This window comes from Numenius arquata, chromosome 5 (assembly GCF_964106895.1).
Source record: "Numenius arquata chromosome 5, bNumArq3.hap1.1, whole genome shotgun sequence".
NCBI lineage: Eukaryota > Metazoa > Chordata > Aves > Charadriiformes > Scolopacidae > Numenius > Numenius arquata.
Window position 1 is genome coordinate 50,790,724 of NC_133580.1, and position 144,179 is coordinate 50,934,902.

The following is a 144,179-nucleotide window of genomic DNA, read 5'->3' on the forward strand; positions in this document are numbered from 1 at the left end:
GAATACCAGGTTGGAAGGGATTATCTGGTCCAACATGTCTCAGCAAAATTCTTCCTGAAGCAGGGTGGAAGGATTCCCATGGTATCACTGGATGGTGAATTAAGGCCACAAAAGTAGCGATTTTATGTGGGAAGGAGCCTAACAGGCATCTCTACAAATGTGGACTCAAAAAGTCACTGGGATTGATTTGCCTAAGGCAGACCTCTTTCTGTGGGTAGATACATGCTGTTTGTTTCCAAAGCTGCTAAGCTAAGGCATTTCAACAGCACTAAATGAATTTTTTAGAAGTGCAGGTGAATGATGAAAAGGCATTTGGTTCCCAAGAAATGTATTACAGGAGGATGTGCTGTTCCAAATTCCACCTTCTGGCAGGTTTTGTGTAAATCAAAACCTACAAATTTTCCAACTCATTTTATCTGTCCAAGAGAATATTTGCCACAAACATGAGGTGAAGTGCACAGAACGAAGCCTTAAAGAATAGCCTTTTAAAATAAAATTTTTACATTCAACAAGGAATAACATAATTCTGCATCTGTTTTATGGATGAAAGAATTTTTTGTTAAGCTTCATAACAGCTTATTAAATGAGACAACCAAGTATCTAAGGAGATGGGATTAAAAATGAAGATTTCTTGGAGAAATTCTGCAAGAGGCACAAGGGGGTACCTACTGTACAACTTCAGCATTCAAAGGACTCATTAGTACAACATAGGCTGCCTTGAAGTTCATAGCCAGAAAATACAACCATACATCAGTAGACATTTTAATGAGGTTAATGGGATTATTATTATTTTTTTAAAGTAACTATGATAATGTAGTAACAGTAAAACATTTTCAGACAACCGTTCAGGGTGGCTGTCAGTACCATAATCTCACCTGTGCTTTAAGAAAAAACAATTCATTCATAATGAAAAACTATCCCAGTGGTGTATGAGAGAGATCTCAATGTAAAAAGCAAATTCTACAGTTAATAGGCTTGATGTTCAGATTGCCAGGATGTATCCAGCACCTGACAGTGTGCTGGATATCACAGAACAGCTTGCCCTAAAAGGAGCTTATGTAAACTCAGCTAAAAAATATGTCTACATGTGTTTCCAGAGTTTCCTTTCAAATCATTATTTTTCATCCTACCTCTCCAGAATATGGTTCATCTTTCCCAGATGATAAACACGCACAGTTTGGGTGTGAAGAATTAAGGTTCCTTACTGCCTTCAGGCAGCATACTCTTAGAAGAGATTACCTACTAATTAGGTCATTTGGAGCCCTTCACAGGTTGCATCTCTAAGGGACAATTTCTTTCATCACATGTATGTGATTTTTTCTATTTTAAACAACTCAGAGGTCATCTTTACAATGAACATCTCTGATCTTGCACATCAGGTAATTTTTTGCCTAGATCCAAAATTTGGATTTCAATTAGGTACATTAAAACACATCAATTGTTACGTATGCTGGGCTCTATAGCTCTCAGCTTCATCCTACCAGTTTATCTTTGCTATAACTCCTTCACAGCTCAGAGCTATCTGTTCAGAGAGTTAAAAGGGGGACAATTCAGCCAAAGACACTCAGAAATACTGAAAGGAAATACCAAGATCCACAGAAAAATGACTTCTGAAAACATTAAGTGATTAAAACTAACTGATAAGATGTTTCTGCAAGTCCATATTAGCATGTGAATTCTGAATGTTTAAGAAGGTTGTCGTCTCCCCAGCACTGTGGGGAGGGAAACAGAGGCCAGATGCTATGTCTCCCAAATCCCAGACTAAAACCAGGATAATCAGGCTGTACTGCTGGCTTTTTATTTGCCTGTTTCTTTTTGTAAATTAACAGGTAGGAAAACTGTGATAGAAAAGTTAAGTAGATGAACTATGGAGAACTATTTAAATTGCTCAAAAACCTTTGATGACCAATCATTGAGCAGATACAAAAAGAAAATCAATGTAAAATTATGTTTGTTCTCTGGGATTCCTGATTCCTAGGCCTGTATCAAAAAGCTGGGAAAATTTGTCTACAATGCCCAAGACAATGCCCAAGACAAGCAGGGACAGTCTCAATACCATGACAAAGACCCTCATGTCTTGGATGGGAGTCTACAAGGCAGTGATGTAACGGGTGAAAATAGAAATGGAGCTCCAAGCAAAGCGCTTGGGTGATCAGTATTGGATAAAGCATCTCTATAATAATATATGCAATATAATACAATGCATAATAATAATAAGTCCTCTAGATCAATGTGTAGCTTTCCCATTCTCAGTGCTCAAGGACTTCAAACTGGAGCAAGTGCAGCAAAGGACAAGTAGAAGGAAGACCCTATTTTATCAGAGAAGATGAGGGAAACATCTCACATGGTAGCAATAAATCAGCCAGATCCAAAATGGGAAGTAATATAGCTGGATCAGCATATACTCAGCATGCTCAGGAACATCTCTGGTCCTGGTCAAGCTCTGGGCGCACACCCCCATGCTGCTATGACTGATGATTTCAAGGGCCCAGTTTCAAACAGGTTTGTAGAAAGGTTTACCATTTTTATTGGTTCACATATTTGTGATTGCTTCAGTTTGCTGGATAATTTTTTCCTTTTACAAATGATCAAAAACCTCTATCTAAAACTCTAGATAACTGAAAGTGTTGAACCCAGAATCTGATGGAGGGTGTCCCAAAGCAGTGCCAAATTTGGCTTGAAGTACCTATATTATCATTATTTTTTCATTCTAGTTTCCGCCAAAAGGCATGTTAAAATTGAAAAAAAAGGTGGGGAAAAGTTTAGAATATACCTTAGGGAAGCGGGTTTGAGAAATTATCTCAATAACTCCAAGTTACTTCGTGGGATTGTTACTGTCATGCACTGCCTGTCAGATACCCAGTGTGTGAAAGAAGGCACAAGCATCGTTTTCCTTATAAACAAAAAGAAAGTCACAGTAATTGTTTCATCTGATTCTAATTCTCTACTGAGTGACATAAACAGCGCTGTCACTTCTTTCAGTAGGTCATAATTGCACAGTATTTCATGTGAAATTAAAATGTTGACTGTAATGTCAAGGGTGGTGGATTTATGAACTAAATAACTTAGTTAGAATAGTTAGGCCTATAGAAACTATAGGCCTGTCAGTCTGACCTCGGTACCGGGAAAGATCATGGAGAGGATCATCTTGAGTGAGCTCTCACGGCAACTGCAGGGCAGCCGAGGGATCAGGGCCAGCCAGCATGGGTTTATGAAAGGGAGGTCCTGCTTAACCAGCTTGATCTCTTTCTATGACCATGTGACCTGCCTTCTCAATGCGGGGAAGGCTGTGGACGTTGTCTACCTGGACTTTGGTAAGGCCTTTGACACCGTCCCCCACAGTGTTCTCCTGGAGAAGCTGGCGAATCATGGCATAGACAAGTGTACTCTTCACTGGGTAAAAAACTGGCTGGCTGGCTGTGCCCAGAGAGTTGTAATTAATGGGGTGAAATCCAGTTGGCGGCCGCTCACCAGTGGTGTCCCTCAGGGCTCAGTTTTGGGGCCAGTCTTGTTTAATATCTTTATTGATGATCTAGATAAGGGGATTGAGTGCACCCTCAGTAAGTTTGCAGATGACACCAAGCTAGGTGGGAGTGTTGATCTGCTTGAGGGTCGGCAGGCTCTACAGAGGGACCTGGACAGGTTGCATCAATGGGCCAAGGCCAATGGGATGAAGTTCAACAAGGCCAAGTGCCGGGTCCTGCATTTCGGTCACAACAACCCCAGGCAATGCTACAGGCTTGGGGAAGAGTGGCTGGAAAGCTGCCCAGCAGAAAAGGACCTGGGGGTATTGGTGGACAGCTGGCTTAACATGAGCCAGCAGTATGACCAGGTGGCCAAGAAGGCCAAAGGCATCCTGGCCTGTATCAGGAATAGCGTGGCCAGCAGGAGTAGGGAAGTGATCGTGCCTCTGTACTCAGCCCTGGTGAGGCCTCACCTCGAGTACTGTGTTAGGTTCTGGACCCCTCACTACAGGAAGGACATTGAGCTGCTGGAGCGTGTCCAGAGGAGAGCCACCAAGCTGGTGAGGGGTCTAGAGAACAAGTCATATGAGGAGAGGCTGAGGGAACTGGGCATGTTTAGTTTGGAGAAGAGGAGGCTGAGGGGAGACCTCATTGCCCTCTACAACTACCTGAAAGGAGGTCACAGAGAGGTGGGTGCTGGCCTCTTCTCCCATGTGAATAATGACAGGACCAGAGGAAATGGTCTGAAGTTGCGGCAGGGGAGGTTTAGATTAGATATTAGGAAGAATTACTTTACTGAGAGAGTGGTCAGGCACTGGAACAGCCTGGCCAGGGAGGTGGTGGAGTCGCCATCCCTGGAGGTATTTAAGAAGCGTGTAGACATGGCACTTTAGGTCATGCTCTAGAGCCCAAGATTGTTGGTTTGTGTCTGTTTGTGGGTGGAGTGGTGTTTGATTGTGGGTGTTTGTTTTCGTTTGGTTTTGGTGTTTGGTGTTCTGGGGTTTTTTTTTGTTTGGTTTTTTGTTTGTTTGGTTGGTTTGGTTTTGGTTTTGTTTTGGTTTGGTTTTTTTGTTGGTTGGACTCGATGATCTCAAAGGTCCCTTCCAACCAAAATTTTCTGTGATTCTGTGATTCTGTGATTAAAATGGTCTTTATTATATCTCCATATGGAAAGGTGACACAGTACTGCTTCTGCAGTTCAGGCCTATTACTGACTACGATCTCTGTACTTTTTTTGTTTCATCCTTTAGTATTAAAGGAGAAATTTTCACATAAAAAATAAACCATACTTTTGTTGTTGATCCCAGAACTATCTTGGACCAAATGGATGTGGGTTCAGGGTCAGACCCTCACATGTTGAAGTAACTCTTTTAGCTCCTTAAAAAGTTAAGCCAGCTTTTCCGCAAATCTGGGGAGAAATTCCCAGTGCTTACATGGAAACTGGAACAGGGCCAGGGTCCAGACTGGGGTAGATAAAACATGCACTGAAATTGCCATTTCTGCACTTAGATCTTGTGCTCATGCAAACGAGGGCTTGAGCATCTATTGCCACTTGAGGAAATGAGGCTGGCAGCCCCTCAAGAGTGAGCTGAAATGAATTCAAGTCTTTCCTCTGACTTCAAAAGCCTCAGTCCCAAAACCACTAAACACTGATTTATGTTTATTTTTCATCATCTGGGTTCAACAGCAGAGACCACTTCTCTAATTCCTGTGATTTCTGAGGGAGAGAAGTGGGGCAAGGGGTCAGATAAACCAGTGGAAGGAAAGACCCACTGTGGCACACGATTTGTATCATGTGAAAATTAGAGGCAAGCCCACAGTGCTGTGCTCACCTCTGTGTCAGAGTTGCACCCAGTTCCAATTGTCTCAGTTTATTGGAAAGGACATATTTGCGGTGTTTGTGGGTTTTTTCCTAAGTAAAGCACTCAGCCAACTGATTGTTTCTTTATTACTTGTGGAATTGTTTATGTATTACCAAAAGTATAAACTAAAGATACAGTGAGAAGAAAATCACAGAGCTAGTAGATAAATTACTAGAAAAAACATGAATAATTCAAGCAATGAGACTCAAGTGTTTCTTAAAACTTCTTTCTTTTTTTGATAAAGAGGGAAAAATGAGTTTCATATGAATGGAACCTATCTACAACTATAACAGTAGGGTACAATTTTAAAAGTGAGAAATGACAAATGTTGAGACTGACAGGTAACAATGGAAAAAAGATTCTGGATTTAAACAGGGTGTTGAAGAAATGTGTATGAATGGTATATGACGGGGTGTATGAATGTTAACATAATGAAAAAAATAAGATAATCACTGTATAGCAAGCACTCATCTTGGCTTAATCCATTACACCCTAAAAGTATGGCAAAGAGTTCACACGCGAAATAACATTACAATAAGCTCTTGTTAGTAAACTGATTAGTGATTTAGAAATTGTTTCTTGATCAGATGACCCTTACATGGAAGACCCCTACACCTTCAGTGTGCAAACTTGGAGTTCAATCTGGTAAATCTAGATCCAGATGAATTTATTTTCCAAACAGCATCTGCTGGAGCTGGGACGAAAGGTGCTGGGAGGACTCAGAGCATCTCCACATCAGTGGCTCATGCTGGAAACAGCTAAGAAAGCTTTCTCTTACAGTAGTCTCACTTGATGATTTTATCCTGTGTTGTGGCAGCCATAGCACATGGTGTTTTGTCTAATGATAATGCACATTGCTCTTGCACAAGGTCTGTGTTTCAGGGATCTAGTTAACATTATGCTGGAAAAAAGTCCAGTGCAATGGCAGCAACAATAGACCTGAGAGCTTCACGTGCAGGTCAGAATACCATCAAGTTAAATGTCATATACCAGGAATGAAAAGAAAATCCCAGTCCCAGAAATTGTATGGCTATAACATTTGGCTGGGAAATAACAAAGCAAAACAGGTAGAAAACATGGTGACTTTTCTTCCAGCTCCCTAGGTTTAGGTGCCCATCTGCTTGCCCTTTTACTAATATCCATTCTCCACTGCTGAGAGCCTTACATGCCTCACTCTATCCTGCACTGATCACACAGTGCATGTTCCCCAAATGCTAAGGTGTTAAGAACAAAAATAGGTTTAATCTGAAATTAATTGCATTTCAGAAAAAATATTTTCAACATTTTTTATTTAATTGAGAGCAGATTAAACCAGGTATTATAAAGGACTAAAATGTTCTTTGTAGGCTACAAGAAACCTAATTCCTTTTCTTTTATTTTTTTATTTCCCTTTTTTGTGGACAACTAATGAATAGAATTAAAGACCTCACTGTGTTATTATTATTCAAATCTGCTTGAGAAAGATGCTAAGATTAGAGGTGATGGACAAGATAGAAATGTCTGTCTTTTTTAGTTACCCAAAGTTAATTAAAATAAGTCTGACCTATTATCTGCCACCCAAAGTGTCCTATGGAAACAAGACTCTAATGGTAGCATAGACAAATTGGCTTGTCTTGCTAAAACTCCTTAGGGTTAATTAAAAAGCAGCTTATGCTTTGAAGAGTGCCACATCAGAGATGGTTACTTTTCCCCTCATTCCTGTTACATATTTTCTGAACATTTATGATAAGATTTTATATAACTAAACGAGAAAGCTGAGATTTGTATCAAAAGGAGCAAAGCTTTTGCTTAGTATAAGGAAAGAGCATGACAGCTCTCAAGGTGCTCAGAGCAGGGAAGTCAGAAAGCTCCAGCAGCTTAAGGCAGAAACTTATGGAAATGTGACCATTCTGGTTTCAAACCAGCTTGCTCTGGTTCTGGAGCAACCTGGATCTCAATGTGAGATGTATGCTAATTCTGGAAGTCTTTTCAGTCCAAGTCCCTCTTTGAGCTCCCAGGCAGTGTAGTAATGCATATGGCACACAACAGAGAAAGGGAGGTGGTCATGGCTCTCTTTATGGAAAGTACATTTTTTGAAATGTAAGGCTCCATATCATTTCAGAAATGATGAGACCCCACCTGGAGTATTGCGTCTAGCTCTGGGCCCCGCAACGTAAGAAGAACATGGACCTGTTGGAGCAGGTCCAGACGAGGGCCATGAAGATGATCAGAGGGCTGGATCATCTCTCCTACGAAGACAGGCTGAGAGAGTTGGGGTTCAGCCTGCGGAAGAGAAGGTTCCAGGGAGACCTTATAGCAGCCTTCCAGTATCTAAAGGGGGCCTACAGGAGAGATGAGGAGGAACTCTTTGTCAGAGAGTATAGTGACAGGACGTAATGGTTTTAATCTGAAAGAGGGTAGATTTAGATTAGATATAAGGAAGAAATTCTTTACTGTGAGGGTGGTGAAACACTGGAACAGGTTTCCCAGAGGAGTTGTGGATGCCCCATCCCTTGAAGTGTTCAAGGCCAGGCTGGATGAGGCTTTGAGCAACCTGCTGTAGTAGGAGGTGTCCCTGCCCATGGCAGGGGGCTTGGAACTCGATCTTTAAGGTCCCTTCCAAACCATTCTATGATTCTATGTTTCTATGAAATATTTTGTAAACCATGCAGGCAATAGGGAAGTGGCCTCACTTTCTAATTAGACATCCTTGGCAGGAGACAGCCTAAAAAAGCCTAGGCAGCCTTGGCTCAACCTAAAAAAAAAGATTGTTTACTCTGGAAGCATCTCCATGTGTCTATCTAAATCATCCTCTGTTCTGGACAGGATAATGATATTTAAACTACCCCTGACAGGAGTCTGTTTAAACTGATTAAAAAGACCTCTGTGAAGACTATATAGCAACCACCCAAGCAGCCTATTTTTGTGCTGCATCACCACTATTGTTAGAAAAGGTCTCTGTATATTCAGTGAACTTCTCCTCACACCTTTTTACTGCAATGTAGTCCTAATCTTTCTCTTCCTACCTTGAACTGGACATAGCAAAAACTCATCTGCTTTGTATTTAAAGCTATACACATTGGAAGATTTTTGTTCTACTTACTGTATAAGGTAGAACCTAAGTCCTTTTCATCTTACAGTAACACAAATGCTTCAAGAATCCCTTATACATGATATTTGGCAAAGTTCTTGTTCAAGTTCTTAAGTAGTACACACAAAAACTCGATACAGCAGTCTAGTTGCAGTCACTCTGGTTTTGTGTAAAGCGAGTTCACAGGAAAAGGTAACATCTAAGACCTGACATGAGGTTCTATGAACACATTCCAGAATAAGATTTGTCCTTATTATACTAGTATGGTTAGTCAGATCTATTACCTGACATTTCATAGATCAGTTATCTTTCCTTTAAACTATTAGGCAGTCCAGATATGCAACTCACTGTTGCAGGACACCTTAAGGACCACTTGATTTGTAATATCTGAAGTGAATGCATGTTTATATGCCTAACAAGAATACTAGTATTATTATTTCTCAAGTTAACATAGACCCTGAAGAGAGTCAAAAGTCACATCAGGATATATAAAAAGCTCAAATACTAAGGATGAAGATATAGCTTCCTGGTGAAGCCTATTTTTTTTCATTTGCTGAATGTGCTCTACATTAAATGACAAGACAGGACAGTTTGCTCATCAAGGCTGCTACCACAAATATTACTAAAGCCTCTTGACAGAAGTTTTTTCTCAGTAGTGGCCTTAGAAAATTGTTTAGCCAATCTGACTGAATAAAATTCCCAGTGACAAAAGTCATGTTCTAAATTTTAAGGACAAGTCACTTCATATCTGGATAGCATGAAGTCTTTCCATCTTACAGATAGCACAACAAAATATGTAGATGTGTTTATTGATTCAAGTGTTCAATGCTGTGACTTTTAAAGTGCTTGTTCCTTGAGAGACTTAGGTTATCCAGCTTTCTGTTGTGGATTTGACCCTCAAATTAAGTGCTGTTATGGTTGCTTTTTGGAAAGTCTCATTGTCTTTTGAAAGAAACATGTATAAGCTCTGTCTACATATGATTGATGGTACTCAAGTGAAGCTGGATTCACCATGTCCAGAAAACTTCACAAATCAATATTTCTGTAATTTTAACATACTGCTTTCTCACTGAATTTTAGAAATCTGATAGTCTGAGCGAAGGAAACTTCATTACCACTGAGAAGAGTAGGTCAATGATACAGATGAACTTCATTCATAACAAAGCCAATTGCTGGTGAAAAGGAACTGAACTAGAGATGATTAATTCTTTTTCAGTGCCTTAATTTGGTAGTCATGATCATTATTCTTACCAAAGAGCTAACAGTTTTTTAGCATTGCCTTACTTAATTAATCTTAAACCATCTAAGGGGAAATTCCAAAGTCCAGTAAAATCAACTAGAGGATGCAGTTTATAATGGGCCTGCCTATGGGGAAAGCTATTAATTTTTACTGTTATGCAACTCATGCCATTTGTCATACTTGGCATTGCCATTTGTTTTCCTTTTGTTGTTTAGTCAATTTTTAGTTAAACAGACCCTTTTTTATCCAGAAACAAAACTGTTTTGAGATACTAAGCACCTTAAAAGCATACAATAAGGTATGATCAGCCTCCTGAGGTGAGCAGCTTATATTTTAAATAAAGAAGTCTTTGTGAACCTGATTTCCTAAAGGAGGGTAAAGCCAGAACTAGAACAGCATGAGTAGGAGGCAGGCATTTTGACCAAGCAACGTTCTTCCTCTCTAGACTTCATGCTATCTGTTGTATCAGAGCTATGAGTTCCAATTAAGTTAACATTTCCAGCTCTCAATCTATCAGTGTCCTGTGGGGGTTTTATACATATTACTTCTAACCCTATGGCAATGGGTCAAATTGGACAGCAGGTCTAAATCACCTCAACCTAATAACCCCACACTGATAGTGCCATGAGTTGAAGTTCCAATTACAGGCAAAAATAAAGCAGTTTCTCCTTTCCCTGCTGACAATTGCTTGTAAAAGTCAGTTATTCCTTTACACGTCCTCAGACCTTGCTATTCCCTCTTTGTTCTTCTTCTGTTGCCAGTAGGATTTTGCCAAAACAGGTCAGTCCACTGATTATGTACAGATCTGTATTTATCTTTGGTTTTGATATAAATTTTCTCCAAAAGTTCAGATTGTTCTAAATCCTCCATTTTCAGGAGTCATTAGATTCAATCTAAACTCTTCTGTGCATCTTTATATATGATGTTAAAAAACAGTTTTAAAATTATGTTGGATTACTAAGAACAATACAAAAGCCTCTTGAAAGCATATTTTTGATCCTCAGTTGTCAGCCTTCATTCAAATATTAAAAATTCTATTGTAAACTTAAAAAGACTTCTTCATATATATTTAAGCATCACTGTTGTATGCTAAAAGTTGCCACAGAAACTGAAGAGAACAAGAAGAACCTCAGTTAACTTCTCAGATTGCTTTTTTTTTTTAAACTATTTTTAAATAAAAATGAGAAAATACACTATGAAGGCCTCTAGGTTGAAGGAAAGTAATAAATAATTCAACACCAGGGAAAGAGAAACAACTGTAGAAAGTTCTACAGGCATTTTGTTATAGAGCAATCGGCTATCTCAAGGTGAACAACACACAAGAGGTGTAATGAGAACTGGCAAACGACCCTTCACTGATGAACGTTGTAGTACGTTCCAGATAAAAATTAGTATTTTCTTCATGGCACGTGTCCCATAATTCCTAGGTTGTTTCTGCCAGGACAACGCTGTGGCCTCAGATATCTTACATTTGATCAACTGAAAAGAATACCTATTGTAGAAGGATGATATCCTAAGGTGGAGCCTACTTCCATTCATTAATTCTGTAGTAAATGAAATTCAAAACCAAATCTCCTTCTCAGCTGCTTTTTTTTTTTTTTATTCTTCTTTAATCAAATAAAGATGACTTAGCATATTTAACATAAAGGACATTAGTTGCCTCATGACAATGCTTCTATATGAGAGTAAGGACCTGCCATGCCACCTCTGTGCAGCCCATTAGGATTTTTCAGATTTAGAAATGGAAAAATTTTTGGTTGGAAGTGAAAAATAGGAGAATGTGAGAACGTATTTCCCATGATCCACCAGAGTAACCATGAGGTCCCATCCAGACAGCAATAAACATTCATATCATCTTAAGCTGAACAGTAAGAGACAACCATCTTTGTCATTTTCCTTGTCAGGAGGTATGCTTTTCTCTTTTTCAGTGTATTCTATAGTTTGTTTCTGTTCCAACAAATCCCATATAGACAAATCTAGTTCACTTTCATTGCAAATGCTGATACTTTTGGCAATGTGAGGCAGAAGGTCAATGAGGTTAACATACTATGAAAGAACCAAGATAGGAAAAGAGTTAAGTGTTAGGAAACTTGCACTGAAAATATTTCACTATCTTTTATCTTTTTCTATGTATTCCACCTAGGGGCAAACAAAATAAAAATAACAGACAAGAAAAAAGGTGGGGGAGGGGGCTGGAATTCAAATGAAAAACAGACTTTTTTGTTTGATTTTTAAAAAGGGGACAGGGGAACAAACAGATAAAAATATGAAAATTTTTTGAATAATTATTTTTCCATAGAGAACACGCATTGTATTTTAACCAGCCCAACTCTATACTTTAAAAAGTCTTTATATGTTTAAGTTTGTCAGAAGTAAAAAGAAACTGAGCTTATGAGAAAGACTCAGTTGAAAACCAGATGGCTTCTGCACCAGTGAATAGATTGAAAACTGTGCTGGGAGTGAACAGCTCCATAGATTAGGCAAGAAGTTTGAGAGATCTTCTGAAAGAACACAACAAGAGCCATGATTCAAAACACTTACAGGGTTTTTATTACAACATATAATTGACTGAAATATATAATGATTTATTTCACGATGCCTTATAGTTAGTACATTTTCTGAGATTACAACAGAATGGAAATAAAACAAACATTCTTTTAGATTTAAAAGTGGTGGGTTTTGCAACAACTGATTAAAGTTTGCATTTAAAATGTTTTTCAACTAAAAGTTGTGCTTTCCTGTAGGGAAAATTCTGTGCAAGAAAGTAATTATTTACTAATGAGGTTTCATGTTTAAATAAAGAACAAAAAAGCTTTTCAGCATTTTGTTTTTCCCTCCAGCATCTCTAGGTTTAATTTTTTTTTTCCTTCTTTTTGTTCTGAGAAAGGAGAGAAGAAGGAGGTGGAAATGGAGAGGCAAAGTAGAAAATGTAAAATATAAAACTGAACTGGTTTAAATTTCTAGGGAATTAAAATATTTCTACAAGGAAAAACTTCACAGTGGAAAGTAGAAAAGTACCAAAGAAAAGTAACCAAGAAAAGTACCCAAACAAACAAATAGTGTGTTCTTTCAAAAGGTTTTCATTTTAATATTGTGGACCTATGTTATGAACACAATTATAAAAGCCTGCAAATATAAAAGGAGTTAAACGGTAAAAGCTTCATATTTTCCCTGGGTTGGCGTATGGCTTTGCAATTCCATAGAACTGGAAAGATGATCATGTGAAAAACAGCAGCAATAAGAAAACCCCAGGGGACCTCCTTGAGTGCCTGCTACATCCATTCTTGAGTTTATACACTCTGTTGGGAAGACACGTGATTTTTAGCCATTTCTCTTCTTACTTTTCCTATGTAACAGTTTTTCATTCTTTAAAGATTTGATTCTGCTTAATCACTGCTGTGGCATCAACACTGTGAATATTTGTTGCAGTGGTCATTTTTAGACTGCCCGCTGCTTTTCTACCAGTAATTCTTGAAGACAATTGTCAAAGATGTTTTCATTTAAAGCCTAAGCACAAAGGCAGCATGGCTTAAATAAAAAGAGAATTTCACCACCAAAAAAGAATCAAAGAGAATTTCAAATCATCTACCCTGCCCTCCAAAGCTGAATCATATCTTTTATGGGACCAGGGAAAGTTTAGCATCAGCTTTTGAGAGCTTCAAGGACAAAAAGATGTTGATTTAGCCCTTTATTTGGGGGTGAACTTTCTTCTCAGCTCAGCACTGTATATAAAAATAAACAAAACAAACATAAAACAGAAAAAGTGGATGAGGAAAAAAATTATTGCTTTTTAACAACAAATAAGTAAGCACACACTATAACACCTAATAAATTAACGCCAGTGTCACTGAAAAATAAAAATAACATTTTCAAAGGACAGCTTGTCATGTTCTCATGATTCAGGGACTGTTGTTTGTTTTTACCCTTTCTCCTCCCCCCTTTAATTAATACATTTACTTCCAAATAAGATCTGAGAATTAGGAAAATGTCACACCATATGTGTGTTTATTTTTGCTCAAGTAATTATAATGGTGTAGGATCTCTCTTTTCCTTTTTTCGCTTGCTGAGACAGAATGTTCCTTCAGAGGATAGAACAGCCTCAAAGCAGCTGCTGTGACATCTGAGGCAGAGAAAAAGTCAAAACTTCATACTCTTTTCCTTGTGTATGCAATGACCTTTACGAGGGAGTGAGGGAGTCCTTCCTCCAGGTGCTCTCCCCGCAAGCTTCAGAAGAATCTGCTTATGGCAGCAGCTAGAAAAGAGGTCTCATATAGTCAGATGCAAAACCCCAACATGAAAAATAACATCTCTGTGAATGCATTTGCAAATGAATGCCTGGTACTTCGTGCACCTGAGCATGGTAAGCCTCCACACAATGACCACTCTTCTGGAGAAAAGCTAGTAGTATTTTTGCAATTATAAGTTCAGTCTAAATAGCATCTAAGCAATCTGGCTAACCTGGAACCAAACCATTGCAAGCTCTAGCCCAAAAAGACTGCCCTCTTGGACTGTGGTGGTAGAAGCAGCTTCCTGTGTAATCTTCTTCTTCACTGGCAGATATTTCTTTTTTTATCTTCCCACTGAGTTCTGATGTTTTCTGAGTGATCAAATGTTTGCAGGTGTTTTTCTATTATTATTTCTGTAATCTTTCTACAGTTACTAACACAATATCATGCTCCAGTATCTTTGTCCCTCGTCCAGAAACCTCTTTCCTGGAAGAGAAAGATCTTGTAGAAGTCACCTAGGGTTTTCTTATTGCTACTGGTTTTTACCAGTCAAGATGGTGTCAAAACATGGAAAACACCTTGTGCAGAATGATATTGTTTGATGATTTTGTGATTCTAGACATAAAGGGAAATATTCTTGCCATCAAGTTGAACATTTCAGACTCTGGGTGTTTTTAAAGGTCTTCAGAATATCTATGATGCTTTCTACAATTTCAACCTTTCATACCTATAGCACTTCCATTCTCAGCAGACTTACATTCTGAGCTGAGAAAGTAGCAAGAGATAACAGAAATAAAAACCAAAAACTTCAGTCACAGCCACTTATTCTACACACAGTGGGATTGGATTTTATAAACAAAATATGGACCAAAGAACTTTCCTTTCTCTTTAAGACACAAATAAAAAGCTCTTAAACCAAAGCAAAACTACACAGAAGCTGTAGTCTAGTCTTTTCTGTATCCACTACTAAATATGTGGGATGCTCCTGTCCATTTGGGTTTTGATTCCGTTTTCAAAGAGCTTCAATTCATTTCATTCCTGTACAAAAGATCATGATGATGAGAAGCAGAATTTAGATTTAAGGTCTTTTTCACTCTCATACCTATTTACCCACAATAGTTCCAATGGCATAGCTAATATGAGCTTTCTATCTGAAATAGATTTTATTACTTACTTTCTGTGGGTAAAGGAATGAGAGGTTTAATATACTCAGTTCTGGATTTTCTACTTAGTCATTTAAAGCTGTTGTTTAGGTAATAAAATTCTCTCTGTACTTATTTATCTATCTCAGTGTTCATTTCCTTGAGGTCAAAATTCAAAAGTCCTAATATTACAGTAATCTATATTCCATTATTAGGGGTTGCTGAGAAAGTTTCTTGTTTGTCTGGTTTTTTTCTCAATCTAGCTTCAATGATAAGGCAACATTAGGGACATTAGGATCCACCTCTGACAATCTTAACCTAAATAGTGCAGGAATTAGAGACTTCTAGGGGTTTCCTACCTCTTGCAGTAATGCACTTGTACATGGTAAACCCATTCTGATGCAGATCTTCCCAAGCACAGTGGCTCCAAGGATCTAATGGATTCACAATAGAGATGCAGTCTTCACACTCACTGGATTCAATAAAAGAGTTGCCAAAGCAGATTCCCTTGAGCTGAGGAACCACAAACCCTTCTTGAGACCCAACATAACTACTATTAAGCGCTGGCCTTTTACCTCTTCCTCATTGCACGAGGATCCATCAAATTCTCGCTTTGGGAACAAGCTGGCTCAGCCTGCTAGGTCACTGTGATGGTGAGAAAAGGTTAAACTCCTCCACAGATGCCCTCCAAAACAGAAATTTCCTGATGAAAGAATTATTCCCTATTGCTCACAGAGGAGATCATTAAGGAGAACTTCACCAGTCCTCTGTCTTCTCTGGCTGAGTGACCAATAACAACAAAAGTCACAGCTTAAAGCAACCCAGCAGTACATCTTCACCACCATGGACTGAAGCCAGGGACTCCTTGATGTACCAATAACACCTCAGCTTGCATACCTAAAACAACTGAGGACCTTAGAAGGGATTTAGATTACTTTTTCACCATCTTCCTTGCAGAAGTCCGTATATAACACATAAGATCTATGGATGGGTAGGAGGAGTTGCTAAGAGATGATTGCAGACGCAACATCATACGTTACATGTGGATGCCTAGTTAGGAAGCATGTGTCCAAAATGGCTGCTATAGTCTTAGCTGTGAGATCACCTTTGCTAAAATACGAGGCATGGCTAAGCTGGTGAGCCATCACTTCCTTCCTAAGGTAAGAAATCTGTTGGGTTGCTTCTCTTACAACTCTCCTCTGTAAAAAATAGCAGACAACAAGACTAATGGAGAAAAGTTCAAATAATAATTCTTCTACGTCTCTCATTAGGCAAACCACAGCGATGCTTTAAAAAGCTGGTCCTGAAATGTAATGTCAGAGACACTGTCACATCACGGTGCATCAAATGGAAAATGGTTATTTACAAGCTTTTTAACAAAGACCTCTTAAGAGATCACAATCAAGTCATGGTGGCCTAAGAAGTCCTTGTCTAGCAGCAAGGTAAATAATTAATAGCTCACACTGATTATATGATTCACTACTTTCAGGGACATGTCAGCAACCACACTTGGTGAAGTGCTGCAGCTACCAGACAGTGTAAGTCTGGGGATTTTCTGTAGATCTTGACTCATGCTTGTGTTTTACAAAAAAAAAAAAAAAAAAAAAAGGTTGTTTGGATTCAAATCTCTTTGTTACGGCACTGGTGATTGAGGGAGGAAGGGGTCATTTCATAGAATCTTAGAATCATTATTATTGAATCATTGAATTATAGAATGAGAGAATAGTTTGGCTTGGAAGGGACTTTTGAAGGTCATCTAGTCCAACCTCCCCTTTAATGAGCAGTGACAGCTTCAACTACATCAAGTTGCTCAGAGCCCCACCCAGCCTGACCCTGAATGTTTCCAGAGATGCGACATCTACCACCTTTCTGGGCAACCTGTTCCAGGGTTTCACCACACTCATTGAAAAAAAAAATTTGTCATTCTATCTGGTCTAAATCTACTCTCTTCTACTTTAAAACCATTATCTCTTACCCTGTCACAACAGGCCCTGCTAAAAAGCTTGTCGCCATCTTTATTATAAGCCCCCTTTAAGAACTTAAAGGCTGCAATAAGATCTCCCTGGAGCCTTCTCTTCTCCAGGCTGAACAACCACAACTCTCTCAGCCTGTCCATATAGGAGAGGTGCTCCATCCCTCTGATCATTTTTGTAGCCCTCTTCTAGACGCCTTTGAGCAGGTCTATATCTTTCCTGTGCTGAGGCCTCCAGAGCTGGACGCAGTACTCCAGGTGGTGTCTCACCAGAGCGGAGTAGAGGGGCAGAATCATAGAATCATAGAATGGTTAGAGTTGGAAGACTCAAACTGCTGGCCACACTTCTTTTAATGCAGCCAAGGATATGGTTGGCCTTCTGGGCTGCAGGCACACATTGCTGGCTCATGTCCAGCTTTTCACCCACCAGCACCCCCAAGTCATTCTTGGCAGGGTTGCTCTAAATCCATTCAGCCCCCAGCCTGTATTGATACCTGGGATTGCTCGACCCAGGTGCAGGACCCTGCACTTGGTCTTGTTGAATCTCATGGTGTTCACAGGGGCCTAACTCTCAAGTTTGTCCAGGTCCCTCTGGAGGGCATCCCATGCCTTAGCAGGGAAAGACTTTCTCCTTAAAAAAGCAAGAAATGAATTGGAGGAAGTCCAGGGTTTCAGTCACCAGGGACTTCACCTGACTGCCATGACTTTTCAGATGTCACGGAGAGTGGCTTGGAAACTACATCAGCCAGTTCCCTCAGGACTCTGGGATACATCTCAACAGGTCCCATAGACTTCTGTATGTTCAGGTTCCTCAGGTGGTGACAAACCTGTTCTTCTCTTACAGTGGGAGGGAATTTGCTCCCCTAGTCCCCATCTTGCGGTCCATCCACTCAAAAGGTGTGGGAAGAGAGGTTGCCAGTGAAGACTGAGGCAAAAAAGTTGTTGAGTACCTCAGCTGTCTCCTTGTCTGTTGTTACCAGTTTGCCAGTCTTGCTCATTAGGGGATGTATGCTTTCTTTGACCTTCCTTTTCTGGCTGACATGCCTGTAGAAGCCCTTATTATTATTATTCTTGGTGTCCCTTGCCAAGTTCAGCTCCAGCTGTGCCTTGGCCTTTCTGACCCCATCCCTACACAACCAAGCAGCGTCCAGAGACTTTTCCGAGGGTATCTGTCCCTGCTTCCACTGCCTGTGCATTTCTTTCTTGCCCTTTAGTTTGACTAGCAGGTCTCAACTCAGCCATGCCAGTCTCTTGCCTTCCTTTCCTGATTTCTTACACCTGGAGATCAAGAGCTCTTGTGCTCTATAGAATGTGTCCTTAAAGATCTGCCAGCTCTGTTCTGCTCCCTTGTTCCTGAGGGCAGTTTCCCACCAGCTCCTATTGACTAACTCCTTGAACAGCTGGAAGTTTGCTTTCCTAAAATTCAGGGTCCTGACTTTACTCTTTGCCTGACCCCTCAGGACTGTGAACTCCACCAGTGCATGATCACTGCAGCCCAGGCTGCCTCCAATCTTGACATCACTGATTAACTCACTTGTGCTGGTGACCAACAGGTCCAGTATCGCATCTCCTCTGGTGGGATTGTCTATTACCTGGCTTAAGAAGTTCTCCTCAATGCATTCCAGGAGTCTCCTGGATTGCCTACAGCTCACTGTGTTACTTTTCCAGCAGATTTCAGGGTGGCTGAAGTCCCTCAGCAGGATGAGAGCCTGCCAGTGCAATGTCTCGTGTAGCTGGAGTAAGAAGGCTTCATCAATAGGCTCTCCTTGATTGGGCAGCCTGTAGTAGACACCAACCACAAGGCTCCCTTTGTTACCTTGGTTTCTAATTCGTACCCATAAGCTTTCAACCTGCTCATGGCTATTCTTCAAAGGCAACTCTTCACAATCTATTTGTTTCTTGATGTAGAGGGTCATGCCTGTGTCCCTCCTTCCTTGTCTGTCCCTTCTGAACAGCCTGCAGCCATTGATAGCCACACTCCAGTCATGGGATTCTTCCCACCAAATTTCAGTAATGGCAACTAGGTCATAGCTTTCTAGCAGCACGGTAGCTTCCATCTCTGAGGAAGGCAGCTTCCTTTGTTCTGCCTTGTATTTACTTTTCCTTAAAACAAAGGATTTAACACTAAAATTGACCCCGAACTGCCCCTTAGCATTGATTCTTCTTTATCTGGCACTATTGCTAAGCACTTAAAACCTTGCAAGGGAACATTAAAACACCTTTGGGCTGCTAGATTTTACATGCCATGCCTCTTTTACACTGGGATATCGACTCCAAAGTGGCCACTAACTTCTGTGATGTCCTCCTTATTTCAGCATATTGCAGAGCCTGGAGGATTCACCTGAAACCACTCCACCGCTCATAGATGAAGAGAGCATAATCTCCACTGCTTTTCCTTCACCTTCTTCCTTCCCTTCATCCTTCTTATGACACTTGAGCTTAAATCTAATATGCAACTATAAGCAATGGCAAATACCTTATGTAGCAATGCATAAGCAAAGGCAATGTTACCTGATAGATTGGTAGTTAGTAAAACGAAACTTTGAGTGTATTTTGAACCAGCAAATATGCTTTTTGTGTTTAACAAAAAAAAAAAAAAAAACCAAGCTGTTTCAACTGTTTCTGCATTGTTTCCTTGACTTCTCTCAATCTGAGTCACTGAGCATGGGTCTCACTAATCTGGGTCATCTTTAAGAATTCTGTGTAGTTTGAATAAATCTGTATGTTCTGTAATAATCCGAGATCAATCAGCATAAATAAAAAAAAATATCCCAGATGTTTCCTGGGAAGGCCACATTTCTTGGCTTCATTTTCTTGAGGAATGTAGAACATCTGGGATTCAAATTGCATTGTTTTCCAAGGTTCTTTAGATTGAGAATTTAAACAAAGAACTACCCACACCCTAGCATTATTTGGAGTAATTAAAAAGCCTATGGAAGACAATACAAATAATCACATATATTTTGACTCAAGCACTACATTTTTTTAGTGCGTGCTTATTATCTTGGCATAAAATATATGTAAAACAAAAAAAAAGTAGGTGAAATTTGTTACTTTTTTTTTCACTTTAACATAACCTCCCAGACTTCAGTCTTGCTAGCATTTATGCATGCTTTTATCTGTAAGCACATGAATAATCCTCTTTATTTCAGTAGCAAAACTCATCTGCTTTAACTAAGCTTTAAAAACTTCCCACAGAATCCATTTTTAAACACATTTCAAAAGTTGTGTTGCGAGCAATGTAACTTAACGTTTAATTATAAGGGAACTGTATTGCTTCTCTCAGAGACGAAACTGGGGCTCTGTACTCCAGGGAAATCAGCTACCATACGTATTGATTTATTTATTTTATAATGCTCTGTTGGCACCCATCAAATCACTGAGAATTTCAAAGTTGGCATATCTGACCAGAAATCCAGAGAGAAAAGATGTGGACATATTCCCAAGCAAACATGGAATGCCAAAAAGAGCTCAGCTAGAGATGTTTTGGATCAGGGAAAAATTAGGCAGAGTATCAGCTTGAGCTAGATTCAAAACAGGTTGCTGATCTGTTTCTCCAGCCTACTTTATAATGAAATTAAATCCAGTCCCACACTGGGTAAGAATGAGGTTTGTCCCAGTTAACAACAATGAACTGAATAACAGAATCAAGTTCTGTGTGAATGTGACTGCTGTCCCTTTTCAGGAATATAAAGAAGGCAATTTCAAAGTATTAAACTATCAAACGATTTATAACATCATGCCAATTTATGTGAGATGGGGATTTGCCTCTTAAAATCGTTCTAGCTTGCATACAATAAAATCACACTACATCCAAAGTTCAGCACACTCTAATAGTGTCTACTTGATCTATGGGGTGAACTATGCACAGTCACAGGATTGGTTCAGTAAACCTGGACTGAATTCATTAAACCGAGATCACCTCACTTTGTCTTTTGCACATGCTTTTACTTAAAGAGCTAGGACTTTGTTTAGCACAATAGCGGGATCTGTCATGCAGTGATGCCATGAAAGTAATCCCCATTCAAATGGCTTTGCACACACAGATAGTGATCAGTGAGGATGTGATCAGGCCAATGTGATGTGTCACCCTCCCAGCACTCACAACACTGTGGCTACCTGATCATGAGCAACAGCCCAACAAAACAACAAAAAAATCCTTGCACAAGTTAGAAAAACAGCCAACAAACTGGAAATTTTGCCCATTTCTCGTTCCTTATATCAGGAGATCTCCAAGTGTGTATGTCCCAGGAACTGCTTCCAGCACGGGTAGCAATCATGCTTAGCAGCAAAGAAACTTTTTTGAAGGTGCCATGTGCTCCTCACAAAGCTGCTTTTAAGACAGTGTTGTTCAGCTCCACCTTCCACTGGGATGTGGCTGTACAATGAGGGGCAGGTGTTTTGAGAAATGGATTTCCAGCATTTTTTGTTTGCAGACCAGTATATTCATTTTGATGGACCTGCAGATCAATAGTGGGGTAAATCCAAGATGGCTGATAGGAGACTTGCTTTTGTATCTATTTGTCAAGGGTACTGGAGCCATCAGCTGAAAGGTTTGACCCAAGGGGAATAAATGTTAGCAGTCTCATCTGCAGAGGTTTGTCCGAAGCCAATGTTTTTTTCTGCATGTCAATCTTCAATCACAAGTCTAGAAAGTCAACCCTATTTCCAAAGCTTATCCTCCTAGCTTATTAGGGCAACAGTCATACTTCAATTGCTTTTTTTTTATTAAAAAAGAATAAACTTTAAATTCCTATTAATATCACAATTGAAGCCATATGGACTTTCATGTGAAATATTTATATTCACTTCCTCTCTCTCATTTTTGGTTTTAATAGAATAGAGAGACATGGAAAGCTGGAGAGAAAAAAATTATATCCTCGAAAATTGCATGTGGTTAACATCAAAACATTTTAATTGAACTTCACATTACAGAAATCCAGATGGTCCATGTTCTGTTCAAGCCTCAGGGGACTGCAACATGCTACCATGTGTAAGATGCATCATGCCTTTCCTCTTCCCTGATGCACAAAGAACTTTCAATAAAGATACTACAGGCTGGTGAAATCTGTATTTTACTGTCTCTTGGGTATGCAGGGAGATTTTGGGGAATGCTGGAGGGATTTGAGACTATCATCCTTCCTTTCTTGTGGAATGGATTTCTAAAATCACTATTTTTCACTTTATGGGATGATGCAAGGGAGCCAGTCCTCAGTGGAGATAGAGGAGACCTGTCTGACCTTCAGCTGGGATGAATCAGTTCCATAAATACACCACATCTGGATCTGGCCCCTGATTTACAGCAGCTCAGGATATAGCCACCAAGATGGGCAAGTAGTTGTGTATTGACACCCATTCTGTCTTTGACTTTCACCTAAAAACCATAATTTTATAGGCCTATCGCACCAAGGTAACACCCTGCTTGTAGTAGTGTGTGACACCTTGGTGCACTCAAATGTAAATCTGTCGCTCTACTCTCCGGACATGATAAAGCACATCATGCGCCTGGTGCTGTGACATTACAGGATTTTTCTGGACACCACCAATGACCTCCCAGGCAAAGAATGACCTATGTAGACCTGCCATGACTTATACAGACCTGCCCCACTGTCATTGAAGCTTATATGGCAAAACTGGTAGTAATTCAGTTACCCTAGGTAGTAGTTCAACTTACACGAACATTGTCATAATTTTTTTAGATATTATTCTCAAATTAAGTCAAATCTGCATGTGCTGGAATTTCAGGCAGCCACCACCGCTCCACAGGAGACTATCACCTCCCACAGATTTCCTTATCTTCTCCTTAAACACAAATTTAAAGCACAAAACAGGCCATTGTGCAAGTTCCTGACTCCTTCTTGGGAGCAGAAGGAAGGTGGGCACAAGGATTGTGATCCAAAACTAATCAGAATAACATTCAATGTCTTCCTGTCATTTTTAAACAGCCTTTGCCTATGATCAATGACCTTCTGCAAGTGTCAGCGTAGGTCTACAGATAAGATAAACTGCGAGTGCAAGGCTTAGAACAAGATTGGCATCAGACACACCACTCTCATGTAGCTGCCAGCTTGCATAAGAAGTAACAGAACATTTGAAAGTGACTGAAAGTGTTGTAAAGGGATCTGAATTGGCAGGCTGATGTGTGGAGAGTGATGGGGAGGGGGAGATTTTCAGTTGCAAATACATTAAGCTCACCAGTGTAGGAGGAAGTTTTATGGTCTCAAGACTATTTGGAAAAAAAAAAAAAAACACCACAAAAAAAAAAAACCCAGAAACAAACAAACAGTGAAAATTAAAAATAACCTGAGACAAAGTACATTTGCTTTTGACTTCCATCAAGATGCAATCTCTGCAAAGAGCTACTGAGAAACATGTTGTCATGGTTCTTGGTTTTACCTCAATGATATTAAAAGGAAAATTCTAAACAAAGCATCTAATAAAATTTAATGCTGTTGCCCTAGCTTAAGCAATACACAAGAAAAGCATGTAGCGAGACTGTACTTTTTCCTCACAGGCTGCCACTTCCATTAGCTTTGAGGACCTTTCACCTTTGCCTCCTCAATATTTAAATGTTCTACTCTGCTTGCTGGAGAGGTTTCCAACTTACCACGCTTCACTGAGCAGAGCAGTGAGCTGGGGCAAGGCCCTCTCCTGTGCTTCTGCACACATTCTGCAGTATTAGGATAAGAAGATAAAGGATAAAAAAAGATTAGAAATAAGAAGGGGAAGTTGCAAAGGAGGGAAGGGAAAAGAACGGCCTCAGGAGAAGGAAAGTATTATCTCTGCCATCTTTTAGAAAAAATAGGAAAGAGAGGAGGGTGGCCAAAAAGGGGGCCAGGTCCTCACTGGGACTTACTGATGTGTGACTCTCTGCGGACACTATTTCTTATCAAAAGGGACTGGTTGTGGTGTCAGCAATCCAGTATGGGGGATGTACAGGTAAGCTGGACTGAGATGGCAGGCTTGGAAAGAGGAACTTGAATCTTACCTTTTTCTGAAGTCAGAAGGTGGATTAGATAAATGATGTTAAATTTTAGAAATAAATATTAAATCATGTGAAATGTTAAATTATGTTAAATTTTAAAACAAAACTGACCATAATGATGATTGTAAGGTGACAGAACTATCAAAGTTTAACAAGCTGGCACACTTCATCCAAACCATCGTCATGGTACCCGTGTACACCCTCAGCCCAAGGCAAATGTACAGCAAATTGATTTAGCTTTGCTCACAGGGAAAGAGGATTAACTGAAGTCACATTATTTCACATGGCACATGGCAAATTACTGCAGTTCAGTGATGCACGGTAACTCGTGACAGCACGTGCTCTGTGCTCGGAGATGTGCTGGGCCATGAAATAATGGTGTGAGTCCCCATCGCTGAGCCACTTAGAGTTGAGCAGGGAAAAGCACAAGAGGCAGAAATGGATGCTCTTAAAGTGGAAAGAAATGGGGTGGATTAAGTGACACCACAAATTTTTCCAGTGCTCCATAATGAGAACCTGCAAGTGCGGTTAAGACCGAATTAATTCCCAGAGTAAATCCAGAGAGGTCATTGCCACTCCCAGTGTTTGATCACAACCGTTTGCTTTCCATTGCAGGGATTCCTGTGGGCCTCTGGGCCAACTGGTGGTCAGCCACACAGAGATACGTGATATTTGCTTAAGACTTAGCTAATACTAGTATCCTACTCTGTTAGCTGGTTTTCTGCCGTGCCTCACTCTCCTATATGATTTGGGAGCAATTGAGGAGTTTACTACTTGCTTCTGTTAGTAGTATCTTGGTTAAATTACTGGTATTTTCTTGACTTATTGTCGTGCATCAGTAGTTGGCCTACCTATTAGAGCACCAACATTATAATCCTATACCAATAGGTGGGCCAAGCAACTTAACCCACACATATACGTCAGAGTTTTAGCATTAAAACTCACCCAGTAGAAAAAATACCTCTCACAGTTCATTAAAAAAAAAAAAAAAGAAAAGACACCAAAAAAACCAAGGATAAAATTATACATCTTTATAAGGTTAACTTTTATCATCCTGTTTGCTTTCCCTTCTCTATCCTGCTTTTCCCATCTGGTTTGGTACCACTATTTATGTCATTTTAACAGCCACCCTCCACCCCCTCTGAGCTGCATAGATCTTCAAACTCGAAATAAAAACAAACCCACTGTAAAGCACACTGAAAATTGTCACAGCAGTCCCAGGACTCCCCAAGCCAAGGAGCGCTCTGTCAAAAGGCAGGCACCATATGGAGCGTGTTTATTGCTCTCAGTGCTGCAGTCACAGCAGTCTTTGTTGCTGTCTCCAAAAAAGGAGGCCCTGGAAAATGTGAGCTGCTCCTGTATTTATTGTCCCTCTACATATAGGCACACATGCATACGTTCAAGTCCAAATGTATGCTTTAGGTAAGGGTAAGGGCAGCAGCAGGACTGCAGAGGAGCTGCTAACAGGACGAGGCATTCTGCTCTGATAAGCAGAACGAAAGGCTTGATTGGCAATGCTGAAAGGCAGGCTGCTTATTTGGTACAAGCTGCCTGATGAGCAAAAGCCAAAAATATCCCAGTTATTAATAATAATGAATCACAGGGAGAAAAGTGAGAGGGCATAGGCTCCTCAGCTATTTTCACAAGTTGCACTTACTACTAGTGAGGGAGAAACAAGCAGAAAGTCAGAGGAAACAGGGAAAAGGGGAAGGGAGAGGCAGACATTGCAAGTGGATTTTAAGGGCTTTAATTGAGGAACTGGTGCAATAAGGAGGTTTGTTTTCCTGTGCCTGGCTGGTCGGCTATACTGGAGCATATCTGTGTGATGATTAGTTGAATGACCATCTTTTCCCTCCCAGCTTGTTGCCAAAACACTGCTGAGTCCTGAGGCCAGGCCTTCTTAATCAAACTGTTGTTTTTGCTGCATGGTCTGAGCTGCACACGTGTCAGTGCAGCTGCCACTCTTATTTCCAAGGGCTGAAGGAACTGCTCAAGGGACCTGCAGAGCCCACAGAGACCCAGACTCAGATATGGAAGAGGGAAAGATGCAGTTGAAACTATGCTTTGGAGGAGAAGAAACCGGAGGGCACACAGGCATGTCCCCTGACAAAGAGACAAGTGAGGAGTCAGAATTTGCTGTGGATCTCTATGTCACACAGAGGATGATCGGAGTCTGGTCCCATCCCCTCCTGCCCCATCCACATTTAATGGCTTTGTGACCCTGTGAAAACCATTTAAATATAAGGAGGTTCATCTTGTCCTTCTTCACAGGGCTGTCCTGTGATAAAAATCCATCTCTGAGGTCCAGGTGCTTGGGGTCATGCCCATGCAGTGCCTGGGGGACCATCTCTGACTGCAAGTGATGGGAATGAGCAGCCATATATAAGCCCATGCTTATAAGCCATATAACCACATATACAAGCACTTCTGTAGATCATTGGCTTATAAAAAGAAATTAGTCTAAATCACAAGCAATCACGAATTTCCCACTACCCAGACTTTCTCCTGCTGAATAATGTCAGACAATCCTGTAATGTGGCTACTTTTCCAGAAAGTCCCACCGAGACCTCTGGCTGTTTTCTAAACTCAACATCTTCCTGAGACAATAGAAAGTGATAGTCAGCTCTGACATCTACCTTTGTGGGCATGAAATTAATGGATGTAATAAGAAACGCAGTCCTGAATGCCACACATGCACAGAGTGAGGGTTTCCAAGGTGTTTGGAAAGTGCCATCCATAAAAACTGGAAGTGACTTGCCAGATCAAGCTATTCCACTTGTGCTACAAAGCCATGATTTAGATGGAAATCTGAAAAAAAAAAAAAGCCACGTGTGGTGGCTTTTGTGCAGTACCAATAAAGCTTGTACCTGAGACATTTTCACTCTGCAAATTTAGCTTCTGTGAAGAGTGGGATATTGCAGACTTTAACACCCAGTTCTTAGTGCACCGGAAACACCAGCTGTACTTTGACTAGTAGTGGATAGTATGAAGGAGACCAGTGACTGGTAACATTTGGGCAGTTAATGTTAGAAAGCATAAAAACAGAGAGACTTTGAATAGTCAGATTCCTCACCCCTAGCCTTTTGAGAATGACTTTTGAGAATGAGCAAGCCCTTAGGAGCACAGGCTTGAAAGAACAAAAGCATTGGCATGATCAAAGGTGACAGTGGCCTTTTCCCTTTTCCCATTTCAATCAGTAAGGAGAAAAAGAAAAGAAAAAGAAAATAACACATACACCAAGTCTTGAGAGGTTTTGCCGGGCTTGGAGTTGAAGACTGGAGTGAAATCAATTCTGCTACCCTAGTAGAGTAGGTGGGAAAACTCTGTCCTCTGTGTCCTGGCCTTCGTGGACAGCAATACACAATGTTCTTTTCTGCTTTAGCCATTATCTAAGTAAAGTCTCCATCTTTGCAGGGACTGTATGCCTCAATCAACTCCGAATTGTGTAGCTACTTCAATCTGCGCTTGTCAGCATAATAAAAATAACTAATGGTCCAACTCATCTAACACTGAAGTCAGAGGAAGAACAAGGAAGAAAATTAGATAAAAGACATGAGATATTCCATCTTTAGAGTGGTGTTTTATTAGCCTTTGTTCTCTTGGTGCATCTAAATCCTCATGCATGAGGCCTATGATTACACCCAGTGGGGAAATTCAGATTTATGTTAACATAGAGAAAGAAGACCAAGTTATAATTTGTATCATGTGGCATAACTATATTAAATAAATACACACTGTAAAGAACAACAGGATGTGATCACTTTGTTAAGAAGAGTTTAGACTTCTATTTTTTAAAACTAAGGAGAGATCCATTATTAATGGAGAACAAAGTCTGAGCATGTTACGTACACAGGCTATTCTGAAACAGGTTCCTAAAACAGGTGAAATGATTTATCCTCTGAAAGTTGATTTTAGGAGTGTTTTTTATGAGCAAATGTATCATGGGACAGTGATGTGGGCACTTAGGCCACCCACATTCACTCTTGGAATCTTGGTGCTTGGATTTTTGTGAACGTTAAAAATTGGACAGGAATCTGAGTGAATATGATTGAATGGGCATATCAAGTATGCAGCATTGCAAATTCACAGCTGCAGGCAGTCAAGATGTAATTTGCGCTAGCATCCAATTAGTAGCCACCATCCAGCTAGAACATGAACAGCATAATTTCTCTGATAGTCAGCTGCCTGCAACCTGTTGTGCCCATCGAAGGCAGTCAGTAATGCTCTCTCATCAAAAAAGAGGGCGATCTCAATGGAGTGCATAGAAGAAAATCTTATCTAGTTCTCTCTGTGTTGGAAATTAGCACTAGCTGATTTGGGAAGAATAAGGTTTTCTCACCTGAGAATCTATAATTATGCCTCCATGACTTACTGTCAGTCTGTTCTGCCACTAAAGATGTCATCTTGAACTCTATGGGAGAGGTAGCTTCCAAAACAAAATTTGTCCTACCGGTCTGAGGCACCTATATCAGTATGGTTTATCTTCTATCAGCCTAGAAGAGCAGCTTAGCTTCAAGACCTCCTTTTTACACAGAATAAGGTGAGATGCAACTCACTCCAAAGCAAGTCAGAAACTCCTTGTTACAGTAACACTTACTTACAGGTTTCTTACTGCAAAAGTGCTCCAGTTTAAGCATTGCCAAAAAATTATATCAATGAAATTTTGCAAGTGGATCTTAACTTTGACAGTTGGATCTCAAGGACACTCCATCTCAAGGCACTAGAGTTCTCATTTATGTAGTGTATTGCAAGACCACTTGCACTCAAGACATATTGTAGCAGAACCATCATTCCTTAGGTCTAGAACCACCAAAGAATTCCCCTAATCCTGAATTTATCCATTCTCCTGAAATGAAGAGTGCTATTCTTTTAAAAAAAAAAAAAATTATATGAAGTTTTAAAATATTTTAAAAAATAATTTAATAAATAAATAAATAATGTGTGCATATGTGTCTCAACACTCAAAGGCAGGTTTGACAATGAAAGGTCATGTCCATGTGAAAATGATATTACATGCTTGGAAGCACTGACACATTTCTGAATGTCTCCAGTGCAGGAAACAATGCAAACAGAATTCACAATGCTGAACAAAAAAGAGCATTGTCCTGTAACTAGCACAGATGAATACTCTTATGTAAAAGAATTCACTGATGACATCTCATAATTGTACTTAGAAGGAGCAAAATGTACAATGTACAATAGGAGCAAAAATTATAGCAAACACTTTCATGCCTTGCTGGTCTGGTATCTTTGATCTACTACATAACACTCCCCTTCAGAGTGACCAAATGAGTTGTTCATGTACCCTAACTGATACAACTATTGCTTAATTTGTCTTTTTACTGTAATTTTGATAGACCAGTAATTGTCTCCAGTGGCAGGATAATGCAGAGAAGTAGTGTAGTCACTGCTGTTAGTGCTGTGTTATTGTTCTTCATTACAACATTTTTAATTTGCCATACAGCATGTCTTTATGGATTTTTTTTAATTGGTTGCTCAAATTATTCTCTGAGACTTACTAACAGCTAACTTCACAAACTGCTTCCAATGCAAAGCGGTTAATTAAGAGTCAGCCAGAAAGTGGACAAAGGCTTCGTTTGTCTCATGGGCTAAAGGAAGATCAATTTCAGGAAGAACACGGGTGTCTCTGGAAACGCTACGTCACTCAAACTTCTTTAAATTCACCTACAAGCACAGAGGCAGTCGTCTGATTCTTGACTGAGAGGAACTTCTCCCTTTTGCTATCTTATGACTTAGCTCTTAAGGACCTGCACATCACACCTCGGGTTTACCAGAGCTAACATCCTTTACTCCAATTTCAGATGATCTAGTTACATCACCTGGACTTCTTGCAGTGGTGAGATAGCCAGCCATGTGTTACCTAGAGTCAAGTGAGTGCCTCTGTTCAGCTCTTCATGGTGCTGCAAGGAGGCATTCTTTCCAGCTAACCCTCCCCAGAGGAATGTCACTCTTTGCTCTGGAGCACAACAGAGAAAGTCAGTCCTCTACTTATTTTTTTTATTCTCCTGCTCAGAGCATCTTGCTCTCCATCTTAAATGCCATGGAGTTGTGGAGATCATTTGTATGGTTTTGGCTGATAAGTCAGTATCTAGGATGCTTTCCCAAGGTGTGGAAGACCTGGGTTCACATTCTTGATCTGCTGGAATTGGATCGTATGTGGAAGATTAGACTTTCCTCTCCAGCAAGAGCTGAGGATTTCCAGGTCTCATAGAATCCTAGAATCGCCTAGTTTGGAAGGGACCTTTCAGATCATCTAGTCCAAACATCAACCTAACACTGACAAAAAACATCACTAAACCATATCGCTAAGTACTACTCTACCTGTCTTTTAAATACCTCCAGCCTCCTAACTGGCTCAACCAATTCTCTGGGCAGCCTGTTCCAACGCTTAATAACCCTTTCAGTGTAAAAAGTTTTCCAAATATCCAATCTAAACCTCCCCTGGCACAACTTGAGGCTGTTTCCTCTTGTCCTATCTCCTGTTACTTGGGAGAAGAAACCAACCCCGCCTCTCTACACCCTCCTTTCAGGTAGTTGTAGAGAGCGATAAGGTCTCCCTTCAGCCTCCTTTTCTCCAGGCTAAACATCCCCAGTTCCCTGGGGGCAAAAACAGGCAAAACTCCTATATCTACTCCATTTCTTCAGATATGATACTGGTGTTCTACTGGATTTAGATCCAGGCTGAAGCAGCTACCCCAAACCACTTGAATAAAAATAAAGTCACCTATCCATGGAAATATAAGAGTTTGGGGGGAGGGGAAGAAAGAATGGCAATAGATCAATTTAGTTTGGCACCCCACAAAATAAAACACATGCTACTACCTTAATTCTGATGCAAGACTTGGGTAACAATGAAGCCTGTGTCATTCTGGTTTTAGTATACTGTACCCTTTTAAATGTAGATGAGGATCTACGTTTTCATAAAGGTCAGCTGTGACTCAACCACTATTTTTATGTTGTTCTGCAAATTGTTACAGTGAATCACTGTGTACTTTCCCTCACATTCATAGAGATTTTATGTTTCTTCATCCCTTGTTCTCCAAAATAAAAGCGGTCTACACTGAGAAATGCAGTGTGTAATTTGCTCATTTTATGTGGGAGGAAAACAAAAATAGCTTAATTCTGTGAAGTGCATCTGGTTTCCTTAAGCCAAGGTTTCCTATGGAGTTTAAAGGTCAAGTAAATTTGATTAAAGGAAATTTCTACCACCATTAATTTCATCTGCCTTTTGGTGAACAAACTTGAGTGAGTCAGACCTGGCTAAAAATGAGCTCACCAGAAAGTCTGTGGGCTGTTTCTGAGGTGAATATGAAACATCCTGAGACCACCTGAGCTCCAGGAAGGAAGTTTTTCACAAATATAAAGTATAACAACACATTATAATATTTGAGTAACGCATCATGAGTCAACATACTGTTTATGTACTCTGAGATTACCATATTAGAATGACATTTTCTGACTAGGCAGAGCTGGTTCATGGGCACCGTCATTCATACCTGTTGATTTCATGAAGAAAGCAAAAACATTTTTGAATTTTTTTGCTTTCTTCAGCCCCTATAAGTCAACAGATATGTGCCATATAAGAAGATCCAAGAAGGAATGGCAGAATGGATAAAATAGAACTGATTATTGAGAAGATACTTCTAGTTTAGTCTAACTCATTTAATCTTGATTCTATTTAGTCCACTTCCCTTTTTAAATTGTGTTTATTATTGTAATTTTTTTTTATTATTTAAATTGTGTTTATCACAGTGAGAAGACTTCCCTTCCTCTCAAGCTAGTACAAATATAAAGTCATTCATATCTGAGAGATTTAGGCATGCCCCAGGGTTTGGGCTTGTACGTTTACCTAAAAAAAATATTTACTTTTCTTGAGTATTTACAGCAATAAAAGTGGAATACACAGTGGTCTTGGGCAGTGCCTTTAGACACTAAAAGACAGACAGACAGTCATAAAGAAAGGATTGCTAGACTGCAATAATTGTTATCATTCAAAACTCTGGAAAAAAAACATGTGACCCAAGCAAGGATTTCCTTTCCCTAAAAATAAACATTTTCATTATTATTTTTATCAAGTAGAAAACTCTCAAAGTTCAGGGGTGTATGAGAAAGTTCTCTAAATATGATTTATGCTGCCCGGAGCAGCCCAGTTATAGGGTTTGTAGTTTTTGTATATTTCAGGCCAGCAATCAATTTTTACTATATTCACTTTTACTATTCACTATTTACATTGAATGCGTAGGAACTCAAGGAAAGAAGTATTTAATTTAGGTGAGTGCGTTAACTGCTTCAATTAAGGAGGGTTAAAAATGACACTTCATTTCTTGCAGACGGGAGGGACTGAAATAGTTCAAAAGACGAAATCTTTAGCATCGTGAGAATATCCTGTGTCTGTTTTCAAGACCAGAAATGTTGGATCTGCTTAAGGTTTATTTGACTGAGCAAAGAAGGTCTTAATTGAAGTCTCAGAAGACAAAATGTTTCTGGATGAAACCAATTCTGACTCTGTATAAAGATCTGTGGTCCTGTTGTTTATATTTCTTGTTATCCTGGTAACCCTCTGAAGGATGAAACAACAAAGCCTCCCTCAAATTCCGTTATAGGTTGTGGCAAATACGAGCCCTAGAGAAACATTTGTAGCCAGAAGTCATGTTTCTTACTAGAGCACCGTATTTGGACAGATTTTAACGCATAAAAACTGTTCTTCAGGTCTGTAACTGATTTCAGCAGTCAACCCTTAAACTGCTGCTACTACTTTCTGTAAGTGATTATCACTAGCATATGTTTGCCAGTGCTAACTACAGAGAATACCAGGGTAATACTAATTAGGAAAGAGAGGAATCTGTGAAGATTTTCTTGTTAAATTGTTTATATTATTTATGCTGTGATTACGTTACCTAAGATAGAGGTACCCTTGTGATAAGTACTAAGCAAACAACCAACATTAGAAAGTCCTTGCCATACAGGACCATACAAGCTAATTAAACAAGACTGACAAGGAACAGGACAAGCAACTGATGTGAAAACAAAGCCTCAGGTCACATAACAATGGAGCTATGAATAGCCTAAATACCCATCTTACTGTTATAAGCTGATGCTGCAGCCATTGCATCAAACTAACTCTTCAAACGGGTGAATAGGAAACAAGATAAATCGTTACAGGGTTTTGTAATGTTTTGAGCAATTTTCACGAGGAATAAGATGGGCATTTGCCCTGTTGAAATGATCTGTTGTAGAACATAAAGCACTGTAATGACAGAGGGACACTTTCATCACAGGGTAAAAAAAGAAATCATAAAATTAAAGGAAAAAAATGAGTGAATATTTATATCCGGAGTAGCAGGGCTTGATTAGAAGTAATTAAGTTCAATTCTTCACGTATTGTCACTAAATTGTTAGCAACAAGAGGAAGAAAACATGTTTTAAATGACGGCATAATTCATAACATTTGGTGGAGGTTGTTCTCTTTTAACTTAAGCCATTCAGTTAAGAGAGGCTTGCAATAAAATGAAACAGATTCATCCATCATTAATCAGGCCAATCCTAGAGTGCCATCATTTAGAGCATGCTGTACAGCAATAGAGCACAATGACACATCGGAAGTGACAAATATTATTAATCATTTGAAATGGAACATAAGGTGGTGGCAGCTGCATCCATGATCACTACACTTAAAATCCAGCATTCCCCTTCCAAATGTAAAACAAATTGTTTGTCTTTGACAAAGAAATCGCATCAGATGCCAATTAAAGCCTTTCAGTTATGTAGGTGATTGTATAATGACTGGAGATACATTTTCAGAGGCACACTGCAGATTGTTGGTGGGTGCAATGTGCATCTGCAGAATGAATTGGACAGGAAAAACTGAGGTGTGAAACCAGCCAGAACAAATGCAACCTACCAAAGTAGGGCTGCCATTCAGTCAGACTGAAAATCATACTAGCCCCAGCCTTGAAGCTAGGCACCCCCTTGCATGCTCACCTTCTGGACCCAGACTGGCTCTGGATGTCCTGTCTCTGGATGTCCTGTCTCTGGACTCTGATGTTCTATACGACCTTAGGATTTCTGCTTCAGTCTAACTAGGAGGTTAGACTGAAGTTTCTTGGGTGTGAAAAGCCCTAAGTAGATATGTCTTGTCTGTTCAAAAATTAGACACCTGCCAGGCTGAGCGGAAGACTCTACAAATACGAAAACTGCAAAAACAATTAAGAGCAAAAAACTGTACGTAGTTCATCAAAGAACAGGAGGAATGAGGAGGCACTGCATATTTTGGGGTGACAGGTTTAAACCTCAACAAAGCAACTGTCCTGCTTTCTGTACAACATATACTTAAATTGTGGAACCTCCTCCACTGCAGGGTACCATTGGGTTCAAAATGGGCAAATGTATATAGCAGGCCAACCAGGGTGATTAAATGTGACAGTCCAATCTCCATCCCAGAAAACCAGCATGCCACTAACTGTGGGAACTGAAAGGGCATATGAAGAATGATCTTTTATATTCTTTCCTTCAGCACCCACAGCTGACCGCTTCAAGGGCAGGACACTGGGCTGGACAGATCGGCATAACTGTTACTATCCTCTGATCTTATCTTACTCCCTGAGGAACAGAGTTATCTCTTTCTGACAGACAACGTCAAGGTAATGGAAACGACCAATCACTACTCATTTTGGTGATATTTGGCAGGAAGCTTTCACCAAGTCTCAGAAACTCTTCAAATCATGCTGAAAAAACCGAGAAGATGAAAGTCCACACTTAACTCAGATGATGCAGTTTATGACTGGCTTCTCTTGGAAAGAAAATGCTCACAAATTAGGAGCTATCTTAGCATACAGTATTAATAGCAATAATTTTGGGAAGGAGTTGGAATGCTTCCAGTTTATACAAGTATAAAAAATTCAGAACATTAGGTCTCAGGTCACTGACTTGAACCAAAAGTAATGACAGCTGCAGTGAGGGTAGGAAATGATCACCAGGAGTTAATAAAACAAGATACAGTGTTATCTTTTTCTTCTGTTATCTATTCAGTCCAACAAAAAGAAAACTGTGAAGTGACTTGCAGCTGAATATGAAAATTCTAGCTAGCAAAGGGCTTTCTAATCCAGTACAGGAAAGCTTCAGAGGAACCAGTAGTAGAAGGTTTTCCACACCAATTCCTCTCAATAATAAGGCACAAACTTGGAAAAGTGAGGCTGCTTAACCACTGAAGCAAATTTCCAGGGGAAGGGGAAAACTGTCCCTCAGCTGAAGGACAGAGGCATTTCTAGAAGAAATTCTTCAGATACTCAACAGAGGAGTAACAGGGTGAATTTTATGGTCTGAGTGTGCAAGATGCAGGAGGTGAGACTAGGTGATAGAATGGCTCCCTTCTGGCTCTAAAATATATATATATATTAAAAAAATATTAGGAGCTGGAGGTGGCACCGGTATAATCCTGAACCACTGCTGTGAGCAAGTTCTAAATGTGGAATTCAAGTCTCCAAGCTTGCACATAAATGTGAAACAGCATTTACTGTGAGCAGAGCAGTGAAATTGTTACTGAAGCAGCATCTTCTGAGAGCATTGGCACTGCCTCTCGCTGTAAAAGTTTTCAGTTGTGATCTTGGCTGAGACCTTCAGGCCTTACTGTAATAAGAATGATCATAATAATAGGATTGAATTACAGTCTTCTGCAGAGAAATGAATCAACCCCTACAGATATTTCCAAAATAATATCTCATGGCTGATGGAAGCACAGTCCACAGTACCTGGCTGCTGACTGCCAGCACTCTACAGGGTGTCACAGCTGCAAACCGGCTGGTCTCAGGTGCAATATGGAACAAATACTTCTGAAGCAGTGTCAGTGCTAATCCAGCAGCAGCAGTCCATTGATCTGCCTGGTCCCCTCTGCACCCCTCAGCCTTCCTGTGCCTCTGCTCAGAGCAGACTTTGAGGCTTGTAGTGAAATGCCTGGACAGCATGATAGAAATATTTCTTGCCTTGTAATTTCCAGAATACCTACATGTCCTCTCTGAAACATTGCCTTCTGCTCAAGCACTCCACCCTTGGGATCACCAGAGGAGAAAAAAAAAGGATGCATTTAAGATAAACTTTTCTCCCTTCCTCATCCTCTGGCTAGCAGTGGTCCTTTCTTTCTCTAATAAGTTGCCTGAGTTGGGCAAGTTCATGGTGCAAGTGGAGGTTGTGACCCTTGAGGGGAGATGAAATAAAAAAGAGATTTCCCTGAGCTAGGGATACCCTGTTTCCTAGAGAGGATAGGACAAACAAAGATCCCCAATCCCCACACTTATCATAACAGGAAATTTTGAGGGACTAGAAGAGGAAGACTAGTATTCCTGAGGATGCAGACCATGACCTGGGCACACTGTGAAGACAGCAAAGTGACAGGGGCAGATATCTCATAGAGATCCTTCTTTGATGTGGTACTTATATGGACCCTAAGCTATATTTGTTGTGTCTTTCACATGTCTAAGCTTTTACCAATCTGCCTCTGAAGAGGTCTTGAGCATCTTGAAGCAAAGACCTTCTCTGCTGATACTTTGAGATCACACAAAATCATGTACTGGGGGACTATGGTGAGAGGTGAACTAAACAAGTGTCTCATAATGATAAGAGTGATTTAAAGGAGACATTTACAAACAAGGTTGCACAACTGAAAGTCACTTTTTGAAAATTTTGAAACTTAAAACACCTTTTGACATTAACACACATACAAAAGATCAGACCAAATTCCCAACTATTTTCTCTTTGAAAAGCAGGGAGAACAAATTCCCTTCTATGTCTTTAATACCGAATGAATTAAATTTGTATGTTTTGAAGATATATTATCTGACCCTTTATTCTTACATATAAATGTCAAGAAATACCAGCTCACAAACTGAAAAAATAATTTTGTCTCTTTCATTCTGCATCTTTTATCAATAAAGAACAATGCTTTTTTTTATCTCTTTAATTACACTCACAGACATCTGCTTAATATTGTGGATAAATATGAGATGAGCACTACTGGATTGCAAGCAATAATACTTCTTTACAAATGATGATGAATAAAGAGGAAGATGAATGTGTACAGATAGCATATCAACGTAATGGACTGCTTTCTAACAGACATTTTTTATTTGTGTTCTTTGCTGTACTGCATGTAAAATTAAATCTCCAGTTCTGTGCCACAGACACTTTTGCATGAGAATAAATTTCTCTTCACTGAGGAAGAGCCTGGTTCAGTTTAAGGACAAGCTGCCTCCTTGAGCCTGACTATTTCTAAACTATGAGCTCTTTAGAGTTTTTACAATGATCCAGTATGTTTACAGTACTTTGTATAGTTTTGACAATGATTGAAATATTTCAATTCTGACCACAAATCTAATCTTCCGTCAACAAAACAGAACCATCAACATGACAAGAAGAGACCTCCTGGGTCAGTGAGACCTTGAATAGCACATCTTATAATAAAATCCTCTTTATGGACATATCAGATTCCATGTAAGAAGTAATTAGAATCTTTTACCTCTTCTGCTATGTCTAAAAATTTTCACTCTGTCAGGATGCAACAATTAGGAGGAGCTTCCCTAAATTCTTTCTATGGTTAATGGGGAAAAAACAGACAGGGTTGTAGAGGGTGAGTTAGATTGTAGTTAGATTGTAGTTAGAGATGCAGCCCCGTAGAAGTGCTCACTTTCCATATTCACTCCAGAGGAAACTCAGAACTACCATTCTCCTAATTAACAGGCTAAATTTCTAGATATTGGTGGATGAGACATTAATCCTAGATCTTTCGGGGAATTCTAGCTTTTTTGTTTTCTATATGAGCAGATTACCTCTGTTGTTGCTCCTAAAATATACCGCATACCTGAATATACCACAATACCAGTTTGGGGTGGACTCATCTTACCCAACCTGGGATGTGGGCACTCCTCCTCACCCTCAGAGGACATACCTGGTGGATTAAATTAACAGCATGTTCCTATATCTTTTACACATGGCTTCTATCAATTACTCCATATCTAGTTCTTGTTTTATAATTTTCTAGGCCATGGGCCCTTTCCTCAGCTCATATAAGTCACTTTTGTTCCATAACGTGGAAGGATACAGATTTATACTAGGGGACTGTCTAATACGGCCAGATGAATGGCATTCTGTCAGTTAGGGATCTTTACTATTGCTGAGCTGAACTCTATATTGTAAGAAAGAAGGGAGCGGTTAAAGACTACTGCTTGAGAAAAAGTAATAGGATCTGGCCCCACACTGCAGCATGCACTATCACCTGGGGTGTGTGGGACTCATTGAGGTTAATTGAAAAGGTAGAAGGAAGCCACCTACAATTCCTCTGGAGCAGCGGGAGTAACTCTTTCAGACAGCAAACTGGTGTTACATCACCTCTGTGGAGAATCAGCCTCTCTCACTGGAGGTCACGTGGGACCACAGCAAGCACAGACCCATGCATGTGCCGGCACAACAACCCAAGGAGTTCTGCAGAAGGAGCTCGAGTCCCTCTGCCACAGCTCCGGAGACTTTTCCCTCACTTCGTTTGGAAGTGCCAGACACCCCAGCTGCGCTCACTGGGCTCCCCGGAACAGTCAGTAGCAGGAGTTTGGGTGTAATGCAAATGTCCCTCTGCTTCATTTCAACTGACAGGAAAGCCCTCTCCTGAACTCTTCTCCTTGACATCAACTTGCAGCAAGCTCTAGTTTAGTCATATTGCTGGTACTTTTGATATAATATTTAATTCTGATAAATGTGCTTTCCTCTTATTTAGAAACACTTATAATTTAATTAAGACCCTCCACCAGTGTCCTAAGCCCCCAAGCACATTTATATTACTAAAGCACATTATTAGTTTCCCAGAGCAATTTTATTCTAATTTCCCTTTTCTGGAGAACTTTCTTATCAACAGTCCCAAAATACCACTGTTATGGTATTGATTTCCCTCTGCTCTGTGCAATAAAGCTAAGGCCGTGTCTGTGTGTTAAGCAAACACCTTCATGTGAGAAGGTGTTTTGTGAAAAACAAGCAGGCTCAAGAACAGTTTAAGCAATAGTTTTGATCTCCTGCAGATTTTTTTTTATTTTGGTGGTTTGGGTTTAGTTTGTCTGTGTTTGTATTGGAGGAAAAATGGAAAAAACAGTCTTAAGAGATTTCAAGTCTGGAAGCTTTTGTTCATGTTTGAAACTGCCTTATTGGCTGTGTACATCTAAATATGAAGTGGAAGCATCTTCAGAACCAATTTTTAAGCCTGCCTTTTGTGTTTACTTGGGCATAATAAGAAAAAAACAAAAGGTGCAGATAGTCCTCAAACTAAGAAGAGGGATCTTAAATGACTGGTTTTTTCTCTCTCATACATTTCACGTATCAACAACTAAGGAGCTAAGCATAAATAATAATAGCAATGCTGGTTTTTTCCAGCTACAAAGCGTTTTGCAAATATTAATCTACAGAGTAAAGGAAACAACACAAAGTATTATTAAAGGAAAGGAGAGAAATGGCTGTAAAACTTATGTATGGGAAAGTTAAGACATTTTACAGGGACATTGGAACAGAAGTCTAAAGGGACACCCTGTATCACAAAATATACTCTCTAACTCCCCATTAAAATTTTTCTGCATAAACTTATCCAGGTCTCTGAACAGAATTTTGTTCCAGTATCTGCCTGCTACAGTTAGGCAACTGTAATGCTCCGATTCTGGCCCTAAAAGTCTGGCCCTACAATCTAGAAGAAAGGGAAGGTTCATGATCATGTAGAGATGATCTTGCACTGAGATTCAGCAAATCTAATTTGCTCTGCCCCTTGCCTGCTGCATGCTCTTGAGCAGCACTCTTTGCCTTTATCCTGGTCTTTGCTTGCCTCTTTAATTAAATGACACAGTCTCAGAATGATACTGCATTTTTTCTTCCTCATTAGCATTAGGCGTGTTTCAGTGAGACTTACTTTGACATTGGGCAGTGTATATATGCAGTAATGTAATAAAACAGCCTTAGTTACAGGTAACGCTACAAGGTCTGGATTCACAAACGCTGTATCATCCCCAGACAGACACTTGGAGAAGGTTATTCAGAGGATTCAGTAGATCAGAAGCTACCTTCAGCCTTCCCTAGACTTGCTGTTCGCACACGTTCATGGAAATAAAATCAGGAAATGAGCGAGAGAGAGAGAAATATATTTGCTCATAGAACAACTGAGGATTGCACAGAAATGTATAAATACTTAACCATCTCAGTATTTGAAATACATCATTTTACTAACATTGGGTATTTGAATGATCTGGCTAGTTGCTTCTCTATTATAAAAGGGAGAAAAACAGTATAAAAGATATCTGTTTTCTGTTGAGTCATCTAACTTTCACTAAAACCAAAAAAAGGTGGAGACCTGGGATTCCTTTAGTTAACTAAATGCTCAGAGGGTTCTCCCACTTAAACAGGCTGAAAAATATGCTGAAAATTAATATAGCCCAAAGAGTACCCAAACACCTATCATAGTATTTAACAAAAAGTTAGACTTCTACAAGGGTAAGTTTTGGCTCTGGTCTTCAAGATGCTAGAAAAAATCATGTGTCACATACAAAAGTAACTGGTTTGAATACATCTAGGGAAGATTAACATAAATTAGCAAATCCAGACTTAGTCAGCTAGCCTGCTCTCAAATCGTCACCTTGCCTGTCTTTTACTCCATGAGGTTAGCTTAATCAGTGTTTTAGGTGAGTTTAATAAAGCGCTTGAATAAAGAAATGTACTAGGAAGACCTTCTCCAAATGTTATTTGCTTCTGATGACACTTGAATCAGAATTCTTCCATACAGAATTTATTTAATCTGATTATACTGAAACGGGTCAAAGGAGAGAGAATTGAAGAGGCATTAACTTCTGTAAATGTAATAAAACTCTGTCCTCTAAAGCCTTTCTCACTAGTAATGAGTTTTCAGTTTTCCATTCCTAGGAGATTATCCTCTGAAGGTCATCTAGCGTTTGTGACCATAGTCAGAAAGATAAACAACAACAGTTTTTGTTGTTTTCCTTTCTGACTATGGCCACAAATTCAGCTCTCTTGTTTCCAGGCATTTATGTTCTAGGTTTTATTATGGGGCTAAATTCTGCTCACAGTTATAAAACCAGCAAAAGTCCCATGAATTGATTCTTAGAATCATAGAATCATACAATCATACAATCATAGAATCATAGAATGGTTTGGGTTGGAAGGGACCTTAAAGATCATCAAGTTCCAAGCCCCCTGCCATGGGCAGGGACACCTCCTACCACAGCAGGTTGCTCAAAGCCCCATCCAGCCTGGCCTTGAACACTTTCAGAGATGAGACATCCACAGCTTCTCTGGGCAACCTGTTCCAGTGTCTCACCACCCTCACAGTAAAGAATTTCTTCCTAGTATGTAGCCTAAATCTACCCTCTTTCTGTTTAAAACCATTACCCCTCATCCTATCACTAGACTCCCTGAGTCCCTCCCCGAGTCCCTCCCCATCTCTTCTGCAGGCCCCCTTTAGGTACTGGAAGGCTGCTATAACGTCTCCCCGGAGCCTTCTCTTCTTCAGGCTGAACAACCCCAAGTCTCTCAGCCTGTCTTCATGAGAGAGGTGCTCCATCCCTCTGATCATCTTTGTGGCCCTCCACTGGACTCATTCCAACAGGTCCATGTCCTTCCTGTGCTGAGGACTTCAGAGCTGGACACAGTATTCCAGGTGGGGTCTCACAAGAGCAGAGCAGAGGGGCAGAATCACCTCCCTCACCCTGCTGGCCACTCTTCTTTTGATGCAGCCCAGGATGCAGTTGGCTTTCCGGGCTGCCAGAGTGCATTGCCAGCTCATGTCGAGCTTCTCATCCACTAACACCCCCAATTCCTTCTCCTGACGGCTACTGTCAGTCCATTAAAGCTCAGCTCATACTACATGCTGCCATTCCTGTGAAATCGAAGGAGCTAATCTGAATGCCAGTTGAGCAAGTTACCCTAAATTCACTGTAAACCCTAAATTACCACTGTAATTTTCATCATGATTGGGATTGAACTTAAAGCAAAGAAATACGGCAAAAGGAAGAAGCAGGGCATAACCATGTAGAATTTCAGAATGCTTCTTAGATGTTGGCTACATTATTTTGTTAATTAGTTAATCAGAAGGTCTCTGAAAGCCTGGAAGAGTCTAGTACACAGCTTCAATTTTCAATAAAGCTTCACGGCTGGGACAGAAGCAGTTTCACAGACCACAGTTTGGGAGTCATTAATGTTGGAAAATGGTCATAGTCATCCCTCTCCCCAGATGGAGTCCGGGAACCATAACTGTGTTGCCAGCTTGATGCATTCTCACACATAAAGCGTTTTTATCATAAAAACAAATGTAGCATCCAAAAAATAGTGTTTTATTCACAGCCTGTTGGGAACTAATTTACTGCACTATAGACTTGAAAATGAAGACATAAAGTGGCACTAGAGACCCACAATTATGCAAGCCAGCCACTGCAACCTATGACCATAAGTACATTGGGCATGCTGGGACTGGCATTCAGAGCGCGCTACATGACTTCTCGCTTGCAGAGTAAGAGTGGCTGATACAGGATGGAAAAGGCTGTGAGCTCTACTATGAGGACTTCCACAAAGCTCTGTCTGCAGGGAAAGGTTATTTCACAGACTAATGGGACTGTGAAGCTGAAAAATAGCATGAAAAAAAATAGTTTTGATAGAGCAATGTACAATAGAGATAGAAAATCTAAAACATCCTAAATGGATCCTTATCTCAGGACCCAAGAATTCTGGAGAACTCCACTCCTGGCTGCAATAACATATAGCCTGGGAGCTCTGAAAAAAACTGTTGCATTTGACTCCTTTATTTGAGTCTGGCTCTCAAAGGAAAAATTCCTATTCTTAGGAATTTGTATGAGTTGAAAGAGGAAAGCATTCCAGTAAGAGGCAAACTTTGTATACATCCAAAGATACTTTTTCAATGGCAAGTAGTTGTATTTATTGTCTTGCTACAGCTAAAAAAACAACAGCAGCCAGTATGCCATTATAACCCCTGAAGAGTGACATGCTATGCACATCTTATATGGTAGTACAGTAGAGAAATGTTAGATTTATTTTTGGTTGTTGGCAGCAACACAGACACACCTAACTTTTCCTACACAGATATTTTAGTTGTATAGATAATATACAGCTATCTGATTTACATTATTAAGACAAATGGAAAGATGCCTGCAATGCAAAGGAATGTCTGTAATATACAGGATAGTACACATTTAATACTGTGTTAAGCACATGATAACTCTCTTATGCCAGGTATATCAGTGTGATTTAATTACCGTAGCAATAAGTTAATGACTTCTTTGTCAAAGTGAAAGATATATTTCCTTCCTGCAGATTCTCATTCCTGACTTTTCCGTGGGTGCACTGCAAAAAGAAGGTAATTTTAATAAACCATCCACAATGAGAGTTCAAAATAAGGAAGACAGAAGGAAAAAAATCTGTTTGCAAAGAGCAGAAGTTAAAACTCCAGAAAACAGATCTCTGTGTGTACAAAGATAGTCTTTCAGTATCAGCCACTGGTGGATATTATATTAGCATATGATAAAGTATTATCAGAATTAGCAGTAATTAGCAAAAAGCACAAGGAGCTTGCAGTGTATTAATAGAGCAGTTACAAGATCATAATTAAAAGGTGTGAAGGTCTCAATATCACAAGGCCATGAAGTCAATGAGGTGATTCATTTGAGCAGTGCAAGCAGGATTTGGCAGGAGGTGGCCTCAGATGAGCCCTGTGTTCTCACTGACAGGGCACGGAGGAAGGGAGTTGTGTTGTTTTTCTGCCTTTGCGTCTGGCTTCAAACAAGTCCTTATCTCCATCCCTGCCTCGCTTCCCCACCCCAGACAGTCTGATAAAGCAACAAACTCATCAGGGCTGCTGCTCACCGTGACCCAACCCTACAGTTTAACAGGAGGTAAGCAGCTGAAGTGCCTAAATTAGGAACTGATTTTCCAAAAGCTATCAAGAGTCAGAGAAAGAAGTCACACAAATTTGGACCAGCCTGATGGGATTTCAGTCACCCAGACAGAGAGTCCCCTCCTTTCCAGAAACTATAGGGCACACCAGTGTAATGGGTCTCCAGAAGTGGCCAAGGGGAGGTGCATGTATCCCAGGATGCTCTGTCAATGATGAATCTTCCAAGACATGGTAAGTTTCTAATGTGAACTTGCAAAATCCCAAAGGTTTATAATGCATGGAAATGCAGGTGAACTTCCCCACCCTTTCCAGAATAAACCTCTCACACAAAACTGATATCATTATTCTCCTACTCTAGATTTAGTAGCCATTGGCATTAGCAATTGAGGTTTTTCTTTTTTACTGTCCTAATTTTTTTTGTTAATGCAGATAAAACAATTATTTCGCAGTAATTTCGCTTGTGGAAAAGGCTTAGCCATTTTTGCTATGTCCAAAAAACCCCAGCTTGAATCAGATGATTTGGCCACGATGTCTCGAGTTTGGCAAAGTTTAAAAAGGCAAATTTTAAGAAGATTTTCAGAAGGGGAAGCGTGAAATATGCAACAGGCCCAACCGATGTGAAAAATCTGTTCCCTTTGCCTGCATGGCTCCCTTTGCTCTCATGGATCCTTTAATTTTTAACATTTATTTACTTTTCATTTCATGTTAGTCTTCCTAAACAACACAATCTGCTAGAGCCTATATTGGTTGGAAATTGCTCTGCTATCTTTTTTTTCACATTTGTATAGCCAGATGAATCAGATACTATCAATTGATTAGTCAACATGTTCACTTTCTTTCCTCCATAACTGTGAACATGAGAATGAATATTTATGAGTGTGTAATTAGACACTTGACTTTGTAAATCATCTGTCAGTGAGGTTTTAATTTGCAGATGGGTTTCAAGTTTTACCTGTCTTCATGAAAGAAATGATAAATTTCCACAGTAAGGAATTGGAAGAAAATATAACTCTGTTATCACATGTAATTCACAAAATTATGTTTATGGTGATGTTTGCTACATACCAAAGATCTTATAAAAAATGGGCTAAGGGAGGAGAAAAATCATGACAAGCACGTCAACACCAAGACAGTTTGAGTTCTCTAAATGAAAATGCTTCAATTTTATTGTTGTCCCCCTGAAATTAACATTTTTTTAAAAATATATAAATAATTTTTCTTCAGGTATAGGAATATATTTTATTTCTGACTATTCTTTTACAAATTCCCTGCTGATATTCAATTGGTTTTGTCAATCGCAATTGTGAACTATACCCTCACTAACATAATTATCTATAAATTCTTCTATATATGTTATGGCATCTATAGAATAAAACATGCTGTTGCATTAAGCCAACCTTGAAGACACATTTCTGTTCACATGAAATCCACACTCATCTCCAGAATAAGTGTGCTTGTTACAAAACCAAGTGTAGTGGTATTAAATGCAACAAGACTGAAGAGAGGAGGTGGTACAGCCAGGTGGAGGAGGGACTGGTCTCTGCATCACAGTGTGGAGCTGCTGGTAGGTAGCGAGGAGGAGGAGGGAATTCAGTGCTGCATAGTGGAGGTTTAAGAAAGAAATACCTCTTACCACTTTCCCAATCAAGCAGTGACATTTCTTTCATTTAAATATTTTCACAGCTTTGGACCTCACCACCTTTCCACCTCACCCACCCAATATCCTATTGCCTTACCAGCCCAAATGCTCATTCCCCTCAGTTTGTTCTCCCTGCCTGTACAACCCTCATGCTCCCTGTTTCCTAAGCTTTTTCCTCCCATGCTGTTACTCAAAACCCCCAGTTGACAAAGCAAACCTCTCCGACTGAGCTCTCCCCCTATATCTGTGATCTCCCCCCACAGCATCTCGCTCATCCAGTTATAATTCCAACAGGGTTCTGCAGGTCAGTGCTTTCAGACCTCACTCATACCTGTTATTCCCTGTGCAGCTTGGGTTTGGGAACACTCATTTAGACTTTCACCTTTCTCTCTCATTCAATCCTGTTTTACAGGTTTTTATTAATCTCACCCAAATTTAAACATCTGGCATACAGACACTGACACCTGAACTGTTCACCTATACTCCATGGGCACATGCAGGTTGTGATAAAAAACAATTTGGACACCTACTTTAGGGTGGAGGGGGCTATGCCCTACAGGCTGTGCTTGTCAAAAATAACCTACTTCCCTGCACCTGCATGAGCCTCAGGGCCAGGCACTGGTCTACCAGCATCTCTTGCCACTTCCTACTGAAGTCCTTAGCTGGCTACTTGTGCCTATCCCTATGGTTCTCTTGCTAAATGCTCCCACAGTACCTTCATAGTGTATCTTATTCCCCAAAACTTCCCCAAAATACTCTAATACTTGAGTATTAGGTGATACAGGGAAACTACACCAGAAAAAAAAAAAAATGCTGTTATTCTTTGGCCTTGGAAAGGAAGCTCCTTTGGAAGACAGCGCTGTACTGGTGTTTATGACAGCAGCCGAGAGAAAACGTCCATATATCCTACAGAGGGTTTTAGCCTACACTCTAATAAATAATTTTAAGCATTTATCTGAACAGGAAATACTATCAGATGTGTCAAGAATCTGCAAGAAATGTTTCTTTTTTATTTTGATAGCTGCTGCATCACTTCACTCTAAACAGCCACGCCATCCAGAAGACCACACCAAACTATCCTGGCCACCAGGCACACCATGTGTATGTACTGTAAAAGTCATCTTTGTACTTTATTCTAATCCACTCCTCCTCTCTCTTGTTTCTCTTTCTCTTTCTCTTTTTTGCTTTCAGTTTTATATGGTTTCTTGTGGCTTTGGCCCAAATCTTAAAATGCTTGATGAGCATTGAGCTGTAGAAATCATATCAATATTACACAGATTTTTAATTAAAACTTCGTATGCATTTTAACTTTTCTTTTTATTAACAGTGATGAGAAAAATTACACAGCTATGATCAGAGCAGTGTAACTCTTATAGAGGTTCTTGATAACATAACATTTGTTTAATTGAGTTGTTTCCTTTTATGTTCAAGAGTAGTTTCAGGGCCATTTGTCATTGTTATTAATTTAGGATTGTTTGATCTACAACTCATTATTTGATGAAATTAAGAGCAAACAATCCTAGCTCTTAGCTTCAAAACTTTAAGTAGCATGAAAGCACAACTAGTAGTAATAATAAAAATAAAAACAATTACTAAGAATTCAGCAAACTTCCAAGTGTCTTCAAACTTCTTTCAGTAAAGTTTTGCTTTGTGTTTATGAATTGTGAAAATAATCAGAAGAAAAAAGCTACTAAATTTTCTCCTGAAAACCTCCAAAATTCTTGTACTGGTTTTTTCTTTTTAGATAAAACATTATGTATGTGCATTTAGAGTATTATTCAACTTTTAAAATTAAAATACACTACACACTTTCTTTTGGATACCACCAAGTTCTTCACACCCACAGCTCTTAATAGCATTCTGTATGGATAAATTAGTCTAATGTGTTCATATATCTCATAGGTAAGGATGTAGCACTGAACTGGATAAGCCCAGTTAATGGACTATTTTCCTGAATATATCCAACAGCAGTGAACTTCACTGGTGATGTCTTGTTTCCAAAAGCACTCTTACATTTGTCAGCTTTTTCTGAAGGAAAATGAGTTGCATATCCATCACATCCTTGCTCTTTGTTCTCATCTATAAGACTCTAATTAATCATTCCACTACCTGTCTTTTGCTTTCACTTGTCTGCTCCTTCTCCATTTCCTTTTGTTTTTCTTAATCCTCATCCATTTTTACACCCTTCTCCTTCTTTCCCAGTTTGTGATTTATACCATCTATCATGTTGCTTTCAAAATCCAGCAGTGACCCGGTAAATAACATTCCTACTGTTATTTAAACCACCTCTTCAAACTTCCCCTCCTCTTCTATTCTCTCTGTAGCTGATCTAGCAGCATCTTTTTCCCTGAAATTATTTCCATAGTATAAATGACACTTATAAGGCTCATAGAGTTTTTATTAGGTCTGAAATCAGCCACAGGGAACCTCAAAAAAGAGTAAAATATCTGATTAATAAAAATAAATTGAGTACAAACATTCCAATTAATATATGTATATATGACATATTAAAATTTAACAAATTTTATTATATATACTCCCCAAATATATTTTTATTTAGTGCATCATAAGTACTCAGGGGAAGCACCCATCCTGTGTGGTCTTCCTCTATGTTATTAAAACCGAATATACTGACCATCAAACATATTGTTATTGTCTAACTTAATTTTTATTTGATGAAATTTCATAAATGAGTAAACAACAATAGTCAATCTAAATCAAGGACAACAAGTGCCCTCGAGATGCGATGAATTCAGAAAACTCCTGAAAACTTTTCAACTGGAGGATAATGCAGATGTAGATATGAATTTTACAGTGTTATCCTGTACTGATAAATCCCTTGAAATTTGTGAGCATCCTAATGAGTAGCAGGACCAAATTTCATTTATAAAAGGACCCCTTCAAACCGCGCACATTTGAATGGAGTCTCAGAGCCATAAACTTGATTACTCCTTGACAACTGCTTCAAACCATGGCAGAGAGCTGTGCTTTCATACGACCTTGCAGAAAGCTGATGAGATCTGACAAGTGCCATATTTATGGAAATGCAAAAGCTTTACTGCACTGACATCGCTGTCACCCAAGACAGATCAAACAAAGAAGACAATTGGCCTCCAGCTTCTAAATTGAACTTTTAATAACTATTAGAAGGAACTAAGCAAGCAGGACTTGCACTGCTGACAGCTGCGAGAATCCCACCCATTTATTATGAACTTAACTAGTCTGGACAAGAACCCAAAAGGCTCCTTTTGTTTTTTTTTCCTCCCACAACTGAAGTGGGTAATGCACCATTTCATTTCCAGAGAGGTGTGAACAGATTTGACAAATTCACTGATACATGCGACCTGCAATAATTAGGGAAAAGAAGTTGCAAAAAGTAAGTGTGATGAGTTCAGCCATAATTCCATTGTATTATATTTAGTAAAATGTAGGGATTTTTTCAACGGAGGCTTATGTTTGTCTCTCCATATCAGAGCAGAATAGAGGATATGTCATTAATGCTGATGTGACCGCTACTCACATTACAGACCCAAGCAGTTGGGTTCTTCGGATATTAGCTACCAGTGTCTCAGTCTTTTAACAGCTTATTGCCCACTAAACCAATTCCCTTGGTGTGCTGAACAACACACACACGGGGCAATAAAGCACATCTCGTTCTGGATTTCTCTGTGCATTCTTGCAACTACAAAAGCATTCAGCAGTTCATTGACATCCTGCTACAGGGGATTATAAATTGTGTGTTTGCACAGTGATCTCAGCTAGAGAAGTTGATTTAGTGCTTTCCAGTCACTGGATATTTTGGTCTAAGAGGTCCTGGTCCTGTAAGAATATGTAATATTGTGCATCCTTCCTAAAGAATATTTTTTAAAAAATAATGTTGAGTGGTGGGTTTGAACCACTTAAATCCTGCAATAATAACTAACTGGGGAGGCTGATTTTCCTGCCTTCTTATTTCTCCCTGCGTGATCTTTTGTATCATGTCTCAGAGGAGACACTGACTGCTCAGGGATAGACCAGGAACAAATTAATACACACAGTCAAACCTCGCTCTCAGAATAAGCCCAGCTGGACATGCTCCAGGACAGAAGAAAAACACCTGCTTGATGCAGAAGTTATTAGCTGAGGTGCTGTGCTAACACATTTATACTGCCGTGCTAATCCATCTGTACTGCTTTCATGAGCTGAGTTATACCTCTGCCGAGCACCCACTTGGTCTGAGCAAGATGAGAAACTGCTTTGTGAAAAGATCACTCTGCTTCTGTAACAGCTGGCTGAGAAATCTCCCAGCCAGGTCAATGTGGGCATCCTCACAGGTGTGATGGGTTCAAACCTCTTCCCACCTCACCCCTGTATTTCTCCTGGGCATTTCTGAGACAAATTCAAATGCGGGAGATGCTGTATCTGTTATTGTATATCAAAGGTGATGGCAGTTGTGGAAAAGAGAGAGCGAGCTGGGCTTTTCAAAAGATGGTGGTTTATTCTCTGTTCATCTACTTGTTTTTAAATTTGTAATGGTTTTTAAATGTTGTTTATTAAAGGGAGGAGAGGGGATGGAGCACTGGAGGACAGCATGTAGGTGACAAGTTTTACTGAATTGAGGCAAATGCTAAATATATGAATATTGGTTCTTTGGAAATAAAGGGAGATTGTGTTTCATGGAGATAGTCTGAATGTAGGAAAGGAATAGGAAAGCCACACTGCTGAATGGGTTAAAACGAGGGCTTAGCTTTCGTGATTCATCCTCCCACAGTGACTCCCCTCCCTTGGTACTCTGGTCTTCCTCGCTGCACCCCTGCGGTGCGTGCAGCTCAGCGCAGCCGCTGGAGTTAAAGACTGGAAACAAGTCCTGAAAATATACAGACAGCTGTCTTGTTTCTTAGCACCCTGCAGGGAGGGCTTCAGAAAGCATGAGGGGGACCACATATCATCTGGTGCCAGTCCCCAAACCATGCCATGCGGTTGGCTGGCGCAGAGCAGTGGGGGGTGTCTGACTGCAGGATGCAAAGCTCATTTAGCTTCTTCCCTTGCCGTATTTTCCTCCACGCATCAGGGCAAACAAGGCTAATGCTTGGAGAACACACAGAGAAATGTTTTCAAGGGAACAGAGGAGTGGCAGATGCAAGGTGCGACAAAAGGATGTTCAACAACCTTGTCTTACAGCTGGGGGGGATCTGGAGAGGAGCCAGAGATGGGACAGCCCAGAGAAGACACTGAGATGTCACAGCTGCTGGCACACAAATTGCTGAGATGCTTATGCTAACTAATAGGAAACACCCAAAAGAGAAGGGTATGGTCCCTGTGACTCCTTACAAGCTAATAAGAAGAAATATTCAGGCACTTACTTGAAATGGATTCAGGCTTTGAATTTCATGGATTCACTTAAGTGCCTGGGGACATCAACTGCCCTGGGAACTTTCAGGATGTCTGGGAGGGACTGGTCCACCTCATTTCAGCCATCTAGAAGTTGCATGCATAGTCAAAGTAAATATTCCCACGTGCTATACCTTTCCACTGGAGAAAACTTAAGTGACTCACTTGAACAAGAGCCTAGGTGAATCTCACTGTATTTTCTGAACGGGTAGAGACATTTCAGCCATAGTTGCTTCCAGTTCTGTGCAGTAAAAACTATATGCTTAAGAATCTTTCGAAGAGGCTTTTGGATACTGCATCTACATGAATACCAGTTGGATTACTCAGGATTTTTTGTGCGTCATTCTCTAAACTCAAACAAAAGCATCCTATTGTATGTTAACTTAATTTCTATATGTGCCTTTGTAAAGTCCTCCTAAACATAGGGCATCGCGTCTCACCTGGCCTTCAGCTTCTTCTCCAAAAGACCAGGGGTCTCCCGTAGGTCCTGTGTTGTATCTGCCAGCACTGATGGCAGTCTGAGGCATCACAGGGCATCTCAAATGGAACTGAATTGTTTTGACGCAACTAAACTCTGCAGCTAAATGCATTAAAGGATGATTCATGAACCTTGCTTTCTGTTTAATTTGGATTTCTGTACCACTGGACCCCTTTTGGCAGGTGGGATTTTCTTTAATTATGCAATTTTTAAAGAACATTATATATTTCAGACAACTGGACTTGGCTTTCTACAGATTTGGAACAAGAAGTGCATTAAAAATCATTCAAAACCAGTTCTATTATCACAAGCACACTAGAGGTGAACTCCAAATGTGGAAACCAAAAGGTCAATGGTACATATTTACATCAGCTCTAGACTTTTATAGAGCTCACCCAAAAGCATAAAGACACCATCCAGATAGCCATCTGCAACCAAATCATTCTGAACGCTGAAATTTGCTTATAAGATGAAGTTAGCATAAGACTGACCTTTGTTGGCTTGATTTAGTAAGCCCTGAGAGCTTCGAAATTCCTTCCCTCACTTTGACCCTCCTGAGGATTTGGCCTATGTCTCTACTTCTTCTTAAGAAAGTCTTTCAGACAATGTATATATTCGATTCATGACCACTTTTGTCGTTAGCTGAACATATTGCAAATTGTTGTAAGGTTTTATTCACATTTTGTACTCTGACAAATAAGCCTCACAAAATGTTTCTCTAAATCTTTGATACTACTAGCTAAATATTCAGAAGGAGTAAGGGGATACAGTATGCAGGGAAGAATTACCATCTTAATGAGGTTTGTCTCATTAAACAGTCTCACTCAATTAGTTTCACGGATTTTACTGTAAGAATAAGAACACAGAGCTCTGGATATCTGTAGCTAATTTTGGCTTATTTAAAACTAAAAGACCAACCTGCCAAAAAATATTTAAGTGGAAGAACAGTAATGAATATGGTCTTGGATCTTTCAAAAATGTAAGTCTTTAAATCAGGAAATTAGATGAAAATACATTGTCAATTTTACTTAAATAAAAATGTGTTGGCAATTTCCCCAAGCAAAATGGGATCATTTCAACATAAAGAATTATTTGTAATGCAAAGGCCTTTGGTGTTCAGACAATTTAGATTTGCATCATTTCTACAGAAGCTGTATGCACATTCTGCTTTCTGCCTTTGTTGACCTATGATAAAAGCTTGTCAAAGGTCTTGGGCAACAGCACTGTCATCTGCTGATAATATGAAAGTGTCACCTGCACACAAAGCGACATTTTATGTGGCTGAATAGAGTTGCTTTTCCTAATCTGTCACTTCTGGTTGTGTGGGCTCTGTCAGATTCTCCCCAAATTGCACTCTGCTCTCTGCATTCCTTATATGAAACAATACCCACAGAGTTCATCAAAACTACATTAAGGATCAACTGAAAAGAAAAACACCTTCAACAACTTCCAGCAGCGCGTGGTGAGGGAAAGGCTGCCAAAACAAGGGAAGTGTAGCATGATGCTTTCCTCAACATGCCCTCCCATCCCCTGGCGATCTAAGGTCTAGGGACTTAAGAGCTGGAGGATGCATCATATTAGAAGACCCAATATACTTTCTCCAGATGTAGTTAATTTTTTAACCCATGTACAATGTTTGCAACTAAGTGAACTCCATTAAGTGGCTTCCTCGTGCAAAAGAGATGAGGCTGATGTGCTGCGTACAGCAACATAGTAAGTGGATACGATCCACTGCAGTATCAAAAGGCAAGATACATGGAGTAATTCACCTAGAAAAGTGAAACTAAGATACTTTCTGTGACCTGGGTAATCAAGCTAGTTTTTCTGCGTCATGATATATGAACTAACCAGCTTGTACCAGAGGTAACTCTGCAGTGTGCAATGTAGACATGCTCTAAAACTCAATGGATACAATTCATCTCATCAGACTCAACGTCTGCAGAGAAACTGCCTCTAATGGAACTGAGCACCTGTCTGGAAAATAATGGGCACTTTCAGGAAATGATACAATTGACCTACTTTGGCATGAAATGAATCATGCCTCCAAAATACTTGTTCCTCACATGGAGCCTATTGGCAGGCTGGAGTTCAGATGTAGATCTCTGTGTTTGGTCAGATAAAATGCCACTCCATTCCCATAACAAATGTAACTCAATTTGCCACATGAAGCAGAAGAAAAGGAAGCGTTAAGAAATTAGCTTTATGCCTGATCCAGAGACTAGCAACAACTAGCTGAAAGAATTCCATGGACTTTATACTTCATCCAAATTTGGCTGTGTGGCTCTCTAAAGCACTTTGATCAAAACAGTTTTCAGTAGTTTATAGTACTGTGGAAAATTTGCCTCCTGCCTCCACACGACATCCTGAGATACTGGTATACTCCAGATTTTAGATCAATTTTAATTTTGAGGAGTATGGATTCGTGAGGCATAATGGTCAGTTTAGGTATTTTTTAGTATGAGTAACTTTCAGCAAAATGATGTGCTTTTAAATCACTTGGGGTTCTTTTCTCGAAAGTAATTTTTGAAATAAATAAATAAATAGTGTTAAAAATATTTTAACTTCCATTTATTAACTAGTTTTGAAATGGGTCTTTTTGAAATAGTTTTAGGATCATAGAATCACAGAATAGTTTGGGTTGGAAGGGACCTTAAAGATCATGGGTAGGGACACCTTCCACCTAGACTAGGTTGCTCAAAGCCCCATCTAACCTGGCCTTGAACACTTCCAGGGAGGGAGCATTCACAGCTTCTCCGGGCAACCTGTTCCAGTCTCTCACTACCCTGACAGTAAAGAGTTTCTTTCTAGTATCTAGTCTAAACTACCCTTTTTCAGTTTAAAACTGTTACCCCTTGTCCTACTACTACACTCCCTGATAAAGAGTCCCTCCCCATCTTTCCTGTAGGCCCCCATTAACTGCTAGAAGACCTCTAGAAGGTCTTCCCAGTCCTCTTCTCCAGGCTGAACAACCCAGCTCTCTCAGCCTTTCTGCACTTTCTCTAGCACCCTCATCTTCATGGCCCTCCCCTCTGGACCCACTCAAGCAGGTCCGTGTCTTATGCTGGTGGCTCCAGAGCTGGATGCAGTACATTCTCATGAGACCAGAGTAGAGGGGCAGAATCACCTCCCTCCACCTGCTGCCTGCGCTTCTGATGCAGACCACAACGTGATTGGCTTTCTGGGCTGTGAGCACACACTGCTGGCTCATAATCAGTTTTTCATGCACTAATACCCTTCTCTGCAGGGCTGCTCTCAATCCACTCATTGCCCAGACTGTATCCATGTTCGGGTTTGCCCCAACCCAGGTGCAGGACTCTAGTTTTTACGCATCCTGTACCCCACAAGATTGGCAATTCTACCAGTGCATGATAGCTGTAGCCCAGGCTACAACCTACCCCAAACTTGACCTCCCTGATAAGTTCTTCCATCTTAGTGAACAACAGGTCCAGCAGTGCCTCTCCTGCGGTCAGGCTTTCCATCACCTGGACTAGGAGTTTGTCCTCAATGCACACCAGTAGTTTCCTGGACTGCTTGCCATTTGCTTAGGCATTTTTCCAGCAGATGTCCAGGTGGTTGTAGTTCCCTGTCAGGATCATAGCCTGCAAGCACGATGCTTCCGGCAGGTGAAGAAAGAACTTTTCATCAACCTCCTCTCCTTGATCAGGTGGTCTGTAGTAGACACTAACTACAAAATTTCCTTTGTTGGCTTGGTCTCTAACTGTTACCCATAAGCTCTCAGTCTGCACATTGCTGTTCTTCAAAGACAGCTCTGTGCAATCAACCCCATTTTTGGCACATAGGGCAACTCCCCCACCTTTCCTTCTTTGCCTGTTCCTTAGAGCCATCAATTTCAGCACTCCAATCATATAATTCATCCCACCAAGTTTCTGGTCATAGTTTTCCATCTGGACAGTGGCTACCAGTTCTTCTTTTTTATTTTCCATGCTGCATGCATTGGCACACAGGCACCAGCCACATCACCTTTTTAAAGGAGTTTTCCCTAATTCCCTTGAGGAAATTGACAGGTGTTTCCCTGTTGCTTCCTAATGCCTCAGCAGCCTTTTATCTTTTGTCGATAAAGAAAACTGGTGTTTTCTAAATAAAATAAATAAAATAACATAAAATAGAACAGTTCTGTTTCAAATACATTTTTTTTTTATTTTCAGTGTCCTAAAACCAATCGGGAGCTAACAAAATAATACCTTTTTTTAAAAGGGTAGTGTGCTACATATTCTTTAATGGAAAAGCTCTTTGCTTGTAACATTTTAATGAAGCTATGATTTTCAATAAAAAACATTAATACAAAAAGTTCAACTATTTTTAGTAGAATGGTTTACAGTCTCTCACATGCATTGCAAAAAATGTTGTGTAGAGTAGTTTTAATCATATTTTAAAATATACATGTACAAAATTCTATAATGAAACCAAGGTAGTGTTTTTCATATTCAAGGAAATAAAGTTGAGATTCAAGAAAAACTATGAAAAACACACACAGCTTCTCAGGCGAATATAAAGATAATCCCCAAAGGCATTCTTCTGTATTTTTATTGAACAAAAAGGAGAAAGACACAAAGGGGGGTGCTGCAGAACAAAGAAGAGATAACTGTTGTAATGAAAACAAAAGGTATCTGTAAATGAGGTAGGGAAAAAGAAATATCCTAGAATCCCCATTATGAAGTACTGATTGTAAAGACCAACAGATGACATTAATATAAAAAAAACCCTATACAAATACCAGGGGACTTGCAAATAAGCCAAATCATCAAATTGCACATTCAGGTCTGTAGGGGTGCCTGTGAGCCAGGAGTCAGTTCATTAACCCAAACGACCTACAGTGCTGCAAAATCAGATTATTTTTGAGTCTGCCATTCATCAGCTCCTCTCTCCCTTGAACTCCTGCTCCTACTTGGGAAATAATTGCACAAGATTTACTGAGAAAAAAGGGATCTGGAGCCTCTTGCTCTTCTTGATAGCGCCAGCATGTCTCAGCTCAGCTCAATACAGGTGGAGTTAATCCAGCTGATGAGAGCCCAACTGATTCTCTTCTGGCCCATTCTGTTCCTCAGACAGAGCCCACTCGTTTTGTGCCAAGGACCTGATTCCTCATAAAACATTTTTGGGAAGATCTTTCCTCTGAAAAAATGAACCATATCTCCTGAATGATGTGAGGGATCTCACAGACAAATAATCATAAAGGCCAAACACTAGCAATAGATGGTTTTAGGCTGGAAACAAAAAGCGGGTTTCTAAGCATGGTGAGCATGAGGGTCTGGGATAGTGTCCCAGTAGAAGTGTGCATATGGATTGAGTAGTCAAGAAACATGCCAATTTTAAGGTGAACCTTGATCGATTTTGGTTGTGGATGCTGGTGATACCTCAGGATCTGACGCTGTGATCATGAAAGTCACTTTGAATCTGATGCTTTATGTTCCTAGTTTTTTCTGGCAAACCATGAAACATTAACTGCTTTAAAGCCTTTCCTCCTACCGCACCAAGAGAGCATCGTGGAGCGCTACGAGGAAAACGATATCTTATATTGCCTTCTCTCTTCTTCCACCTCATAAAAATGTTTTTCATTTCCCAGTGTGATTTTAAAACTTTATAAGAAGCAGATTAAATAAAGCTCTTTTTTAATAGTTGTTCTTTTTTTCCTGTTTACTTATTTGTTTTGATCAACTACAGACAATATATGCACTGGCAAACTATAAAACACTGATCTGATGGCTGACTAACAAGACTTATATTGCCATCTTACTGGCCAGAACAATGATGCAATCATCTTTTTTGTTTTATTAACAATAAAATAAATATATTGCTCCTGAGAGTCTGGAACAACACACAGAAGCATGAAGCAAACCCAGCAAAACCAGGAACACTGTCACTCCAGGGTAACTCATGATTCGAAGCTAGATTTAATGTCAGAAACTCAGAAAATAAGACAGAAGGATGGCAAAAATAATGGACTGAGCTCTGAAGGCATTTGTTAATACTCACTATGCTTTTTCCCAAGTCCTCTGTTAGTCCTCAGCAAATCCTGGGCTAAGTGTTGAATTTTGGGGATTCCAGTCTCTCCTGGCCTGAATTCAGCAAAGCACCCTTACTCAGCATGTTTTGGTAACGCAGCCCCCAAATTCCCCTTGCTCTCCTCAATGGAGCGAAATTTCAACACATACCAGCTAGGTCCTTAAACGGGCATGTCTTTTGAATTAACAAATTCTCCAAATTATGAAGAAAAGAGGATTGAAAGCTAGGCATGTTACCCACATATCCCTTTTCAAGGGCAGTTTTTCAGGCAGCAATGCTGACTTTGCACTGTGAATCCTGAGGAGCGCTCACAAGGTTCATTCTATTAGTGTTAGACACAACCTCCATCTATGGAGAGTGGAACAGCGACCCCAGGAACCAACATCTTAAAACATGACAGACATTTCAGCAGTTGTTGTTTGACTACAGCCTTAGTTATGTTTTTCCAATGCTCCTGGAAATACGACATTGCAGACAGTATGCCAGGAGAGAAAATTGCTGATATTGTTTTAACATTTAACATGGTTGATGAATTGCTTTGCAAATTGTTGTGGTGTGTGCTGCAAAGCAGAGTTTCCCCCCAACAGGTGCCTACAGAAACTGGGGAGGTTTGCAACACTCAATGGATTGTAGAGGTGGCACCAAGCATGATGTTAAATCGTGCTCTATTGCAGTATGCCCTGTTGAAAAGTTAGCTTATGTTTCTAGGGCAGTGCCTAGAATATATAGGTCTACTTGAACCTCTGGTCTAGCAAGCTCTGTCTGCCAGAGAGAGTAATTTATTTATGAGCTACACTGGTTGTAGTTCTGGTGTTCATGCAACAACTGTCAGCTCCAAAATCTCCACCCTATATCTACTCTTACTGGCCACATCCTCTGAACTTGATAAGGCTTTTGTGGTAGTGTGTCTATAATCCTCTTTTTTTCCCAGACAATCCCTGCTCAGTGATACACTGTACCTTATATACTACAACTTTTTTCTAATGGTTTGAATTACATCCCCTCTATGTCCCCAGAAGTGCATTTTCTGCTGGAAAATCACTGTATTGTGAGGAGGAATCAAAATATGACTGTTGCAGCAGGATTTTTTGGTTTTATTATTTAAAACATGAAATGTGATCTTGGAAACCTTAACACAGTTTTTCTTGAGATTGCACAACAAGTAGTTTAAAAAAAAACAATCCAGAAAAGTTATCTTTGCATCCATTTGGAGCGGAGGCCCCAATTTGGAGCCCAGATTTAGAGTCCTGCTCCTGCAGAGAGGATGGTATCGGTATGTAGAGCATCAGGTCTGTTCCTGGCATTGGCTGCAGAAATGGCTGCGTGGAGTCAGAGAGCCCCTGATGTCACTGAGCTGGGGGAAGCCTGTCATGCAGGGAGAGGGATGTGTCCGCTCAGAGCAGGCTTTCACCAGGGCACCCTACTTCAGAGTGAGCATATTACAGAGAGAAGCTGGAAACACATGAACTGCCTTTGCTGCTGCTGCAGTACCTTTATAGCAGATGCAGCGCTTTGGCACTGCATGGATGTTCTTGCTGCAGACAGCGTTTCTAACACCCGTTACAAACACTTACAGTGGAAGGAACATCAGGTTAGCTCTGAAAAAAACAGCCAAAATGTAATCTTCTGAGAGAGAAAAGAGAAAGAGAAATTTGCCAGAGATAATCTCTCTATACATTCATTTTCATTTCTTCTCTTAGCCTTAGCTGGGAATCCAGATTGTTTTCCGGCTGTTTATTTTAGCTGAGTTAATCTACAAAGGCCCATTTTCATTGTATTTCCATTAGATACAGATGCCATCACTATGTGCCAGTGCATATTACCAAGCAATTAATCTCCAGAGTTATTATTTCCCTTTTTATTGAAAGCAAATATTCTGAGTTCAGAAAACTATGTAAAAGCTTGGAGCAGCTTAGTTAAATTCCATGCTAAAGGCATGATGATCTTTGGAAAGAAAGTCTCTCTAAGACTACAAGCCTATGCTCCTATCTAGCCTAATTTCACCCTAATATAAAGCATGACCTCCCATAGTTTGAGTGTCTTTGCAAGCTCTCCTGACATTATCACTCAAAACTCTTACTCCTTTGTTACCCACTGTTAAAATGAAAAGTTCTTTTTGTGGCACACACAAGCCAGAGGTGACACAATTAAATGAAGCTATTTGTCAAAGAAAATTTAGATCAGCGGGAATTAAATGACAAATAAATTAGGATTGGCAGCCTCTTCCCCAGGGAGCAATATATACGCTTCCTAAATTCAGTAAAAAGTATTCTCCCCTCGGCCTTTGATCCACTATCTTCAATCAATATTTCCATCTTTAAAGACAGCCAGTCCAAAGTTACACTGTAGCTACATATTTATGAATATGGTTCTCACTTGATGGGGTGGCTAGAGGTCATCCGAGGGTATGAAGTGAAGCAAGGCTGTAATCAGCTTTTAAAAGTGTTACCAGAAACTGGATTTTTCAAGAGCAAAATGAGCATCCACCATTATTTCCCCAGGGAGTCCGAAGGGGGGGACTTGAGCTCCACCCTGCACAGTAACTGCAGGACCAATCTCCTCCCAAGTATTCCTGTCTCAGGGTATGACCTAGAGCAAGCCTGCACCACTCAGACACCATTCATTTTGTCTTGCTGGAGAAGAGGTGCAGCTTGTCAAGCAGATTTCTAATGCTCCTTCCTTCTAATGCTGGAGTTAGCTTGTCTTGGGCTTCTGCAGCAAGGAAACAGAGGTGGGCCTTTTAATCCTTCATCTAATGGTTTCATCCTCCAGTTATGAGAAGATAAAAATCATTTATATCTAATGCCATCTACTGTAGCCCTGCTCCCATATGTCTGTCCTTCTTCTAGCCCTGTGGCACCTGAAGATGGCAATTTACCGCTTAATAACACGTTTCCTCATTCCCTGGACCCACTATCCTGTCCCATGCCAAGCTGTCCCCACCTCAGCTCCTCTACCTGCCCCAGTCCTGGATTACAACCACAGCATCATCTTAAAATATCCCCAAATTCCTCGTAGACTCTACTCAGCATCCCATTCTATCTTCTCCCCAAACAGGGACTCTTCCCACTGCCTTCTGCTGTGAGCACCCTCCTTCCCAAAGCCTGTTAGATGTTTTCATCTCCCTTCCCACCAAAAGCACTGAACCTAAAAAGCAAATATTGGAATTTTCTTTCCAATTTCTTTCTTAAAAAAAGAAACTCTCAAAGACAACAGGGTTGAAACAGCTTGACTTTGAACTATGAGCAACCTGGGACTTTTATTATTTTTAATACTAATCATGTACTTACTTGTCGTTGCTATTAATTATGTGCACTGCAGACATACCAAGTGTCTCATTGCACTGAAAGTGCGTAGGGTGAGGCAGAACATATCCCTTTGTGCTAGCAACGTGGCTTCTGAGGAGGGTTAGCTTTCTTTTTTTAGTTCAAACACTTAATATTCAGACACTGCTGTGGACATGATTTGTCTCTCTAGTTGATACCCATTCCAGAACCAGCAGCGGAAAAGACAAAGTATAAAGAACATATTAAAAATACAGAAACTCTTGTCACCTTTTTATTATGCAAGACTCTATGTCACCATTTTATTATACCAGAAATGTTTGATCAAAGAAACATGCTTTTTTTTTCGTGTCTAATTAAGAGTATGGCCAAAGAACCTACTGTAATTGCACTATCATGAAATATCAGACTGTATTTGGAAAAAGGATTGTGAGGAATGCACAATATTATTACATTATCACATTAACATATTATCAAAGAGCATAGAATAGGTCAAATAAGGTTAATAGTCAAGTAAGCTAAAATAAGTCCATGAAATGCATTACTGTAACAACTGTGGTGACCTATTGTTGCTGTGCTTGAAGACCACCTTAGATCAGGCCCCTTTGCTACAGTCTGTGAGTTGTCCCTGTCCCTGCAAGCTTCCAGAGTCCTGGCCTGGTTTCTGCCAAGTGGCAGTACACTTCCAAATGAAGTGGAAAGTAAATTTCATAAATCATGACTGGTTTTGTCATTAACTAACAGAAAGGACATTGAAATGCTGTACTAGTCCATTGGTGCCATTTCTGAGGAAGAAGGCAAAGAAGAAAGCTTTATTTATTATACTGAAATGGCTGGGGAAAGCAAGGGCAAGCGGTGACACAAGCCGTGATGCTACTGAAGTGGCATAAGGGAAAAAAACCTGGGGATATAGCAAAGACAGAGTTCAGTGTGTGCCTGGTGCTATTTTAGGTATCTTAGAGTAACTCACCTGGATCCTGGTGTCTCTTCAGACATTCCTAGGTGCTGCCAGCCCATGTGGATATCTCAGATACTCTAGGGCACCTGGACAGGCACTCACATGTTTAAGCAACTCAATGCCATTCCAGATCTCCAGCTTCCCATACATCCACTTCTAAAATGGTCTAAAGAGTGTGGCTTTTTATCTCACAGTGTATATATATTCAGTTACAAATCATGTAGCACAAGGCCTGTGCATGTGACTAGTGTGTCCATACAGCCCAAAGCCCCTGGATGCTATCCTGGTACAAGTTTTTCAAACCTAGGCTGAACCTAGGCTCACTTATTATTCCTGCATAAAAACGAGGGGATACAGGTTCCTTCAGTATAAATAAGCCCTCAGAGCACACACGCAGAAGCAGCCAGCTCACCAGCCATGGTGCAGAGCCACCCTGGGAGAACACCCGACAAAGCACCACGAAGGTCTGGCCAACCAAAATCCACGTTGACAGCAGACAATGTAGGCTTGCCTGCCAAACACCCCGCTCAGATGTTTGGGGCTTGACACAAATGAGAAAGCAGCAGAGAAGCAAGGACACAAGGGAAGTGCTGTGAGTGCATTATACATGAAGGATATCTATACTGATGATAGCTTGAGACTTTATAAGAAAGCAGTACAAGCCCAGGACATTAATGTTACAAGAGTCTATCTAAAGAAATCTTCCCAAACAAGAAGCTGGGGGATTAGATTTGAAATGGGAACTCATTAAGAGAAACTTCCTTTATAAAATAAAATAAAAATAGTTACAGGCCTTCTTTAGAACTTGGCACTCCTCTGTCTTATAGACACTGAGGAGGCAGTTTTTCAGACCAACTGTAGACTTTTGCAATGTAGATTTGTACACTTGAATGAGTCCCCATAGGTTCCCTCAAAGCCACCAGAGACAAATAAGCACTTCATCTCACTCTAAAGCACGTTGCAAAATATGGCAAATTAATTGTGCCCTAAAAATGTCTCTTTTTCTTCCCATCGACTGTGAAGAGATCCTTGGCTTATTAACTGAGATGTGAGATGATTAGCTCACATCTACACTGTGCATATCTAATGTTTATGCAATATTAATGTTACATGAAGTGTTTGCTTATATCAACTGTATATGACACTGTTCCATACTATAGAGCTAATGCTTTATGTACTAGTATTGCATATGGCTTTTAAGATCCTCTGCAGATGTGGACAGGAATTAGTTTCATCATCTCATGCATTGTTTGAGCTGTGAAAACTTTTTTTCCTTTGTGTTTTGAGGCAAAACCAAGATATATTCAAGTTTTTCATAAGCCTTAAGGAAAAATAATACAAGGTAGCCAGTTGCACGCCATTTGGGGAACTTACCAAATATTTTGGAGACCTATATTTAAATTTATTTTTAACCCCAGTTGTCCTAAAGGAGATATTGCCTTCTGATTTGGAGATGGGCATCTTTGCCTTCAGGGAAATTGTAGTTCATTGGGATAGGGGGTTTTTACATGGGTTTCTCATATCTCACATGAGTTCTCAGACCACCCTGCTACTGTATGTCCCATGACATGATAATGCTCCTTCTTCCTTTCCCCTTTAACACCGATCAGAAATTCCACCACCAACCTAAGAAAAATTTTTCACCTGAAGCTTTGCTGAAACGGATACATGAGGGCAAAGCATTTCAATGCAGGTAAGTCATCATTTACATAGGAATAATCTTTTTTAACTAGATGTGTAATAGTGCTGAGGTGCTTCTCTGCTGATTACAGAGGGAGCAAAACAACTACCTTAATTCACCTGATGTTTAAATTCTTAAAGTGAGGCACTTCATCCTTGTGAATGAAACAGCAATAATAAAATCCTAACCAGTTCACTAGTAAAAAAAAAAAACCAAAGCAGAGACAAAAGTGTACAAAGTGAGAAACTGTAGAAAATGTGATTGATTTCTCTGTTTCTTTAGCATCATCATCTCTTTCCCTGGAAAGGGCTCCTCTCACTAAGAAGCTGTCTCTAAAGGAGACTCCAAAAATTATTATGTTTCAGTCATTTATTGCAGAAGAAGGAAAAGAAAGCAGTATTCAGTCTTCAGCAAGTCTTCAAAAACATATTTAATGACTGCTGATTAAATAGCAATGGAGAGTTTCAAGCAAATGACAATTTTAGAAGGTACAAATCTTTCAAAAAAAGGTTAAATAACTGTTCACTTTCAAATCACAGATGCAGTTTTGATTTGTCTATAACTCAAAGAATCCGCTGACTCTGAGCTGCAGCCTCCATGGCGTTTCAAAGACGATGCCTTAAAGCCCTTACCTGACAAATTTCCTAAGCATGTGGGGGGGTGTTGTACAGAACTGACTTTAAAAGTTTACTTTACCTAATCAACTGCTTAAGACCTCAGCCAAATGGAAGATGAGATGAGCAAACAGTTAGCTATATCCTAGCATCCCCAAACCCCATTATCCTTTTCCAAGCAAACATCTATTGCACAACACAAATCATAGAATTGTAGAATCAAGTGAGCCTTATTGGGGTCTGAATGTAGCATAGACTCTTCCCCTCATTGTTTGTCCATGTGCTTTTTAATAAACAAAATGCAAGAAAAAATTCCAAATTAATATTTGCGTTCCAGCTGGACACAGAAGCACAGGCAGACTCAAGACAGTGGTGGGCACTGTACATACACACATAAACAGACATCGGATCCACACATTTGAAAAAGCAACATTGAAAAGGCTGTGCGAATATCAGCATAATGTCAGGTTGCTGCTACTAAGATTGCTTGGCTTCAATTTCCAGCTTAGCCATGGGTTCTCAACATGATGTAGGACAAGGCTTTGAGACTCAGATGAAAAAAATATCGTGATGCCTACCTCCTATTGAGATCGCTGGATGTTAGATGCCTCTGTTACTGCTCTTCCTTTTTTCCACAGCTCCTCTTCATACAATAGGGGAAAACAGTCTTATTTCCCCGAAATGAAAATTCAAGTTTTGACCAGTTTCTCATTCTCATGTTCTCATTGTCCATTAATATCACACCTTAGAAGCATCTGATGGGATCAAGTTATGTCTTGAAGCTGACTTCTTTTGGGATTTAATTACAAAGGTCTAAAGTACAAGGACTTATGTCCCATTAAAGAAACAGACTATTCAATATTATTTGATAGAAAAAGCATTGTTAAACCAGTAATGTTCCCTCTCAGATTGCTACCCCCCAGCTTATTCTTGATGAGTTGAAAGCTAGGAATATTTTAAGATGTGTAGCACAAGCAGATGTACTTTCTTTATTATCCTTTACTTTAAATAGAGAACAAATCAATCTCATGTCTTAAAGCAATGGACAGCAAGAACCCACTTCTTCAGCAGAACATAGAAGCCAAAGTCATGAAGAACCAGCACAATGTATGTAAAGTGCAAACTGTTTCCTATTTAAGCCATACATAGTTAATGTGTGCTAGGTGTACAATAATGTTAACAGACTTTTGTAGCAGCCCTTGAGAAGCCCTTAAAATGCTTTCTTTGTTCTTCTTTCTGAGCTGAAGTTAAAAAAAAAAAACACCGAAGAAAGATGTATAGAAAGCAAAGGTTGCAGGCAAGAGGCACTAGAAGCAATGAACTTTACACCTCTGAAGTTAAAAAATTATTAGATTGCATTATGAGATTGGCTACAAAATCTCACAGTATAAAGACTGGATGAGAAATTCTGCACAGCCACTTCCCCCATTTATAAGGTAGCAACAAGGTAAGGAAACAAAGACTCTTCCTTCAGCTGGAGTTGTGTGAATGCTTTGGTTCCCATCTGCAGATGCAAGGAGACCTTGACACCATCACAATTTAATCTCTAAAGCTTAGAGAAGATATACCCCATACAGGCTGGTCTATTAGCTTTTATCTTCTTAAAACTTTTTGAAAAGTCAGTATTCTTTCTCTGCCTTTATAAAAATCACACTGTGTATGTATTTCTATCTGTACTATTTTGCTATACTACTTAATATTTATTTCAAATAAATTCTTCAAAATGGAATTGTTTTGTGCTTTTTTTTTTTTCTGCTGCTGGTTCCCAAAACTATCTTGGTTTCCATCTCCTGGCTGAGTGTCAGCACAATGAAGAATGGTTCAAGGACTGGTTCATGTATCTTGACATTACAGTTGGCTGGGTCTACTCAGAGATATTCTATCTTATGCTGCAAGTCCAGATCAAAAAAGGTTCAAGGTATTAATAAAAGAGAGATATAATTAGAAATCACTGGAATGTGTTTTCCTGCTAACAGCTAAGTGTTTGGGAGAAGCAATCTGAACATGGAAGGGCAATACTTAGGTTGAGTGGGGTTTCAAATAATTTTCTTTAATTACTGCCTGGAATAGTTTTTTCTTATCAGCACAGGAAGACATTCTCCTTCAAAATATCTATTAGTATGGTTCCTTGTCTTTAAGACTTCAGAGCCTTTTTGCTGTATGTGCCAAGAAAAATTGGAAGAGTTCATTTTGTTCATTTCCTTTTGTTAAGCAGCTGTAGAATTACAATCTGGAAACAAAGAGGAGAGAATAAAAATGGGAAGGGAAATAATACCAAGAATTACAGTCAATGTATTTTAAAAGGATGGAATAGTCTTAACATATAGCATAGCTGATATGTGACAAAGTTTATGATAACTTTCTAGATTTTGTCACTAGACTATTAAATCTTCCAAAAATTTATTTAGTGCAAAGTCCACTAACTAAGCATTAAAAAGCTGCTGCTCTGAGTATCTGGACAAGAGCAAAATGTAAATCAAGATTGATTTCAGTGCTAATGCTGATGCAGTCACATAACAGCAAACAAGACTACGGAAACTGGAATATCCTCCCAAGAGTTTCAAGCACTGGGATGGAAAAGGTTTGAATTTATTCTGGACCTAAAAGGGCTTTTCATCATGATACAAGAACTTTCCTTTAAAGTATGGAAATTCAGAGGACGTTTATCAATAAGAAGCAGCAAAAACTAAAAGACTAAACTATTTCCCTCAATTCCCCTTCCAAGGCAAAAGAAAGAGTCAGAGAGATCCTAAACACTGATGCATTGTCAATTAAATGTGATGACTTAGAGATGGAATGCATACACCTGAGGAAAGTATCTGTCATCTACATTAAAGTCTGCTCATCACAGGAAATATCACCTTTTTTCTAGTTATGAAGATATCCAGGGTAGCTCTGAAGCTACTGAACATGCCTGAATAACAGTTTCATTGAAGGAGGGCCAATATGGAAATAATAGTCTGATTATCAGATATTACTGGTCTCCAACTGCAGCTTCTGGGGATCTCAATCAAGATCAGGATCCTTCTGCTCTGGCCACTGCACAGTCATGAGGACAAATGCTTTCTAATAGATGACAAACAAATAATACAAGGGTAGGATTCAACTCACAGATCAAAATACCTGAAAGCAGATGTCTTTCTTGAGATACCTGGAGGTGAGGTAGGTTTCTAAAGTGTCATTACAATTCATGAATTTGCAAACTGAACACCATCTTCAGTGTCACTATTCTCTTTTGTGAGGAAGTTAGGCACAGAGATGAGAGAGCTCAAACTATTCAATTAAAGAAAGTCTTTGATCCCTGCAAATAGGATCCCAAATGGGATCACTGATTCTCTCATATTTGGCATCCAGATTATTCAAAGCAGACTTGGCAGCAGAAGGAATAAATGCTTAGTTCTTCAAAACTCGATATTTTTTTCCATGATCTGAGGGCAAAGGTCCAATTTTATATCGTTCAGCTTTTGCTTAGAAAATCATGCCAATTCTGAATGCAAAAAAGCCTGAAACTTTGTCTGTTATTATAATGTGATGTATAATAAAACCTGGTTCGAGATTGTGAAACAAACCTTACGAACGCTGTTTGGATGCAGTGATTTAGAGGAACTACGCAGCTAATTCAGTAAACAAGGCAAAACATTTGGAAAAATTTATCAATTAGGCATGACTTTTTTCATTCCTTGAGCTGATTATTTCTTCTATTTCTGAAGTGGAGGAAAGAGGAAGAACATCTTTTGAGCCACAGAAAGTGTTGATCATTAGAAGGGGATTGTGGATGGAGGGATCACTGTCCTTTCAGAAACACACAGTTTTAATTTCAGTTCTGAGAAAAGCCCAGAAAGCCCACCTTTCCCTCTCTTTCTTCTCTCCCCCTGTGCTTTTTTTTCAACTGTTAATGAGGAAAAGTTCTCCAAGTCAAGAGATGGCAGTGACTCATGCAGCAGCTGAGTGCACAACAGCAATGTCAGAGCTATTGTGCACTTAACACAGCTTCAGGGCAGGATGACATATATTTACTTCCCAATGGAAAATTAAAGCAAATTCTAATTCCCCAAATCAGAGCAAAGACAGTTCAAATGCCCAAGCACTTCACCTCTCTCCATGCAGGGAGAGTTATTTCTGTGTCCTAGCTGCTATGTTGGAGGGGAGGGCTGGTGTGTAGTGTGGGGGGCTCTTCCTCTGTGATGGGAAAGGGCTGAAAGCTGGAAATGGTAGGGAAAAGGGGTACAAGAGTCAGAGTTGTAAGTGGTAGCCTCTACAGGTGTGCTCATCCTTTTATCCTATGGCATTTGATGCTGACAGCTGAGAAAGGAAAAGAGAGAAACAAAAATATTCCCAGAAACATACAAAACTTCAGCATGTGCCTTCAGTTTACATTACATCTACCCCTGTTATCATGTAGACCCAAAATGTGGCACTGTGGACAATTTAAACTGCAGAAAGTGCTGATTCCTACACATCCATAGAGCTGTAATCTTCATGTTTCCGTGCTTCAAGACACTAATAGGTCAGGAACTAGACAAACAAAACATTTATTTCCAGTAAGCAAACACCTGTAAAATTCTAGGGAAAAAAAAAAATCATCTCTCTACAAGCATCTGAGCTGGGGCATATGAAAATCTCAATATATTTCAACCTCAAGATTTAGAGCTAAGACTCCAGCTTCCCATGCCAGAGGTTTTCTAGATTTTTTCCCCTATTCCCTGACTACAGGGTTAGACAACTCAAGGGGGTACAGGTTGCAGGTCACAAAGCTCTGGGCTCTACCAGGTCCCACTGCTGCCCCAGAGGACCACTGCCTGAGAAGGGCTGGAGGCATCATCTCTCTCTCTCAGGAAGGTATGCCCTGATGCAGGACAGAGGAGATCATCTCAGTGTTGTCCCTAAAAATAAGGGATCTTCACCCAGTGTGCAAGAGTCAATCAATACACTAAGTTGAGATAGTTCTGCAGAATAGGGTGCTAGACATGGAAGGCAGCCAGCACACCCCAGGAAGCATATAGGGTCTTTTATACAAAATGGTAACAAGGAAGAAAATCACATTAAAATAACTGATTGGTCACTCGTAATTGCATAACAAAAACTGATTTGTGCACGTCCTAATTTCTCTCTGGCTCCTTATACTAAGGTGGTCTTACACTAAAATATAAAGTCTCCTCCTAGAGGTGTGTTTTTTAGTATTAAAATTATCTAAGATAACTAGAGGCCATACCTTCAATTTATCAGCTACCACTAAGTTACTGTTTAACTTTCTATTCTGTTAGGGTTCCAATGCAACAATGGCTAACTTCAAGACTGGATTATTTATGTTTGTGGGCTTTTAGTTTTAGGGACTTTCTATTCCCATTGCCATGGTTTCAAAGCAGGCTGTCATAGTTGCCCAATTTTCTGGATTTTTAGCTCTTTTTGACATCATCAGCAGAAAATGGGATACCATTGTCCTGTCATGGGAAGGATTTCTCGGGCTACATTACACTAGATGATTTCTGCTCCTCAGTACACACACGTTACTTTCAAGTCTCTTCAACGTAGTAGCTAAAAGGGTGAAAATTGCTTTCAAAGTTATAATAAGCACACTCGTTTCCCTAATAGTCTTTCTCTATGTTCAGGCCACTCTGATATGGCCACTGCAGCATAAAAATTCAGTGCTTGTTTGCAAGTCTTTCATGCATCTTTTTAATGACCTCATTAACCAAATCGAGGAGGGATGGGAGGGTTTGGTGGGTGTGTTCTTTCAAGTCATTTTCAATACCTTATGATCAAAAGAAAGTGTATGTGCAGCTGGAATTAGAAGAAAGTTACTGTGCATATGTGAAGCAGAGCAATCAGCCAGGTATTTTACTGCTTTCCCCTTCAGCCCTCTCTCTGCTATGGCTATTGACACTTTAAAATGTCAAGCTATTATTTTTCCATGGCTCAGGAGGAATGTCTGTGGTTCGATATGTTCAGGCTTCTTTCTTGTTCTTGCAGCCCTAACATCAGATTGTCAACCCCCAAATTAAAACTGATTGCTGCCTGCCTCGGCATCGGTGCATGCTGCAACCCCACAACTGTGCTAGTGGGATTTTTTAAGAATGCCTGAAGGACTGAATCACTTCTGTCAATTGGAGAGTGAGCATATAGTATTTTTAGGTACTTTTCAAAATCTTAAGGTGATACCAGCAGTACATCATCCCTCAAGCTGGAGGGACTGAGCTGCAGGGCCCTAAAGCTGTGAGCATCCTTTGTATCTAACACAAACTCAACCAGCCTAGCAGACTCATAAAACTGAGTATCCTGAGCCAGCTGTCTCCAAGGACAGAGACCGGCGCTGTGCTGGGCTATACAGCTGCTGAAGTTCTTCCATCTGGGAATGGCATTTACTGCATGCATGAACTGTCATGACAGTATCTCAGTACATGTTATACAGTGTCTCTTCCCTCCTTCCCCACCCCCCCCAATACTTGAAAATTAGTAGCCAGATATTATTGTAAAGCTATCCAACATTTTAGACACATTGGATTAGTTTTGATATACTTTATTTGTTGGTTCTAAAATATTTGGGAAACGCCTTAGCTTCTGCAGATGAGTTATGCAAGCAGAAAGAAATTGCTCCCAATGCATTTTTCTGGCTGGATACTTTTTATTCTGCCAGTACGACACAGAGAGCAGACCTCAACTCAGAAGTTGGTCTGCTACCTGAAGTAGGTTTGCATTGCAAAGATGACTTGTCATTTCCGAGCCATGCATTCAGTAGTACTGACAACAGGAATTGTATTTAGTATGTCTCAGTCTGAAATTTTGAGTCAAATTTTATGCTAATGTAAACTGATATGGCTTAACTGTTTGTATCAGAGCTGGGCCAGTCCAGAATGGTGGAGAATCTGACCCAAATATACAGGTTTTAATTCATCCTGAGCTGATGAATTAAATTAGGAATTTGGAAAGAATCATTGGGGAGTTTCCACTTGCATTGTGTGCAGTATGTGTCAATGTAGGCAGACCAGAGCTATTCATCAAAAAAACTTAAATAAAATATTACTTCTCCACTAGAAAGCAAAATTTCACGTTACTCACATGCAAAGAAAAAATGTCAATTGCTGACAGGATTTTTCACCAGAAAAAAAAAAGAGCGCATAGATGTTTGTCTGCCTGCATCAGCTGAGTTACTCTCAGGAGCTGTGGTTCCAGGTTTCTTGTGATCTCCTGAGGATCCAGCCAAGCTACATCTTTCATGATGTTGCATTGCAGTGCCCCAGGAATAGGCAGGTCTCAGATCTTGATCTTTCAAGCTTTTATTTCTATTACGGTGATGTGTGAAAGTGCCAGTGTTGCCCCCTGAGATAGCTAAAATGTCAAAAAAAGACAAGATGTAGAAAGTGAATATATGACAAACAGCAAGATGAAAGGAAGAGGCAGAGCAACAGCTAGAGCAAAGAGTTTGCAAACTTACTTCAATCACATGTAGGCATAAGTGAATTGTTCTGAATCCTAGAAACAGATTTTAATAGAAATAGAAAAACATGATCTGCTGTCCCTTCTCTTTCACCTCTACCTATTGCCTCTTGGGGATTTTTGTGTAGACATTTCAGCAGAGCTTTCTCTCTCAAGTTTCAAAGGAAGATGAAGAGTAGTGAATAACTAAGGAGTTTTGTGAAAGAAGCCTTTTCATGGGTAATGGCTAGTGACTACACCATGCAAGTAGGCAGGAAAGGATGAAAAAGCCCTCAAAAATCAGTCAACATTATTGAAACTGATGTGGAGCAAGCAGAGAGTTTGCACTGTAATGTGTATGAAAGAACCATCAAGTAAACTCCTATTTTCCACCAACCTTTAGTAGGAGCTGATTCACTCCTGGGAATGCAGACTCAAGTCAAATGGCTTCATGCTGCTGGACATGGGAATGTGGCACAAGCATAGCCTGAGCACAGCAGGAACACGGAAAAGTGCTGCAGTGATTTGCTAAGGCATAATGTGGTTCTGCCTCTGAGGTCTTGTATTCCCAGGGACATTGCAAGCCAAATTGCCTCTGCAGTCAATTCCCTGCTCACAGGGACTGTGCAGGCACATTGTCCCTAATGAGCTTTGGGAAAAAGTAGTCGGAGCAAGATGAGAAGGACAAGTGCATAGTTAGGATAGGACTGATTTGGTCACAGATTAAAGGCACCTAAACATAGTCTTGTACATGCATTGGGTGCCTGTATTCCCATTACAGTCCCTAGAGGTTAAGGACACAATTTAGTTGCTGAAACAAGTGTCTGATGTGATTTGAGAGGCTCCAGAGCATGATGTCTGTCTCCAATGCCTGCCTTGGAAGGGCACAGGTCTCCCATTAATTCTACATCATATTTAATAGCTTGCACAGATGTCTTGGACATGCTGGAGCCTCTCAAATTACACTAGGCAACACCTATGAACCTGAATCGAGCTTGCATGTCTTTCTCAGAGCCAGACCCTACCTTATTAACTAACCAGAGGCAAACTTGTTTCTGATGATTCGTGAACATCAGAAGCTCACACACTTGTTTTTTCACTTGTTTCTTCCTTCAAAACAACTGTCAATTAATACCATTGTCTGGGACCCAAAGCAGCATATTGTTTCACTGGGATACTAGAAACCCTCTGCAATATGCTGGTTTAGAGGTATGAAAAGGCAAGTTCCTGCTTTGCAGAGATAGAGAAGTTAGGGAAGAACTGGAGTGGAAAAGGGTAATTAGTTTCTAACAGGCAGGACTAGTTGAAAGATAATGCCTTGCCTTGGGCATCCAACCAGCCATTTAGGACATTTCTAGCTAGAATTAATAGAATTATTTCATGCATAATCATTTGTTGTCATTAAGTACAGCAATAACTCTGGAGATGCTGGTGTCATTTGTCACGTGAAGAGGAACATGTAAAGGTGTATTTGTGTCAGGTACACATGACAAGTATGTACATATGATGGTGGTTTGGGGTTTTTTGTTTCTATAATACCTTATAACTTAGGTCTTTTCACTCTCAAATTTTCAAAGGTTTTATTAAAAAGAATGATTTATTTTCATAAACTCAATAACACCAAGAGTGTAGAGCCTAATTCCCAAGCCTGTTTCAATCAGTGACTTTGTCCATTACCTTTTGGACATCTGGATCAGAGACAATGAGCAGGATTTCTAGGTGCAATGTCAGAAGAACAAAGATCCCCAAATCCTCATGGTTTCCATGAGAGTTCCCAAATTCCTCATTATTAATAATTATTTTTAAAAATAAAATTAAAAAAAAAAAGCCCAACCCTGGTCTTAAGTGACTTCTTTGATGTCATAGGGAGATCTGTGCTAGAAAATGAAGTGCTGCTAATTCTACAAAGCCATTTCCTTTAACACATCCTCCCACCTCCTCCTACCCACTCCATGTATCTGCTTCATCCATCTGTTTCATCTCATGAAATGCATGGATCATGAGCTCCCTGGAGCACGTCCAATTTTCCTTGCCTCTGTAGTTGAACATTCATATTTTTCCATCCTGTAGACAAGCACAAATATTGTGTAGTGAGCAGTTTGCCTTGTTTCCAATCTCAGCATGTCATATTCTGAAAACTATCCATTATTCAGAGTGCTGCCATGGCTGTGTTTATCAATTAATACATGGTATTATGATCTTTGACTTCACCACTGGATGCATTTTCAACGCACACTTCTATCGCTGGTCCTGTGCAATTTCTGTGTAACTATTGAGTTACGCATTAATCAATCAGTACAATTGCATCTGTATGACACTGAGGAACCAGCTACAGCACCTGCATTTAGAGGTATGAAGGTTTTTGTGCAGGCCCCTGAGCCTGAGCCTTCAAGTGCAACTTGGTGTTCAGCAATTCTTGCAATGACATTCCTACATACCGAATCCTCCCCAGAGACATCATCAATACAGGTGGCAATGTGGTTAATTTGTTGAAACTTGCCCTTCAAATTAAAATGAGCATTTTGAGGTAAAGTTGATTCACTTGACTATTCATAGAAAGAAACAAAAGATTGGAAACAGGCAAATTAATTTCCTTTAAAAATGGAAGTAAATGTGCATGGAATACTTATGTATTCACCCAGCCTGGCCAAGGGTGTTATAATCTGCAATAATTAAATGCATTTGTTTGACCATCATCAAAGGAAAGGGATAGTCATTCCTATAGATTTTACAAATATCAAAGTCTTTCTCTAAAGTGAAATTTTAACTTAAAGAGGTTCACCACTATTGGGAACAGCCTTGGTAGTAGTGGGAGGGTGTGTGCAAGTACATCAGTAATGAATTTCGCAGGCTTTTACCCTGGAATTTTATTTCTCTTCTTGTTCATGCTGGAGTTGCTGCCAGGGTATACACCACTGACAGCCCTGAGAGAGCAAGGCAGAGTCAGCAGAAAAACCTGAATATGGAGATTAAAATCTGTTATACTATTTTAAAAGAAAACCATAGAGAGTATTTATTTTGGAGCTGACCATAAAGGTATAGTGAACTGAAGCAGTCGTGGTTTCTTCTGATTTTTTTGGACTGTTTATTTCCAGCAAAATTTCTGTTTTCTTTCCTTTGTGCTAAGAAAGTGATCCCGTGAGCTCACATTTTGCTAATCCAATTGATTCTGTAAGACAATCACTGTGCTTTGCAGCTGGTGGAAGTGCACAGGCAAGCATCATCCTCTCTCCAGGCAATTCATAAGTCACCACAGCTCAGGTGAGTTCCATTACTCAGGAGCTGCAAAAGCTAATCTCATGCTCTCATTTCCCCAGTCCCAGAAAAACGAAGGAAAAATCAGGGAGGATTTTGCAAGCATGTGGCCCATAGGTTGTTCCAACTGTGATGACCTGACTCGGGCAGAAAATATTGAAAGTTCAAAAGGGTCAGCACAGGCCTTGCTGTTCAATGTCAAACTTCTTATTAGAAGAACAGGACCCATGCAGAGAACATGCTGTTGACTCCAGACTGCTGTTTGTTTTTCTGTGTTAATTTGTAACTATCTTTTTTCTGGATCTTCATGTATTTCCATGCATCTAAATCACATTCACTGTAACAAATAAAGAAAACATCCTGGAGCATCTAGTCTTTCTATTCTTATCATTGATGAATATCTACTTCTGACTTAAGAACACTTACTTTGCCAGGCATTCAATTAAAACAGAACAAGGAGCACACTGATGTAAGCAAACACTTAGACAAATGATGAATTCGCCATGAACTACACAGATGTGATGTGTGTCAAACAGCAATCAACAGAAACCTAAATACAAGATAAAAGCACAGTGAAATGTACATGTATAAAAAAGAAAATAAACAGATGCTTGTTTTTAGACCTTGAGCCTGAAAGTCATATTCTCATAACAAATTTCTGTTAACATTAGAAATGAGGTCATGATTTACTTAATTCTGTACCAGTTACCACATATGAGTAAACAGAATTAATCTTAGCCCTTTATCCCTCTGCACGTTTCCAAGTCTCTCTTTTCAGGAAATTTTGCATCGTGACCTAATAAAAGGCTATAAGATGAACTAAAAAAAAAAAAAAAGAAAAATCCAATTTCGTCTACGTAGACTCCATTATATTGTTGTTACAGGGGCTTAGGAAAGCATCCTATCAACTAATTTATAGTGATCTGGTTCAACCATGGAGAGAGACGTACCAGATTAGACACCTCCACATTTCTCCTTTCCCCTGATTCTGGAAATAGGGTCAGAACAAGCAATCAGAGAAATAAGAACTCTGGGAGATAACTGCAGTAGAGAAGGATGTTGAATATAATGAAAAGCTGATGGTGGGAAGTGCAACTCATGGACTAATCTACTGCTAAATGAGAATTTTTGGGATTGCGTAGTCCTGAGATAGAAATGTGATCAGCTGCAATTTGAACATCCAAGCAAAAATAACAATATAAACAAATAATATAAGAACAGAGTGGAACACCAGAAGAGCCCCTAGCTATGGATGAAACCTCTTCCTCACAGGAGCAATCATCTTAGGGTGTTCCAAGCATAAGATATCTAGTCTCCCAAGCTGCCGAAACACCACAGGAGATGAACAGAAATATCAAGTGTCTGTCTTCTGATGAGAACAAGGAAATACACTAGATGGAAATGCCCAGACAATGCTTTGGCAAGCAGACCATACTCTATGTTATAGCAAGAGGTGAAAAACACACAATAATCCACCCTTGTTTGACTGGGGCTTCTTGACTCCAGCTTTGCAATGTAATAAACCTGAAAGCATAAGCAGGACACACTACCCAGGAACCCTGGGCACATTTCAGTGCAATTAGGGGCACAGGTAAATCCAGTCCAATATCCCACCTCCAGCTTTCAGGTGCCTTGTCCAGCTTAGAAAACTGGCCATCCCACATCACTGTAATGTGGCTCTTACTTACTAACCCCCAGCTGGTAACAGGCTTTTCCAGAGTATGTACAACTTGTCTTCAGCAACTAAATTAAATATTTACTTAAGCTTTCTAACCACAGAAGGGCATGGCCTGCTCTCTTCTACCTCTCAGCTCCCTTGGATCCAGGCCAGGAAACACAATACTGGGAATCTCAACAGTGATCTCTTCTCAGAGAGAGTGTGGGGGATTTATATTCTATAATATAAAATTATCCCCTTGCCCTGCAATTTACATCCATTTTCTCCCCTCTGAACATTAACCTTTTGTTTACACCCATTAACCCAATTTACTGCCTGTATAATCTATGTGTGTCTCATAGCATGCACTAAGAATCAAACATTCCTATGTGGTGCTTTGTTACATCTATCTCTTGGCTGCTTTGCTTAGTAGAAGAGGATCCAAGGCATTTTCCCTGATGCTCTTCAGATTGCAGCTCCATGAAGTGTGCTCTCATGGTAACACACTTGCACAACTCAGGATATACTCCTGTGGGAGCAGGCGAGAGAAGCTAATAACCAAAAGTACACAATTTTGGATTATGGAAAGTATTCCCATGCTAATGTTAAATGCAGGTTTTCTGTTCTTCTCCAGGCTGGAGCTCTGGAAGAACTCATTTGTAGTGAGTCCAAGTGAGGTTGGAAAGCTGACAGGGGTACAGAAATTGAGTTTATAGAGAATTGAGGACCATGAACTGTCCCGGATCATGGAACAGAGAAACAGGATAAAAAATTCAAAGAAAATTTGTGGGAAGATTAAGCAGATTGAGCTTGTTTATGCAGGAAAAGGAAAAAGAGCACAGTTGTAGCAACATGCAATAAAGACGGTAATAAAGTTGTGACCAATCATTTTGTATGGCCTCTCATGTTAATCCAGTGCAAGGTGCAACCCAACAGATGTCCAACAGCAAAGACTTAAACAGGAAAAGCTCTCTGCAGATTGCTGCTAACAGGCTGTTTGCAGTTACAGAATTCCTTTCTTAATAGGTTATTAAGAATAGATTAGACAAATCAGCTGCTCCTTCCACACCATCTTTTGGGAGGGAATACAGACTATACTAGGAACAGGGGATTCATATACCCTCAGAGTAATCACATCAGAGTCTCTTTAGTAGTCAGTGGAGACAGACTGACACAAAAAACAATGAACATTATCCACATGAAAGGTTGAAAGCATTGTTCCCTGGGGTCACTTATTTATTCCCCTCAACCACAAGAGTGATGAAGGTGATCAGCTCCAACTTAGAGATCCACCTTTTAGGTACTGAACCTGGAGCAGATGCCTCCCACCCAGCATGCCTGGTATACTTTTCTTGCCTTTCTGCTCTTCCTTGACACTAGCTTCTCTCTGATTAATCTTTGTCCTCTTATTTCCTGCTTTATGATCCTGCCAACCGCAGTACAGAACAGTGTCCCACTTCTAGTGCCACCTTGGCCCCCACAGCATGCATCCTTTCCAACCCTCTCCAAATCCCGTCACACCAACAAGAATTAAATTGATTAGTGAATCATTTGCTCCATAAAACATTTGGTTGAAAAGCAAAATGAGTCTGGGGTATCCTGGTGGAATTATACACATCTCAATGAAGGTTAACATTTCAATGAGTATGTTAGTCATTTTTTTAAATTTTCGTCTACATTCATTTAATTTTTTTTCCTTTCTCTGATTCTTTTGTACAAATCAAAGTGTGTACATGGAACATGGATAAGGATTCATCTCAGTCCATTTACATATGAGTTTCTCACCTTAGGTTCCCTTTTTAGTTAATGAAAAAAACCCAGAAAGATAATGCCGTTTTTATCTCAGACATCTATATTATCTCTCTGTATAAGGGTATATTTCCCAAATCCCATATCAGGGTTTATTTCCCTAGTCAGGAAAGTTCTGTGGATACTTTCATGCTTATTCAGGAACACACTTCAAATTAAGTGAAGACTTATTGACATCAGCTGTAGGCATTTGCCCAATTATTTCACTTTCCCCCTTCCCAATCGAGACCTGTAAAGTATTGGCAATCAAAATATTTAGGGTATCACCATTAGGTTTCAAAGTTATCAATGTCTGGAAACTGCACAGTTATCACAGCACTTCAAAGATAACTCTCCCTTGATTGAGGGACCTTCTGGAGAACTGCCCATGTAAGAGGGAAATTAATTCAAGATTCAGTATTTGTGCTTAGCAATCCATCTCTTTATCAATTTATCTAAAAATTTAGGTGTCCCTACTACCTGAGCATCTGTATAATATAGTATCTACTATAAGAAAATCCAGATTTTCTGTTATGCTGCCCCAACAACATAAAGAAAACTGATCTCATTGAAGCTGGAGGAGCTTTCTCAGCTAACTGTCCTTTTGACATTGCAATATTCAAGTAAGTTTTCAGTAAAACTGTAGATGTGTCTTGTAAGAATCTTTTTCAGCCAGAGAAGAAGAACTGTGTATAACATTGGGCAATCTATGGAAACAAGTTCTAGGCAGAAATTAAAAAATAAAAAATAAATAATCACAATATATTCAAATAGTACAATCCAGGACACTAATCAGTACTGCAGTGGAACTGTTTCGATTATGCGTATTTCTGCATGGACTCACAGAGGTAATTTCTAACCACCAAAACCAATACACAAATATCATGAAGAGCTGAAAACCTCTGCAGACAACATAGAAGAGGATAAGTGATAAGGCTATTGTGGTGGCAGGACATCTGCCATAGACCTCTTTGGTCCTATTCTGCATGGCCTGGCACAATGTAATGCCCCAAAACCCACCTTTTCCTTCCCAAAAGATTTAAGAGCATCACAAAATATGATGATCCCACAATATGATACTTTTAGGCAGCAGTACAACAAAACATTTAAGGGGTATAAGCCAGCAGTAGAATCCACCAGTCTTAACAGATGAGCACAACTCAGTGCTCTCAGGCTCTGGTCCCTACACATTGGAGGCATTTCTGTGCTTTTTGAGTAAGAAATAGGTATGCTTGGATAAAGCCATGTTGTGGTAGGGTTTCTTTGACATTTCCTTCCTGCACATATTCAAAAACTGGAAGGCTACTGTAGAAGAAACTATCTGTGGATGGTTCCGCTGAAGTTCAATTCTTGAATTTTGCATTTGTATAATTGATTGTAAAACTTCATAATTCATGCTAAGTTGGTTATTTAAAGATGTCATCCAATCAGGGAATTAAAAAAAAAAATAAGTGCAATGCATTTAACTAGCTAAGATAGGGCGAATTACAATCAAATATACAATTAATATATGAGTAAACCTCGTGCAAGGTGAAAATAAGATGTACATATTTAAGGCATGATAATTAACCATTGGAACAAATTACTGAGGCTCATGGTAAATTCTTTTTCATTTGGGAGTTGCTAAATCAAGACTAAATGTCTTTCCAAAAAGATATGTTCAACTTGAAGTCATTAGGTGAGAAGCAGAATTATTGATGAAAATCCATATTCACTATTTTTCAGAAAGCCCAATTAAATGTTCATTACAATCTTCCCTGCCTTAATAAGGATTAGTTTATTTAGATGTCACTTTACAATAGCAAGCAACATGAAAATAACCACAAATATCATAAAAATGCTATTATTTTAGTATAATATGCACTTATATGATCAAACTACCATTTTACTGTTTATATGCACCTTTTGAATTACTGAAGTGATACAGTCTGAAATTACTGGAAAAAATATGCCATTAAGGTTATTTTCATATACGTAAAAAGAAACTTTGAAATTTCTTCTTGCAAAGTATTTTGAGATTGTTTTCATACCAATTTCATCATAAAATTGTGAAATTTCAGTTAATGTGGATATTCCATGTTCATTTTCTATGAATAAACTTTAAATATGTTATGGCATATATAGGGATAATAATGAAGTAGATAATACAAACACTAAACACTTAACGTTTGGAAACCTGACCTTGGCTATACTTAAGGCATTTATACTTCAGTGAGCTATATATTCCTATCAGGTATTGATAGTACATTGATTTCTTTTTTACACACTAGCTTTAAAAGAATAGGAACTAGCTTCTAGTCTTACTTTGTCTTATCCCTTTCTTAGTTGTCAAGCTATTAAAGAACAAGACAAGATTATAAGGAAGAGAATTAAAAGATTAGCTGCAATGAAATAGTGAAGGAACAAGATGGCAAAAAGGCATTTGATGAAAGGACTAGAGAAAGGATGGGGTCTAGAAACATAAATATTCCACAAAAGCAGCAATAATGTTGTGGCCTGGCTCTGTGAAGGTAAGGAGGGGGTAAGCTTTTACTGGAGAGGTAACAACTTTCCACTGGACACAGTGGGATAGCCTGAGCTACGGGCAGAGAGAGGAATGTTGAGAGGCAAATTCTTACAGAAACCAATAGATTTTGCTTCATATAATAAATATCTCTTCTGCCTCAGGATAATTCCTTCATGCTGCAGTTGTTTCCAACCCAGCCAACTTTATCGCTGATTTCTAGTCCTGAACTGCTCGGCAGTTTTTCAGTTTCCACTACACTAACAGCAATTAGTGAGCTACTACTGGTGCTCTCCTGAGCCAAAAATTGTCCTCTTTATTTACCTTCCAGTGGGCTTAAAATTGCATGGCTATCTTGTGATACAATTTTGCTTGATAGGGGGGAGAAAAAAATTTAATTCCACTGTTTAGTTCTGCCCAGAACAAACAGATGTAGGAGCACTCCCAGAGCATATGGGTTAAATTAGTGCCTGCTGTGTCCCAGCACCGGCATTTGTCTGATTTAGTGACACTTGTTTTAAACAGTCAGAAGGGGGTCCAGGCAGCTCTGGAGGTGGTTTTCAGTTGGATTCATCCTTAAACAGTGTTCTAATAAAATTCTGCTTTTACATTCAGTCTGTGCTGAGCTGCCACCAACTTTGGGTCACCAGAAGAGGCATTCCCTGAGATAAACTGTGCAGGTCACAAACTAGCTGCACAATGTCCTTTTGATGATAAAATACTAAGCAGAGCTGACATTTAAATTAGCATCCCTGCATGTTTTCCAGCTAGATAATGATATGGGTAAGACAGCCAACACCTGTGGCACCAGGAGGGATCCAATGCTTGGGGAGCCATGACTAAAGGTTTGTCATCATCCCAAACCATTTATGTTGCAACTGATTGAAAATAAGCTCAGACAGTCAGAACCCGGCTGCCCTGGGATATGCTTTGAGTTTATCAGCCTTAGTTTTATTCTTTGAGCCTCATCCCTCCTGGGACTCAGTTGGCTTCGTGGAGCTGAGGTCTTCGTGCCGGCCCTAATACCGAGGAAAAAGAGGGATGAAAAGAGGAGAGAGCAAATAAACAAACACACAAAACCTCTTTGCTTCTAGAGCACAGGAGAATAACTAAAAGAAAAGGTCACTACAAGGGCACAGAGCAATAATTCCTGAGCATTGGCTTTTAGCAGCATGTTCCTTAACAAAATGGCTCCCCTTCCTCTCTGCACCAAAATCAGACCCAGGGTCTATTCAAGAGCTGAAAGCCAGGGCTTCTTCATGCCATAAATAGTAAAATCAACACTGTTACAAAGGCATTCTTTTTCCCCAAGCAGTTTTTTGATGGATTACGGCTAGGTGTTGGAGAAGCGGCTGTGTCTAATTAGAGAGACTGGCCCTGCATAACCCCAGCATCTGCCTGTCCCCATCCAAGCACCACAGGTGGATGATCTGCACGCCCCACTGCAAGGTGAGGTATCAAGACAGGGTTATGGAGCTTCACACAGCATCAATTTAAATGTGTTGTGAGGTACAGGAACTGCCTCGCCTTCTCCCAGCACAGAGTGGCTCGTAAATATTATTAGGTATCAAGTGGGACTAAATGAATCGGCACAAATCAGCCAACTTTACCACACTCCAGCATCTATCCTGTAAAGAGGAGCCTGACCCTTCACTGCTGGCTGATTTAATTTGGAGCATATTGATGTTATTTATGGCATAGCAGCTTTAACTCTCATCAGACACTAAAACAAGAATACCCATACAGAGAGTTTCACATTTCAGCTTCCACTGGCTGTAAATCAGCTTGTTCAGTGAGTCAGGAAATCTCCAAGAGACTTTTTTCTGACTGCAGGAATCACCTTGCAGTCCCCAGTAAACAAAGGGTGCCTTTTGGAGAGGATCCTTACAGAGCCATCTGCGGGCAAGCCAACAGGATTTATTTTTCTTTATTTGAAACTGCATTTTGCATCTTTCTGGCTGCTGTTTCAGTGATCCTCCCCTCCAGCAAACCCCTGAAGCTGAAAACCTGCTTAGCCTTTTTCTGCAACAGGCAGGGAGACAGCGGCAGCTGTCCAGTTTGAGAGAAAAGGCAGATTTCAGTCAACTCAAAGCAAGGATGAAAAGTGGAGAATTCTGTCGCCAGCAAGTGCGACCTGGCACCGGGGAAAGCACATGAACATCAAAGTCAGATGGGTCAAAGCACCCAGCTCTGAGTCAATTATCATAGTTTCTTAGATATAAATCACACTTCAGACAGCCTAATTCCCTTTAAAAGTAATGACACTTGAAAGTGTGTCCTTGGATAATCTGTGCCCACAGTGCACTAAGGCAGGCAGAGGGTTTTAGTACTCAGGGAGCAAGCTGCGGGGAAGCTATGTCACCCACCACTCTGTGTGCATATAACCCCTGCTGCTGCTGAATCATAGATTTCATTTTAGCAGGTTAGACGTGTAAAAATACATTCGTTTCTCCACAGCAATAACAGTGTCTGGTATTTGAATATCATTACGCTGATTTAGCATCCTGACCCTAAGCTGCTCCACAGCAGATTTAGTAAATATAGCAAAACTAAAAGAAGACTGTAATAAACCACTAAGTACAAATCAAATAGCTTGGTTAATCACTGTGTAAGTGCAGTTTTATACAGCTGTCTGCTTCCTTGGATTGCACTGGAATAAATCTGCAGAGGCAGATTTGACCCTTTGCTTCTTTGCTTCAGTTCCCTGCCTGTAAAAAACCCTGCCTGTAAAATATTTCCCCAAGGCATAGGACTGTTGCAAAGATACCTAAATTTAAAATGGTGATTCTCACATATTAGTTTGATAATATGGTGCTCAGAAACCGGAAGAATGTAAAGAGCTGATGAAGAAAAAGCAAACTAAACCAAAAAAAAATTAAACCACCCCACAAGTCAGGCTTAAAGAAATGCTGCTGTTGAGCTTGGGCTGAATATGCATTGGAAGGAAGGCCAAAGCACGACATCTTATTTTAATTAAATTAAAGTAATTGATTCTCTCTGCTCAGAATAGGTAGTGGGGAATTTTACAGCCTGATGTAGGATATTAGTACTAAATAGGGAGCTGCTGTGGGACACAACCCTGTGCCTAGAATTGTATTAGCACAGCAGAGAGGTGTCTGGTTCAGCCCTGGTCTTACTAAGGGTGCCTGGTGGCTTTGTTTCATCTGAGACTCGATGCTGCAGATGTAAAAAAGGAAAAAATGTCCCCTCCTCTTTCTGCATTTCAGGTTTGATACCATGGTAGAAGTTTCTAGACAAGACAGACACAGTTGGAAGGTACCGGAGTAGTAAGATGGGGAAGGAGCAAGAGGAACTGGCAGTGTGGAAAGGGAACAGGGATGATTCTTCCAAAACACCTCTGGAGAGTGATATCAGTAAAATATTTCTGTGAGAAAGTCTTGCACAGAAAGTCAGAGTGAAGTCATGGAGTATGCTGGTGATACAAAGCTGGAGAGCAGCATGAATACAAAGAGAATTGGAAAAATCACACAGGAATAACCATATGCCTTTGAAGCCTGTCAAAATAATAAAAAAAGGATTATGCTCTGTAGCACAAAATTATCTCATGCATCTTGGGATGAAAAATGGGGATTTCTGTTCTACAGTATGAGTTAGAAAGGTGTGAGTCACTCCCGGACTGAGACGCCAGCCAGATGCAGCCATGGAGCAGGCAAATGTGACCTGCAGCTACATCACCATGGATGACTGCTGAGCCCTAGCCTGGTGTGCTTGGGACAATTCAGGTCATGCATGTTAAAGAAAGACAGAATTCTACAGGCAAAGGTGCAGAAAAAATACTCCGGGAATCTATAGGATATTCTATTTCATGCAAGAAAAATATGAAATAAAGTAGGTGACCACTTCTTCTGTTTAGTCTAGCAAAATGAAGTCTGAAAGGGATGAAACTGCAAATATCTCCCTGCAGATAAGCAGCAGGGGGGAGGAAAGAACTACTTAAGTTAAAGGACAGAGCTAGAAAAAGAGAAAGTAAGTGTAAACTGCCCAGAAATAAATCCAGTCTGAAAATTAGAGGGAAAGGCTTCTACCAGCCAGAGCAGTGAGGAGGAGAAGCAGCATTCAGTCAGGCAAACAGGGAGGAAAACCCAGCTGCTTTAACATAGAGCTTGGTTGATAATGAAAAGAGTGAAGCAGAGTGGGTACACATACATTTTTAAAGGGTGAGGAAAGGGAAAGAAAAGGGAAGGAAGCTGGGGTAACTTCAGTTCTCAGAAGACAGTGAAAATATAAACTCTCTCTTCCTTAAATAAATGGTTGAGCAGTTTGTAAATAATAATCAAATAATCTTCCTGGCAAATAACAAAGAAATGGGTGTCAGCAAATATGGATTTTTTAAGAAGAAATCTTGTAAAGCAAATATAATGCTCCCATTATGTCAGGTTAACAGGCCTGTGAAGAAGGGAGTAACAATAGATGTCTTTTTTACTTAAGACTTTTGACAATACCTTGAATGACATCCTCACAAACAAGTGACAGAAGCAGACTCAGCAAGAAATTATCATAGAATTGGTGCAAAACTAGTTGGATAATCAGACACAGAAAGAAGTTGTCAAAGGTTTGCTCTTAAAGTGATGTATTAAGCAGTTTTCCACAGAGTTTCTTGTGGGTCCTGCAGTCTTCAGTGTTTTCATCAGTAAATACCTGTCCCTTTTTTAAGCTGTACCAAGAGTGGAAAAAATCCTTTGTGAGATGAACAAGTATGAGAAAATCAGGGTGGACAAGTGCAAAATAAAGCACTCAGCAAAAATCAAGCTAGACACACAGAGGACAGGATCCAACTGCTTAAACCATTGCTCCTCAGCACAGTATCTGGGAGACTTTGGCAGATCCAACCAGAACACAAGTTAAATATCCTGGTGCTGCTAAAAAAGCCAAACACCAAACTGGACCCTATGAGATGAGACACAAATCCTTTGGCTCTTCTTAACTGCTGAAAGTGCCTCAATTCTCTAGATTTGAGTGCCACACTTGAAAGATATAGGCTAAATGTAGACAAGTGTAACTAGAAGAACCCGTAGAGGTTTACAGATCATGTTCCCTGGGAGAGGGGTTGAGAGATCTGAAGCTGTTTGTACCAATGAGGTGAGGAGAGAAAGAGAGAGAGAGACAGCAAAAAAAATCTGCTACAAGGAGGATAATCTATTCTTGATGGCCCTGACAGAAGAGTGAGAATGAATCTCAAATTGTATCAAGAAATACAGGATAGGCATTAGGATAAATAGTCTAATGATAGGTAGAGCATTTGAATTCGTTATCTGGATAAGGTGTGAAATGTCTCTTACATTGGAGATATTTAAAGATAGAACAGAAAAATGAATGCCAGGAACAACATGAGAGTGGTTGACCCTGGCGAAAGATTGTGTGACAAGATGAACAGCTTCTCAATGTTCCTCTTTTTCTCTTTTTTCTAGGTTTTTGTGAAAAGGTCTGTGCAATACAACTTCTTGAGAACACGGGGAACTAGACTTGAGGTCCAAAGACCAAAGTTCACTTTGACACTTACAGATGTCATTCATACATAGCCCTTACATATGTTGCCCTGAACTAATGTGGCCTCTTATTCTTCCAGGAGTATGCAACTGCTGTTCTGAATCCACAGATGTGGTGGGTTTATGTCTTTTGGTAGGATTAATCAACTCTTTATTGTGGAGTTGATGCATCAGAAGGAAGTACTTGTCAAAGGATTATGGTATTACACAAAAATAATTCAAGTATCTCTTGGCTTATTAAATTTGCCCTTAGGAACATTTAGCAGTATAAAGATATTTATTTATTTGGTACAACTTTGTTTCCAAGTCAAAGGGTAGTTCCTGGAGACTAGGCCAAACCAGAAGTTTTGGTTTATTTTTTTATCCTCCCAAACCAATCTCAACCACCTTATGACTGGAAAAATGCAGATAAATGAGTCTCTATACATAATTTAGAACATTTGCTTTAACATTGATGAATTCCAGGCTCATTTTTTTCTTTCCTTCTGACTGAATGCTGATTATGTGACCTTTCTCGTGTGAATATGGTGTGATAGCTTTTGACCTGCCACAGGAGGAGCTGATTTATCAGAGCACAGCCGCCTGTAGTCTCTTACCAGTGCCTCACCACCCCGCTTACTGGTATCAGAGGTTCACTCTTTCCAGCAGTTATGCACAACAGCACTCTTTTGACTATGGGGATGGTTCTGCAATAATCTCGTGTACCTCTGATTATCAAATTTTCAGAGAGGAGACAAATGCCATCTGACTCCCTGCTGTCTCTGTAGTCCTGGACCAGCAGGCAAAAGGCAGTATCTTTTCAGAGCCTGCTGTGTGAAGCGAAAGATTTGGAGCATCTTCTCCTGTTTACCTCATTCCCTTCTGTCACCTCCCCCTCAAATGCAATTCTCCAGTATAATCTAAACAAGGAAACTGAAACAAACAGCTTCACAGTGTGTCCATAACCTACTTAAGTCATTTTAAAGCCAGCAGATGTTTTATAACCTAAGATTTTCAGCATGGTGTTTTTACAGACCTCTGCTACTCGGCAGGAGGCTCAAAGTAGGCCAGGGGCTGCGGACAATTAAAACATAAAACCTTTTATTACCAGTCACCAGGTCTCCAGGTCACTCTGATGCTTAAATGCACCGTCTGTCACTATTCACTCAGGGCAGGTCAAACTGCGATGGACTCTACTCAAAGCCTTCAGAGCCAGCCAGCCATGGCCTGATGCCAATGGTCACTTTTTTCAAGAAGACGAAAAGAAACTACCTGATTCTTTCAGTGGCCTGTGGATCTGGTAAAACTTAGTAGAGTCCACCCTATGTACCAGATCTGAGGGATGCTTGAGAAACTTACTTCGTTTCAATGCCTGTACGAACTGATCAGTAATGCTGTGAGCATCAGTGGTTCTTTGGGCCATATAGCCCTCATTATTTCACAGTTTTCATATGAATCCACATTGTCTTTCTAGCACTTCACCTGTTATAAGTTGCAGCACCAACTTTCAGGGCCACTCCTGGCATTTCATGATGCCTTGGCACCTCTTACAGGGAAATTTTCAGGGTGGATGAAGGATCACTTGCTGAGGCTCAGGTCAAGCATTACTGAAGGGGTGATTGACTCATCCCAATCTTTTCCCCTGGCACTGGAGTGCCACAAAGACAGTTTGTCTCACAAGTATAGGATGATTTCCTGATTCCGAATCAAGTGAAATGAGGAACAGTTTCCCCACCCAAACTCAAAATTCAGCTGAAAAGAACCAGTCTATTGGCTAAAGATCTTGTTATTTCCCTCATTTTTTCCATAACTATTACTCTGTTGAGCATCCCTTTTATTTATCTTTGTTGTTGTCTCACTGCAGCATTACAAATTGCCGTGACCAAAGCCTGGCTGATGAATTTCTGTCTCTTGCTGATTTTCTGCGAGTGAAAGAGTTGGTATAAGACAACTAACCGTGTATGTGTTATTAAAAATAGAGCTGAACTACTAGACATAGCTATGAATCCTAAAGCAAATTTCCACCAATATTAAGTGTTTGGACATGAGAGACTGAATTGTTTTTTTCTGCTATTTTTAACCTTCCTCGGATCATCAGAGATCAGCCATGGCTGAAGACAGAGGATGATCCCAATCTCTTGGCAGTTTTCTAGAACTGAGATCCAGCACATACCTGTTTTGTGTTTCAGAGAGCACCCTTTCGGTTGCCTTGTCATATTTAATGTAAATACCAAATACTACTTTTTTCAGTATTTCCTAGTACTTTGCATCTGTCTAAATCTGTAATTTTATGTCGTAAACCAACTGATTCAGAATTTATGAGTAGTTTTTGAGTAATGATCTGCCAAGTGTGAAATGATTGCATTGGTTGTTTAAATTAAAAAGAAGGAGTCACTATTGTGACTCTATTCTTCTGCTTTAACTCAGCCTCCTGCTCTGCCTTTTCAATAGAGGAAGAGAGAACATAACAGAATGCAGAGAGCAGTGGTGCTGTCTGTAATTTCTCCCCCAGGCTCCTCCCTGGTATTTGGATTTCAGTCCCTTGGTTTTAAAAGGTCACTTAGCAAAAAGAGAATGTCACATTATTCATTCCTCCCCACCTCCCTTCCCCATCCTGTCTCTCTTCCTGTTGGGGAGAAACAGAAATTAGCGGCCAATGTCTGTTTAAAAACAGTGCTTGAAACTTGAGTGGAACTATTGACTCTTGTTTTTCATTTGTTGTGGTCTTGTCTTGTGTTAGGGGGAGATTATTCCTTAAAAGCAGTTATTATCACCCCAGCCCTCCTAGCCCTTTCCCAGGCATCTTCTGTATACTGCTGTACTCAACCCTGTGTGCAATGGCTTTGCACTGGCACAAGAGTCTCTAGGAGCCCTAATCTTTGCCAAATGAACTTGCCACAGTTGATTGGCAAAATAATTCCTTTTGTTATGGTCCTCAGTTTCCCACTCATTCTAGGAAAAATGTCCAGGTTATCAAAAGGCCTTCCCAATATATGTGAGATGTAGCCAAGGTATGGTGAGATAACTGGATATGCTGGAGAAAGATGCTGAGTCTACTAGAGAAGTCCTTCATCTCACTACAGTGCCTGAACCAAAGCTGATAGCCTAAGTGGGTACATGCTTATTGCCTTTGGATCATGTCAAGGAATGGACCCTGGCTCCTGACTGGTTCATGTCCACACTGCTCACCGTAGCACCATCTGGAGTAGACTAGCTATGGCCACACTTCATCTAGGATGCCTTTTGAGCCCTATGTGGTGTCCATGTACTGCTGATCCATAATTACTATTTGTCTTTCATCTCAAAGTGCCCAAAATAAATGGAAGGCTGTGTTCACAGTGGGGATTTCATAGCATGGAGTCAGTCAAGATTGCATGTTCCGGCCCCAGGACAGGACAGGAGCATGTTTATGGAGAGGGAACAAGTCCATACTGGCATAGCAGTGGAGGACTGCCTAGGGCAGAAGGAGTCAAACTGACATGGTCTGTGCCTACACTGCATGTGTGGTAGTCACAGGATGTTAATCTCATTATTAAATAATTTTTCAATTAATATACTGCAGTCAGGAGATACAGGAGAGAGAAAAACGTATGGTCCTGCTGTTGTTTATACTCAGTACTCTCTAACAACAGAATTTGCACATGCATATTACTAGGAGAAAACATATCTGTGGCAGCACATCAAAACAATTTTGTTATCTTGTGTTATTTAAGAATCTTTTAGCAACCAGTATCATTCAGTGAGCAAGGATGCTTGTGTTTTAAGCCAGTCTCATTATTTCTTTGCTATACAGTCTAAGCTCTAATATGCTCACTCAGAGACACTCTGGTTGGAGATAAATCAGGAAATGCTTCCAGAAAAAACTGTCATTTCTGCTTTCTGTCATTGGTTCTTTATTGTAATCCTTATTTGTTGCAGTTCCCTGCAGCAATTTCTTTACCGGGATTGCTTTCTGGTGAACTTTTCCCAATGAATTTCAGCTGCCACAGAAATCCCTCATCACATCTGCATTCCTGCATCATCTGCACCCTTCTCTCCCAGAGCTGCCAGGAGAGTGAGGACATTAAATTTTGCCTGGTTTTGGTCCGTCCCTGTTCTCTTGTCTGTACAGCGCAGGGAAATGCACAAATTGTACATTCCTCACAAATAATGTGGTGCACAGTTGAAAGCCTGTTCACCAAATAGAAAGTCTTATCAGTTTTAATGGACCTTTTCCTCATTCCACAAAGAAATAGCTCTGATCTTCACTAGTGCTGACTTCAGTGGAAATAAATCAATGTGCGACAGCAGAGGATCTAAATTTTAAATAAAATGCTTTGTGAACAGGGCACTGGCTCTGTCTGCCACATATAACTCGACCAAGATGTCAGTGCCTTGTGCCTGCTCTCTCCAGCAAAAAGGAGAGCTGCACTGCAGCCGTGATGGACAAACAGCAAAGGGAAGGTGGTGAATATGCCAAGACAGGCCAGATGGATACAGCTCCAGCATTTATATCTGCAAGAGTTTTTGCTGTTCCTTCTGTGCGCTAGGTGCATATAAGCTGCCTTTTCAGTCTGGGTTTTAGGCTGAAGGGAAGTCAGCCTCTTCATAAGTGGAGATCTTCTAAGCTTATTTGGTGTATGAGAGACATATCCCCAAAGAGAGATTCATCTTCATTAAGGGTGAAATTTCACGGTCGCTTTATTCCTCCCAAGGCACTGGGTGCTGAGGAAAATGTTGTTTCAACAGTCCTCTGCCTCGGCCAGTTATTTCTTTCCTTTTCTTTTTGTCATTGCTAGACTTAATTTGTCTCCTTAGTGTCTAAGAAACTGAGCTGTCTGAAACCAAACTAAAAAAAAAAACCTAAAAAAATCCCCAAAACCCAAAAAACCATCAGGGTAATTCTCTGCCACCTCAATGCCCTGTCCAGATACCTCAAGAAAATGAGCTTTAGGACAAGGGACTGGGTAGGCTTGTACAGCCAAAGGTGGTGCGAGGATAGGATCGCTTATTTTCTGCAACAGCTGTGACTGATGTATTAAGACTGTAAAACAACATCCTAGAGCAGATCAGATAAATCCCCTACCGGAAACACTTTTTCTTTAACAACTACAGAGAAAACCCAGACAGACTGTTTCAGCTTGAACAATTAAATCTTCGATGTCTGTGACTAGGTAAAATGGATCCCACACATGAGAAAGGAGATTTCCAGGGCATGGAAGCACATACACAATCAGAACTGTGCAAAGCTACTGCTTCAGATTACATGTAACCCAGAAAACTAAACTAGCTGATCCCCTTCATTTTGTTTCATAATTCTGGGGTTTGGACCAGCTAGAACCAGCAAGCTTCCTCCTGACCATAAAATAACCCTCATAATTGCAACAGCTCCAGCTGGGAGTGATGGAGGGCTAAGAATATGATGTGTCTCTGTTCAGATCTACAGAAAAGTTGGTGTGAGAGGATAGGCGTTATTAGTGTGGCAGGAAACCAGACCGAAATAGGACAATTATTTTAAAAAAAAGAACGAAACTTTTCTCCTGAGTTTTCCCCTTTTCACTGGAAGGGGGAGCAGTAAGGAGCAACCAGAGGCAAAGCTCAGCCTGCCAGAAGACCTTCTGCCTGCTAAGTCCATGGAGATGTAGAAGAGACATCACCAGAATAACAATGATATTTCTATAAAAGCTTTCACCTTTTTCTTCTAAAGTAAAAGCTTGCCTGCTTTTTCAGGCCAGCAGAAAAGCACAAAAGCATTTTAAGGGTCTGAACAAGCAGAAACTTCAGTATCAGCGAAGAGGTCTCCTAAGAGGTCTCACAGATGTTCAGAGTCCTGAGATGCAACCCCCTCTCCCCATCCCCCATATTGAGAGTCGCATGGGTGCTAACATGAAGGTATAACTAGCAACTAGTGTAGCAGTCTATTAGGTAACTTAGAGGTTTAAATCTGCCAAAGAGTTTAGTGACCTGGGTCGGCAGTAAGGAGAGCAGAGGGAGGAGGGGCAGACATAAATCAAAAGATGTACTCCAAACTCAGGCAGTACTCCAAACTGAGCTGTTTAACTGCAACAGCTTTTTTGCAGGTAACACTATGTCCAGACACTGATTCAGAAATTGCTCCATTATCAGTGAAATCTTGGTGAGCATCCAGGCTTCAACATCCTAAACATGAATCCAAGTCCATAGACACGTATCTTGCCTTTCAGCCCTGACCCAGTATGGGTTCCCAGGGACCACAGCACATACAAAATACACAAAGCAAGGGAACAGACCCTCAGCAATTTCCTTGTATTTTCCTTTTCTTGGCACCTAAATCCTTTCCCTCTTGAAAGACACTTTAAGACTTGTGCCTTATCCTGAGACAAACACTTTTGTCCATCAGCTTCAGGCCTCCTGAGATTTGCATGATGTCCTTTCATTCCCCTTAGCCAAAACTGTTTTATTTTCTAGGAAATCCAGTTGGTTACAAGTCTTTCAAAAAGAAATAATAAAGAGAGAGAAAATAAACAAATTGTTTAGCCTTTTTCCTGGAAAATTGACACTGCTATAATAATTTTTAGGGGAAAAGGCACTGGAAGAGAGCACTGGAAATCATTAAAGAACCCTGGACCCTGAAATAGACACTATTAATCTCAGTATTTGCAATTTAGGATTGATTTAGAGGTACCTAATTTAAAAAGATCCTCATAAGGACACGTGCTCAAGGCTGAGGCAGCATAAGGTATTTCTTAATAACTTGGGGTTATCTTAGGACAGCTTGAGGAAATTCAGACTAGGTCTAGTCGGGGCTAGATACTCCGAGTGCACTGAGTTAGCTCGATCCTAACAGATGGCATCTCTGCAAATGAGCTAAAGAGGAAGGTGGTACAATAAAGAAAGGGGGCTGGGACAAGGATTGCAAACTAGTTTTTTTAATGGGCAATTCAGCTTAACCCCAAACTTCAGCGTTGAAAATGAGGGAAGAGTGGAACTGATGAAGAAGGGTGACTGATACCAGCTGTACCATTTGTCCTCTCTTTTAGAAGGAAACAGGATGGAGGGAACAGTTAATTTTTTTCTTCACAAAAGACCTCCAAAGAAATTAGTTGTTTAACAATATTATCCTCAGCAGAGACAGCTGGTGGATTCCTGTCAGACTTGCTTTATGCAGACACCAAGAGTATTTACAGTGCCATAGGGAAGAAATCAGTCCTAAGACTGACTCTTCCTGCAGCTCAGCTAGAAATAGTGCTGATGGCAAATGGCAGCAGGGGACTCTCCTAAGAGAAGTGTGGGCTTGTCAGAGCAAAAAATATTTCAGGAGGCACCTAAACAAAGAAGGCTAGTGCTTTTCTATGAAAGAGGAAAAAATTGGACAAACTCAGTAATATTTATTTTAAGTATATTTCGGTAGTGTCTGAGCTTAGTGGATGAAGGTCGGCCCTTGTGGAGGAACTGGAACCAGCAGTGTTGTCTATAAAGCAATGTTTTGGAGAGATTGGCTACCACAGCCTGCAGGGATTTGAAGTACATTACAGGAGTTCATTTCCTGAGGACAAACATAATTCATTACCCAGATACCTAGCCCCAATATTTCTTGGTCTAACTCCATTTCAGTGAAGAGTGCGGTGGAATTACATCAGCACAGGAAAGGGGCTTAAGACTAACAGCTCTCTTACTGTGAAATAATAAAGAGGTAAAAATATTCTGCCTTTTGCATCTTTTTCAAAAGTGCCCGATCCAGAACTGGCAGAGTCAACAGGGAGTTTTTCCATGGACTTCAGCAGATGTTGGATCATAACATCCCCGGGAACTGGAGCACTTCACTCATTTACTAACCACTTTACTATGACAAATAAAGGAACTGCAAATGTGTGAATTTATGCTAAAAGTCCTCACCAGCCATAAAATGCAGATAACCGAAAAGCTGCAGCAACTCCTATAAAGTTACTGTAACTAAAGTTGAGATTGTTGTTTTGGGGTAAATAATCTCTGTGTTTCTTTAGCCATTTCAGGTTTTAAAATTATGGTTATTTTTCTTCTTTTTCTTTCATAAACAAGAAAGCAGTTGTTCTGTAATAGGCTTTCTAACAAGTAATGAGATCAAGGTAAAATGAAAGTTAAATATTGCTCCATTCCCTTGGCACCATTATTTGAATGTTCCCAACATTATTAATGTCAAAATACCTTGGAGTGAAATAACTGCTGTTTATCTGATATCAAGAAGGGTTGTTTTTCCTTGCTTGCTTCACTTAACAGTGGATTGAACAAAGTAATGGGGAATAATAAAGGATAGTTTCAGCTAAGTGGGCATTGCTTACAGTCCAGAAGCAGAACAAGCAGCTCAGAGCAAGGACAAGGGCTGAGAGAAAAGCTCTGCAAGGTGGGTGCTGTGGTGTGCACGCTTTTGCTCTCTCCCCTGAATGAACTCATGTCTTCAAGGGAAAAGTTTCAGGGTTAGATCTGTAAAGGGCCCTGCTAAAGTGTTTTTCAGCTCAGGATAAGGCTCAGAAGAGGGTAAAGGATGGTGCTGACCATCTACCAGCTAGGACAGCAAAAATCACCCATTTCCTTTCTCTCTGAATTGCGGAAGTGAGGGAAAGAAAACAAAATCCTAAATCCATTTATATCTAAGACATGTCTGTGATAGGAGATATTTTCAAGTCCGTCTCTGCCTGATTTAGAAGGAAGAAATGACTCTGTGTCTTCCACCTCCCCAGGCAGCTGTTCAGCAGGCTGCTGACGCAGCCTGGAACAAGACTTCATTCATCTCCCCACTTCAGGTTGTCCCAGCAAGTGTAAGAATTAAATACTAATTGAACCGGAGACCTGTGAGAGAGAGAGAAAGCATAAGCAGTACTATCTGAAACAGCTTCATGGGGAAAGGGCGAGGGAGGTCTCGCAGGGGCCGGCAATGCCCTGCCTGCAGGAAAAGACCTGGGACCACATCCCTGCTCATGCAGGTGAGCACTCCTGCAGAGAGGTGCTCGGGTATGGTCCTGCAAAAACAACCACGAAGGCAAGCAGAGCAAAAGCTTTGCCACCTAGTAGCAGGAAGAGATGGTGAAATCATCGTGTCTGGGGTAAATGCTAGAAGGCAGGAGGGGATGTTGATCCACACAACTTCCCTCCTTACAGATAGAGGTTACCATGAAATGCTGCCTGCTCTCTGGAGGGCTACTCTGCTTCTGGCTGGGGATATCTGAAGTAGAGTGCCCTCCGCAGGGAAATATTGCAGCTGTGCAACTGCCAGATACTTTTCCAAAGCGTTTTAGGACTGGAAGCAAAGAAAAGGGGAGGAAAAAAATAGGTTGGTCTAACTGAAGCATCATAGTATGGTAAAAATATCAAAGTGTCCAAGAGTCATCAGGACTGGGATAGGAAGGTGGTTTTCCTCTAGAAGGCAGTGTCATTTTTGTGCTGGGAGATTTGGACAGCTCATGGAATTGTACGCTCATAACTCCAGGCAAGGAAATATTTTGGAGCTCGCAGAGCATCTCAGCAGCAAAATAAAGGCTTGGTTCTGGCAAGATAGACCCTGGATTCAGTGCCACAGGTAACGGAGTCGCTAACACATGCCAGTCACTTGTGTGAAAAGACAAGCAAGGCAACTAGCTCATATTTTAGTGTGTTTCTATTTGGCTATTAGTTCACACTGCTGCATCTCCAAGTGCAGTATTAAAGATGAGCTGGATTCCAGGTTTACCTATGGGGGATGGAGCCAGATTTTTGTGATACCATGAGTAAAGGTATATCTTGCTATACCTTCCAGGGTGAGATAGAAAGGGTATTTAGGGGGTCATCTTGATTTTATCCAAGATTATTTCCATCTGGATTGTGGGAGCATTACTACAAAGAGGCTTTGGCATTTATTGGTTATATAGCAGCGATTTACTATTTGACAGGGACTTATCTGAGTTTCAGGAAATGAGAGCTGAGAGTTACTTAATAACAGTATTGTTGCATTTAATATGTGACTGTAAAAGAGCAAGCAGTAGCGTTGCCAGTAGCATGAAAGCTCACAGGCTCATAACTACAGGAGCTGCTGCGTTTACCAAAGCACTCACAGCAGAAAGGAAATTATGTGCACAGAAGTTAAAAATGCAATAAGAAAGTTGATTTTACTTTTGCAGAGTTTGGAGCTACAGCTGCAGAAATTTAGGAGATGTTTGGTCGTACCAACTGTTATTTATGTCAGCTGCGAATGAATGAAATATCCTCTGCATCAATCCCTTCTGGAAATACAAGGCTTTCCTATGCCTTATGTCTTTTTAAAACTTATAATACAAAACACAGCCCATAGAAAAATATATGGGCAAACATAAATATGAGCGTTTTTTCCCTTCAATGCATACATGCAGCATCAGTATCTATAAATTTATATTATAGCTCTACTGCCATCAAGTGATAGAAAGATTTTTTAGTGAAGATACCAAAAAAAAAAAAAAAAGAAAAAGAAACTCTGTGTAAGTTACAGAAGCTACAGAGCTCTTACACAGAACTGAGGCATATTTAATATTCCTCCCTGCCTCTTCCCATGAATGGTATCTATGGTTACCCACTGCAAACCAAAAAACTCTTTGTGAGCTTCAACCCAAGACAAGGCAAGGAGCCTAATTAAAGTACCTGTCAAGATTTAAATATTGTTTGTGGGTAGCACAGATGAAAAAAATCCACATGCGTGACCTTTCTTAACTCTTTCCTTGCCTAACATGCATGGAGCAATAAAAGCAACACTTTGTTTCTACCAGCAAAGCCATTACAGCTCAGGAGCCATCTGTCTGCCATTTTTTCTCCTTGGCTGCTTGCTAGTGACTCTACTCCAAAGTGTAGGCTGTTTCAGCAGAGTAGAGGAGGAAAAGCTGAAGAACAGGCTGATGACTTGTTTCAGACCAGGTTAAGTCTGGAGCGGTTCCCTTGAAGACTGTAGGACATCGTGATAAAACCTAAGAAACAGTAGGCATCACATCTGTGACGTTTCCTGGCTTTGTCCTACAGGGTTTGGGGCTTGCTCTTGAGTGAGACACCACCAAGAAAAGCCAACTCTCTGGGACCTTTCCCACAAAGATGGTGTTTGTGTTGCCTCTCTTTGCGCTTTACCACCTGTCCCACTCTCCCCTTGGTGACTCCAAAACAGCTGCCACTAGAGCTACCTGACATGGACTCTCCAACCTCCACAGTGATTTTGGCATCTGTCAGTGACAGGGAAGGGAAAGTGCTAACTCCTAACACACCACACATGGAAAAAGTTTGCCAAATGGACTTCCCATAGGGTACCAAAAGTCATCTCTGTCTTAGAAGTGTCCCTTCTCCTCTTAAACCTAATCAACAGCAGATCTTCAGCCAATGCTTTGCTACACTTCCTGCTATTGTAAATCTGTGGGATCTGAACTGGTAAGACTGTGGTCTCATGAAAAGGAAGCTGAGGCGTTAAATCGACAGTGACTCCACTCATCTCAGAGAAGCTATGTGAGAATAAGCTGGGACCAAGCAGTTGCAGATTAATAGACCTAGCAATGGTTCATGTCTGGCACATCTGATTGATTAGGATTAAAAACAGTAAGGTCAGTTCTGCCTCTTGCACCCTTCTGCAAGAGAGCTTTGCAAGACTCGGGCTCTTTGTTGCACACACCATCCGAAACACACGTTCAGTTGACAACTCCGCTTTGTCCTATTTCTAGAAACCATAGGAAACTGCAAATATCTCCTCTCAATACAAATACATTACAAATCAGAGACTGCTTGAAGCTGAGTACCCCAAAACAACCTTTTTACAGACGTGACCACACGCCTGAATAGGATCAAATGAGATGTATTTCACAAGCTTTTTCTGCTTAGTTGTGAACATGTTGAGTACTATTAAAAGTAAGTTCAGCACAGGTTACATTGTGTGGAAGGGAAAGAGAGGCTATTCACGGAGACACAAAAAGAACTTGGGTTCAGAGCTCATTTCCCAAATGGTCAGGATTAGGTTATGTCTTTGTAAGGCATTTTGAATTCCTGTAGAATGAAAGACACAATACAAAAGCACAGAACCTGGACAGGCAGTCAGACTACGGCAGAAATAAATCAGAAGAAACTCTAATGGCTCAGAGTCCTTTGGGTGATTAATGGCAAAAACAGCATTTGCCATCCAGTAGAATCCAGTAGACTCCTGAAGCCAAAGCAGATCTGACAAGACCTGAGCTAACCACTTTGGGAGACATAAAGGGGAAAAAATATCCTAATAAAGAAGAAGGACTAATAATGGACTCAGGATATTTGTTCCAATTGCCCTGAATTTTGTTTGGAGCATAGCATCATCCGAAGAGACATTTATGGACTAAGGCAGCTGAATACCAGGTCTGCCTGTCATGTCTTGATCAAAATAAATGGAGAAGGGAAACAATGTGAACAAAGGATAAAAAAGAAGGATGGAGACAGCACAAAGCAGCAAACCAGACTGTTATTTCACATTTTTTTCCCCTATTTTTTATTTATTTTCTGGCGGCTCCTGTCACAAGGCAGCAGTATGCTTCATGAGCTGGTAGATGCTGTATGCCTGAGTGAAGTTGCAAGGGGGAAGGTGTATTCAAACCCTTGGAGACCTATCTTTTATCTTTATATATGTAAGTAAACACACACAGATACTATGACCATATAAAAATGTAAATGCTTATTTCTATGTATATACATAAAAATCAAAGAAAGATCTGAATGGGAAAAAATGTATATACAAATATATCTCCATTTTAGGTAATTTACTTTTAACAGTCAGTGACTTCCAAAGGCCATTTCCATACCAGCAATGCAGTCTTTTCCTTGAAGTACAGCAAGTTAGACAGGAGAATAAAGGTTCAGTTAAGAGCCTGCTTGCCTGTGACTGATAATGGTTTTGACATTTGCAGAGTCTCCTGACAACAATGCCCAAGCAAGGTGGAGAAAAGGAATTCAAAGAACAAGTTCTTTGCAGATGGCAATGAGAGGCTTTAAACATCTGAGGTTTTGCACTCATGGCCTCAGAAACAATCCTTCCTACCATGCAAGACTGTGCCAAACATTTTAGCTTTCCAAGGAGCTGCATTGTCCTTTCTGAATAAAATCAGCAGCTTTGCGGGAGGCTACCTGGAAAGTGTTAAGGGAAATGTTTATTTCACTTGATCACCACCACTGTCACAAACAAGGAGGTAACTATAAGGAGATGAAGGAAATGGCTGGCTGACTGCCAGCCTAAGCTTTGTTTTTGATCCTGTCAATTAAAGTAGCATCCTTGTAATCTGAGGAAGATCCAGAAGGTAAATTCCCATCAGGCCAGACTGAGGCTCCCAGCACACTGTGCATAAAAGCTCTCTCAGCCCAAGCTCTTGACTGAGGCATCTGGGGCAGAGTGCGCCGTTTGCTCTCTTCTGTGAGGTTACGATTGTATTTTCAGGCATGGTTAAGACTAAATAAAGTTCAGTGGCACTGACTCCCTGGGATAAAACCAGTGCTGCCTCTTTGAATCTGGCTGCCTTATCGCTTTTGCAAATGCCTTGATTGAAAATGTGCATATTTGCCAGAGAATGTCCAAGCCTCAGCCACTGGCCCTTTAGAAAAACTTAATTTTTAGTGCCTCCTTTGCACATCCATACAAAGAGCTGACTATTTGTATGACAAAGAATTTCTATTTACACTGACAACTTTAGGGAGAGGAGAGAAAAGAAAGCTTAATTTCAAAACTCCGCTTAACGGATCAGAAGCAACCAGAATTAGAGCCCCTCCTCTATTCAGATTCCTGAGTGAACATGAAGTAATTACTCCAGCTGATAGCCTCTGAGGTAGGTACAGAGCAGAAATATGTGGGAGACTGAGTGGGAAAAGTGATCAAATGACCTGCTAAAGCACAGAAAGATGTCCTGATGCATCATGTCAGCAGTCCAGCTAGTTTAACGTGATCACTGTAACAACACCAAGTCCAGGTCAATTTCGAGGTATGCATGCATTGGGATGTGTGCACTTCCCTGGGGATGTCTCACCTTTCTTAACAATATTTAACAGTACAATGATAGCACATCTATATGTCCCTCAAGTGCCTCAGGCCATGACATCCTCACATCCTGTAATGCTCTTTATGTTCAGAAGAGCCCCTTGGGAAGACCCCCCTCGCCCCTTTCCACAACGGGCAGCTGAAGCACCTGAGAAATCTGCAGCAGTTAACTGGTCTCGCAAGCCATATTTTAGCAGGGTGACTGTTCTCACATTGTAGTTCATACATGCAGGCAGCAGGGTTTATAGCGCCTCTGAAACTTTATGAGAGTTCCCCGCTTTTAATGTGATGTTTCCCTCGAGTGTGATGTGGCTGGAAGCAAGGAGAGGAGACCTGCTACTGCAATGTGTCAGAGACATTTGCTATTAACTCAAGAGCTTCAGGCCGGAGGTTTGGGATGCAAAGAGCCAGGCTTCCAGTCTCAGAGGCAGAGAACATGATTATTTTGGTGTTTATAGCTCATTAATTTATTACTCTAGGCCTGTATGGAGGGTACTTTTCCATGTCTGTCTTTCACATGACATCTTACAACTTGACATAACAGAGCAATTTTGGAAAGAGAAAGTAGAGCTATCAACTTGTCAGATCTTTTTTAGCCAGTGGATGGATCTTGCATCAACAAAACATGACTGTGTCTGTATGCACACACAATACATGCGTGAAACTACACACATCACATCAATGTGCTTAACCCTTGTTCTTAAGCTTTAAGAATCAGCCAAATCTCTGCTCAGCACTCAGATGTAATAATTCAAATTACAAACACAGGAGAAAGGAGAGTTTTGAACAAAACTCCAGCTCATTCAGCTGACAGAGCCATGTTGTTCTGACCTCTCTTATTTGCTCCCCAGTCTCTGTCATCCAAGACTGTCTAGAAAACACTTGAAGAGGATGTAGAGAGAGTGAAAATGGGAATCCTTAGACACATAAGTATGGTATTCATACTTACACTCTGTTGTCATTAAAAGAGATTTATTCGGGGGTATTGAGAGAGTCTAGTAGATTGAAGTGCTCCCCTTTGCCTTTGTGAAGAGGAGGTCTGGTTCCAAAGGGCTGCTAAAAAAGATAGAGAAGACTTTGAAAATTCAGTAGCAGCAGTAGCCAATGGGATCTTACATTTTCTCCAGGATTTTTCCAAAGCAGTCATTTTCTCCTGAAAAGGAAATATATAATTCCACAACACTGACTAACACAGATAGATACATAAAGCTGTTAAACAAGGTACATGCTGGAAAGGAAACATGCTCAAGCCGCAGAGGAAGTCAAGATGGGAAAGTCCAGCTCACTGTACAAGCAGAAACGTGGCACTAACCCGTCCAAAATCTGCCCACAGACCCCCTTCTTTCTCTCCAAAACAAAACATGGCAATTTGAATAGAACCAAGGTGTTATATCTGTGGGTGTTCCTGTATATGTTTATGGTTTAGTTTTATTTTACTTGTCATGTACTCTTACCAAAGTAAAAATCCATGTCTTGGGTAACTGCAGATGGAATTTCTATTATAACACAATTTTAGCTCAATAGTGAAAAGATAGCTAAAAAGAGTCCAGCTTAAAGTTTTGCAGAAGAATAATTCAAGAAGAAAATAGAAAGAGAAGACTGAAGTTTTCTGGTATTCAATCAGAAGTAAGCTGTTTCAAGAAAAAGGTAAGGGATCAGAGCATGAGGATGACTTATCTAGACCTGTCAGTGGCTAATATGGGTATTTCAATCAGATATAAGACAAGGCAGGCAGGTTGTGGTCCTGCCCTTATCATGCTCTTCCAGCTTCAATAACTTTCTGGCTTTCTGCTTTACAGGAATGTCTTTGCACCTTAAAGTCCCCAATGGATTTTTCTTCATAACTTTGTCCAATTGTTCTTTGAACCCATTAGAAAGTTTGGTACCTAAAACATCCAAATATTAGGCAATGATCTCCATGGTTTAACACCATATTTTATGGAGAGACACTACCTGTTGCTGTCACCTGATATTTCTGTTGGGCCCCTTACTTTAAGGAAGACATCGAGGTGCTGGAGCATGTCCAAAGAAGAGCAACAAAGCAGGCGAAGCGCCTAGAGCAGAAGTATTATGAGGGGTGGCTGAGGGAACTGGGTTTGTTTAGCCTGGAGAAAAAGAGGCTAAGAGGAGACCTTATTGCCCTTTACAACTACCTGAAAGGAGGTTGTAGCGAGGTGGGTGTTGATCTCTTTTTCTAAGTGATAAGTGGTAGGACAGGAGGAAATGGCCTCAAGTTGCACCAGGGGAGGTTTAGATTGGATATTAGGAAGAATTTCTTCACCTGAAGGGTTATCAAGCATTGAAACAGGCTGCCCAGGGAAGTGATTGAGTCACCATCCTTAGAGGTAATTAAAAGATGTGTAGATGTGGTGCTTACAGACAGGGTTTAATGCTTGACTTGGCAATGCTAGGTTAACAGTTGGACTTGGTGATCTTAATGGTCTTTTCCAACCTAAATGATTCCATGATTCTACGTTTCATAATATTCATATTATAAGATGCAACGAACAAAGACAAGAGAGGGCATCCAAAGATGGTTAGGAAGGAAGTCTGCAAAGAACAAAATCACTTAGAAGAGGAAGAGATGTATGTAGAGCTCTAGAAAAAGACAGGCTGCCAAAGTTACAATATGCTTCTGAGATAGATGCACTGGCAATATAGTTGGAATAGACAGAGGTCTGACATTTTGCTGTGTGCAATGCAAGAGTTACATGCTTTATTTCCCATAGGTATTGGAATCAGCATGAAAGACATTGATGTTTGGTGAAAAACCTGAATACAATACTGAAGGCAAAGGGGATACGGTATAAGGAGCTTTATATAACACTGATGATAAACAAGGCAAAAAGCATCCTTGGAGTGCAACGATCATGAAATTCATTATCCCTGTGCAGAGGTGACACAACATGCTCCATGGAGAGGGCATGCCCCATCCCTCCCTCTCAGGCATTGTACCCACAGTCCAGAGGCTGCCCTGGGCATTACCCGTGTGACGGCCAGCACAGAGGCTTTACTGCTCAGCTGAGTAGAGGTGGAAGAGCAGCTAAAGTGGATCAGGTTATGGGTTTATTATGTCTATTAATTACACTTTATAAACTGAAAAGCACATGACATTGCACACTGGTACGGTTATATCCCAAAACCATGTTCATTAAATATTCACAAATATGTCATCCTTGTGTATATTATTGCTCTGATTATTTTAAGGTGGGTCTCACCATACAGATGGTTTTCCGTGGGATGCTTCACAGGCTATTTATGATCTAACTATAGGAAGTATATAAACAGGACAGTAACTCTTAGTGACATGAACTCTATTCTTGACTCATATTGAAGTACCAAAAAGGATGTGAATTTCAAAAGGTTTCATATTCTTCTGGGAACTGGATAAACAAATACTCTGACTTGTTACAGCAAATACTATGTACCTATCGGGATGTTCATCTTGCACAGGGTAACAGCAAAATGACAAAGCAAGATGAGAGAATCTTTTGCAACTCTATCTGTCCTGGGGAATTAAAAGGCAAGGGGAAAAAAAGAAGGTTTAGTCTTCTTGAAGTTTAGCTTAGTAGCAAAAATGAAATTCCATGGGGAGCATGAAGGATCACTTTGAGACAACTGCAAGGGAACTACAGTTTCCAACTTTTTTTGAAAATCTACACATTTGTCCCAATAAGATAAATGATTTATTTCTATCAGAGAAATATCATCAGGCAGAAATAGTGAGGGCCAAGGTTTTGTCAGATTAGATCTTATCACTAGTCCATCAAGTTAGGACTTTGCCTCTGGAAGTGATCAGCAGCTGATGTTGCAAAAGAAAGATGAAAAAAAGAAAACATTCACCATGCATCTGGTGATGCTGTAAAGCCACAATTGGAAGGAAAGCTGCACAGCCTTGTGCAGACTCTGTCATGACTGACAGCAATAGAGAAAAAACTCAGAAATCCAGTTCAGGTCCCATTTGCTGATGTGAAGGAGAGATGAGTGTTGAACACAGGTGTTTAGTTTAGCACAGCTGGTTTGGAAACACATCTAACTGGTAGCACCTCCTGCTCTCCCTGCTGCACTGCCTGAGTCCCTTTTCTGTGAACAGAGCACTGCACCAAGCCATGATTCTGGGAAGAGCTTCTCCAGCTTTCTGATGGAGCAGCTCACCTAAAGCATTACTGATTTCTCTTGTAGCCTATATGGTTGGAAAGAAATATCCACTGGGCTCCATCACCAGCTAATGCAACCACGAACCAAACACTTGCTATGCTGCTGTGCTTGTGTTCTAAAAATAGACCCAAATTTCTACATTTCCTTTAGTCTCAGTTAATTTCAGGATCTCTGACTTGCACCTTCTTTGGTCCACAGCTCTGAGAAACTGGATCCTCCTTTCAAACTCCAGTCTGCTCCCGGGAAAGCCAGCATGAGCCTATCTTTGAATGACTCCAGAGATAGACAGCTCACAGATAAATCCAAGATAATTCAACAAAACACAGTATTTGGCACACCGAGTAAAGCAGCACTGTAATTTATGTAAGTGAGGTTGGAAAGATACTGACATCGACTATTACTCCTAAATAAACACTTCATACAAGGCCAGATGCAATCCTGTCCCAGAAATGAGGGATGGAGGGCAGGAAGACAGAAAAAGAGCATGTGGCCATGTAGCCCCTGACCCAGAATGTAACCATTGTACCTGACAGAGATAATAGGGGCTATAATCACCTTATTTGTCTTGCTTCATCTAAGCCTTCTACTTTTTCAACTTACCAAGTCTTCTCAGGCATTTGTTAAAATGAAAAGCACAAATTCACTGGACAGGCTTTGCAAAGTCAGTGTTTTTCTGCAGATTTCTTCCTGCGCTCATGTCCACATGCAGAAATGCTCAAGGAAAGGAAAGACAAAACATAAATGGGAAATTCAGAAGGGTAAATCTGGAAAGCCGCTATTGCAATAAACTTCTGTGCACAGTGGAAATTTTCTCACAGAAAACACCACTGAATAACTCCAAATGATGAGCAAAATAATTTTAAAAAACCAAACAAGCAAGATCTGCTCACAAATAAATGCAGAAAACCTGAGATAAATTCCTGCAAACAACTTTTCAAGGTTGGTTGAGATTGCTAATGGCTACATTTGTCCAACCTTTACAAATTTTGCTAAAGCATCATTCATATTAGATGACCTCTTGCAGTGAGCACGCAGAAAACTCCTGAAATCCTTGTCAAATCACTTTAATTCATCTCTGGTATTAACCATTTGAGGCATTTCCACTTCCCTGCTCTGCTTCCTGCCACCTTTGAGAAATTGTTTTGACACCTCTTCCGTCATTCCTCAGAAATTATTTCACGGCAAAATAAATAAAAAATGACAAAAAAACCCCCCATAACTTAGTACCCTTTAAAACATGCTCTTCCAAGTGCAGTAACAACCTCACTCTCGGGCATTTTCTGTGAAACTGATGGCCAATCGTCTTAATGCCCTGCAGTCTTGCTTCAAGCCACCAACTCTCCCAGTCAATCATTAATCCCTGGAAAAAAAGTCATAGGCCTTGGCATTACTGTTTAAATATAAAAATTCATTAGTATAACATTTTATGATGTCATTCACAGGACAAAACTTACAGATCACTCTTCTGGATTCTTCATAATGTCATGGAAATGCTAGTCAGGGGAGATCTCTAGTCCGATTTCATGCTCAAAGCAGGACCATCAGTAATATAGATCTGCTCAGCCACGGCTTCATCTAGCAGAGTCTTGGAATCATCTCAGACAGATTTCACTGCAGCTCTGGGCACCTTTCCCAGGGCTGCACCACCTGCCTTGTAAAGAAAGGCTTACTTAAAACCCAGCCTGAAGCTCTCAACATGCACTTTGTGCCCCTGTTGCCTCCTCTGTCCTTGCCGAGAAAGACATCAGCTCTCACATCTTTGCAGCTCCCCTTCCAGGAACTTCAGGCTGTGGTTGGTTTACCAGCCCTGGCAATCCCAGCTCCCTCAACCACCCCTGCAGCTCACCCACTCCAGTCCTGGCTGGATGGTGGCCCTTCATTCAATTATCTCTCTGCCCCTCTCCATCTCCGGACACAGTTTTCCAGGTACAGCTTCAGCAGTACCAGCCATGGGGAATAAATTTCCCCTGCTTACTGACCATGCAGGATGTGACTCATCACAGCAAGGGTGCATTTCTTCATCGTATTTTTCCTGGCATACCCTGTTACCCCCAAGTCCTCTCCAGTGGGGCTGCTTTTCAGGCAGTCATCTCCCAGCTGGTTTCTCTACAGCATGAACAGAGCTTTGTGCTTCCCCTTGCCAAACCTCATGGGGTTTCTTTTAGCCCTGTCTTCAAATTAATCCAGGTCCCCTGGGCAGCAGCTCTGTCATTTGTCACACCAGACTCTCCCCCTAGTTTAGTATCATCCACAAATTGCTTTTTTTGTGCTGCTGGTTTTGGTAACACAGCTAGAGTGAAGAGCCCATTTAAACGTCACCCCTGGTGTGTTTGCTTGTGGTAGATAGTTTGTGTAAATTAGAGTCTCCTGCTCTCCTCGCTGTGCTGCCTGCTGACCCCATCCTGCAGCTGAATTAGCTCTGCCTTAATAGATTTTCCCTGAGTATTTTAACGCTACAATATAAAGCCTCATTTCCTAGTGGTTCCTGAAATCAAAGTACCTCAGTCATCCAGCAGTTTGAATCATCTGTGGGACTGAGCTACTCCACAAGCTCCCAGAGCCATAAAAACTCTGCTGCTCTGGCTGAGAGCAGCCATGGGCTTATCCCCTGGAGATGTTTCTCCTGGGAGGATCAAGTAGTCTGTATACCTCTTGATGCAAGCGTTTACTAAAAAGTTTACTTTTTTGGCTTCTTTGCCGGCGAACAACAAGAGTTTCCATGCTTTCTTTCCTTTTCTTTCCTCTTTGCAGAATGAGCTTTTCTTCTCACAAAGATACAAGAACAATTCTGTCTTTTCCTTCCCACCTACAATGTCTCGTTTTCAAAGAAATGGTCTCCCTTCTAGGCATAGATCACTGGCATGAATAGGCTGCTGATCACTAGAAACAGGAAAATTATAATACTGCCCTTTACTATGTCTCATGAAGTCAGGTATGAGTCCTTCCCCTCCTTCCCTTTCTGCTCCTTAAAATTCATCTTTAAGTAGTTTAAAGGAAGAGCTGTTCCTAATCCAGAGCCAGCAGAGAGTATGCTCTCTAATAAAAAAATAATAATAATAAAAAAAAAAACCACAGAAATAGATTCAAAAAACATCACTGCTATGTTGGGAGAACTGCCAAAATGATGTGAATGATACATAAAAGATAAAACATCTAACAAAATCCTCCAGTGCTCCAGCAAACACTTCAAAGAAAAAGCATCAGAGTCCAATTACCTGCCCACAGGGTGTAGTGGTTGAATACTGTACACTAGAGAGCAGAGAAACATCAACTTCTTGGCCACCCATGGCTTCACACAGGTACTAATTGCAGTGGGCTCGCTGCGGTAAGTGGCACGTTCATTCGCTTTATCCTGCTCCCCCATGGTCACGATGGGACCACTAATAGCTCCTGTGAGACTGGGTACAGTGGCAGATCTCCTCAGAGCGACATGCCCAGGGAAGCAGGTAAAAGTCAATTTGTCCCATCTTTACACCAGCACCTGCCCAAGTTCATACACTTTCTGTCTGAAGCACTGTTTTGTTTCTCATCTGCATCAGAATGCTGCTACCCTGAACTTTGTTGCCTAAAAGACAGCTGAAACCTCTCCCTATTCCAAACCAAGTTATAGAATAATATATATTTTACCACCGCTCTCAATCAGTCCTGTTTATCCCTTCTCATTGTGTTCTCTCTATACCCCATTATGCTAAGCACTATCATACAGGCTTTTCTCTCAGTTGTGCCTCCCAGCTCTCTCCTACACTGCAACATGGAAACGCGGACAGAGAACCAGAGAAAAAACTATCTGCATGAGTCCAAAGCAAACCCTCGTTTGACCATTTACCTGGAATTTCAAGTCTAATCGGAGTTTCCCTGTTGCCTACTTGCATACTGAGGCAGATTGCATCTCAGGTGGACTTCTAATGTTTCTCCCCGTCCTCTTTCCTACAAATCCAGCAGGATTTCCATCCCAGAATTTAATGTGTTGTAGGTTTGCAAACAATAATTAAAATAATCTACTTCTCTGCTTTTCTTTGTTCAGCATGACCATCACTTCCTCAACAGAAGCTGAGTTAGTCAGAGGAGCCAGTGACCTGAGCTCTGTGCAGACCTGAACCCTCTACTGATGTTTCATAATGGCAGTGAATAACAGGAAGTTTCCTAAACTTTTTTTTTCTTTCTAGGCAATTACTGTATTTATCCTTTTTGGGTCTCATCCTGGACAGAGATTAAAAATGGGGCCAACTTAGGTGGGTGATTCATTTTATGTTCATCCATGTGACTCATTGACATGCTTGAAGTCAGACGTGCATAAAGCTTGGTGAATTACGGCCATTAACCTCAAAGTTGTTTCTCTGACTTTCTCAGCTTTCCTTGCCACAGATCTGACATGTAAGCCGTTCTCATCTTCATTTTATCTCTGACCATCAAACTTCTGTAAAGGAATGTCAGTGACATTTTGTTGTGTTTCCAAATGATGACATCTCAGACCTCATCAAGCTTGCATTAAAATGCTCTTTTAATGGCAAACAGGTTATCTGACCCCTGCCTTTGAGTAAATCTAGGAGCCAACATAAACTATACCTATTGACAGCTATAAAAATGAGCAGAGGCCAAAATCTTTCACATTTCTGCCTTTGTCCTCCCTTGGAATTACTGATTGAATGTCCCCTATTTTGAACGAAAGCTGAAATATGGATTTTTTTTTTTCATCATCACCACTTGCACAGCTGCATCAGTCATTAAGCTGTCCTAAAGATCTGTTACCCAGGAACTAGATGCCAGGTATATATCGTATCCTGAGGTGAGTTGTGGCAAGGCATAAATTGATCATGTGGTTCATGCCTTTGAAACTCAAATGAAAGAACATCAATTGTCATCAACTCCAGGAATATAAATAGAAAAAACGAAATCAATTCTGGACTAGATGTGTTGTGGAATGAAAAGATACTTAAAAAAAAAAAAAAAAAAAAAAAACAAACAAACAAGCAAATCACAGGTTAGTTTGATAAGAGGCAAAAATTACACTTTTGAATATAGGACATAAAACAGAGAAATTTCTTTAATCATTCAGTCCATTCCCAAAACATTTTAGGCAACTGCATGCTAGAACTACACCCCAAAGGCATTAGGCTCCATAATAAACTATGGTTTTGCTCCTATTGTATCTATTGAAAAGTCATTCTAAAACTGCAACCATCCACAAATTAACTTCCTTCAAACATCCAGGGGAAGTGTAGTTGTAGCGCTTTTAAAGCTATTTGCACTTCTGTCAGGATAGGTGTTTATCTTAAACATATTCTGTTAAAGCTCCTGATGTAGTTACAAAGTCTTTTTTATATCATTGGGTCAATATAGTTTCATTCTCCCTAAATTACAGTTTTCTAGGTTAAATAATCAAAGCTATTACCTTTTTTTTACAAAGGTACATTCTCCATCATCTATTTCAAGTTCGAATTCATCCTTCTTGAATACAAGTGAATAGGACTGTATGTTATCATTCTAAATGAGATCTTACAACACCAAGTAATTCCCAGTTTCTGGAAATACCTTCTGTGAGGTACCCTCATATCCCATTTTCTTTTCTCACTATTATCTTGAAGGGCCATAACCATCCTAAGATCAACAAATACAATCAGGTCATCCTTCTCTATTGGTGGTTTCCAAGCCTCCTGCAGGAATTCTTGTTGTGCATTCTTGAGTGAATGATATTGCATTTTGCAGCACTGAATTTCATTCAGCTGCTATTGCTCCACTCTAAGCTGTCGCCCAGGTCCTCCCTCATGTTACCTGGTCCTCCTTCTTGCTCAATGTCATCAGCAAGTTTCACCCCCATCTTCTCACTTTTCATGCTAGGGACAGCGACTGAAAGTTAAATACCCTTGGTCTAAAGATGTGTCTTTGTAGAGCTCCAGTAATAACAACCTTCCTGCTTGATAGTTCAGTTTTCACTCAAACACACTGTTATGTCTGTTCCATGCAGTTCCTTATTTCCTGCATGATTTCTGTACTTCCTCAACTTCCCCATGTGATAGTTACAAATGTTCATTGAAGTCTAGACACATTAAAAATGTTATCATTCTTATGTCTAAAAAAAAATCTATCAAAGAAGATTAGTCATATAGCATTGAATTATATATAATAAATCCCTGTTTTCATTTTGTTCCATTTATCTCCATGTTTTTAATTATTCCAGCCTCTGAAAAAAATTGAAATATCCCTTACTATTACAGGCACACTAGAAAGTCTGTATATGCTCAGCCCCATTTTTTGCCTTTTTAATGCACACGTTTTGTTATTTGACAACTGTATAACATTACCTTTGTTAGGCTTACACTAGACCAACAAGTTCATGTGTGAGTTTTGTCTGAATTCTGGGATGAATAATAATTAGTCTCCTAATTTAATTCTTTTAATCATGTAGACTTGAACTTACATACCCAATCAATGTGTTATATAAAAGAATACTGTGTGTGTGTTACTTGTTATAAAAACTGGAAAATTCCCACCATTTATATATGATACATCTATAATATAGGTCTTGCAGTATGAAGTGTAAAGCAGTATTCAGTTGTCTAATTACCTCAAACACGGGTATCAAAGACGCTCTAGGGTATGTCAGAGAGCAGAGAGCTGGCAGACACAACACAGGACCTACAGGAGACCTTGGCTCTTCTGGAGCAGCTGTTGCAGGGCACATAGGGTGCCCTAAAACATGTATAATTGTGGGATAGCTGACTGAAACTCACCCTTAATCTACTGATTTTAGCTGGAAGAATTGGAGAGGTGAAAGTAAAAATTGGAGCTGGTAACAAGAGTGCATTAGATTAGTTTGGCTTAGAAATAGGGCTGGTGTTTCCTAGAGGCAAGATTAACAGGGCAAGGTGGTGTCGTCATGTTTATAAAGGGTATCTTTGGAGAAGGCAGGCTTCAAGCTATCTTGGGGCAATCTCAGCCTATGTGAACTTCTTCCAAGCTTAAAAATTGTGATCTCCCTGGTTGCTGTTTTTAACCTGACCTGGAGGAAGAAAATTATTGTCTGAACACTCGTGATATTGGCAGATATTAAGACAGGACTTCAGAGGTCCAGCTACTCCATCAGCCAGAAAGACATTTCCTTGCTGACAGACTGACCAACATTACCAGCAGAGCTCAGGAATTAGAGCTCACTGATAAGCTTCTGGAGATTGATGCCTGGAAGAAAACTTTCTCCTCGGTTGTACCTTCCTGGACTTTCAGAGCTGTTGGGTTGTTTTCTTCACTTGGATTTTGGCTTTCTCTGAAGCAATGGGACAGAGAATCAGATGTTCACCTGGTCATACCCAGCATTATGAGTTAGTTCCTTGCCATTGCAGGAGCCTCAGATATTAATTTTATTTCCATTTCTCCTGTTCCCTGCTTCTATTTTCCAACGGTTTTGTTGCCTGAGAAGACGAACGCTGGGAGAACCTAAGCAGGATGTAATGATTTGCAATTCACAGCAAGTCAGATTAGATAATCTAATCACCCCTTCTGGCCTCAAACTCTATGAAATCATAGGAAAATGATAGAAAAAGGACTTGCCTGTATGACCGTGAACAAAAATAAATGCTTTTCATTCAATTGCAGGTAAGGATTTTGACATGGTCTCTGAACTCTTGGTTTTGCAAATGGCAGAAGCTTGACAACTTGGGGAAGTTTTGATCTCTGATTCCAGATATATCTGTGGAGGTGGGAGGGAAGGCAGCATTAAGTGCAAAATTGCCAGAAAAGGGCTGCTTGAGTCAGCAACTTTTTAGCTCTTCTGCTGTGATTGTAATTGATTTCAAGTCGCAGCTAAACAGGAGAAAAATACCACATCAGGACCAAACTGCCACCTAACCTTGGACTTTGCATGAAGTTAGGAGAAATGTTACCTCCAAGTTCTCTAGCACTGGGCTCTTCAATGGAAGAAAAATAGTATAAGGAACTACTTGGTCTAATAACTGTGCAGCAAGAGGAGATTATTAATTGCAGCAGATATTACAAATGTGCTGTCTCAACAGTACATGTAAAAATAAATTAAATGGTAACTTTATTGCTCTAGCTTTTCCATTATTTCAATTAATTTTCCTTTCACGTTCACTGATGCTATTGTCATGCTGTAGCACTTTGCTGTGAACAGGTTCCTGCCCTGCTCCGGGAGGTCTGCTGGGGTAACATCTCTGGCATAGAAGTCAAAACTCTCTAAAATAATTGCTCTTTTCATCCATTAATTAGAACTATGTTAATTTCCTTCAACATCATTATTATATAAAAAGTCACACCTTCAGCTCCACATTGCCCTAGTATGTTGATGTGGGAGATGGAAACCATAAGAGCACCAATATATCACAGGTAGCAATGAGACAGTGTTACTAGACTGCGTCCTTGCCAACAGAGAATCACTTTCTAGGGCTTTAAGCAACAAAGTTTTCTGATAATTCCACAAATTCCTGCACAATTATCCCATTTGTGGTGGGACTCTAGACCAACAGTTAATAAACCTCCATAGTAGAAAGTTCTTCCTCAGCTGACCTATGTCACTGGGTGCTATAAGAAATTTATGCCTAAAGCAAAATAAAATTAATCAAAGCCTCATGCAGGATATGACATCGAGTCTTCTTTTAAGTAGTTAATTTCTCATGCTTCATACTAAAGTAAGAAAAGATGTAATAGTAGATTTTCAAAGGTCAGGTTCATTTCTGTCCAAGGATATCATTGATAGGTGGCCACGCAGGTTTTTTTCAATACATGGGGTTTTTTGTTTGTCCTGAAGTTGAAATGGTTATTTTAAGAACAGATCCACCTTTAATGTTGGAATGTACAAGGTCAAACATAGAGAAGGGTATTCAGTTCAGGAAGTAAAGCTGCCTATTTAGAAATTAAAGACCAAACACATTTTAAAGCAAATGACTTTTTGAGACAAAATACAATTTAGTCTTTGCTTATTTTCATATTTCTTTACAGTTGCCATGAGAATATTTTAATAACCTCTGTAGAGTTTAAAATGACGCAGGTAATTGCTTTAAGTAATTTTAGTGCTATTAAAGATAACAAACCTCTTGTGTGAAATACTTTGCTAAGCAATGATCAGCAGAAAAGGGGTAAAGATCTTTTTAGTGCAAATTTGAGTTCTTTTTATAGGTGAGCTGAAGTGAGAATATAATTACATTATCTATAAAATAAAAGGTGTGCAGATATTCAAACACCTACCATCTCAATCTTGCGTTGACTCATGCAGAAAACACATCACAATTTTAACTAGCTCCATTTCTACCATTTAGCAGCCTGTATGTGATCTCTGAACCCACCTCCAGGTTGTACTGATAATGTTTAAATTGCAATATTATTCATCACAGCACATTTATAATATCTGAAACCGAATTCCTCCCAAATTACTTGGAAGACACTCAGAGGAACAAGCGAGTATAAATCTTGCACATCTTGCATTCATTTATTTTCCTGACCTTCATGATTATGGCTACGAAATCATTTCCTTCTTTTTGGCTCTACTTCATGAAAAAATGTGTCAGAAAAGTTACTCTTAGAGAAGTTTGGGACTTTGAGAAAATAAGCCACTCGAAAGCTTGAAGGTCCCAAGTGAGCCATAATGTAACTTGTTTCTTTAAGTCACACCATCCTTTCACCAGGGCTGCACAGCACAGTCCAAACCCTTTGCTACTTCATGCCTTCGTGCCATCCTTGTAATCTGTGCCTCAGGAAGGTCAACCCCCAGTAAGTGGCTCTGCTTTCCCACAAGCAAATCCCAGTTCAAACAGATCCTGGATTGTTTAGGGCTTTGGCTTTAAAACCTGATGGAAACTGGACGTCACTTTTCTCCATTTCTTTTTTGTACGTATTCTTCAGCTCTGGGAGCTGTTGCTCTAGTGCTACCCTGCTCCAAGGAATATGTGAAACATAGAAAAGAGAAAGAGTACTGGCCCAGCTAGTCTACAATATTCATTTCTTACCAAACCGAGAGGTTAGAGAAATCTTCTTCCACTTTTTTTCATTGTGAGCCATTTCTCTGTGGTGAAACAGATTGGAACAACACTTCAAAGCCTGATGTTCACATCTTACAATAGGAATTTACTTCTTTTCCTCTCTTTTCCTTTTTTGCCCCAATTTATTTTTTCACCCCTCTGGACAATATTTCAGGGTAGAAACAGCTCTCTTCCAAACAGCCTGAAGGAAAAAAACTCTTTCCTTCCCATTCTCCTCAACTAGTAACATCGATTTTTTAGCCATTAGCTTCTGTGAGCTGAATGTTAATGAGCCTGCACAATATAAGTAATGATGATGGATGCTTTCCAGGTGCACTTATGGATAGCCAAGCATTATTTCTTCCCATAGGCTTGCTGTAACAGCTCCTACCTACAGGGAGCTGCCATTTGGCATGTATCCATCCATTACTGTGCTATCCTTTCACTGAAGCTCAGTGTATGGGTAACTGCAGTTCACAGAATTAATGCCTAATCACTGTTTTTTGGGGAATTCCCCTTCCTTTTCTTATTTATTTTTGACATGGGAAGAACTGAACTGTATACTTGAAGTTTTACCTCCTGATCTGTTCCCATTAAACTAAATAGCCAAAATACCTTTTGGGTTTTTTGGTTGCTTTGGTTTTGGGTTGGGGTTTTTTGCTAAAAATTTTCATGCCTGAATATTTGCCACGTGTGGGTGTTCCTGACCTAGGCAAACAGCCCCCAGGAAAGGCACACAGTAATTTGTATTGAATAAGGGGGCCAAAAAAAGATAATTGAAATTTTGCAAGATATTCCTTCACCCCTTTTTCCAGCAAAATTCTCAGCCCTAAACAAGAGCTGAATAAGATATGCAAGTAATGACCCAACAGTTCCTAATTTTAAATATTTGTACCTCTGCCAAAGTAAGCAGTCAGTGAAGAATTACTAGGTGTTCTTCCTCTTCTTGTTCACATCTAAAACAGTAGACGTGTTGTTGCAGAACAAGGGACTGGTAGATCAAGCTAAGCATCCTTCTAAAGCATTGCTCTGTCTCATTTGAGAATTAATAAGGCTGAGCTGCAAAGCATTATCCTAGACAGCAATGAATGGCAAGTAATCCGACCAAACTCTGTTGGATGGATACTTCCAGATGCAAACATGTTTTCCAAAAGAACAGCTTCTCTTAGAAGAATTTAAGACAAGCTGCTCCTGTCACAAGAGTTTTCCAGGAAGACATCTGAGTGAGCACTGAGACATAAGCCATAAATAACCTCCAGAAGACAAAGGACTCAGTAGAGAAATTTGATCCTGAACAGAGAAGTAATAACATCTGTGACAATGACTAATAGGGATATGCCTAGACCTGCATATGTTCTTGAAGAGATGAAAAAGACTTTTCAACCCGAAAAGGCTATGCTTTAATATAATACAAGTTAGAAGAGTTAACTTTTGTAACAGAGAAAACCTAAAGAGACTAGATTAATCAGTATTGAAATAAATGGAGCAATGCAATACTTTCTCCATGCCTACCGTGCCTTTGCCTAGTGGGTCCTTGCTGGGAGTGCTGGGGCTGCAGGCAGATAACAAAGCTCTGGTTGAGGTCTAGATAAGTGAACGGGATGTGGAAAATTACTAGATATGACACAAGAAAGTGCTGTATGTATTAAATAACAATGGAAGAAACCAATAAAGTTACAGATAGTACTGTGAGGCGTGGCCAAATTAGACAGGTGACCACTCAGGAGCACCAGGAACCTTTTGGGGAGCCAAACCTAGCAAGGCCAGTACCTGAGGAAATATATCAGCAATACTGTGTAAAGGTGATTTTCGCTACACATCAGAAATAACAAATCACCGTATCAGCAACAGCAAGTTTGAGTATGGCAAAATTGTGACCAATGCAAAGAAAATAATTAGGTGTGTGTTGGTTACTTGGGAGGGAAAGAGGGCGAAAAGGGGGAAAGGGGGAGCAAATTATGCTATTGGGGTTGTTCGGGTTCCCTGCAAACAGCCCTGTTCCTCATCACTGCATTTTGGGCCACAACAACAAACTTGCTGTTTCCATTGTACCCACACCTTTCTTCCATAATCAGGAGAGACCTGGAGTGTCTAAGGGAACATCGGTGGGAGCCCTGGGAGCTTCCTTCCTAGCAGTGATGGGGGAACATGGGGACGGTGCCAGCTAACACCACCATCCCTTCCTTTAATTTTCCTTTAAGCTAACACCACCACCACCCCTGTTGCCTTTAATGGGCAACAGAGAGCACTAGTTTGCTCTGCATAACTTCAGCAGATGGAGATCTTTACAAATTGAAATATTCTGACTCCTTTGGTTTTCCACCCTGTGTCTCCAGAGTTACGATTAATGGGGTGAAATCTTGTTTGCGGCCAGTCACCAGTGGTGTCCCTCAGGGCTCAGTTTTGGGGCCAGTCTTGTTTAATATCTTGATGATCTGGATAAGGGGATTGAGTGCACCCTCAGTAAGTTTGCAGATGACACCAAGCTAGGTGGGAGTGTTGATCTGCTTGAGGGTCGGCAGGCTCTACAGAGGGACCTGGACAGGTTGCATCAATGGGCCAAGGCCAAGGCCAATGGGATGAAGTTCAACAAGGCCAAGTGCCGGGTCCTGCATTTCGGTCACAACAACCCCAGGCAATGCTACAGGCTTGGGGAAGAGTGGCTGGAAAGCTGCCCAGCAGAAAAGGCCCTGGGGGTATTGGTGGACAGCTGGCTTAACATGAGCCAGCAGTATGACCAGGTGGCATCCTGGCCTGTATCAGGAATAGCGTGGCCAGCAGGAGTAGGGAAGTGATCGTGCCTCTGTACTCGGCCCTGATGAGGCCTCACCTCGAGTACTGTGTTAGATTCTGGGCCCCTCACTACAAGAAGGACATTGAGCTGCTGGAGCATGTCCAGAGGAGAGTCACCAAGCTGGTGAGGGGTCTAGAGAACAAGTCATATGAGGAGAGGCTGAGGGAACTGGGCATGTTTAGTTTGGAGAAGAGGAGGCTGAGGGGAGACCTCATTGCCCGGTACAACTACCTGAAAGGAGGTTGCAGAGAGGTGGGTGTTGGCCTCTTCTCCCAAGTGAATAATGACAGGACCAGAGGAAATGGTCTGAAGTTGCGGCAGGGGAGGTTTAGATTAGATATTAGGAAGAATTACTTTACTGAGAGAATGGTCAGGCACTGGAACAGCCTGCTCAGGGAGGTGGTGGAGTCGCCATCCCTGGAGGTATTTAAGAAACGTGTAGACATGGCACTTCAGGGCATGCTCTAGTGCCCAAGATTGTTGGTTTATGTCTGTTTGTGGGGTTTTTTGTGGGTTTTGTTTTGGGTTTTTTTGTGTTTGGACTTGATGATCTCAAAGGTCCCTTCCAACCATGAAGATTCTGTGATTCCATGCTCAGACTATCCACTCTCCTCTTCCCAAAATCCTTAAAGAAACTCTCTGACACTGGATATATTTGAAATCTACTGCCACATCCCAGTGGAAGCCTAGTTTTTGAGAGCAGGAGTGACAGTGTTTGTGAGGTTTTAGCCACAAGATCTTGTGAAGGAAGCCAAGGTGGGAACTGCAAACTTGGAGATCACCAGGATGTCCCACTCTTCAGTCTCGGCATACACTCTAGCTCCTCACGAAAACAAGCTTCTCAATTTAGCTAAATTACTTTGAATAAGAGACTTTTGTTCTCCTGGTTCATTTTGGACTGAAATAGGTAAGGAGGAGGGGAAGGAGGGAGAGGGTGACTTCCTCAGGCAGCAAAGTTGTGTCTACATGCAGATACACAGCTGCATGTTCACAGGGCAATAAGCAGATGTGTTGCTGCTCTGTCCCCACCAAGTTATCACCTGTGAGCTGCATCACAATGACCACCCTGGTCTCCCATCTCCATCTGAGAAGTCAAACACATTGGATTAAACCATGGTGATTTACAGATATACAAACCTAAGTTAAACTACATAAAGGTGCTTTCCAGGCAAAATGTGTCTACCTAGAAAGTTGATATCCCATAGAGTTAGGAGGTTTGGTTCCGTTTCCAAGAAAACAGATCATTCCCATTTCTCTACTCTGGACTTCCTAGGACAGGTATTCACACCATTTGTATATGTAAATGGGCAAATCATTGATCAGCTAGACAAAGTTAATTCTGATTGCATGACGATCTGAATGCAAAGCTATTTCCAAATGTCTTCACACCACAATAAGCTGTGCTCCAGTACACTGTATTTTCTTCATTGCAGATGCAATATTTTCCCTCCTCTTTTGGCCCTGATACACTCCCTGCTTTATATTAACCAGCACAGCCTCAAGTAAAGCAAAAACAGCAGCACTTGCAGCTTTATACAAGCCATAATTTACCTTACAAAGGAGCAACTCCATGGCCATTTTGAGGTTCCTCCTGCCTCTATGAGTTGACTTTTCCTAGAGGAAAAATGGCAGTAGTAGAACAGAGAACCCATCCTACCCAAATGGCTCATGTTTCCAGGTTTTCCTTTTTTTTTTTTTTTTTGCTATGTTTTTCTTCTTTTCAGTTGAAAAAGAATAACCAAGCCGCGTGGTGCAGCGCTATAAACAGTGGATAATAATTCTCAGTATATAACCACATCAAAGCACTGGTAATTGTCCTGTACTTGCTCTGGAAATAAGGATAGAAACAATAAGTTCTGGAGGTAAGATTGTAAGTACTAATAATTTTTTTTCTGTCCTCTGAAATTTTAGTTTGGACCTGACAGTCATCATTGACTTATGTCCCACTTGAGCAGGCATTCTGGTGTCATTTGCAGGGTCATGTGGCTTGATGGGCCTTTTATGAACAATTACACAATGGTGTAATTTACAGCATTAGCCTGGCATACTCAGCGTGTAACAGGATACACACAGCAATAAGGCACAGTGCGGAGAGAAGGAAATCAGAAAAATATAACACTGCCCAGGCAGACTCCCTATAAAGTTAGCAGCTGAGAAGCTAGGCATGCAAACCACATGAGATCTGCTCCAACAGATGAGGAAGGCTATCCTCACCTTAGAAGCTCATTTTAATGCTGATAGCTAAATTAACACTGGGCACTTTTCCTTTGGAAGGCAGAACTTCAGCATTTATGAGACTACATTAAGTTTATCGACATTTAACTTCTTCAACTCTGTCCATTAAATCTTTCTACCAAAAGCCATAATGATGATGGCTGTCATTATTATTATTTGTCTTCACAGCAGCAGCATTTTGCAAACACCCAGGAGCCCAGTCAATTGTACTGCAATGTTTAGCCCTAACTTGTATTGATCCTTCAGCTCTAAGTCTCAAATCAAAAGCCATTTCTGAGATTTTTAGCTTGTATGACTCAAAGGCAGAAAAGCTGTGGGCTGCGTTAGAGTCACCCTTCTGCAGGGAAGCTGTTAAGGGTGCTTTAAAACTTACGGTTCACGGATTGACTTGAGACGTCTTATAGAACTTATTCTGTCAGTCAGGTCAGAGACTCAGTTTGTCTCAACAGACTCCATCTGAAGATCACCTGAAGCCAACAGAAGGTCTCATGATGATTTCTGCTGCATGTGTCAGTCATGCACCAGGTCCAGGCTCCAGGATATAAAGAAAAGTAAAGACCCAGCCAGCCAGGGAACTGGCCATCCCATCTCCTCTGGTGCTCCAGGGCTCAGGTAACATGGCTACACACCACGCTACACAACAACCATGGGGCAGGGTGGATGTCTGCCAGAAAGTGTACAAGGGGCTCAACGTCCTGAGCATGTTGGCATGCTCTGTAGGGGACTGTTGCTAGACAGAAAACAAAGCTGGAGCAGGGAGAGTCAGCCACAGCTCTCACCACTCACTTAGCCCAGGGCTTAAGCACTAGGGTAGAAAGTAATTTGCCCTCCTGCTGTGGTCCATGCATTGGAAGCTTGCCCACATGGTGACACAGCACTGCTCTTCAATAGCACACAGGTCCAGGAGCTTGGGAAGTACACCACCACAAGTTTAAACCCCTGGGCTGAAAAGAAAATGACCACAAACCAGTACACTGCTTCTCAACCAAATACTCTTGCTAGACTCTCATGAGTAGGCAGACATCACTGTCACCTGTCGCCTTTTTAAAGAAAAAATTGGCCAGTTTTCTATGCTTATAAAATACCTAAGTAAAAGTCTAGATGAAAGGTATGATTTTGCCCAGCAAATCTTCCTTCAAAGAGGCAGCTAACCAACAACTGCTGGTAGACGGCAAAGTCAAGGAGATACAGATGGGCTCAGACTGGACTTTGACATTTCCCATTACCTTTTAGCCTGATGGATGCTTATGAATATCATTTCCAAATGCATCATTTTTCCAGTTCACCATACACAGAAAGTAGGTGCCAAACTCAGTCTTCTGAACCCCATTTCATTCTCTGTCCCAAACTGCCACACAGTCATGTCTTGTTACTTGGTATTAATTTTCATTGAACTTCTATCGCACATTTTTTCTAGTGGGAACTGTTTCAGAAGTGGCTGAAGTATTGTCTATATATTCCTCAGTTCTATAAGCATCAGTTTTAAAGCCAAAGACTTGCTTTTACATTACTGCATTTCCATGGTGCTCTCCATTCACAAATGATGCAAGAGACCCAGAGTTGTGAAACCATTTGCCCAAGGCTATAACAGAGTACTACAAGATCTGAGTTTCCTTGTTTCTAATCCCATACTTAGATTGTGAGTTCACAAAAACAGTTATTGGGCATTAAGGACCTTCCTCCTGTTTTAGTTGCTTTGAAAACTGTGACATTAGCTATAAGTAGGTGATCACAAAAAATTAATAAAAACCGCTTCGCAGGCACTGAAAAAATAATCCATGTTCTTTTTGTAGCAGACTTGACAGGTCTGTAATAAGAAATATTTCATCAAAGCAGTAAAGCTCATTGTCTGCAAATGTAAAGTAAAATAAATGAGAATGAAAATTAATTCTTCATTAATTTTTTATGAAGATTCTGTCCTTGAGCTGTAAATCCAGGGCATTCTTCTTCTAGATAGCCATTAGTAACATGCGGGCCCTGCTGATTGTTTGAGAGATGTACATGATGTACCACTGATGGAATATTTTCTTACGTATCCCACCATTTACTACACTAATCTCCATGGAGGCCACCTGCATGACAGACCATCTTTGAGGTTCTTCTGGTCTCTCATGTTGTGCTACTGAAACCATTGAGAACCGCTGGTGCAAGCCAGAGCTGAATTTGTTCTACCTCTTCCCAGACTGCCGAGTTCAGGAGTCCCTGGATGGCCTTGCATATGCAAGGATCAAATCATGTGGCCAGTACCATCAATAAGGGTAGAGCAGGAAAAGCTGTGCCCAAGTATTCAGCAGCTTGTGTCTAACATCAGCTCCAAAATTTCATCTCACTCCCTTTAGCTATCTCTAAATGCTAGGCACCGTGGCAAAGGTGGTCATCTCAGCTTCTCATGGTCAATAAAACTGACAGGTACTTCTACAATGAACTTCATTTGCTCATACTCCATCTAATGTAGGTATCTTTGGAAGATATCTTCAGTTGTTCTTGGGAGATACCCATCTCTCTCTACTAACTAGAAAGAAACCTGAAACTGGAGACATAGCTATTAAACAGCTAAAGTTAGATAAGCCCCACCCCAAGATCCACTTGTACGCTCTTTGGTAAGAATGGACGGCTCTTTAGTTCCTTTCTCCTAACTTCAGGTAGGCATCCACATATTTTCAGGCAGAAGTAAAGATATGGTAAAGTCATTGTACAAAGGAGACGCTATGTTTACGCTTCTTCAAGAGGGTGAAGCTGAAATGAGAAAAGTGGTAGAAAACTATTGTAAGGACAATATGGGAGTGGAGAACCCTTCTTCTGAAATGAGGCTTGCCCACCCTGGCAAAGAGACAGCTAAAGGAAACTGATTCCTCTCTACAGAGAGACAGAGAAAAGTACTCTGAAGCTGAAGGAAAACACTGACAAAAAGGAAAATTGATGTGAAATTAGTCATTAATATATTTAAGCTGGCAATTAGAAACAAGTTCCATTAAATCAAGTCCCAGCTGGAGCTTAAAGAAAGAAAAACTGACTCTTTAAGATAGAGCTTCATACTGTCTGAGAAGAGGGTATGAGGTGCTGGTTTTGATTACAGCCGACTTGACGTACTGACCTACAAGACCCCTTTCAACCTTACGCTATTGTGTTCTCCAATACTGTCATTGCCTTCATCATTACAAGCGGAAATTGAGGGCACTCAGCAATGACCAGTCCCAGATCCTAGTGCAGCAGAGAGCTCTAAGGCTCAAATTTGCTTTTCTCAATTGCCAAAAGTATTGGCTCAACAGAATCAGAGAAGAGCCAGCTGGGCACAGCATCCCCTGGCCCTGTTCATTTCTTCAGAAATAATTTCTCAGAAAACATGTTTCCATTTTACAATGGACTCCCAGGAAAGTCCTGGATTAGCCGTTTTATTTTTTTTCACCTGCTCACTCAAACACGTTTTAGCTGATAATGAGTCAGGCTGCAGTGGCTCCCTTTGGAAGGATTATGATGACAGCAAAAGAGGCTGATGAAAACTGTGACAATTCCCTCTTCCCCCAGCTGATTTGGAGCAGCGAACGCTAACGTTAAAATGTACAAATGGCTCTGCATGCAATTTTAATATGATTATCATATGAGAAAACGAAAGACCATCTGTGGAAGCTAGAAGATCTTAATGGGAGATTTAATTGACTTCATTTATCTAAGGGGAGATACATGTGTCTCAGGACCTCCAAACCAGTTAGGTAGACACCTTTGCTGTGCTAGAATTAATGGTTTGTTCGATGGAGGGTGCAGCATATCTGAGAGACCGTAGCTGTCATATCCCACTCTGAACAGGAAAAAGCAAAGTTATAAATCACCTTTATCACCAAGATGACGATTAAGGACAGAAAGTAGCGTTTTAGCACAAGATATAGATGAATGACTGCCGCAGGACCCCAAGGCCTCAGACCATAAAACAAATAACTGTGATTAAGCAGATCAAAAGTCTTTAACTTATCCAGGGCCATAAGGACCAAATTAAACACCAAACCATTTAGGAAATGGCTTTCATAACATTTCTTGTTATGAGCATCTTGGCGGGTGTTCAGGAAGTTCATTAGGGAAAGGCAGCAACAAATCCACTTTATTGAGTCAAAAAGATCAGGTTACTTTGAATTTAGTATGTCAGAGGGAAAGTCAGCAGCAGAGAGGACCATGGTTTTAACTGGATACACATAGGTAGCTCTTGATGACAATAACATAACTCAGGACACCCACCCGGTGTCAACATGAACCAGTGCAGGGCACAGCCTCTGATCCTCATTCACTGCTCCAGTTATTTTATCAGACTTTTCTATTCAGTGACAGAGCTCCATGGGAAATGCACCCACTTGCAAAGTGATCCGGTGATGGGAATAGCAAAAGGTACTCCTTCAGCCCAAGAGGAGTCTAGACTCTCCTTCAGTATCCACGAAAGTGCCATAAAAGCCACTTATGATACAAAGGGCAGAAACCTTTCCCCTAGTTGTTTCCGACTGAAGTCATTGTAGCCCAAACATGGAGAAGCACAGCTGCCTCTCTGCGCATCTCTGGACCACATTTTATCCTACCAGATGGAGCTTGCTCACTTTGTACAGGCATTTACGGTTCTGATAAGGGAGGTGCAATTATCTGCAGGTACTTTCAATAGGAGACACAGTTGGTGACGGGTCAGCACAAGGTGTAAGCAAAGTAACCAGAAAGCTCAAGAACAGCTTCTTCATTGACCTCATTCATCCAAAAGCAGATGCAAGAAAGACCATCCTGCCTAGGGACATCTCCCAGTGTGAGATTTTGTGTGATGCACCAATCAAAGGGAGAAAGCAGACAATGACGAGTCTCCCCAGCATCCTTAAGAAGCACTACCTGCTCTTGTCTATATTATTATAGTCATTTTAGTGTTTGTTATACAAGGACTTCCCTGCAAAAAAAAATCAAAAGTAGAATTCTCACATTTAAGAATATCTGTAAATATTAATGTGCAAATACACATGTATTATCTCAAACAGCACAGCTGTTCTCTAACAGCTTCCCTCAGCACCAGTTACCAAATTTCATTCTCTTGAGTTATAAGAAAGGCAGAGAAATTTTGCAATCACCAAATGAGCTGTTTAGAGCTCCCCTTTCCAGAACCATTGAGATGAGAAGATGAGATGTTCTCTGCTGGGACTGCTACTATTTATCCTGAGATGTGAAAGGTATATAGGTGAAATAGCAACACAAAGGAGGCTTACAGACCTCCTTAATTCTTCAACCACTCTTGAAAAAGCAAGTGCAGCTTGGAAAGGTACAGATTAGCTCTGTAGTGCCACAGCAAGTCACCTCAGCACAGATATAAGGAGGGAAGAGGAGGGTACATTGATGGTCCTCACATTAGTGTAGTACATGTGGGAGGAGGATGGGGCATATTCAGATATCTCCCCAGTATGAAGGGGACACAGCGGAGATGCACAAGAGGCAGGACCCCAGAAAACCGGGGCTGATAGCATATGCTTTGCCTGGACACTCGGAAATCAAACTTCAAGTACAGCATCACACCTCAGTGCAGCACAGAAGTTTTGAGCATTTAATCGCAGACAAACGTTCTTCTGCACCCAAACAAATATCTCTATTAAATCATCTTTAAACAATGTGGCAACTAATGCTTGCACACAGCAAGCCCAGCCACACACGGATTGCAGCAGGGAGGGGCCAAGCCCGCTTTCAATTTAAATGCTTGCTATCAACCTGGCTTTCCGAAAAACACTCTCAAAAATAGCTTCTGCTACCCTGGTGGAAGTTTTTCTGTGTAATACACTACCCTCTGCTGCTCATACATGCTAATTACAATGCAGTGTCAATATTCCTGTGCTTCTGAGCTCTATAAGAGAGATCTGGTGTTTGTCATTAATCCTGGCACTAAACTCAAAGGGTGTGATTTATTAATTACTGCAACCTAAAGAAAGTAGTGGCTTGTCTGATGCTGATAACTGGATTTATTTAAAAGGCAGATTTGGATCCTATCTGGACTTTGAGAGTTTTTTTTTCCTACATCTACACTGAACCAGAATTTGTTCTGCACAGAAATTAAGGAAAGACTTTCTGCAGCAGAGTTTTACTGGGAGGCTAATGGAGCCACAAACTGCAATACTTGCAAAATGTGTTTCCAAAATGGTTGTTGCGTCAGTCCACCACTTTTGCTGCAGTACAGGAATTGAAGCTCATCACATCAACTACAAAAAAAAAACAGCTTTATTCCAGCAAATAGTAAAGTGATGATAGTTTAAAGACTGCTGACAATTGGCAGCTCTGGATCACATCCTCATAGATGTACTTGATTTAATTTGTCCAAGATGCACACAGACTCATTTATCCCAGGTCCCTTCCAGCTCCCTCTCTGTACCCTGCACAGTTTGGGCAGGCTGGAAGCACTGCTGCCTGCGCCCACGCACGAGGGTGAGGGCATAGAAAAAAGAAAGATGGGATCATTGCTCTTTCTCAGGGATGAAGAAGAGCTCGTTTGCACATGTCCTCTGTGTTAGGACCTGCAGCGCATTCCACATCACCCTCCTCTCACCTAAAATGACCCAGACAGAGCAGCTGTAAGCAAATGGATATTTCTGTGGAAATTAATTGCTGGAATTGTTTTCCCGTGTTCCCTAACGCTGCCACTAAACCAAATGGCACCAAATCCTCCTGCCTCTCAGGAGCCATCCACAAGATTTTGGTGGTGATGGGAAGCAATAAAAATAAACTCCAAAGCTGAGTCTAGCCCACCAGTCTACTTGCAAGGCTCAGACTGATAACGTAGAGATTTAAATCAATGTATCATCAACTTTTGATAGCTAAATCACTCTTACAGTCATTGCTCTCAACTACAACGGTATGGATCATACAAAGAGACTGAGGGAACTTCCTTTCTTCAGTACATTGAACAGTTCTTTAGCAGACATTTATGGTTTTTTAGGCCCATAAAAACTTAATGACCTTCTTTCTTACTGCTTTGCCTCCCACCACAAACCCTGAGTCAATCCCTAGCAAAGCATTTTACTGGCATCTCTTTAGTGGAAGAAGACAACCCTTACCGGACTGGGCAGCTGTGCCAGAAGGTGAGATATATCCTTCTGCTCCTCTAACAACTCTCAGACATTTCCCCAGAAGCACAGAGGAGCCAACCCAGACGAAGGAGCTGAAGGAGGGGGCATTTCAGCTCAACACGTTCAGAGATACCATCTTTCCAATTTCAATTCATCTTGGCTACTGCAGCCACCCTTACTTAGACCTACTTTTGCAAAGCTTCAGTGACATGCAATTAACTTTAAGCTCCAGGCAAAGTCCCCTTGAAGGCAAATGTTGTTTAAATGCACAGGCAGCAGAAATTTATTCTGTTTGGGAAGCCAGGTACATGCATAAGCCATTGTTGATTCAGGATCATGTTCACAAGAATTAAAACAACTACTCTTTGTGTGACTCTGCTCAGAACTTGTGATATATTTCCTTCTAAATTTCTTGAGTTGTCTGCAATCAACTTTCATTCCATCCAACTGTCTTATCCTAATTTCTCCATAACAGCTCAACACCTGGTATATAATGTGAATAGAAACCACAAAGTCCCTGGTGAACTGAGTGTCTGGTATGTATTACTTGTAGGAATTGATTCCTTAGTGGAATATTGACGGTTTTATGAGGATTTTTAGTTACAACAGGTAGGAAAGATTGCAAGTTGGTGTCTAACTGGTTGTAGTGTCATTCTTTTGCATAACTATCTCTTCCTCTTACAAGTTACAATTGCTTAATGCATTTAACAAAGCTGGCAAAAATATTTCTTTTAATTACTCAGTGGATGTCAAACACAATGCACTGATCAGAAATGATGAGCTACAGAAGCAGAATGAGAGTTTTCAAGTAGATCTTAGCTCTCAACCTTCAGTAGATGGACCTGAGCTTCTCTGAGGAAGGGCAGCATCACGTAGAGGAAACGGGAACCAAAGAAACCTACCAAAAAAGCACTGGAAAGGACTTCCCCCAGTCATTTGTCCATTTTCTGTGGAGAACCTGGATCACCCAAAATCTTCCCAACATGCTGTCAAAGATTTTTGGCACCAGATGTAGTGGAGGCCAGGTCTTAGGTGCAATGAACATGAAGTGAAGGAGGATGATCCATGCCTCCCACAGGAGGCATGAGATGTTTGCCATGACAAGGATCAATAGCATTCAGCCCACAACAGAAATGGTTCAGGAAAAGGCTTAAAATGCAGCAGGACATGGTGCAAGATCAGGGTGGAGGCTCCGTGTTGGGTTGGAGCACTCGGGCAGTATGTTTCTATGTGGATTTACCCAGGGATACTCAAAGAAGTAATCACATTGCTTTTTTTTCTTCACTTTTGGAGACTAGAACTAAGTTCTCATCTCTAACGTTCTCATCTCTATACCTTTTTGGGTTCCACTCCTAGTGAATTTTTAATTTAAAAATTAATGTCAGGACACATGCACACAGCTAGAAAGCTTTCTTTCCTTAGCAAATCAGGCTAAAAATTCAATTAACAAACCAAACAGCGTCAAACTCTACCTTGAAACTTCAGATACTTATTAGCTTTGCCTTTGCAGGTGCTGAAGACAATAAAATTCCCAACATTGAAGCCCTAGTCAGATATTGAAAAGCAGCCAAGCTCCTAGGGCTGGGGCACTGGCAATAATATGTTTCCCTGCCAAAAACAGAAGAAAGTTAACAAGCAATTTAAGTTTCAAGGCAAGCCGTTTTTATGTGTGCAGTTCATTTATTTGCCTTTGCTAGATAGGTGGGTTTTTTTTTTTTCCTTTTGGTCCTTAACTTTTAACTGTACAAGTCTGCCAGGGAGGAGAATGATGTGTTATGGGGAGGAATTGGAAGGAGACTCAGACAACATAAAAGTGCTTGTTTTAGAGGCAGAGACAGAGGGGCTGAATCAGTTCAACTCTGCTAGATAACAACAGCCGGATACATGCGTAGGACTAAGACGACACCATAAAGAAAGTCATCAGCCCACCTAACCCAGGGAAAAGCCATGACATAAATCAAGCTCCTCAGATTCACTGGTGATGCTGTACTGATTGTGTCTTCTGGTTGCACTGCCTGAGAAGAAATTCAGATTTAGCTGCACCAGCTCTGCCAACCTTGGCCATTCGAGCCACAGGTTCCCACGCTAGAAAATCCATCTGTAAAGGGAAAAACAAGATGCAAGATCCCAGCAAACTTCCTTGCAAAGGCCCAGTGAATAAGCCTGCTATAGCAATGATTGTCCCTCTAATAACCTCTTGTTTAAGAAAAAACTCAAACTGTTGTAACCATTTACCCTGGTGAGAGTCCTGGAAGGTTGATAACCCTTCTCAGCTTTCCCACTCCCCATGAACCCCTTCAACTCAGTCCCAGGGTGTGATTACTCAAGTCCTTCCTTAAGACCCTACAATTCAGGTGCTGCTGCTTTACCTTAGGGGTGGACTGTGAGCCACTGCTGACTGATTCTGCTATTCAGCCACCCAAGCAGACTCCAGAGGAGGGGCCGTAGATGGCTTTTTGGTGCTAAATCCACCCAGCAAAGCTCTTTGGAGCAAAGTACACTTTAGATTAAAAGGTAAGTCATTAGTCATTTGCACTTCAGCTCTCAGGGTTTGGGGTTTTTTTGACCAATGACTGAATTTCAAGTGGAGGATTAATTCCAGAGGCATATGTCTGTGAATTCCCTCCTTTTCTTCCACCACCATTTTTGAACCCTCCTGGATTTCAAAAATTAGATTATTAGTTACTTCCCATCATGGTAGAGCATGTCTCAGGACTGAAGCATGAGAGCTAACCAAAGAGCAGGGCTAGAAGGAATAAGGTTGGAAGCACGAAGGGGAGACCCTGGCATCGCAAAGCCACTAAGACGCAGCACAGAGGGGGAGGACTTACAACATCTGCAGAGAAATACTTTGAAGGCATATGGACAGCAATCTGAGGAATGGACCAGAAGGCAATACCAGCTCAGTTCTGCACCAGCATAGTTCTGCTGGACGCAATAGAAATATATCACCCTTGGTTTATTGGATGCAGATTCATCATCAAAGTGCTGTGATTTCCTACAAGCTACCCTTCCTACTCAAGCCCACATCCTTATCTTACCTTCAGCTCCTCTTGTTCTTTTTTTACTTTGGTTCCCATGCACGACCTTGTAAGGCACATGCTGAGAGATTACACCTTGGCCAGGCAGTGAGCAAAACACTGATTCTGGAGTCAGGACAGCTGCCAGAACAACCCAGGAGCAAAAACCACTTCATCCTTTGGAAAAGGAACAAATGGGAAAGGAGCATCAAAGACACCAACACTGCCAAGGTCATGCAGAGTCAGGGGAAGGGAGATCTAATGTGTCTCAGACTCCTGATGGGCTGGAGAAAGAAGCAGCTGCCAAGGCTTTTTGCAGGGCAGAGGATGACTGAACAAAAGGCTCAGATGCACTGGGTAGCCATCTGTGGTGGTTTCAGAAGGTATCGCTCCACAGCTCTCTGTTCTTCTGCCAAGGGGATGGAGTGGAGAGTCAAAAGCAGTAACACTTTGGATCATCTGCTTACAATTCAGACCTCACTTTTTGGACCCTGATGGTTCAGTTTGGTGCCTAACCCACCCACTCTGTCATCAGACCAAGTAATAATTGGAAAGTCTGACCAATTTTTGCAGATGAGTTGCTATACATGGAAATTTGTCACCTTGGGGTTTTCTTTTCCCAGAGAGGTAATTCTAGCTGGGATGGGATTTCTCAAAAATTCACAGTTCTTTTCAGCTGTGCAGTCTGTGAACATGTCAGTCAATATTAGCATATATCTATGTAACATTTCTAATTAATGTTAAATGTTTGGGTAGTGTTTATTTCCAGAGCTCAGGATCGTGATGACAGGTCCATTTAACTGCAGAACCACCAGTCAGCAAGTATATTCTTCATAATTAAAAGCCTTTTCCCAATTGAAACACCTGTTTCTAATCCTTTAATTTGTATCTACATGCCAAACACTGTCGTATTGAAAAACAGCAGTACAGCACTAGACAATCACCTCCTCATTGGTCCTTCTATAAAAGCAGCTCCCTGTTTCAAAGGCCACCTTGGAGAAATAAACCCTATCCCAGCAAGATCTGGTGGCAGAGAAAGGTCTCCACAATGAGCATTTAAGCAGTTCCTTAGAGAGGTTCTTCATCCTCTGTTAAGATCCCTTTTGAGCATGAAGCCATGTGAACACCATTGACCAGCAGCATGCAGCTTTCCAAGGCTTCATGGACAACCAGAAGTTCACAGATCTTGATTCAGGTTCTTCTGCTTTGTACATTTACATAGTTGTGTACACGTCCAGCCAAACTAACTATTTATGGAAGAAAAATAACATTCCCTTGCTGAGGTACTAACTGCAACATACTTATCCACACCGACTAACCTCTTTCTGTTCTTTCATCCTTTACTAAATTGCTCCAGTGACAACTTCAGAAGATGATTTAATCTTCAAGGGATTGCCATAATCTTGCCCACAGGGAACCAAGTTGATGGTGTCTCAAAATACTTGCTCTAGGAGTAGCTACAAAGTTGTCACAGCTACAGTACACTCTACAGATATGAGGCTTTAGGCACTGACTTTGCAGACTCTTACTGGTATTAGTTCTAGATTTTCTATGCATTAAATTAGGCCATGAAAGTACATAGACCTCAAAGTAATATCACCATAGACACTGAAAAGTACCTGAGCATTGATAATTTGCAAATCACCTTGTAGTCAAAGTCTTGGGCAAGTCTACAGGATCTGTCTCTAACCGGGAGTATTCCACATATAAGTACAACAGACTTGAAGCTTTACCTTTTCATATGACAGCTTTTGCCATCACTTCACTGTGGTGAGCAGCTACCATGTGAGCCATGCTGTCCTAGTTTACACTCTGTAATAAACATGGCTGAGATCAGACACGGAATACATCGTGCCTCAGGCCCCCTCATTAGCGGATAATCTACATACACACATACTGCCCAGAGACTTTCCATCCCTCAAAAAAGTAAAGAAAGAATGGGACAGAGATAATGAGAAAGGTCTTCCTGAATCCCACCAAAATTCAGGACGTTAATTGCAGTGACTAGGAAGCCTGCTTATCCAACAGTGAGTTGGACATCTCCAGCACATGATTTGGCCCTCCTGGGGGACATGAATTACACCTGGCATCTCCAGGGCTCAGGTGCAAGAGGCCCTTCAGTTATTTACTTCAGGTAGGATTCGTCTGACTAAGCACAGATGTCTGCATCAAAGCCACCTCCACCTCAGCCCATCTCCCTAGGCTCTTCATCAAGAGTGGAGAGAAAGCACTTCGGGTGCGAGTCTTCTCATCTGACATTGATCTCCCAAATCAATCTGGTGAATTACCCAACTTTCAAATGCTCCTATTTCTCCCCACTGACTATAAGCACAGCCTCAAGCAGGCTTGAGCAAGCTCAGCAAACATCCCCATTGTAGATGTTTCGTTTCCATGAGGTGAAACCTGTCCTAGCCTAGCCTAGCCTAAGTGTGTTCCCTGTCCAAATTCCTAAAAGTGACAGCTCTTCAAAGGCTGAGGCGCTGTTAATCCAGCCTCGAGGCAGTGAAGATTAATATGATGATCTCTCAAGCATTTTACCAGTCTTGCCTTCTATGACCACATGCTTAAATTGTCCGCAGTGTTACTAACCTGCTTTAATATCTGTGCATTGGCACCTTAAGGGGCATTTGTCCTGCAAGAGAAATGCTCAGATGTTTGCTGAAATCAGAGTTATTATAAAGACACTGGGATTCCTCAGGGTGTGAAGGCTGTATTTAATTCCTGTTTACAAGGTGACAGGAGATAAAAGCAAAAGGAAAGAGCTATTTAAGCCAAAAGCACAAAGGTCAAGCTATATACATTTCTTCGTGTATAGCTATATACGGGAAATGAGGTGCAGCCAGATAACAGAGCACCTACCTAGTAGGACCAGCGGAGGCAAAAAATTGAGGTTGAATTTAGACCTTGGTGAGTTTCTGAAGGGATTAGCTGGTTTACATGGTTATGAAAGCAGGGAGCTGACTTCACAGCTCGGGCAATCCCTTCCCTCGCCACATGCCCACACGAAGCTACAACATTCAAACACTCCCCATGAGCAGGTCACTGCAGCATTTTTAACAAGTCCCTGCTCCTGCCCAGCGCTCCTGCGGAGATTGATCTCCTTGCTGCAAGATAAATGCTCTCTCTGCTGTTATCGTCACTGCATTAAAAGACCAATTAGGTCATTACACCTATCTCAGGGCCAATGCAAGTTTTTCCCTAACATATATTTTCCAGTGCTTTGTCCAGGCTTTTAATGACTTCCCCACTACTGAGCTTGGCTGCATGGCATAAAAGCACCTTGAAATGAGGGGGGGTAATAAAGTTTCTGCCAAGGGAAGTTGCTGTTCGCAATTTTTTTTTCCCTGACTCCTTCAGATTTTACAACATTTTTCAGGGTCTGGAAGCAGCTGAAGTGCTGTTGTTAGCAGTAAGAAGCCAAAGCAAAGGAAGGAAAAAAAAATTGAGCCTTTCTTCTAACCATATGTCTGTTCCCCATGTCTGTCTAGAGAGTGCAATTAGCGATAGATAATCACTCAGTTTAGAAATGCTAGACCCTGTAGGCAGCTTTTGTGACTGAACACAAGGGATATGCAGTATTAAGTAGTTACTCTGCCTCAAGAGATAATTCTCAGTAACACTTAGTGGGTCAGAAATCATGACTGCAATCGAATTTAGCTTTTACATCTTGGTCCAATAAAAATATATCAGGTGCAATTTAGAAACAGAATAAGAAACTTGGATACAAGCAAACATAAAACAGGAACTTTCCTTTCACATTTCTTTGCCCATCTTTTTCAGTTTTAATCTACATTAGAGAAACAGAAGGCCAAGACCCTTTGCTTCTTTACTACATTGAACTTGTTGCAAGGTGGGTCATCCTCCCAGTTCGGCCTCTGAGCCAGTGAGCTCCACGGACAGAGAAAGCAGACAATAAATTCAAGCTTCCCCCTTGGAAGCTTTCCCTGTCTACGGAGATGTGCCCTGCATCTTCCTAGGTACCTTCTCGCTCTCGTCCCCTTACTGAGTCTTGGATGGAGTTACTGCAGCTGGCATGGAGATAGAGAGAGACATATTGCTGGGAAGCCCTGACAGCAGATGCAGAGGGGAGAAGAGCCACAAGTCTGGCTCTGCAGCTGAGCCCAAGAACCCCATTACACAGATGACTTTCCTATTAAGAAATGCAAGCTGGCAAGGCCAGAGAGCTGGTTGCTGTTTCCAGTCTCCTAAGGCAGCCTGTTTGACCAAGGGTGACTCTTCTGTTTCTCATCCCATTGCTCTGTGCCTTTGTATCATGGGTCCTTGGACCAGGGTCAGAACCAGATGTCTGAACTTTGGCTGCTGCAAGGGGATCTTGCCATCAATTTAATTCTTTAAGCACCATTACAACACAAGCTCACTAATCCTCTCTTGACTGTAAGAGCAAGCAGGATGGATTTTTCCAAAGTGATGAAAGAAACTTCTGCAAACCAACTCAGTTCCTTGAGCTGTGAATATAACATAACTACAAGGAAGAGCAGTTTCCCTTGCTCCCATCCAGGCATCTTTATTTATGTTGTTGGTAGTTCTATAACGACGCCCTTGACTAATGCACGGAGTACTCAGTGACTGGATAGCAAAGTAGCAGGTTACAAAACTCAAAAACCTAAGTATCATTTTTAACAGGTGACAGTACCATCCCAGATCCATCATTACTGCTGCTTCTGAGAATGAAAGTGTGCTGGCTACAAGGAGAAAAGAGAATGCAAAAGCCTGTCCCCACAAAAGCCATGAAAACAAAGAATCTCCCCTCAGTATCCCACCAAGACCCCTGAGAAGTTCAAATGAAAAAGCTTAGGCTCAGGAATCACAGAATGGTAGGAGTTGGATGGGACCTTCGGAGATCACCTAGTCCACCCCCCGTGCCAAAGCAGGTTCACCTAGAGCAGGCTGGACAGGAATGCATCCAGACAGATTTTTAATATCTCCAGAGAAGGAGACTCCACAGCCTCTGTGGGCATCCTGTTCCAGTGCTCTGTCACCCTCAAAGTAAAGAAGCTTTTCCTCATGTTGAGATGGAATTTCCTGTGTTCCAGTTTGTGTTCATTGCCTCTTGTCCTACCACTGGGGACCACTGCAAACTGTCTAGCCTCATCCTCTTGACACCTACCCTTTATATATTTGTAAGCATTGATCAGATCAAAAGAAAGCAGAGGCAGAGTTGGTTACAGCTTGGGAACCCCAAGGACCACTCCCAGGATGCTCCCACCTTGACCTTACAGAAAAACAACTTGTTTTGCCCCAGATAAATCCCTCTGAAGTGCACACATTGGCATCGTGTTACTGATAGCCTTATAATTTGAGTAGCATTTTGCAACCCCACAGCTGCTGTCAACGATCCTACAGCACCTGGATTCGTCCAGCCAGAGTCAGGGGATTGCACACACATTTCTCCAGCTCTGTGCCCTCCACCCTTCTTCCAAAAGCCAAGACAGACGGATCTATTTCAACTCTCACCTCTTTTAGATTGGTGTATTGCCTGCCTGGAAGGGCTTTCATTTGAGGAGTTTTATTAGAAGTCAGATGAGAAGCAAGCTTTGCTGATAAGTATGGAGAGCGATGTATGAATGACTTGCTTTCAACAAATGTTATTTGGGATTTTCTTAATAAGGCAATAGAGTAAAAAGCCTTGAGATGTATTTATTGGGTAAGTCTGGAATAAGTTTTTATCAAGGAAACTATTTGACATCTCCAACTCTTAGTTTGTTCATAAGACAACCTGTTTCGATTTGATATTGTTAGAAATCAATGTGCAAGGTTAAATATGACATTACAACTCAATGTTTTTGTGCCATAAATGTGACTGTAGTTGAGCTAAATCAATAGAATATGGTAGTCCAAATTTACTGCAGAGTCACAGCATAAATAGTTAATTCATGGATATTGCTTTACCTGGTTTAGAGGTAAAAGGGTTGTTAAGAACAACGCTCTGGAGCTGTTCCCCAAGGCTGTGTTGCAACGGCTGTCATTCATCTTCCATCCAGCCTGCCAGGCTTTTGAGTATGTTGAAAGAGACTTTGATTTTAGCAATAAAAATAGGTAGCTCGAATTTTGCTTGTTTTGTTGCTGTGCAAGCACAACTGCCCTAGAATAATTTCAAGTGTTTCAGTTTAAAGTGATGATTCTTTCAGAACTATCAGCTTAGCAAATATGTCTTTAACTTCATGAAAGAAATGGAACCTACTTGCTTCTTAACAAGCATTTTATTACCTTTTATACAAAAGTAATTCATATTAAAATAAATAGCGTTAATATGCATGCAACCAGTTTTGCAAGCAGTATGCCTTATACCTGCAGCTGCCTTCCCTCTTGTTTCTTGGTAGAAATACCTCCCACAGGCCCCTATGTCTTTGGAAACTATTTTCCATATATGTTACTGTGTTAAGAAAGACGAGAAGAGGTAAGACTCACAGAATGATATGGGCTGAAGGAAGTCAGATATCATATTATCTCACCGATGCTATGTGCCTTGAAAGTGTTAGAAAGTATGATATAAAACCTATCTTAAAGGGAGATCATTGTGATATGTTGTATTAAATTTTTTAATTTTTTTAAAATCAAAGCTAATTTGAAACAACTCAAATGAATTACACAGGGAAAAAAAAAATCTATCTTTTCACAACTACCGTTTCTGTGCCTTTTGGAAAGGAGATTTTCCAGGTCTTGTTTGTGTAGATCAGTAAGATCTGTATGCACCTGGATGTTATAAAAGAGGTGGGTTTGTGCTTGACTGATAGTTTCCATGAAAATCTTGCTTTGGGTTTTTGTGAAGGTCTTACTGTGTTAATTCTTCCGGGCTGGGTGAGAAAATTCACCTCTGAAATAAACCTTATATGAAAGATTACGCAACTTCACTGCAATGTTTGGAGGCTGACTAGATTATGCATTGGTTTCTTGCTGCTGGAAAGCAGGTTTTTGTCAAAAGTAATTTATATTCTACAATGAAATCTTTTTTGTAGTAACCTTTAAATCCTTTTTCAGCAGAAAATTTCAAAATAAAGCAAATATTCGAATCTACTTTACTTTTCAAAGAACAGATTGCAGAGTGAAAGCAGAAGTGGAACGGAAACAATTTTTTTTTACTTAAATTAAATGTACAAGCACATGTTGTTTTACTTTAATATTTTCCTCAGGGGGTTAGAAAATAAATAGCTATATAATAAAATGAATTAAAACAACATCAGTAGGATTCCTGACATGTTTATTAAAAAGAAAAATGAAATATAGTTGTGTGTGTAGAGCTGCATTTATAGATTTTTTTTGTTACGGTCATTTATTTTGCGAGAGAGGAGGGTTATTTGTATGGTTATGGCTTCGTACCAGGATTATGGTTTCTCATAAGTTGGTATTGCTCCATCATACAGGGCTCTGGGTTACTTCAATAGGTTTTGATATAACTTCGAATTTCATAGGAGGGGGCAGGGGAAACTTGAATAGAAAACTTTAGCTGACTTTTTTTTCCCCTTTCAGTCCTCAGTTCCTGTTCACATATGTTTACAGCCGCTTCCAAGGATGATAACTTCTTTGAAAGGGTTGCAATTTGAGCATTTTTATATACCCCAGGTGTATTGTACCTATATAACTCTTATTACCATATAACTCTTTCTAACTATAAAACTCCTTTAGGGAACATAATATTGTTTGCATTAACTCAGGAGCTAGGAGCCAGCAGGCAGGATCGGGGGCACCTCGTGCAGGCTATTGCATATGTCCACTTCCTTTATTCTGAAACAGGCCCAAGAGCCCTTTTATTCCTCTTAATGGCCAAATAGATTATAAAAACATTTCTTCACATGAGTGGCTCTGGAGATAAGAAATGTTTATCAGGATTCAACAGGACTGAATTTAATTTCAGTAAGTGTTATCTCTAACTTTCCTATTGTGCACCTGATGCCTTCTCACACTTGGCTTTGAAGGAAATAACGTAACGTCATTACTGACGATGAAAAACCAATAGCGGGAGATGAGAGACTGAAAGCTTGTTGCGCAGATGAATATTTATAGCTGCATTGTGAGCATCTATTTTCTTGGATTACACTAGAAGATATGATAACAACACTGAAGGAAATTACTTTATGAATTTAATACCCATATATTTTCTGTACTGATTTCATTCATCTAGGTTTGGTGGCATTTTATGTGAATGGTAAACTCTGTTCTATCATTATTCTTATTACAGCTAATAATAGTCATTATTGTTATTGTAATTAATTGCCAATTGCCTCCTAAAAATCTTCTATAAAAACAACCCAGAGAAAGATACAATAACAATAGAAACAGATATTCAGGGCATTTAGAAATTGTTTAAGCGGTCATGCTGCCTAAGATCTTGTGTTAAGGACTTCCTACAGCTAAAATATGTCTCTGACATACTTAATGGCATTCTGCTCAGTACTGAAGTGATGAGATTACATTCAAATTAGGAACTTGTGTCCTTTTTTAAGAAAGCACATAGAGAGAGAGCCTGTCTCAACTGCTTTGAAAGCTTCTTAAAACTGCTCCGGTAGGGAAGAGAGATTGTAATGAAACAGAAGCTGATTTCATGAGCACTGGACACATATTTTGGTGGGTCTATCCAGCTCCCAAACTCTTGAATGGGAAGCAGAGTGCAGATCCCCCATCTGAGGTACAGAAGATGAAGAGACATGGACAGGCACAACTCAATGCCCAAAATTAGCACCTTGGGCAATCTGGGATGCACCAGGGTATCAGACAGCCTCCTAGAGTGGGCACAAACCACACAGGACCTATGAAAGCCCCATGCCTCTCTGTCTAATAGGACATTTGGGGCACCTCAGAGAGCGCCTGGTCTCTCCTTTAAAGTCACTGGACCCTCCAGGAAGTTTTCCTGGAGCAATGTTTCCTCAATCCTTGCCACAGCCAGGCCAATCTCTCTCCTGTGAAGGTGGGTCTAGAAAACAGAAATGCCTTCTCTCTTATTCAAAGTTTGGTTCTCCCAGTGCTTAGAATGCCATTTTAGCCATAGGCCCTACCCAAGCTCCTGTTGGTAATCTGATGTCTCCTGGAGCTGGACCATGGCACACTACCCTGATCCATCTCTGCCCTGAAAAGTCTTGACTCTTGCCCTCACCTGTGCAGGCTGCCCATGATCTCTACTACACCTTCTCTGCACCACCATGGAAATCCCCCTTACCTTTCCCAGTCTCAGTCTCATCCGTGACCTTTCTCACCTGGCTTTTCTCTCACCTCGGTAAGTACTCTAAGACATAACCATATTTTAGACATGTTTTGGGGGAGACTAAATTACCATTACTTCTACTATAGGAGCACATAGACACACTGCAGTATTTACAGCCCCATTTCTCAAGGCACCATACAGATGGCTTTGAAGAGACAGTCCCTTTCCTGAGCTGGGTATAGATGAAGTAGGCAAAGAAAGATTCGGGAAATCTATTATAGTTACTCAGCAGCAGAGCAAGGGAAAAAAAAAAAAAAAAAAATGTCAGTCCCAAGCTTGGTGTTCTGCCCAGACAATTTTACCATTCCTGCCTTTTAGTACATTTAACTTTCCCTTTAGCTGGCATTTTGTTGAAAAAAACTTTATGGTCCATAGCATCAATGGTACTAAAATATGATAATTAATCACAGTCAGTCGCCAAGTTTCCACTGAGTTCAAACATTTAAGTCACAATTAGCAGACACAATATTTCAGAATATCAGTTTAGTCAAAACATTGAAACACTGAACCAAATTTGATCTATGACATTGGCAGAGATGCAACCAGCCCATTATCATACAGCTCTATTCATCATAATTTATCTAGTCTCCATCAAACACTGCTGTTTTCACCAAGCCACAAAGAAAAGGACTATAAGTAATCCTTGAATCTGCAGTGATGATGGTTCAAGTCTAGTTTGCCTAGCAAATTTTACTGTCCTGTTTCACACATGCACAGCCAGGACATTTCCTAAGAATAAGCACCTTAGGGCCAAAAAGATCAAGTTTTGCAGTAACAGACCTCAGTAGTGCCAAATCAGCCATACATTCAGCTCACAAAGAGTCTGCCAAAGCAATAGCAACCAGCTCCAGAGCAAGGTAGGGCTCACCCACAGCTTCCTTACAGGTGAGACACCTGGTATTTACACCATTCCTCACACCTTACACCATTCCTAATGAGGAGAGGAATTCCTCATTAGCAGAACAAACAGCCACTAAAAACCAAAAAAGAGGGGGGGGGAAGTACCTTTAACTGTCAAGGAGCAGTCTTTCTCGTTTCACCTCTGTCCCGGCAAGACCAATATAGCATTTCAGGGAGGGGCCGTTGAAGGACAAAAAGAATATTTTGGAGATGTTATTGGGTTATAGAGTAACTGTTGAGAGCTGAAAGTCTTAAATCAGCTCAGCAGAAAATCAGAGCTCCTTCAATATCAGCTTCAGGTGCAGCTGAAAGGCTTGCACAGGTGAAGCAAATGGGGCTAAAACTGCCTATTGAAATTCATGTCCTGCTTGGTCTGCAATTGTGTTTGTCTCCACTAACACAAAGCTAAGGATGTCCTCACCTCGGATCTACATGCTCCTCCTGAGTCCTCCTAATTGCACCTCACAGCTGGCTGAGGCATGAAACTGTCCTCCTCATCTGCTTCTCTGGGCTTTATTCAGCATCACCACCAACTTCATACCCTTTTCAGATCATCATCACAGAGGAATAAAAGTAATCTCTCACATCTTGCTATAACCCTGGTGTCACCATGTCTACCTTAACCCACACAAACATTGGACTCTTCCAGCTTAAAAGGTACTACTGGAATTATAGGTGTTACACACTTGGTATGGCACCCACAAAAAGAGAACTACGGACTATTGTCCCTAGCATCTCATGAAAAGAAGCATTTCCCCCTCTCCCTGAAAAATAAATTAAAAAAAAAAGTAGCTAAATGGTTGAAAGGAGAGAAACAGAAAGGGAAATCAAAGAAAAAATATCAAAAAATAGTAGGACTGGTTCATTGTCTGGCAGTCACTGATGAATAACAGGGTAGAAGAAGAAGAGAAAAAATTAACCCCAAAGCATTCATGGGGATGTGTCCAGTGAGACTAAAGTTTCTTACAAATAAGCTGCATGTAAAGACACATAGCTGCATTGCATAGAGCAGATCCTGTGAAGCAAATTTATTTACTACATGTTCCCATCTTTGTGGGCCTCCACACACCTGCAGAGCCTTCCCACTCCTCTGTCCATGGGGTCTGAGCAAGGTCATGGACAAGAGGCAAAGCCAAGACTGATGGGTCTCTCTTGCCCTCAGTCCCCTGTGACTCAGCCCAAAGGGGCAGCACATCATTGCCCCCTGCTTGGTTGCCCCATCGGGGCTGGCTGGCCAACCACTGCTGTCATTCTCCATCCACCTGTACTCACCTCTTGAAATGGAAAAGAGATCTTGAAGCCAAGCCACTCATCGTGCCATACGGTGCTCTAGACATTTGCCTCTTGTGCGAAACTGCACTGACCCTCTTCCATGCTGGGCAAGAAGATGTCTGCAGCCTGAACCCAGACTGTCTTGTATCCATCAACACACTCTGCCTCTGAGCTGTGCCATTCCCTACCGGGCATGAGCCATCTGGACTGTGACATCTTCACAGTGTTGATATGGATGTCTCCAACCTCTCAAAGCAATGGATGCCCTGTCCAAGTCTCTACATGCCATCAAAATGACCTACTTTCCTCACTTGTCTGGATTTAAAAGTCTTGTAAACAGGTTGCATAGAGCCTATTTCTGGCTTGGCAAATGCACGCTCTTCTCCACAGTGGACTTTTTTAACTGATGGTGCTTAAGATGATTTATGAGTTTCCAAGAGCTGAAGTCAAATCACATCACTGGGTTATTTTTGTATTATTATTCATGAAGCCCATTCAAAGCTCAATTCAAAGGGCATCTGTAAGCAGTTGGTGAAGAGCTGGAACCCCTACTGTAACAAATGAGTCATTTCTCAGTGGAAAACGAAAAACCTACCATGTCAGCAAGATGATTGCACATGGTAGAGCATTGAGAGAAAGATGAAATAGGATAAGGGAATGGAAATGTAAAGAAATCTTAAAAGAAACAGAGACAGCAAAGTATACAGGTGGAAAAAGTCTCAGATGAAGTTGTATAAGGAATTGTTCTTATTAAGATCTTCAAAAGCTCCAAAGCTTCAGAATGAGAGAAAATAATTCGGTTTATAAAACTACTTTGCATCTCCCTCCCCACCAAACTTGCTTCAGAAATTGAATGGCCAGGTGCAGAAGAAGTGGTGCAGGAAGTCTCAAAGGCAAACAGGTCTTGTAGACGTATTGATCCATGCATAGGGTAAACTTGCCAAGTCAGGACATCATTTTCTAGAAAGTACTTGGCTCAGAGCAGACTGAGTGGCAGATGGGACAGGTTTCCACTTGAAGTTCAGTCCACCAGCCTAGTACCACGGTCCTCCAAGGAGAGAGAGCAAGGATCCAGGTAGGAGCATTCAAAGTACATGTCAGGGAAAGCAGTCAGGAACATTTTTATTTTCTTGCTGCACTGTCCATAACAAGTTTTCGATCCTTAGAGACAAAAATTATTCTTGCACTAGGCAATGTGCAAGAGTTTCCTCAGCCACTTCGCACTCCTGCCTGATGTTTGGTTAGAAAAGTACAAAGTGACCTTAGCTTTGTGGGAGCTAAATCTGAGGTAGGCTATATCAGTGTCCATGCAGTCAGGGGAGTAATTGCTCCACAGGGGTTGCCAAATCAAAGCCAGGCAATCATCCGTCTAATACACAGTCCTAACAGCATCAAGGATGAAGGTAGACAACCTTCACAGTCAGCAGCCACACACTGCTGCTCACAGAAGGAAAGATTTCTTTCCAGGACAAAGCTTGCTAACTTAGAAGCCAAGGCGCAAAGGTTCATCTGCCCCTCTGGCAGGGCTCAGCTGGAGGTAGTTCAGTCTAATTTGAAATAACGAGGTGTTAAAACCAGCCTGATAAAAAATATTCTTGGGCTCTCTAAAATCTTCCCCACCTCAAAGAGGAGGTCTCCACTGTGTCCGCCTTTGAAGCTGGCTCCTTCACCTCTATCTGTCTGCAACTCAGGCACTTCTACCAGCCCTCCTGCCACTATCCTCTTCTACGTGACAACTACGCATTTAGAAACACAATCCCTTCTTATATTTTTCAGGCCAGAGAAACAACCAATATCTTGTTGTTTTTAACAGTGTCAGTTTCTTTAATTCACTGTTCTTTTCTCAAGAAAATCTCCAGGCTGAAGTTTTTCCAGGTACTTCTGTATTTGTTCAGGGGTGGTTGCTTTCACCACTTCAAAATGTGTTTCATTAGGAGGCCCCTTGCTCTAGAATGACTAGGAAAGCGTGAGTGATAGACTCACTCTTTACAGCACCATCTTGCATTCATTTCTTTCAACAGAGGCTTTTTCATAGTGCTGATTATTTTCATTTCCCTTCTCTGAGCTCTTCTTCTTGCTACCCTGTGCTTTCTCCAACAAGGTGATCAGAGTTACACTGGCCTCACGGTATGGGTCTCAAATTGCCACAAAGCTAACTGTGATAATTGTAAATCTATTCTTAATATAATCATAGAATGGTTTGGGTTGGAAGGGACCTTAAAGATCATCGAGTTCCAACCCCCCTGCCATGGGCAGGGACACCTCCCACTAGACCAGGTTGCTAAAAGCCCCATCCAGCTTGACCCTTTGTTGTCCTCTAAGCAGATGTTTTTCACAGAGCTGCGAAAAATTACAACAGAGGCTTTTTCCCTGCATGGTGGCTTCTCCTGCAAAGTCCATCGCTCCATGTGAGTAGCAGGAATGTCTCTCTCCAGAGCAGGGAGCCCAGCAGATCAGCACCCAGCTCTGCGAACGCAGCTTTTTTAAATTTAACACCTCAGCTCTTTTGCAATGATCATGGATGTAATCCTTCACAATTACCTCAAAGTGGCACTTCTCCCATTCAAAAGATTAATCTTGTGCAGGGACTGCCAGAAACACATCAAAGGAGGGGAAAAGAGGAGGGATAAGGAGATAACTAAAAGGAAAGATAATACAAAGGAACTTCTGTGCTCTCTCCTTTGTCTCCCTGTCTCCTTTACTTTTCCTCTCAGAACTATAAATATGGCTCAAAACACGCAGGTTGTTTACAGAAAATGCTGAAATAGTTTGCAACAGCAAAGTTGATGAACCAGGAAGGTGGAGCATGGGACCCTTAAGGGCCACCAAGCTGTTTCATGCTACCTTCCACATCACATTGGTTTGGCTTCTTTCCTTTCCTTTCTCATTTCCCAGTGTGAGCCAGAATGTGAATTTCTTCATATTTCTAGTTTCAGAAATACCCATGTCCAGCCTCTACCCACCTGTCCTTGCATCATTATTGTCACTTCAGAAACTCTCTTCCTTCCTTTTCCATCCCTGTCAATGATCTCTAAACAACTTGGACCAATGGCCCACAGTCAACATCAGGGCTCTTCTCACAGACCACCACTTACCCGACTACCATCTTCACATCTGGAGTAGAAAACATTGTGAATGTTGCTGCATCAATGATTCTGCAGGTTTTGTGCTCTGCACTAGCAGGCCAATCATGAACCAGCACTTTTAAAGCTTTTCCCTAGATGACAGCACTCAAACATCACATCCTCTCTCAAACACCTGGCGTTCTAAAGCAAACTCTTTTGGCCACCTTACAGACAATCCCTTTTCCTTTCCTTAAGCCATCCTAGCTGACATTCTCTATGCGTCTTCCAGTTTAACATCATTTCCCTCTTAGCATGAGTACTTTAGTCATGATAAGGACTCATCATACCATTTACAAGGGCATTTATGCTCTCCTGGAAGTACAGCCAGGGAACACTAGTGTCCTCTTTATGCCTGCACCATACTAATGGCCTGGCCAGATACTGCCATTAACCTAGACACTCCTGTA